We start from the raw sequence: 144,179 nt of genomic DNA, 5'->3' as shown, positions 1-144,179 counted from the left end.
ATATCTCATATATATCAAGAATACATCTATTATGGAGTGTGTCTTATGACAGTGGGAGAAAAAATTATATTCTCTATCATTAGGATGGACTAATCTCCATATGTCTGAACGGCCCATATCTTCTGCTAGCATATGCATTGCAAGTCTGTCCTTTGGCATGGAGTTACCTGTAAATGTACTTATTTCAATCATATTGTCCATCACTTGGTTAAAGTCTCCAGCAAGGACGATCTGCCCCTCCATATTTCCCAGTATAACGTTGACCTCTTGAAAAAAAATCAAGGTCCTCCTTGTTGGGAGCCTATATGTTGCATAACACTACCTTAATCCCATTTATATGAAAATGTAGATTATCCTGCCAAACTCATCAGTGTTGCTTCAACATTACAGAATTAAGCATTTTGCTTATCAGAATATTCACCCCATTTTGTTTGGAATTAAATGAAGTACGATAAACATCTGCAACCCAGCGTTCTCTAAATTTCAGTGCCTCTGTATCTGTTAAATGTGATTCCGGTATGAACACAATAAATATATATATATATATATATATTTTTTAATTGAACCTTTATTTAACAATATCCTCCTGTTTTGATTTTAAATATGCCAAAATCTTTTTCCTCTTCACTTGGTTACCACATGTTCCAAGAGATTATGTTTACATAACCATTAGCCATATTTGCTCTGAGTAGTTATAGCCTGTGAGCGTGAAGTGTCCCATTTAACACGTGACAACTCCAATGAACATCATTATATAAAATGTCATAATATATGCTCCTGCTGTATAATAAAACAGTGTAAATAATTGTAGAAAACCAATCACAAAACAAAGCAACTAGGAACATAACGTTGCTTCGCGAGGAATCAATCATCACAGAACTGTCTTTGATGCTGCAGAAGATGACCTGCCGTCTCAATTTAACATTCGTTGTGGTACGTGAGGCGCTTGAAATGCTAAATTAGCAGCACTCCCCAGAGTCCTGCAAACACATTGGCTACTGTAATTTCTATTGTAAACGGCATACAATTCAACTTGTATTTTACCTTGTCCCGTCTTCTTTATATAGGCTAAACACCTTGCTCTCGCAAGAATCTCTCTTGCCTCCACGTTGTCCTTGAAAATACTTTTCTTTCCCTTCCAAGTAAAGAGAAGGGATGCTGGGAATGCCAGTCTGTGTCTGACGTTCTTCTCGTGTAGTCGTTTCTTCACCTTTGTAAACTTCTTCCTCTTCATTCCTTGGACAGGTCCAGGAAAAACAACAGCTGGCGGTCTTCCCACTGAACTCCACCCTTTTCTTTTGCCACTTTACCTACCTTGTACCAGGCTGTAGATCGTAGGAAGCGGATGAGAACCGTTCTCGGGGCCCATTCTTAAGCTGCGATGGTTTCATGTGCTTGTCGTCAAATCCGAATCCTTCTGGGATGATTTTCTGCAGACAAGAGATTAGTCTACCGCCAGCACTCCGCTCTTTCAGATGAACCAATCTAACCGTATTTCTCTTACGTCTGTTCCCAAGTTCTTCGACACGATTCCACAATATGTCCAGATTTTTCTTGTGATTCTCATCACCCTTTTCCAGATGGGAGACTGTATTCTGCACTGTCGAAATCCATCGCTCAGCTCCTTCCATATTTTCTTCTATCGCATCAGCTTTTTCATTTAGCTTGGTAGTTGTTGTTGATTTCATCATGGAGACATCGGATGCAACACCCAATAAAGTTGTATCCATCTTTCCCATTGGCTCAAATATATCCTTCAGATTTACAGATTTCTATGGGCTTTTGTGTTTATCCATGTCTTGGTGGAGGGATTCAGGAGGACTTGCTGTTTGTTTGGTAGTTGACGTGGCCTTCTGTAAATACCATGTGTTAGATTTGAAGATGTTTTTAGTGTGTGTCGACATTCCAATAACGCACTTTAGAGAGATGTTTCAAATGGTAAATTAGCTTTATATTAAACTGTACTTCAAGTCAATATATTAAGACAAAAATGAAAGTGTATGCTGTTGAATTTCAATATTTACATGCGGGTATCAGGGGATCTCTAAAGTGCTGCCATCTTTTTCGGCTGCCATTTTTTTTTACCCCTTTTTCTCCCCAATTGGTAGTTACAGTCTTCTCCCATTGCTGCACCTCCTGTATGGACTTGGGAGAGGCAAAGGTTGAGAGCCATGTGTCCTCTGAAACACAACCCTGCCAAGCCACACTGCTTGCTTAACCCAGACGTCTACCGCACTAACGTATCGGAGGAAACACTGTACAACTGGTGACCGTGTCAGCGTATGTGCACCGGGCCCACCACAGCGCGATGGGACAGGGATATCCCTAACCCGGACGATGCTGGGCCAATTGTGCGTCACCTAATGGGTCTCACAGCCTGGGATCGAACTTGGATCTAATGTAAATCCTCAAGCACTGCAGTGCCTTATACCGCTGCACCATTCGGGAGGCCCCACTTAACCCTAACCCTAACCATTAGTCTAGTTAACGTTAGCCAGCTAAATAATGTTAGCCATCTAGCTAACATTAGAATTAACCACCTAGCTAACATTAGCAACAACAAAATGGAATTCGTAACATGTAATACGTTCGCAAATTCGGAACATATTGTACATTTTTCAAATTCCTAACATATTGTACAATCGTAACATACCATACAAATTGTAAGTCGTACGAAATGGATGATGGATATCCACAAATGAATACATACCATACGAATTGTAACGTATCATACTAAACGGGGTGTTTCTGATTTACGTACAGAATAATATGAACTGTTCTGAGACCCGGTTGGAACAATTGACATTGTGTTATACAGAAGGTAAAATGTTTGCAAAGATAATTTCCAGGCATCATGAAAACCAATGACAGATTATATATGCTTGTACATTCTACCTATTGATTACATACATTACTTACATACATAAACTCAGCAAAAAAAGAAACTTCCCTTTTTCAGGACCCTGTCTTTCAAAGATAATTTGTATTATAAAGGGTTTAAACACTGTTTCCCATGCTTGTTCAGTGAACCATAAACAATTAATGAACATGCACCTTTGGAATGTTCGTTAAGACACTAACAGCTTACAGACGATAGGCAATTAAGGTCACAGTCATGAAAACTTAGGACACTAAAGAGGCCTTTCTACTGACTCTGAAAACACCAAAATAAAGATGCCCAGGGTCCCTGCTCATCTGCGTGAATGTGCCTTAGGCATGCTGCAAGGAGACATGAGGACTGCAGATGTGGCCAGGGCAATAAATTGCAATGTCTGTACTGTGAGATGCCCAAGACGGCGCTACAGGGAAACAGGAAGGACAGCTGATTGTCTTCGCAGTGGCAGACCATGTGTAACAACACCTGCACAGGATCGGTATATCTGAACATCACACCTGCGGGACAGGTACAGGATGGCAACAACAACTTCTCGAGTTACACCAGGAACGAACAATCCCTCCATCAGTGCTCAGACTGTCCACAATAGGTTGAAAGAGGCTGGACTGAGTGCTTGTAGGCCTGTTGTAAGGCAGGTCCTCACCAGACATCACCAGCAACAATGTTGCCTATAGGCACAAACCCACTGTCGCTGGACCAGACAGGACTGGTAAAAAGTGCTCTTCACTGACAAGTCGCGGTTTTATCTCACCACAGGTGAAGGTCGGATACGCGTTTATCGTTGAAGCAGCAGGATCGATTTACAGGTGGAGTGTCCGTCATGGTCTGGGGCGGGGTGTCACAGCATCATCGGACTGAGCTTGTTGTCAATGCAGGTAATCATAACACTGTGCGTTACAGGGAAGACATCCTGGTACCCTTCCTGCAGGCTCATCCTGACATGACCCACCAGCATGACAATGCCACCAGCCATAATGCTCGTTATGTGCGTGATTTCCTGCAAGACAGGAATGTCAGTGTTCTGCCATGGCCAGCGAAGAGCCCGGATCTCAATCCCATTGAGCACGTCTGGGACCTGCTGGATCGGAGGGTGAGGACTAGGGCCATTCCCCCCAGAAATGTCCGGGATCTTGCAGGTGCCTTGGTGGAAGAGTGGGGTAACATCTCACATCAAGAACTGGCAAATCTGGTGCAGTCCATGAGGAGGAGATGCACTGCAGTACTTAATGCAGCTGGTGGCCCCACCAGATACTAACTGTTACTTTTGATTTTGATCCCCCCTTTGTTCAGGGACACATTATTCCATTTCTGTTAGTCACATGTCAGTTGAACTTGTTCAGTTTATGTCTCAGTTGTTGAATCTTGTTATGTTCACACATATTTACACATGTTAAGTTTGCTGAAAATAAACGTAGTTGACAGTGAGAGAACGTTTCTTTTTGTTCTGAGTTTATATATTTTTTATATCATCCATTGTGGGTGTGTGAATTTGTGTGATATCCCACATGTCTGTTTGAGAACTTATGTACAGCAACTTCTTTCCATTGTTGGTGTAAATTGCATTTTTTCTAAATCAGCTTTATAGTTCAAATACAATTTGACAAATCATTCACATTTGCACTGTTATATCTATCATATATAAAGCACGTGGAGGATACACAGAGAGCTTTCTGTGAGTATGAGGGGTTCAAATCCACTGTTACATTGTTGCTTGCCTGTAAGCGTTTATTGTCAGTAAACATTGAAGCCTATGTCTGACAGGAACAGGTCCGGCAGGACCTTGATAAGAATTATGAAGAAACACGTTGAAACTGTCATAAATCCAGATTGATAAGGAGTTAATTTGACAAGGACAAGGAGAGATGGCAACCTGTTTGTGTCAATTACTAGAACAGACAAGGGACTTTTTCTTGCAACCAAGCAACCAGATTCTTGTCAATGTCACATAAATCTCCTTCAGCAAAAGAGCTTCTTCAAAAAATGGCTTCTACATAGCACCATTAATGTTGCTACTTAGACACCTCTTATAAAGGTAGACTAATTTGTGGATGATACTATATTGAACCATTAAAAGAAATCCTCCAAAGGGTCCTCTACAGGGACAAACAAATATCCCTTCTTAGCACTACATTGTGTTGGTTTTGTAAGTATGGTCCCTTCTCCTGCATGGGAATCGAATCCTAGCCTCACTGGTCATTTCAACTCTGTATTCTCTCTTTTTATTCTGGCCAAACACAACCAGATACGTGACATAAGTGAAGTGCACCTGTACTGCCAGTTCATTTCAAGCATTTCACTTATCCTTCTGAAGCCTTCTAATTGAGTGTCACGTGCTGTTGATTGCTGCTTCAGTTGACTGCTTCTAGTGTAGCGTGCTGAAAGCAATGCAGTGTAGTTTATTAACAGTAATGAAAAAAGAAAAGGACCGCATTGAGAAATTGGCAAAATTGTCCACGTTAGACACTTTCTCAGGGATGCTAGTGGTTCTCCGTGGGAACCACGAGCCCCGAAAAGTATAAAATGGCCTTATCTCACAGTATGTGCTCAAAGCAGAGCTCTAATTACCATTTTATGCCACTGAGTTTCACCCTTCTCCCTTCCAGGTCTCGTGTTGGCAGGAAATGGACAAATATATTAGATTAAGGGTTGATTAACCCTAGTGTCTAAGGGCCCGTGGCTGGGTTCCTACTAAGCTAAAATATGGAATTGTTTTAGGATGATCATATTTGAGCTATTTGAGTTAGAACTTTAAGATCCCTATAGGTATTAAACAAATAAAATAAACAAACATTTACTTTGGCCTTACTGCTATCAGCCCATAGATAAAGCATTGAATAACATATTCCTACATGGTAAAACAGATAGTAAAAAAAATATATGTTTTGGAGTGTCTGTCCTATATCTGAGAGATACCGTGTAAGAAATCTCCAGAAGTTATATAATTATTTTGTGACCCATATTTTACCCTTTTTTATAGGCACTAAAGTACTTCTATACCTCCTTTCCTTTTTGAAACTGGTACTGGTTTACCTTCAGATGAGTCTTGTGAGGCTTGTTGGCGTTGTAGAGCAAAAAATCAAGCATGTACCGTATGTATCGCAATTCAACGGCTCAGACACAAGACGTATGTGGCAGGGTCTACAGGCAATTACGGACTACAAAAAGAAAACCAGCCACGTCACGGACACCGACGTCTTTCTTCCAGACAAACTAAAACAACTTTGAGGATAATACAGAGCCACTGACTCGGCCCGCTACCAAGGACTGTGCCCCCCTCTTTCTCCTTGGCCAACGTGAGTAAGACATTTAAACGTGTTAACCTTCGCAAGACTGCCGGCCCAGAAGGCATCCCTAGCCGTGTCCTCAGACCATGCGCAGACCATCTGGCTGGTGTGTTTACGGACATATTCAATCTCTCCCTATCCCAGTATGCTGTCCCCACATGCTTCAAGATGACCATCCTTGTTCCTGTACCCAAGAAGGCAAAGTGCTTTGAGAGGCTAGTTAAGGATCGTATCAACTCTACGGTTACCTGACAACTGAGACCCACTTCAATTTGCATTCCGCCCCAATAGATCCACAGACAATGCAATCGCCATCGCACTGTACAATCCCATCTGGACAAGAGGAATACATATGTAAGAATGCTGTTCATTGACTATAGCTCAGCCTTCAACACCATAGTACCCTCCAAGCTCATCATTAAGCTCAGGGACCCTGGGTCTGAACACCACTCTGTTCAACTGGGTCCTAGACTTCCTGACGGGCCGACCCCCAGGTGGTGAAGGTAGGAAACAACACCTCCACTTTGCTGATCCTCAAAGCAGGGGCCCCAAAAGGGTGCGTGCTCAGCCCCCTCCTGTACACCCTGTTCACCCATGACTGCATGGCCAAGCAAGCCTCCAACTCAATCATCAAGTTTGCAGACGACACAACAGTAGTAGGCCTGACTACCAGCAATAATGAGACAGCTTTCTGGGAGGAGGTGAGGGCCCTGGTGGAGTGGTGCCAGGAAAATAGGTCAACAAAACAAAGGAGCTAATCATGGACTTCAGGAAACAGCAGAAGAAGCACAACCCTATCCACATCGACGGGACCGCAGTAGAGAAGGTGAAATGCTTCAAGATCCTCACAGTACACATCACTGACAATCTGAAATGATCCACCCACACAGACAGTGTGGTGAAGAAGGCGCAACATTTCATATTTTTTATTTAACCTTTATTTAACTAGGCAAGCTAGTTAAGAACAAATTATTATTTACAATGACAGCCTACCCGAAGGCAGAAAGCCTCCTGCGGGGACAGGGGCTGGGATTAAAAATGTTAAATAAAATAAAAATATAGGACAAAACACACTTCACAACAAGAGAGACACCATAACACAACATAACGAGAGACCTAAGACAACAACATGGCATGGCAGCAACACATGACAATACAGCATGGTAGCATTACAACATGACAACAACATGGTATCAACACGACTTGGCATCAGTACAACATGGTAGCAGCACAAAACATGGTACAAACATTACTGGGCACAGACAACAGCACAAAGGGCAAGAAGGTAGAGACATCACGCGAAGCAGCCACAACTGTCAGTAAGTGTCCATGATTGAGTCTTAGAATGAAGAGATGGAGATAAAACTGTCCAGTTTCAGTTTTTGCAACTAGTTCCATTCGCTAGCTGCAGCGAACTGAAAAGAGTAGCGACCCAGGGATATGTGTGCTTTGGAGACCTTTATCAGAATGTGACTGGCAGAACAGGTGTTGTATGTGGAGGATGAGGGCTGCAGTAGGTATCTCAGATAGGTGGGAGTGAGGCCTAAGATCGTTTCATAAATAAGCATCAACCAGTGGGTCTTGCGATGTGTAAACAGAGATAACAAATTCACAGAGGAGTATATAGTGCAGTGATAAGTCCTATAAGGAGCATTGGTGGCAAATCTGATGGTTGAATGGTAAAGTACATCTAGCCACTCGAGAGCACCCTTACCTGCCAATCTATAAATTACGTCTCCGTAATCTAGCTGTGGTGAAAGAGGAGTGATTACTGTAGAGGAAACCAAGTCTACATTTAACCTTAGCCTGCAGCTTTGATTTGTGCTGAGAGAAGGACAGGGTACCATCTAGCCATACTCCCAAGTACTTGTATGAGGTAACTACCTCAAGCTCTGAACCCTCAGAGGTAGTAATCACACCGGTGGGGAGAGTGGCATTCTTCTTACCAAATCACATGACCTTTGTTTTGGAGGTGTTCAAAACAAGGTTAAGGGCAGAGAGAACTTATTGGACACTAAGAAAGCTTTGTTATAGAGTGTTTAACACAAAATCCTGGGAGGGGCCAGCTGAGTATAAGACGGTATAATCTGCAACTTGAGGAGGGCATATGAGGTATGTGGTCAGCTGCAGGGCTGGCTCAGGGAAGAGGACGCCCCTGCCTTGCATAGTCCTGTAGGAAATCTTAATTGGGCATGGGACACAAGCTAAGGCTTGATCACCCTTTATCTGGCCACCTTTGATGAGGGTGTTTAGTGATTAAAAGCCCAAACACCCACTGATTCGAAGGCACACTACTGAGGATGTGTCCCAAAATTGACATCTTAACCCAGTCTAAGAAATAAACCTCCCATGCCACTCTGTCAACATCACGGCAAATCTCATGTGAGTGCATTCCACCTATTGGCACAATTGACAGTTTTTAACATATTGTCCCGTGTTTTATGATTCTGCATATAAATGGATGAGAGAGCTTGCTACTGCTTGAGCTATGTTGTTGATGTAAATTGAGAAGAGTGTGGGGCCTAGGATCGAGCAATGAGGTACTCCCTTGGTGACAGGCAGTGGCTGAGACAGCATATTTTCTGACTTTATACACTGCACTCTTTGAGAAAGGTAGTTAGCAAACCAGGCCAAAGACCCCTCAGAGACACTAATACTCCTTAGCCGGCCCACAAGAATGGAATGGTCTACCGTATCAAAGCTTTGGCCAAGAAAAATAACAATAGCTGCACAACATAGCTTAAAATCAAGGGCAATTGGCATCATTTAGCACCTTTAAGGTGGCAGTGACACATCCATAATCTGAGCTGAAACCGGATTGCATACCGAGAGAATACTATAGACATCAAGAAAGTCAGTCAGTTGATTATTGTGGGTTGGCGCCCCCCCTTGTGTTGGCGCCCCCCTTGGGTTGTGCCGTGGCGGAGATCTTTGTGGGCTATACTCGGCCTTGTCTCAGGATGGTAAGTTGGTGGTTGAAGATATCCCTCTAGTGGTGTGGGGCTGTGCTTTGGCAAAGTGGGTGGGGTTATATCCTTCCTATTTGGCCCTGTCCGGCGCTGTCATCGGATGGGGCCACAGTGTCTCCTGACACCTCATGTCTCAGCCTCCAGTATTTATGCTGCAGTAGTTTATGTGTTGGGGTCTAGGGTCAGTTGTTATATCTGGAGTACTTCTCCTGTCCTATCCGGTGCCCTGTGTGAATTTAAGTATGCTCTCTCTAATTCTCTCTTTCTTTCTCTCTCTCGGAGGACCTGAGCCCTAGGACCATGCCTCAGGACTACCTGACATGATGACTCCTTGCTGTCCCCAGTCCACCTGGCCGTGCTGCTGCTCCAGTTTCAACTGTTCTGCCTTATTATTATTCGACCATGCTGGTAATTTATGAACATTTGAACATCTTGGCCAAGTTCTGTTATAATCTCCACCCGGCACAGCCAGAAGAGGACTGGCCACCCCACGTAGCCTGGTTCCTCTCTAGGTTTCTTCCTAGGCTTTGGCCTTTCTAGGGAGTTTTTCCTAGCCACCGTGCTTCTACGCCTGCATTGCTTGCTGTTTGGGGTTTTAGGCTGGGTTTCTGTACAGCACTTTGAGATATCAGCTGATGTACGAAGGGCTATATAAATACATTTGATTTGGTCAAGTTTTTCCAACACTGTTGATAAACAGGGAAAAATAGAAATGGGCCTTTAACAGTTAGGATCAGCTTTATCTCTCCCTTTAAATAAAGAATGCACCATGTCCATAGCAATGGAAACCTCCCAAGAGAGGAGAGACAGGTTAAAAAAGTCAGAGATGGGCTTGGCGATGGTAGGGACAGCAATCTTAAACAAGAAAGTGTCTAATTTATAAAACAGACTTACGATCAATTTTGAACTTAAGTATGACTTCTGCAGAAAACCTCATATAAGTAGTTATTCATAAAACCTTACTTTGACTTGGAAATGAGTTTTTCTCTACGCAAAGTCTAGACTTGACCTAAGTGATTTTCCTGCTGGTTATGTAGGGGTTTTGCCCGTTTGCGACCCATACGCGTCCACCCTGTGGTGAACATTACATTAGCTTTATGAACAAGTTGTTAGTAATTATCCATTAAAGGTGTGAGGAATGAATTGCCACACGCAAGGTGTTTTGAATTAAAAACAGGATGCGATGTTCTATAAATAGTGTGTCAAATTAGAAAAAGTAGCCATGGCTGTTCCTGAGTTATTGGAAGACATTGAAAACTGTGCTTTTAGAAGGGAGAGTGTTTTCAGAGACCATAATTACTTTTTTTGCGCATGATGATCCATGGCTTTTAAGTCGCTATGGTCTCACAAGAAGTGGTCTGTCAGATTTTTGCACAGATTTAGCCCCTAATCTGAAAAGGAAGACGTGCTGTATTCATGCCATACTTGTATCTGTCCAAGTGCTGTCCACTCTGGGATTCCTCACTACTGGTACATTCCAGAGGGAAATTTACAGAGGCCAGATAATGAAGGAAGGCTTGCTCATTAAAGTTTTTTAGCAAGTGTCTATGACAAGTCAGGAAAGGTTGTTTCACTGAACAGCCATTACGATCACAGGCTGTAAAACAGTGATTTTAATTTTTTCATCTTTATTTAACTAGGCAAGTCAGTTAATAAGAACAAATTCTTATTTTCAATGACGGCCTAGGAACAGTGGGTTAACTGCCTTGTTCAGGGGCAGATTGATTTTTACCTTGTCAGCTTGGTGATTCAAAACAGTGATCACTAAGGTCATTACAGAAAACACCAGACTGATTCCTATCAGGATTATTTGTAAGGATAACATTAAGGAAAGTAGCCTTTTCTGGGTGTTTGGAGTCATACCTTGTGGGATTGGTTATAATCTGACAAGGATTTAGGGAGTCCCATTGCTTTAGGACTTGGTCAGGTGGTTTAAGTATGTCCCAGTTTAGGTCACCTAGCAGGACAAATTCAGACTTAGTATAAGGAGCCAGGAGAGAGTTAGGTTATTTAGGGTACAGTCCGGTGCTTATGGTGGCCGATAACACCCAGCAACAGTGAACAAAGAGTTATTGGAAAGTTTGATGCGTAAAACCAGGGCATCAAATTGTTTGGGGACAGACTTGGTGGAGACAACCGAGCACTGAAGGTGATCCTTGGTAAAGATTGCCACTCCACCACCTTTGGAAGATCTGTCTTGCCGAAAAAGGTTATAACCAGAAAGGTAAACATCAGTGTTCCAAACACTCTTTCTTAACCACATCTCAGTAATGACCAACACATCTGGATTGGAATTGTTAACCAACACTTTCGATTTATACATTTGAGGTAATAAGCTCTAGTGTTAATGTATAGAAAACCTAGGTTTTTACGAGAGCAGAAATCAGTGAAGCAGATAACAGAGCACAAATCAGAATTGGGGCTAGCAACAGTAGATATGCCATGATGTACATGCACATCTCCAGATGTAATCAGCAGTAATAACATCAGGTCACGGCAGAGGACAGGGAGAGCTCTGCAGTGTTAATTTATAACAGTTGCATGTGCATTAGATGGCAACAAGATCATATTGTACATCAATTTCTGTATGTATTGTTGTGAATTGTTAGATACTAATGCACTGTTGGGGCTAGGAACCTAAGCATTTCACTACACCCACAAATAAATATGTGCATGTGACCAATACAATTTCATTGATTTGAATGAAGGGGGTTATTGAGGAGAGAAGCATACTCCTCTGTTTGCCTATTAACGAATTGATACTCTCCTACGTATCAAATCAAATTGTATTGGTCACATGCGCCAAATACAACAGGTGTGGACCTGAAATGATTACTTACAAGTCCTTAACCAACAAAACATTTCAAGAATGTCACTTATCGGTTTCCGGGTCACGGAGGACAGAGGAGTCAAGGAGAGGACAGACTTTATTCCCAATTGAGTATTTCCCTTAGGATTAAGTCACGTGTGCTGCTCGCACATTGAAATCCACAGGTTTTAAAGCTTTGTTCACATTGGCAGTTTGAAGTGACTCAAATCACCTTCATAGGTGGTTTAAAGTCAGATACATATCTAATTCCCGGCCATGCGGCACAATCAAATCTGATATATTTGCTATATCTGATATATTTGGAATATATTGTTGCTTGCTAGCTACTCTGTTGACAGTTTGACAAGAACATGTGGTAGCTTGTTAATTTTTTACAAACAAATGAGTGAATGTGCTAGAAAGCTAATCAGCTACCTAGCTTGCTAGGTGACTTTAAGTGAGGTGAGGTGAGGCTTTAAAAGTGTTCTTACACTATGAATTTGAACATTCAAAGCAACTGGGAAACATCAATGACAGTCATTGTTTCTACCTTAGCTTGCTACACAACTTCTGAGTGATAGAAGCATGAGCACCACCACCAATAAACCTACGCCACAGCACACACACACATAGTTCCTATGACAACTAGCATAGCATGTCAGCAAATGACGGCTGTCTGACCACACACAAATCTAATTTGGTCACTTGTAACTTGCTGTTTGGACAGTCAGTATTCCAAAACTGATTGATTTGAGCGTTAAGGTATGAACAATGCTTAAGTGTTATGCTTGAGATGGTGATGGACTGAGCGATCAGCCAACGAAAATCAAGTGGGGGGTCTTCCCGTGCCTGCCATACTGGGCATGTTATCTTATGTCCTGGGAATGTTCTTGATTTGTTGGGAAGACACTTGTCTTCAACTGTAGGCATGATGTGAATATCGACAAGATGTCATTTTTGGGCTGCCTAAATATTTTTTTGCAGAAACCTTAAGTTTCACATCAGTAAAATCAGTGCCAACTTTAAATAAAAGTTCCAATCCAAAGAATAGAATATCATGTTTAATGACAGAAAACAACTTTACAGATGAAAGACTACCTTGAGAAAGCACACACAGTACGTTCAATTAACAAATATGCAAAATGTAACAATCTTTATCAGATGTAACAATAGCGTTTCACCCAAAAACTGACAACCATCATCAATTATGCTTTATTTAAGTTATAATGCTCGAGAAGCCGGGATTTGGAGGATATATTCGCCTGGGTGTTCGTCGAGGGCATGCAAAGCGTGCCAATATATCCTCCAAACATCGACTTCGAGGGCATTATTGCTTTTATTCAACGGGATACCAACATATTCAAATAATGATTAACATATTTGATTAATTTATTCATACTATTACATCCTTCCACAAGATGTAGTCCCGACAGATATATAGGGCTGCTAGCCAAGCTGGCTGGTCGTCTGTTCTATGGGTTTGGTTGCCAGAAACGCGACACATTCGTTCAGTCTTTTTGTTCTGTATATACGGACGCGACCCAGTCGTTCATTCTAAATGTACCATTGCCATACTGTCTGGCAATGTTCTTATACCTTGCTTGCTAGCTAGCCAACTGCGGCTAATTTACAGTCACGTCCAACAGTGCAGCCAGAATAACAACAGAGTAGCTGTATTTGCATTCGTTTAAGCTGTTTTCTAGTGACATTTATTTGGTACGTCCATAACAATGAACTAATCATGCGCAATTCCACCTGGCATGAAATATGTGCGCTCTCTTCAAGACACTGATGTTCGAGAGCTAGCCAACAACACAGCTAACACTAACACAATTTAAAACTGAAGCTGGAAAGACTGCAAAATAGCTACAGTTAATTTTGTTTTACCTGTTTTCTATTGATAGTTCTTTGTATATATCCATAAAAATTATGCATATTCATGATTTCAACTGGCTGAGAAAAGTTTCCTGCCTGTCTGTCTCATCCCGACACTTTCATTACTATGGGACAGCTGGAGATATTGAATATTGAAACAATTTTGCAAATGTCGGAACAAACAGACAGCAATGTTATTACAATTTAGTTTAAAACTAAATGATAGTTTAAAAGAAATGTGAGATAATGTCTAAATGCTATCCCCACTATGCTTTTTATAGTGGGGATAAAGTTTATACATTGGCTGGCTGGGCTGATGAGACAGTGGATTGCGCAGTCAGGTGGAAAAGAGTAAATAGGCATTTTAACGTCATAGATTTAGCTGGTGGTAACTTGTGGAATAGACAACAGCTGGAATGCAGTTTTAACCAATCAGCATTCAGGATAAGGCCCACCTGTTGTATAATTATTAACAACTACTTGAAATATGAGAAGATGTCCCAATACAATGACATTAAACTTGCTAAAGCAAAACAATAATATGAAGCTCACTGGTCACACACTGGTTGAATCAATGTTGTTTCCACGTAATTTCAATGATATTACATTGAACCAACGTGGAATAGACATTGAATTGACGTCTGCACCCGGTGGGTTGCATAGCCTTCACAACCAAAACATAAGTTCATAACATTTCTTCTATTAGGAATAGCAAACTGACAACACAGGCATTTGTACAACATAATTATATTTTGCATCTGTAACTTGGAGACATGACACTGGTTAATTCAGCTCATCTGAAGTGGTTCATTGAGTACATTCTGTTGTACAACTGGTTCCCAACAGTTTAATCTGTAAATTATATCTCAATCATCTTTGAGTATATTTGAAATATGTCGCTAAAAACAGTTTCTTGCCAACAATGTTTGTCCCCGTTATTTAGTTTTACCTCTTGTGGAGACCACCAGATGCAGGATAATTTTAATACACTTGTCCATGATGAGGACATACACATTAGGATGATTAGAAATAATGCTAGAGGGCAATGCCAGGGTAATGGAATTACGCTTTAAAATATATGCCAAACAAAAACCACTGATTTTAAAGTTGAACAAACCATAAAACTCTATGCAGAAGGTCTCCTTTGAACAATTTACACAGAGCATTTCACGAAAACACATTTACATGTACTTATGCGACCACGTTTTCCAGAAACTTTGTTAAATATCTGCACCAAATTAAGAGTCAAAGATGCGGATTAGGCCCTAATCTATCTCTTATTTCAACTCATGAAACATGGGACCAACACATGCATCTCCACATGTTGCATTTATATTTTTGTTCAGTATATAAATGCATAATTATGGAGATGAATATCATTCTCTTCATGATGATGTATCCTGAATAGGTACACAAAGGTAGAAATATGCATATTCTTATTTAGCATATTTGGGTATTGTTCTACACACTGGCTATTATTGTAATGAGCTCCGCCCCCAAACAAGACCACATTTGGTTTGTCCGGATCAGACCAAATCGGAAACAATCAAAGAAGTCTGTTTCACAAATTTGGGCATCACAGTACAGCACAGTAGAGCATAGTAGAGTACAGTACAATACAGTACATTATACTGCACTCTACTCTGGTGTGCTGTACTGTACTGCAGTAAACTCTACTCTATTCTACTCTAATTTTATTTACTGTACTGGGCTCTACTATGCTCTACTGTACTGCACTCTGATGTCCAAACTTGTGAAACATAGATGATTGGTTAAGGTTTGGTCCGGCCAGGGCGGACTGATCAAATTTAAACTCGCTTTCAACATCCATGGACATCCGGTGTCGGTAGGTGCTCATTGGGTGAGGATGCTTCTTACAGTAAGTGGAAAGAGGATAGGTGGTAGGTGTCATGGTAGGTGTCAATAAGAGCTGAGAGTATCAAGGCACAAGGCGAGACCCAGATGCAGATGTTTGGAGTCTTACAATGTTTATTAATCCAAAGGGGTAGGCAAGAGAATGGTCGTGGACATGAAAAAAAGGTCAAAACCAGATCAGAGTCCAATAGGTACCCAAGAGCAGGCAGAATCAAGGTCAGGGCAGGCAGGATGAACAGGCAGGCAGGAAAGTAGTCCAGAGTCAAGCAGGGGTCAGAACCGGGAGGACTATAAAAAGAGAATAGAAAAGGAGTACGGGAAAAACACGCTGGTTGACTTGACTAAACATACAAGACGATCTGGCACAGAGACAGGAACCACAGGGATAAATAGACTGGGGAAAATATCGCGACATCTGGAGGGGGTGGAGACAATCACAGGAACAGTTGAAACAGATCAGGACATGACAGGGAGAGGTGACATTAAGTGTAGAAAGAGATAGAGAGAGTGGAAGAGAGATAGAGAGGGAGAGGGAGGGGTTGCCCAGACCATTTTCACAGTCTTGCATTGACCATCAGACAACAGAAAGAGAAAAAACAGTTATGAGCTGAACATAAAATTATGCCAGTGGAAGGGTGGACAGTAGCAGGTGACCCAACTGTGGTTTGTGAGTTCTATGATTTCCCATTGTAGGCAATTCAATTGCAGTAATTCCATTACTGATTTTTCTGTAATTCTGTTACTGATTTGGTGACTGAACTACGAATTTGAATCACTTAATAATTCATAAACAAACTTGATATCAGTAAAAACAGTATAACAAATTGGTAGGTTTACCTTTACTTGTTACCTCTGTGAACTTTCATTATCCTCACGCGGGAGAGAAATTAGAAAATATCTTAAAGAGATGTGGGAAAGGAATTACAAGGCCCAAGGCAATGTTTCTTAAACTTACAGAAGGTAAATCATTTCTCCAAAACAAAATATAAGTGTTAATATTAGTTGGCAGGGGTTTTGACTTCAACATTGTGTTTCTTGTCCCACTTTTCTTGTAAATGTAGTCTATGGCCTTTTCCCCATATCTTTAACCCCAAAAAGTATTTGCTTATTCCTAAGGAGCAATCAACTGTTGACTCAAAATGCCAGTCATATAGATCTAGCAAAGAAGTCTTAAAAATGCAACAAAACAATGGTACCCCAACAATATCAATATACAGCATTAAAGGAAGTGGCCCACACTGGGTTTTAACTGCCAACCCCTCGTGTGTCTGACCATGCTCCTCTAACAGGACAAATAGCTTGCACCTCTTGAGCTGAGAGACATGGGTCATTTGCAATAAATATCATACAAACAATTGTATGAGGACACCTGCTCATCGAACATCTCATTCCAAAATCATGGGAATTAATATGAAGTTGGTGCCCACTTTGCTGGTATGAAAGCCTCCACTCTTCTAGGAAGGCTTTCCACAAGATGTTGGAACATTGCTGAGGGGACTTGTTTCCATTCAGTCACAAGAGTATTAGTGAGGTCGAGCACTGATGTTGGGCGATTAGGCCCGGCTCGTAGTCAGTGTTCCAATTCATCCCAAAGATCCTCGATGGGTTTGAGGTCAGGGCTCTGTGCAAGCCAGTCAAGTTCTTGCACATCAATTTCAACAAACCACTTCTGTATGGACCTCACTTTGTGCACAGGGGTTTTGTCATAATGGAACAGGAAAGGGCCTTCCCCCGAACTGGTGCCACAAAGTTATCAGTGTATGCTGTAGTGTTAAGATTTCCCTTCACTGGAAGTAAGGGGCCTAGCCCGAATCATGAAAAACAGCCCGAGACTATTATTCCTCCTCCACCAAACTTTACAGTTGGCAGTAAGCATTCGGTCAGGTAGCGTTCTCCCGGCATCCACCAAACCCAGATTCGTCAGTCGGATTGCCAGATGGTCAAGGTTGATCCATAGCTAGTGAACGCATTTAAACTGCTCCAGAGTCAAATGGTGCGGACGCTTGGCATTGCGCATGGTGATCTTAGGCTTTGGTGCGGCTGCTCGGCCATGGAAACCCATTTCATGAAGCTCATGGCGAACAGTTATTGTACCGATGTTGCTTCCAGAGGCAGTTTGGAACTCTGTAGTGAGTGTTGCAACCGAGGTCAGACAATTTGTACACGCTATGCACCTCAGCACTCGGCTGTCCCATTCTGTGAGCTTGTGTGGCCAAGCACTTTGCGGCTGAGCCGGTGTTGCTCCTAGACTTTTCCACTTCACAATAATATCACTTACAGTTGACCGGGGCAGCTCTAGCAGGGCAGAAATTTGACAAACTGACTTGTTGGAAAGGTGGCATCCTTTGACAGTGCCACTTTAAAAGTCACTGAGCTCTTCAGTAAGGCCATTCCACAGCCAATGTTTGTCTATGGAGATTGCATGGCTGGGTGCTCGATTTTTATACAGCTGTCCTTAACAGGTGGGGCTGAAATAGCCGAATCCACTAATTTGAAGGGGTGTCCACATACTTTTATATAAATAGTGTCGTTTCCATTTTTCTGAGGCTGAATACCTAAAGATTTTGTCTCAATAATTAATTTTACACTCCATCTCAAAATAAGATGTTGTTATCTTGTTTCCTAATTTGATTTGAAATTTTATTTGCTTTCCCTTGCAATAATTAAGTTTAATTTAATAAATGATCCCACAAACTATAGAAAACAACACAATGCATAATTTGAATGCCAATAAGAAGGAATGTCCTGATGATGTTCACAAAACTTCACACCCTTGTCGTGTTCATGCAAAAGGCAACAAGGCATTTGTCTCATAATATAGATACACCTTTGTTTTTGGTAAAGGAAAAAAAGCTTTGTCATACCCATGCGAAAACACCAACACAATTGAATTGAAGCTTTAATTAATCTATGTCTGAGGTTCAGCGATATCCTCCTCAGGTGAGGTCATTGAGCGGACAGAGGCCCTTGGGACTGGGACCCAGCGATAGACTGGTAGAGGGTAGTGCTGACCTCTTGGTGTAAGACTGGGCCGTGTGGCTTTCCATATTGTTGAGCGGGATGCCCAGCTGTCCATCGCGGTTCTGGCCCTCATTGGAGTTGACTGCCGAGAGGCAGGCTTTGGAAGCGATTGCGAGACTTGACTTCAAGACCAGGGTGCGCAGGGCCTTGCGGTACTCCCTGCGAATGAGGCAGTAGATGACAGGGTTGAGGCAGCAACTGGTGAAGGCCAGACAGTTGGCCAAGGGGAAGAGGTAGGTCTGGACAAAGTAGTAGGAGGGACTGATTTCTGTTAGATCTAGTTGGATCAGTGCACTCCAGAGAGTTAGCACGTTATACGGGAACCAGCAGGTGCAAAAGGAGAGCACCACAACTGCCACGGACTTGGAGACATGAGCCTGTCGCTGTGGGTTGACACCGTTCAGCTTGTGCCGGCAGAGGAAGCGCAGCAGGAGCAGGTAGGAGAGGATCATGATGAAGTAGGGCAACAGGAAGCCAAACAGAAGCCTCAGGAGTTGGTTGACAGCCAGCCAATTCGTACCTTTAGGGAAGCGGAGCAGACATGCAGTGTCATTGGCCATGCCTACTCTGTTGAGATCGGCGAACACGGCACGCGGTGCAGCAGCCACCAGTGCCCCGGCCCATATAAGTGCGGTAGTTACCCGGGAATCACAAAGCTTGTGACCGAGTGGTGCAGCGGGCTTGAGTGCAGTAGCCACTGAACAGTAGCGGGTCAAGCTCATGGCCATCAGGAAGAAGCAACTGGCGTAGACGTTGAGGCCCGTCAGGAGGGACACGGCCTTGCACATGGCCAAACCAAAAGGCCAGTTGTAGTCCAGGGTGATGTCTACTGCCCAGAACGGCAGCGCCACGGAGAGTAGCAAGTCAGCCAGGGCCAGGTTGAACACAAAGAAGTTGATGGCACTCTTGACGATGGTCCGGGTGGAGCAGAGAAGGTACAGCACGAGAAGATTGCCCAGCAGTCCGCCGGTGGCCACGGCACAGTACACCACGGAGATGATGGCGCGCAGCCAGTGGGAGCCATCGCCAGGGAAGTCCAGATTGTATACCATGCTGGTGTTATGGAAGGTCAGGTGGGAATGGTTGCAGGAGGGGTCCTTGTGCAGGATCTGGTACAACATCTCAAGTCTCTGGAAGTCAGCCTCAGACATTTTGGATGTGGACAGGAGAAAACCCACCCAAAAGAGCAGTTGAGAGAATTCTGAATTATGGCTGTGTAGAAGAAGCTGTCAAGAAGAAGCTTTTACAATGGTAAAAGACAGGTCATTCCTGGTTGGTCCGATGTCAAGTTAATGTACATTTATTGATTGTCCTCCATTTCCTGCAAGAAAAGGAGATATGCATATTATTTGTCATGCCTAAAGGGACATTGCTCATCTGATTAAATGAAAGGGTGTCACATATCAAAGCCATACTTGTTTGATCATTTCGAGGGATGTATTGTTATGAAAATATCCATCATAAGATTCATTTCAAAATGTATTTGAAAAACAACAAAATGGCAGCCTCACCACTGGGTTTGCCATAAAGCTGAGGGATGGGGCTTGAGAAATATAACCACTCTCATATTTATAGATGGCGCAACAGTATTATCTGCGTGTGGCAAGAAGCAAGGGCAATATTTAAGCTATACATGGTTATTAACAAACTATGAATTAAAACAACCTTATATTTTAGGTTATGATGGGTTATAGTTGAACTAAGCTCTTAAGGTATTTAGAATTGGTATTCTTCAAAATTTCGATAAAACCCATACGTATTATGCACACATGACTGTAAGTCGCTTTGGATAAAAGCGTCTGCTAAATGGCATATATTATTTATTATTATTATAATTGGTATTCTTCAAAATTCTAAAAGTATTCAGACCCCTTGACTTTTCCCACATTTTTACTACATTAGACTTATTCTAAAATGGATTAAATACATGTTTATCCTCATTAATCTACACACAGTACCCCATCATGACAAAGCAAAAACAGGTTTTTAAAAATGTTTTTCAAATTCAGAAATATCTCATTTACATAAGTACTCACACCCGAGGCAATACTTTGTTGAAGCACCTTTGACAGTGATTACAGCTGTGAGGTCCCATGTAGGTCAGTTGGTAGAGCATGGTGCTTGCAACACCAGGGTTGTGGGTTTGATTCACATGTGGGACCAGTCTGAAAATGTAAGCACTCACTAGTGTAAGTCACTCTGGATAAGAGTGTCTGCTAAAATGTAAATTCATATTTTTGGGTAAGTCTCTAAGAGCTTTCCACACCGAGATTGTGCAACATTTTCCCATAACTCCACAAGCTCTGTCAAATTGGTTGTTGATCATTGCTAGACAACCATTTTCAGGTCTTGCCATAGATTTCAAGTATATTTAAATCAAAACTGTAACTCGGCCACTCAGGTACATTCATTGTCTTCTTGGTAAGCAACTCCAGTGTAGATGTTTGCACTCACTGTATATAGACTTTTTGTTTTCTTTTGTTCTACTGGGTTATTGACTGTATGTTTGTTTATTCCATGTGTAACTCTGTGTTGTTGTTTGTGACGTATGGCTTTGCTTTATCTTGGCCAGGTTGCAGTTGCAAATGAGAACTTGTTCTCAACTAGCCTACCTGGTTAAATAAAGGTGAAATAAAAATCAAATAAAATCTGGCCTTGTGATTTAGGTTATTGCCATGCTGAAAGGTGAATTCATCTCCCAGTCCTTAATGATTACAAGCATACCGATAACTTGATGCAGCCACCCGTATGCTTGCAAATATGGAAACTGGTACTCAGTAATGTGTTGTATTGGATTCCCCCCAAACACAACACTTTGTATTCAGTACAAAAAGTGAATTGCTTTGCCACATTTTTTTTGCAGTAATAATTTAGTGCCTTGTAGCAAACAGGATGTTTGTTTTGGAATATTTCTATTCTGTAAAGGCTTACTTCTTTTCACTCTGTTATTTAGGTTAGTATTGTGGAGTAACTACAATGTTGTTTATCCGTCCTTAGTTCTCTCCCATCACAGCCATTAAACTCTGTTCCTGTTTTAAAGTCACCATTGGCCTCATGGTGAAATCCCTGAGCGGTTTCCTTCCTCTGAAAACGGAGTTAGGAACGACGCCTATATCTTTGTAGTGACTGAGTGTATTGATACACCATACAAAGTGTAATGAATAATTTCACCATGCTCAAAAAGGGATGTAAAAATCAATATCTGCTTTTTTTTTTACCCATCTACCAATAGGTGCCCTTCTTTACGAGGCATTGGAAAACCTTGATGGTCTTTGTGGTTCAATCACAGCCAATCTGTGTTTGAAATTCACTGCTCGACTGAGGGACCTTGCAAATAATTGTATGTGTTGGGTACAGAGATGAGGTAGTCATTCAAAAATAATGTTAACACTGTTATTGCATGCAAAGTGAGTCCATGTGACTTCATGTGACTTGTTAAGCACATTTTTACTCCTGAACATATTTAGGCTTGCCATAACAAAGGGGTTGAATACATTGACTCAATATATGTGAGCTTTCATTTGTAAATTTAAAAAAAGAAAGACCATTCCACTTTGACATTATGGGATATTGTTGGCCAGTGATAAAAACATCTACATTTAATACATTTTTAATTCAGACTGTAACACAACAAAATGTGAAAAAAGTCAAGGGGTGTGAATACTTTCTGAAGGCACTGTACTGATTTTGGAGGTTTACTACCATTATCACACAGCGTTGCCATATGGTCTCATTGTAATTTTTTTCTTACTTTATTATGAAATTGATTTATGAAAACTTGCTTAAAATGAAGACTAACCATTCTTAACTAACCCTTGTAACGATTGCCAATCTTTCATTTAAGGAGAAATGTACACGTTTTTATCATAATCATGTATGGTGTAGGAAGGAGTAGCAACGAAGTGATAGTATGGGCCATATGGAAACATCATGCAGTAAGGGAGTTTATTAACTAATTACACAATGTACATTGTAGATACAAATTCATGTTTTTAAACACCATCCATTATAACACAATGACAAGGACAATTGGGTAACGTTATAATTTAATATTGAGAATGATACGCAATCATTCAAAATTAACTACGCTTATCTAGCCTATAGTATTCAATTTTTATCGTTTGTATCAATGGACAGAAATAAGTACCCTGAGGCTGAAACATTGCAAACTTAGTATAGCCTACTTGCTCTGTAGGCGAAATACAATTAATTACATTTAAGCAAACAGAAAACATCTAAGAACATTAGGCTATGCATGTTTTAGATGGATAAAATCCATCTTATTGATTCAGATATTCTTTCAAATCATATCATATTCTCCGAAGTGTTATCAACAAAATATAATTGGGAAAACATATGTTTTATTGTCACATAGGTGCAGTGAAATGTGTTGTTTTACAGGTTCAGCCATAGTAGCACAGCGCCCATTGAGCAAATGAGTGTTAAGTGCCTTGCTTAAGCGCACATCGCCACGGGAATAACGAACCAGCCTGTTCCTGGGCCAACCGCATAACCGCTAGGCTACCTGCCGCCTGCTTTAGTTATTCAAACGAGACAGCTAATATTAGAAAATATGGTTTATGGTCAAGCAATTTAACAAAATCAAGTAGCCTAGGTGATTCCGCACGTATCCCTTTTCAGAATTGAAACAGACAAGTGCGCTTGTCATAAAAATGAATTCGATCTATGTGCAATGGAAAGTTATCCAACTAACAATGACAGGAAATACATATCGGACGTGAATGTAAAAGTCTGCCTAACATTACAGATGAGCTCTCACCTGACTTGAATGGACGGTAATCAGTTCAGTGGGCTTCAGTTGCTCCGATGCCAATGTTCCACAGGTCCGCTTTTGGAGGTCCGCACCATCCGAAAAGACCACCTGCCTCAGCAGCGTTTGAATGTAGCAGTGGAACAGTTATGAACAGATGAACATAATGCAGACTGGACTGCAACCTTGCATCTGTCCCTCCCCGTTGCAGTTCCTAAATTCACACTGTCCCGCTGGTACGAAACACTTCGGAACAGTTCACTGGTGGGGACGCTCGTTTTGTAAACTACAAATAACCTGTGTGAATGACGTTTGAGAAGTGAATGCATTACTCATCGAAAGGGTTATATAACCCGATCCAATTTGCCTGGAATCCACTAACGTTGCGCGTTTAATATAGCAACTACACGTATTAATAAATGGACTGGAATTAAGGCGACAAATTGTCGTTCTTAAATTGAACCAAGAGCCAAATAAAATGAAAACATACCCCCTGTTGCCCTTATCAAAAGTTCCACGATATCAACGAAGTCATAACTTTATACAGTTCAAATGAACGGGATATGCTTGGGAAAGTGAAAGGTGTGATGGCATAGTGGCCTAGAGAATCTTAAACGAAAAAAAAGGTTCTGCCAGAACATGTAGCCAGAATTGCCTCCAACAATATCGGATTTACACTAAATAAGTGGTCTACCTTTTAATTCATGCATGTTGCCCAGTTGCAGTGAAAAACAATTTTTCAAATCAAGGCGAGGTCTACAGTGAGCTACAAAAGTATTTGGACAGTGACATATGTTGTTTTTTTCTCTGTACTTTACCATTTAAAAAAATGATCTCCTCTAGACATAGGATCATCATTATCCACGAATCATTCAGGATTATCCTTAATCGTGGTAGCATCCACATTCATTTAGACGTGTTTAGAAACATATTCTATTCTTATTTACAATAAAAGTGACTAAAATGTCACAAGACATTATTTACCATTCATTTCTAATGGACACAAAATCATCTGAAATGCAACCAAAACAAACACAAATGCATCTAACATATTGTGCTGTAATTTCTCAACAGTTCACCCGATATGGATGAAAATACCCTCAAATTAAAGCAAACAGTCTGCACTTTAACCTCATAGTCATTGTGTCATTTAAAATCCAAAGTACTGGACTACAGAGCCAAAATGACAAGAAAAATATCTCTGTTCCAATACTTTTTCAGCTATGTCTGGAGATTAGCATATTCATTGCTTTAAATATTATACATATAGCCTACAAACGAACTGCCTGTTTTCTTCTACATTTCATATAGGCCTACAGATTTGAGAAATAATCAAGCCATAGCCCACTGGGTAGGGAAGTCAATTCAACTTCTTTTCCAAGTTGATTCAACATCATTGATGTGACATGGAAACAACGTTGATTCAACCATTCCTTGTATGCCCAGTGGGGAGGTTAAATTAGGCTATGTAGGCTACTCATAAAGCTATGTGTACTTAGATATCGATATTGATCAAGGTATATGACACGTTATAAATAGGCACTAGGTTATCTGTTTTCATCTATTTTTTTCAAATTGGTAATGACTTCTCTAAATTAGATTTTTCAAGAATGGGCTCTTTATTGCAGAGTCCACTGTTGATATTGGAAAGGTCATCAGCAATGAATGAGTTGATTAGATTAGCTGTGGAAAAGGCAGGGTGATACAGAGGGACTAACACATATTATCTTATCTCTCTGCATTAAAGGCCCAGTGCCCATGTTTTATATATATTTCCACACATCGAGTTTGTAATAATATTGTGAAAATGATTATAATGCCCTCCTAGTGTAAGAGCTGTTTGGGAGGGAGTTTTGGCCTTCCGTGGTGACGTCAACATGCTGTAAATTTGTTAATAGACCAATAAGAAAAATAGTTCCAAATCTCTTTGCCAATAAAATAAAATCTTCATTTTCCCCCTCCCCACCCAAACCACTCCCAGACAGTCCTACAGTAGCAAAATTATTGTTTGAGAAATTGCTCTTTGCTAAGCAGCTATTTCAGTTGATTTTGTAATGTTTTAATTTAAAACAATACAATTTAGGGAATGAAATGTTATCCAGAAATGATTTGATAATGAGATAAAAACAGCTGCATTGGACCTTTAAGCCATCTCTCCCTGTCTTTAAGTAGCAGAACAAAACAAACATTTTCTCTGCATGTTTACCAGTCGATTAGGCCTACCGATGAACACGTTACGTGTGTTGACCCTACAGACTTGACCAGAGATCAGATTCCTGTCATGTAGAAGAAACGGTCACCATCTTCCTTTGAATGTAGGCATAGCCTTCATATCCATACAATAAAGTATTTAAAATACAGTAGCTGTGCGAATGTAAAATCAACGGGGAAGCCAATACAGAACAAATGCCATATTACAACCTATGTGTTGTGATAATTGTGTTGCTTGCTCTTTAACCTGTTCGTTCATATGCCTTGACACCGTGAATATATATATATATATATATATATATATATATATATATATATATATATATATATATACATACACACACACACACACACACACACACACACACACACACACACACACACACACACACACACACACACACACACACACACACACACACACACACACACACACACACACACACACACACACACACACACACACAGTGGGAAGAACAAGTATTTAATACACTGCCGATTTTGCAGATTTTCCTACATACAAAGCATGTAGAGGTCTGTAATTTTTATCATAGGTACACTTCTACTGTGAGAGACGGAATCTAAAAATCTAGAAAATCACATTGTATGATTTTTAAGTAATTAATTTGCATTTTATTTCAGGATTTTATTTGATCACCTACCAACCAGTAAGAACTCTTTTTACTGAGGAGTGGTTTCCATCTGGCCACTCTACCATAAAGGCCTGATTGGCGGAGTGGGCAGAGATTGTGGTCCTTCTGGAAGTTTCTCCCATCTCCACATAGAAACTCTTGAGCTCTGTCAAATTGACCATTGGGTTCTTGGTCACCTCCCTGACCAAGGCCCTTCTCCCCCGATTGCTCAGTTTGGCTGGGCGGCCAGCTTGATGGAGGCCACTGTGTTCTTGGGGACTTTCAATGCTGCAGACATGTTTTGGTACCCTTCCCTATGTCTGTGCCTCTACACAAACCTGTCTCAGACTTCTAAGGACAATTCCTTCAACCTCATGGCTTGGTTTTTTGCTCTGACATGCACTAACCGTGGGACCTTATATAGACAGGTGTGTTCCTTTCCAAATCATGTCCAATCAATTGAATTTACCACAGGTGGACTCCACTCAAGTTGTAGAAACATCTTAAGGATGATCAAAGGAAATAAGATACACCTGAACTCAATTTGGAGTCGCATAGCAAAGGGTCTGAATACATATGTAAATAAGGTTATTTCTGTTTTTATTCGTAATACATTTTCACAAATGTCTAATAACTTGTTTTCACTTTGTCATTATGGGGTATTGTGTGTAGAGTGATGAGGAAAAAAATGTATTTTATCAAACATTTATCAAATGTATGAATTTATGACTGGGTCAGAATTGCAGTTATAATCATTGGCCAGTACTGAGAATTAGGTAAAACCACAATTCCAAATCCCTATTTCCATGCATGGCTAATTTAGGAAAGGGACGCTATTAGCTAGCTATCCACCTGATGACAACAACACAACGATATTCCCTTTACACTTTTTTTATGGTACGCCAGGACTATTCATTCATTCATAGCTGAGCTGACTCAGTTTAGCGCATTTATTTATTTTTTATCAAGGGAGGCCAAATGCTCGCTGGCTTTCCTTGCACTCAATGCTATGTGTGACAACAATGTCATACTCTTTCTGACCAGACTGCATCAGATAGATTTGCTTCACATGCTGAGACAGAGGGCCACTGTTAGGTTGCTCAGATGCTTTCTCCAGTGAGATACAGTCAGCCTCTTGCGAATTGTAGGAAATGTATGAAACACAGAGAGACGAAAGATTCATTATTTTGTATGTTTTTTTAGGGGTGGTGGGTGTACATTTTTGGCGGGAAGTTTGGCTTCCCTTGGCGTCCATGAGATGATTGTGGACTACAGGAAAAGGAGGACTGAGCACCCCCTAATTTTCATCAAATGGGCTGTAGTGGAGCAGGTTGAGAGCTTCAAGTTCGTTGGTGTCCACATCACCAACAAACTATCATGGTCCAAACACACCAAGACAGTCGTGAAGAGGGCACGACAAAGCCTATTCCCCCTCAGATCCTCAAAAAATGTATACAGCTGCACCATCGAGAGCAACCTGACTGTTTGCATCACTGCCTGGTATGGGAACTGCTCGGCCTACGACCTCAAGGCACTACAGAGGGTAGTGCTTACGGCCAAAACATAACTGGGGCCAAGCTTCCTGCCATCCAGGATCTCTATAGCAGGCAGTGTCAGAGGAAGGCCCTAAACATTGTCAAAGACTCCAGCCACCCTAGTCATAGACTGTTCTCTCGTCTACAGCACGAGCGCCAAGTCTAAGTTCAAAAGGCTTCTTCTTTATTAGCCTACAATAGCCTACAATCTCTGTGGGATGAATACGCACTATATTATCCAAGGTGGACCACCAGTACTTCCCACTAAGACAGCACACTGTCCAACCGATGCCCAGATGACCAGAGGAGGGTGACGTGTGGGCCCAATAGATCAAATGGTCGCGGACAGCAAACGTAACGTATAGACGCCCAGCTGGGGGGAGTGGGCTCTGTACGTAACGCCCTCTCGATGTCCGCGTTCAGCTCCCACACTACCGGTGCCACCAGGCAGAGGCCGGGAGAATGGGAGTGGGATCCATGGACTGGTCCTCTGTGTCATACTTCCGGGACATTGCGGCTGCCTTCGCGTTCTGGGAACCTGGTCTGTAGGACAGGGTGAAAACAAAACGGGTAAAGAACATGGCCCACCTTGCCTGGCGAGGGTTCAGTCTCCTCGCCGCCTGGATGTACTTCAGATTGAGGTGGTCCGTCCAGATGAGAAAAGGGTGTTTAGCCCCCTCAAGCCAATGTCTCCACACCTTCAAAGCCTTGACGACAGCCAACAACTCCTGGTCCCCCATGTCATAGTTTCGCTCCTCCGGGCTGAGCTTCTTCGAAAAGAAGGCACAGGGCCGGAGCTTTGGTGGCGTACCCGAGCACTGAGAGAGCACGGCTCCTATTCCAGCCTCGGACGCGTCTACCTCCAATATGAAAGCCAAAGAGCGATCCGGATGAGCCAGCACGGGAGCCGAGGTAAATAGAGCCCTCAGCTGACCAAAAGCCCTGTCCACCTCAGCCGACCACTGCAAACGCACCGGTCCCCCCTTCAGCATTGAGGTAATGGGAGCCGCTACCTGACCAAAGCCCCAGATAAACCTCCGGTAGTAGTTGGCCAACCCTAGAAACCACTGCACCACTGCACCTCCTTTACCGTGGAAGAACAGGCATTTCTCAGCCTTGACGTATAGGTCATGCTCCAACAGTCGACCAAGCACCCTGCGCATCAGGGACACATGCTCGGCACGTGTAGCGGAGTATATCAGAATATCATCGATATACACCACTACACCCTGCACCCGCAGGTCTCTGAAGATCTCATCTGCAAATGATTGGAAGACTGATGGAGCATTCATCAGCCCATATTGCATGACAAGGTACTCATAATGACCTGAGGTTGTGCTAAATGCAGTCTTCCACTCATCACCCTTCCGAATGCGCACCAGATTGTACGCACTCCTGAGATCCAATTTTGTGAAGAAGCGTGCCCCCTGCATTGACTCAACCGTATTTAGAGGTAGCGGATAACTATATTTCACTGTGATTTTATTTACTTTAATTTATTTAGCCAGCATGTTGTCCAGCCTGATGGACATGTCCAGGCCAGCTCCTGACGGATGTCCTCGCGTAGACTACAACGGTAATGGTCGATCAGGGCCCTGTCACTCCATCCAGCGATGGCAGTCAGGGTCCTAAACTCCAGAGCAAACTCCCGTGCACTCCTCGTCTCCTGCCTCAGATGATAGAGGCGCTCACCCGCCGCTCTGCCTTCGGGTGGATGGTCGAATACTGTCCTGAAATGGCGGGTGAACTCCTCAAAATGGTCCAACGCTGTATCCTCCTTTCTACACAGTGCTGGCCCACTCCAGGGCTTTCCCGGTGAGGCATGAGATGAGGGCGCAACTCTTCTCATGGTCCGATGGTACTGGGGAGACCGTGGCCAGATACTAGTTCAGTTTAACAAGAAAACCCTGGCAGCCGGCATTATCTCCGTTGTATCCCGTGGGTAGGGATACATGGATCTTATTAGGTTCAGGAGGGGGAAAAGCGTTCGAGGGAAATCCCGGTTGTGGTGGTGGAGGCGCTGGAGAAACTCTCGGTCTCTCCCAGTGGTCCATATTATGGACAATGCGATCCATGGCAGTGCTCAGACAGTCAATCTCTTCTGCTTGTTCCTGGACGCATTCCTCCATCTCCACGAGCGAAGTGTCTTCTCCTTCTGACTTCATATTTTTGGTCAGAGATTCTGTCAGAGTCGTGTGTATAGGTGGCAGGGAAGTCAGGTGCAGGAGAGTCAAACGGAGTGTAAATGGAGTCTTTTAATATAAGTCCACTTAACATGCTCCAAACACTAAATACATAAACAAACATGGGTATGACGACCCGTCGCGCACCTAGACAACAAAAACAACACAAAAACAACACAATCTCTGACAAAGACATGGTTAAATACACAACAGGTAATGAATGGGATTGAAAACAGGTGTGTGGGAAGACAAGACAAAACCAATGTAAAATGAAAAATGCATCAATGCTGGCAAGAAGGCCGGTGACATCGACCGCCGAGCACCGCCTGAACAAGGAGATGCAACGACTTCGGTAGAAGTTGTGACAACAATAGCTGAAATATCAGTTAAACAATTTTCATTGCTTACAATGTGCAAAAAAAAGGTAGTTAGTGTGCTTGTGTCAGCAACAATTATTCCCCATTAATTTACTATACCCAGGATTCTCTTCCAGACCTATTTTAAAGGGATAGTTCACGCTAATTCTAAATGTACATATGTTTCCCATAGAGATAGAAGACTCATCTTTGTATCTGTGCCATTATGGCATCCCTGACAGGCAGTGCCATTGAGGCTATCTCCATTTTAAAGTAGTGAATTTTCTTATTTAGTGTTTGAATAAAACGTAAAGCTAATATTGGTGATTTATGAACAGTCCAGAACAAATCTTATTATTCATTTGTTATGGTCACGAGATGGCGGTAATATAGCTTAAAGCCATTTACAAATTATAATCAACCCAATTTGAAGACAATTCCCTGATTGTTGGCTGATCACTCCCAACCAATAGGAATCCCCACCCTGTTGAATAATTTGAAATAGTGGAAGCCCTCAATGGCAAAAGCAAAAGACTATAGTTAGATTAGATACAGCAACGTAATTGACAGAACACACAATGCAATGTGGGAGGATAGGGATATATCTATTTATTCATTTGTTTGCTTATTTAAATCTCCAGAAATATAAACTTCACCCTTATTCACATAAAAGCAATTTCTGTTGAATAATGAAGTAAATATCAATAAAATCATTGTAATAGCAATAATAATTACAATAATAATCATACTAATTACAATAACCATTACCATCATGAGACTAACATTCATATGAAATCTCCATAACATTTTGTTAAATATGTTTTGCATTGATCTACAGTATACACACAAAATAATGTCTGCATACAAATGTCTGTGACATTCCCTAATGTCCATTCAAAGTTTGACAAAAGGAGAGGGTGGGGTGTTCAGGAGTTATGGCTTGTCAAGGGGCATGGCTAACTTTAAGGGAAGGCCCCGACATAAGGGTAGCATCAAAGGGAAGGCCCCGTCATAAGGGTAGCATCAAAGGGAAGGCCCCGTCATAAGGGTAGCATCAAAGGGAAGGCCCCGTCATAAGGGTAGCATCAAAGGGAAGGCCCCGTCATAAGGGTAGCATCAAAGGGAAGGCCCCGTCATAAGGGTAGCATCAAAGGGAAGGCGAAGAGAAAAGGCATTACATCACGTCACTCAATGTTATGAATAAATAGGTAGTTTCAATATGATCGATTACGGGTTCAGTTGATTTGTATGACAATCTACTCGTGTCTAGGAGTAATATGCATGAAATGTTATAGCAAAGCAGCTGAGAATGATTTACATTTGAAACGTGAAAAAATGCCTATATTGGCTAAATCAATATATGGCAATTCATTCCTTGTGGCTACAGCAAACATTTCTATGCTATTCACTTGTATTTTGGCCACTCGGTTATTGACGTGAGAAGATGTTGATCTGAGGCTTTTGTAGATGAAAAGAGAAATGGGGTTGTGGCATTGTTTTTTTTTTTTATCTGATATTTGAACAGAGGCACAGTATATCATTTAAATATAGTGCACCTGTATCTATGAAAAGCATGATCTTAAGTCTCTCTAAATCCTTAACTATCTCAAACACTACAAAATCAACGTACCATAAGGTCTACTCATAAAACCAACAAAGATCTGTATGTAAATATATGTACCTTAATAGAACTATGAGAAAATAAAATATTAAAAAGAAAAGTGATTAAATGAATTAAATAGTTTCAAGCAGGAATTTGTAATATCCACTGCCCCAATTTATATACAGAAATGACCAACACACAAAATAATGTCAAAGTTCCATAGTTTGACAAGAAGGGAAAGATAAATCTACAGAAATCTCTGTGGGATTCATTTAGTTAGAGTTGGTATGTGAGTCTGTGTGAAAGGGTGTTCTTTTGTGTGTGTGAGGATTGAAATAGTTATTTTTGCGTATGCGTGTGCAGAACAGGGTGGTGTGTATATGCATGGGTGGAAAACAAAATATTGATGTTTTGTTTTTCTTCGAGTGGGGGGAACCAAGAGAGGACAATACACAACTTAAATGAGAAGACATGGGATCTGCTCCTGTGTGTAGCCATGCTTGTGTACCCCCTCTCGTCCCTGCCATTGTGAGGTGTATTTTTATAGATTTTTTTGTCTTAGGGAACAATTCTTCACATACACTGCATATTCACACATACTGTACAAGCCAACCATATACACTGAGTGTACAAAACATAAGGACACCTGGTCTTTCCATGACATAGACTGACCAGGTAAATCCAGGTTAAAGCTTTGATCCCATATTGATGTCACTTGTTAAATCCACTTCAATCAGTATAGATGACGGGGAGGAGACAGGTTAAATAAGGACTTTTAAGCCTTGAGACAATTGAGACATGGATTGTGTATGTGTGCCATTCAGAGGGTGACCAAATATTTGAACACCTTTGAATGGGAAATGGTAGTAGATGCCAGGTACACTGATGCCAGGTACACTGGTGTCAAAAACTGCAAAGCTGCTGGGTTTTTCATGCTCAACAGTTTCCTGTGTGTATCAAGAATGGTCCACCACCCAAAGGACATCCAGCCAATTTGACACAACTGTGGGAAGCATTTGAGTCAACATGGGGCAGCATCACTGTGGCCCGATGTATTGATGCTGTTCTGAAGGCAAAAAGCAGAGGGGCAACTCAATATCAGGAAGGTGTTCCTAATTTTTGATATACTCAGTGTACATGGAACCTTTTTCTTGTATATTCAACTATATATATACACACACAGTACCAGTCAAAGTTTGGACACACCTACTCAATCTTTTTTTTTACTATTTTCTACATTGTAGAATAATAGGGAAAACATCAAAACTATGAAATAACGCATATGGAATCATGTTGTAACCAGAAAAGTCAAGCAAATTAAAATATATTTTAGAATTGAGATTCTTCAAAGTAGCCACCCTTTGCCTTGTGACAAGGTAGGGTGGTATACAGAAGATAGCCCTATTTGGTATAAGACCAAGTCCATATTATGGCAAGAACAGCTCAAATAAGCAAAGATAAGTGACAGTCCATCATTACTTTAAGACATGTTCTACCAAGTGCAGTCACAAAAACCATCAAGCGCTATGATGAAACTGGCTCTCATGAGGACCGCCACAGGAAAGGAAGACCCAGAGATACTTCTGCTGCAGAGGATAAGCTCATTAGACTTACCAGAAATTGCAGCCCAAAAAGATGCTTCAGAGTTCAAGTAACAGACATCAACATCAACTGTTCAGAGGAGACTGCGTGAATCTGGCCTCCATTGTCGAATTGTTGCAAAGAAACCACTACAAAAGGACACCAATAAGATGAAGAGACTTGCTTGGGCCAAGAAACACGAACAATGGACATTAGACCGGTGGAAATCTGTCCTTTGGTCTGATTAGTTCAAATTTGAGATCTTAGGTTCCAACCGCTGTGTCTTTGTGAGACGCAGAGTAGTTGAATGGATGATCTCCGCATGTGTGGTTCCCACTGAGAAGCATGGAGGAGGAGGGTAATGGTGTGGGGGTGCTTTACTGGTGACACTGTCAGTGATTTATTTACAATTCAAGGCACACTTAACTACCATGGCTACCACAGCATTGTGCAGCGATACGCCATCCCACACGGTTTGCGCTTAGTGGAACTATTACTTGTTTTTCAACAGGACAATGACCCAGCACATCTCCAGGCTGTGTAAGGGTTATTTGACCAAGAAGGAGAGTGATGGCGTGCTGCATCAGATGACCTGGCCTCCACAATCCCCTGACCTCAACCCAATTAAGATGGTTTGGGATGAGTTGGACTGCAGAGAGAAGAAAAAGCAGCCAACAAGTGCTCAGCATACGTGGGAACTCCTTCAAGACTGTTGGAAAAGCATTGCGGGTGAAGCTGGTTGAGAGAATGCCAAGAGTGCTCAAAGCTGTCATCAAGGAAAATGGTGTCTACTTTGAAGAATCTCAAATATACAATATATTTAGATTTGTTTAACACATTTTTGGTTATATCATGATCCCATATGTGTTATTTCATAGTTCTGACGTCTTCACTATTATTCTACAATGTATACATTTGTAAAAAATAAAGAAAAGACTTGAATGAGTAGGTGTGTCCGAACTTTTGACTGGTACTACATATATATATATATATATATATATATATATATATATATATATATATATATATATATATATATATATATATATATATATATATGTATATATATGCAAGGAACAGATACACCCATTCAATAATTGAGACATTAAGTAATTCCATCTGATGATTGTTCTGCCACACCTCTATGTGATGATAAGGGGAGGTGAGTACGACCTGAAGGTTGGAGTCCAGGCATCTGCACAAGTCCAAGGTGATAGAGTGGCGTCAATTGAACTGGAACAGGTCACTCATGACAATTGCAGCATCCCTGATCCCCAGCCAAACACAAGCTCTGTAGCTGAGCACCACTTGAGGAAGCGTCCTTCCTCTGCTATCGAGTGCAGATTGATACTATGGTCACAAGAGGGCAGTGTGTCCCAGACTTTGATGGAGGCAGAACAGGTCAAATCCACCTCTTTTCCATCTCAAAGAGAACCCATACATACAAAAGCGAAGTGGTCCAGAGGAATTGTCCACAATGTAAAGAAACCTTACTGGGATATCAATTTAAAGAAACAAACACCACACATGTCCAGGTGAGTAATTCATATCATTAAAACACATATGTAGGAAATGTAAAACAATGTCCATATGTCCCAGCTCCTTAGGTTTAAATTGTATCCAGATGACATAGATAATCGAAACCTTTTGTCCTTCTGTTGTGAAACATAGGGCTGTGCATATTTAGTTTGTTTACTCTCGGGTGGAGATAGAGAAGAGCAGTACAAGGGAAAAGGAGGAAACAATTTGGCCAGAGAGATAGATATGTTCACGGCATTACAGAGATATATAGTCTGAGAACAGGGGCAGTATTGGCATTAGGCTTTCATTTCATTCACCGTCTGTAATACTAAGTATTAATCTATTCAGTTTAATACTAAGAACATTAAAAAAACATACATTGGAGCCATAGTGTTTGGCAGCATAACTGGACACGTTACCCAGTAAAAGTATCCGATTGCTGCCATTGTTTTCAATAAAACATGGGCGTAGGCAGCATGTTTCTCCGACAGGCTCCCGGGTGCTGGTTCTGTTTTCAAGAATTCTACCCTCTGGCCGCGGGTTACGCGTTCAGCATAACAGTTAAACAACCTACTGCTTTCGCGAAGGCCTCGGTGTAGTAGGTTTGTCACAGGGGAATTAATAAAGTGATGTGAATATTTGAGGTAGGGGGAGGAATCTTGGGATACCCCAAAGTCTCTTTCTCTCTCTTTCTCAGTATTGTGCTTTGTCATACCTATTTAAACAGAAACAACAGGTTCAATATTGCCATGTTTCATCACTCGTGAATGGGTCACTGCAACAAGCAGACAATGTAAACATCACCACTCATATTGAGCTGATTGTCACCAGGGTCAAAACTTACAGTGGTATTGCAGAGAGAGGGAGAGAAAGAGCAAATGCAAGAAGGAGTGTGTTTGTGTGTGTGTTAGCATGTGAAGACCCCCCCCCCCCTTGAATTATCCAAAAGTTCAGCTTGTTGTGGGAAGTCAACAGATCTGGAGCAGCCATGTACTGCAGACCTCTTCTATGTTTTGCCAGCCAATAGAATTATGCCGGGACCCATATCACCTCTGCCAGTCAGGTTCCAGGGTGTCCTCCGTAAAACGGTTGGATTGGCTGCAGGAAGGGAGGGAGGGAAAGAAGAAGATGGTGAAAGGGCAATGGATGAAATAACAATACGAATCTTTGAGTTATTCTAGACTGCAATACAGTTAAACATTTAGCAACCACTGCAATATAACTATATGGTAAAACAAAATACCCTCTCCACCTGTCTCTCTCCACACACACACGCACGCACACACACACACACACACACACACACACACACACACACACACACACACACACACACACACACACACACACACACACACACACACACACACACACACACACACACACACACACACACACACACACACACACACACACACACACACACACACACACACACACACACACACACACAACATGAAACCCCTAGTAGGGAAATAGAAAATGAGGCAAATAAAGAGGTACAAAAAGCCTTCCCAATCCACACGTTATTAACTATGATTTACTAATTGTCATTCTCAAAACTGATAGAAGCCCATTTGACCATTGAATTAAAAACGACATAACCACCATCATTGGATCAGCCGTCAAACATCAGAGCATGGCTCCTTTAGTCTTTAAAACTAACATGTAATTTTATTATTATTCAACCAGGTTTGTTAACTGAGAACCAATTCTCATTATTTCAAAGCCCATGTAGTGACTGATGCTGGAAATTAGCGCAAGCTAAAGTAAGACGGTGCAATGCATCTGCCATCTGGTAAATCAATGTGTCAATGTCATTAAATCTGTCCCTATCAAGTAAATCTAGTATTATTTGAAAAAAGGGCAAAAGGAGAAACATAGCCAAGAGGATGTTCTGGGAGTGAAAGCTCGTCTCTCCACTTTCAGTAATCACATTTCGTTATTAGACCGCTCTCCCCCCGGTTAAACTCGGATTTGATGCTGCTGTTGCCGAGGTCCATGATGCCGTGCTCCTGGCTGGCGTAACCATGGTAGTAGTAGAGGGGTAGGCTCGGTTGCCATGGAGTTCCCCATTGTGGCTGACGTGTAGGCGGGGAGGTGGGAGGGGAGGGAGGGCTCCTTTCCAAGGGGAGTTGGCACAGGAGACACCTGAAAAGGAGACCCCGGGCCTGGCAGTGGCGGTGGCTGTCACCCCCCCACCTCCGGGGAGACCATGGGGGTCTGCCGAACCCAGAGAGGAAGAGTCCTCTTCCTATCGATAGCAGGATAGAGGGAGGGAGGGAGAAAAGGCGGAATGGTGGGTGGGAAGGAGTCAGAAGAGAACGCATGGGGAGAGAACGTCACACAGGAGGGGATAGAGGAGGGGGATGGGGGGAGTTTTGCAGAGAGGGAGAGAAGAAAAATGGGTTATAAAGTAGAGGAATGATAAATTCCAACAGAGATGAAAGAAAAGAAAGAAAGAAAGAAAGAAAGAAAAGAAAGAAAGATCCCACAAGAAAGCACAGGACAGAGAGGGGGCCGGGGGGAGGGGGGCACGGGGTCGGTCTAGGGTTCATTAGGAACCCAACTGAAGAAGACAGACTGATATACCTAAGAAAAGCTATTTTTCATTTTGCGTTGCAAAACATTTTTTGTTGTTGTATGCCTTAATAAACACAAACCAGGTGTAGTCCAACCATTTGTCTGAGGCAATACAGCCTCAGCTGGCAGTAGAAACCTTTCCCTTCATGGAATGGAATTGATAAAAAAGTCAGTGTTTGTCATTAAAATTTGAGAAAATGTATTTGTCAATGGGCTTCATATCAGTGACACCCTAACAGTGTTGGCTGCCTTAATTCACTGCATACTGTGGCCTTATACACTCAATGAACAAGTAAAGCTAGATATGGCCTGGTTGAGTGGGTAATGCTCTCGCCTTTGGATCCTGGTTCGATCATGAGCCCGACACATTTGTACTCCATTTATGCTGTCTCTCTGCTTCTGCTCCTATCCTTTCTCAAATAATAAAAGAAAAGTCTCATGTTTAACCTCTGTTCGGATCATCAAAAACTCATGCTCCTGATCAATCAAAACCACTGTTTCAGTCATCTGGCAGATGCCACAAACTCATCCTCAACACAGAGATGCATGGAAAACTAGCATTAGACATCCACTCTAAGACTTACAAAAATAAATAGCCTTTAATGTTTGTTTTATTAATAATTTCAGTACACAAACATAATTTCCTGTAAAGACGTATCAGCACACAAAGATGCTAATGTATCCACCCCACCACCCCAAAAGAACTGATGAACATAAACACCGAGGCAACCCAGTTTGAATAAAACAACAACCAACATCACAGGTACCACGGTATGTGAGATCATGCTACATGAAAACAGAAATTCACATTACCCACAACCCTCTAGCAAGAAGAAAACCCTCTTTGCAACCATTAAAAAACGAAGAATCTAGTGAAGTACCCTCTCAAAGAAAAGGGTTGTTTGAGTACAAAAAGTGCTACATAGAACCATTGCTGTTTGAAGCTTTAATAGAGCAGATATTGTGAGTTTTATCAATGTCATTGTTTGCATCATTTCTAAATCCACTTATTTAAATGTTTTCTTTATTTATATTTTTTACCGAACTCTACTTTTTTCCTCAAACCCTGTTTACTATCAGTGCAATCCCCAGCTTCTTTCTGATTCACACATTGAGCCTCTTGCTTTTGAAAAATTAAAACAATGTTCTTATATTTCAAATGATTAAATAGAAGTTAATACAGTTGTACCATGGTAAGCTACTTAATTAAAGCATTTTGTTTTCAGAAATATAGGGGGTAAACTGTTTGTGCTTACATCTGTAATGAGGGAATTTTGCAAAACAAATTGGTCAGTGATTGGATCACCTTCAACCAATCAAATGTTGTCCAGTTGATAAAACTCCATTCCCTAGGACTCAGTAGAATATATTGCAATGCATAGCAACACCCCAAATATTTACTACACCATTCAACCTTCTACCAAGATGGTGTAGCAGTCACACGTCTTTGTCCTGTCTTGTCTTGTCCCGTCTCGTGTATATATTGTTTTCTTCGTATATCTTTTTAATCTCAATTTCAACATACTCTCGTACAATCCGCCTCACCCAATGTGGTATGGATCTACTATGTTTTATACTTTAGAACCGGAACCCGCATGAGGAGCTAGCCAGCTAACTAGCTACTAGCTAGTAGTCAGTTAGCCACTGCTAGCGGTCATCACCGTTTACTAGGACATCAGCCAGCCTCAACCCGGTCAATTCCTGACTGTCTGCGCAGCGTGATATCAACCAAGAGCATATCGGACTGCTTTTTCTCTACCACATCTCTGGATTTCTACCGTAAGCTCTGAACCTTTTCCTAATGCAAGCTCTGCACACCGGATCATCGCAGCTAGTTAGCTGCTATCCAAGTGGCAACTACTGGCTAACGTCTCTGTCCCGAAGCAAGCACTAGTTAGCCTGGAGTTCGCCTCGAGCTAGGCCCATCTCCCGGCTAGCCAAATAGATCCATCAGACAATTCCTGGGCTTCAATACCTATTTTGCCAATTGGCCTGGACCCTTTGCTGCCGACACGGAGCCCCGCCAATCCATCACAACTGGTTTGCCAACATAGCCGGTTGAGGGGGTTTCAACAGGCTCTCCAGTTGCGACGTCCCCCTGAGGCCCATCTGCTAGCCCCTGCCTGCTAGCTGTCTGAATCGCTGTGTCTCCAGCTCGCCCAGCTACTCACTGGACCCTATGATCACTCGGCTACACATGCTTTGTCTATTGCTGTTTTGGTTAGTGATTATTGTTTTATTTCACTGTAGAGCCTCCAGCCCTGCTCAATATAACTTAGCTAGCCCTTTTCTTCCACCCCCCACTCATGCTGTGACTTCACCAGGCTTATAAATGGTGCCTCTAGAGACAAAACCTCTCTCATCGTCACTCAACGCCTAGGCTTACCTCCACTGTACTCACATCCTACCAAACCATTGTCTGTACATTATGCCTTGAATCTATTCTTTCGCGCCCAGAAATCTGCTCCTTTTATTCTGTTCCAAATGCACTAGACGACCAGTTCTTATAGCCTTTAGCAATACTTTTATCCTGTTCCTCCCTAACCATAACATTTTCCGAAAAGATAGAACTGCCAAAAGGGGCGGAGTTGCAAACTACTGCAGAGTTCTGTCTTACTATCCAGGTCGGTGCCCAAACAATTCGAGCTTCTACTTTTAAAAATCCACCTTTCCAGAAACAAGTCTCCAACCGTTGCCACTTGCTATAGACTACCCTCAGCCCCCAGCTGTGCCCTGGACACCATATGTGAATTGATCGCCCCCCATCCATCTTCAGAGTTCGTACTGTTAGGTGACCTGCACTGGGACATGCTTAACACCCCGGCCTTCCAGCAATCGAAGCTAAATGCCCTCAATCTCACACAAATTATAAAGGAACCTACAGATACAACCCTAAATCCGTACCCAATGGTACCCTCTTAGATATTCTCCTCACCAACTTTCCCTCTAAATACACCTCTGCTGTCTTCAACCAGGATCTCAGCGATTACTGCCTTATTGCCTGCGTGCGCAATGGGTCCACGGTCAAATGACCACCCCTCATCACTGTCAAACGCTCCCTAAAACACTTCAGTGAGCAGGCCTGCCTCACCTGGTTCACCAACTACTTCTTAGATAGAGTCCATGCTCTTCAACCGATTGCAGCCCGCACCCTCCCGCCCGACTAGCATCACTACTCTGGACGGTTCTGACTTAGAATATGTGGACAACTACAAATACCTAGGTGGCTGGTTAGACTGTAAACTCTCCTTCCAGACTCACATCAAGCATCTCCAATCCTAAATGAAATCTAAAATCGGCTTCCTATTTCGCAACAAAGCCTCCTTCACTCATGCTGCCAAACATACCCTTGTAAAACTGACTATCCTACCCATCCTTGACTTTGGCTTTGTCATTTACAAAATAGCCTCCAACACTCTACTCAGAAAACTGGATGTAGTCCATCACAGTGCCATCCGTTTTGTCACCAAATCCCCATATACTACCCACCACTGAGACCTGTAGGCTCTCGTTGGCTGGTGCTCACTACATATTCGTCGCCAAACCCACTGGCTCCAGGTCAAGTCTAAGTCTTTGCTAGGTAAAGCCCAGCCTTATCTCAGCTCACTGGTCATCATAGCAACACTCCACCCGTAGCACGCGCTCCAGCAGGTGTATTTCACTGGTCATCCCCAAAGCCAACACTTCCTTTGGCTGCCTTTTCTTCCAGTTTTCTGCTTCTAATGACTGGAACAAATTGCAAAAATCACTGAAGCTGGAGTCTTATATCTCCCTCTCTAACTTTAAGCATCAGCTGTCAGAGCAGCTTACCGATCACTGTACCCGTACATAGAAAATCTGTAAATAGCACACCCAACTACCTCCTCCCCATATCATTACTTACCCTCTTGCTCTTTTCACCCCAGTATCTCTACTTGCACATCATCATCTGCACATCTATCACTCCAGTGTTAATGCTAAATTCTAATTATTTCACCTCTATGGCCTATTTTTGCCTACCTCCCTATTCTTCTACATTTGCACAGACTGTACATAGTTTTTTCTATTGTGTTATTGACTGTACGTTTGTTTATGTGTTACTCTGTGTTGTTGTTTTTGTCGCACTGCTTTGCTTTATCTTGGCCAGGTCGCAGTTGTAAATGAGAACTTGTTCTCAACTGGCCTACCTGGTGAAATAAAGGTGAAGTAAAAAATAAAAAATAAATACATCCGGTCTAGTCCATCATACAGTAGATGCCATTCACACCTACTTTGAGTTAGACATGCCTCAATATGAAACTTTTGTCTTTTGTCAGTGGTGGTAAGAATGTAGGGACATTGTGCCAAGACAGACATTCAACAACTTACATACGACGGAACAGACATGGTGCACATATATATATATATATATATATATATATATTTATATATAGTATGTTGTCAAGTAAACTAATTCATCAATGTAAAGTGAACACCATTGTAGATGTTTCCATGGGTTTTTTCAAGGGAAACTGATGTTGAGAAATTGGATTGGGTCCATGAGTTATCAAGGCCCTTTATGGGGTTAAGGACACGACCATTCAAAAGTTTGGGTTTACTTAGAAAGGCAGAGTTGCAAAGAAAAATACATATCTCAGACTGGCCAATAAAAATAAAAGATTAAGATGGGCAAAATAACAAAGACACAGACATAGGAACCCTGCCGAGAAGACCAGCATCCCGGAGCTGCCTCTTCACGACAACTGGTGTTTTTATGGGTACTATTTAATGAAGCTGCCAGTTGAGGACTTGTGAGGCGTCTGTTTCTCAAACTAGACAATCTAATGTACTCATCCTCTTGCTCAGTTGCACACCGGTGCCTCCCACTCCTCTTTCTATTCTGGTTAGAGCCAGTTTGCTCTGTTCTGTGAAGGGAGTAGTACACAGCATTGTACAAGATCTTCCGTTTCTTTCCAATTTCTCACATGGAATAGCCTTCATTTCCCAGAACAAGAATAGACTGATGAGTTTCAGAACAAAGTCCTTTGTTTCTGGCCATTTTGAGCCTGTAATCAAACACACAAATACTGATGCTCCAGATACTCAAAAAGTCTAAAGAAGGACAGTTTTATTGCTTCTTTAATAAGAACAACAGTTGTCAGCTGTGCTAACATAATTGCGAAAGAGTTTTCTAACGATCAATTAGCCTTTTTAAAATGATACGTGGATTAGCCAACACAATGTGCCATTGGAACACAGAAGTGATGGTTGCTGATAATGGGCTTCTGTACACCTATGAAGATATTCCATTAAAAAAAATCTGCCGTTTCCAGCTACAATAGTAATTTACAACACTAACAATGTCTACGCTGTATTTCTGATCAATTTGATGTTATTTGAATGGACAAAAAAGTTGCCTTTCTTTCAAAAACAAGGACATTAACTTTTGAATGGTAGTGTATGTTACAGTCTTTTTTTTGCCACAGTTACGGCATATCTGGGTAACCCAGTCATATCTGGGTAAGCATGTTGCAGAGTGGCAGGTTTCCAAATGCATTCCACTAGCTACATGCTGCCACTACTAATGTAAACATGGCATGTATGACAGACCAGTGAATCCATAATAAACCATGTCGACGTACACGCCATAGACTCAGAGACTAGAAGACACTCTCAGTCATACAGACAAACGGACAGACCTGCTCTCTGAACATTCTGGGCTTGATTTCAGGAATGGCACTCACTCTCAACTCATCCTCCACAGCCATGAGCCTGGAAAAGAAGGAGACAATGTTTATTTTAGGGAAAGCTACAGAGCCATGATTCCTTTTATTTCTACTATTTTGGCTCCTAACATTAGCCTTTCCGTTTTTTGAAACAGATATGATGTTCAGGGAATTGAAATTCTCTCTAAAGTAAATGCATTCAAAGTAAATGCTATCTAGGCAAGTGAGCAACCAGACATGAACCTTCTTTCTTGTCTTGTTTTGGTCGAGCTCACCTGTTGATAATGCCTTTGATTTGACTGTCCTTCTCCAGCTGCTGCTGCCTCAGCATGCGCTCGCTGTCGTCCAGCCGGCTCTGGTACTGTGATAGGATCTTGCTGGTCTGCTGCTCCTGTGAAAGCATCCTGCGCTCATACTCCTCCAGCTTCCGATGGGACATTATCAGACGCTCCTTCAGGGAATGGATCTCCTCCTCGTATTCCTTTACCTGGCAGAGAGACGACAGGAGAGGGAGATCAATGCTCTGGAATTCTGAATGCATTAGCATATACAGTTTACATACACTTAGGTTGGAGTCATTAAAACTAGTTTTCAAATGTCTTGTTAACAAACTGTAGTTTTGGCAAGTTGGTTAGGACAACTACTTTGTGCAAGTAGTTTTTCCAACAATTGTTAACAGACAGAATATTTCAGTTATAATTCACTGTATCACAATTCCAGTGGAACAGACGTTTGCATACACTAAGTTGACTGTGCCTTTAAACAGCTTGGAAAATTCCAGAAAAAGATGTCATGGCTTTAGAAGCTTCTGATCGGATAATTGACATAATTTGAGTCAATTGGAGGTGTACCTGTGGATGTATTTCAAGGCCTACCTTCAAACTCAGTGCCTCGTTACTTACTGTAACATCATGGGAAAATCAAAAGAAATCAGCCAAGATCTCAGAAAATAAATTGTAGACATCCACAAGTCTGGTTCATCCTTGGGAGCAATTTCTAAACGCCTGAAGGTACCACGTTCAACTGTACAAACAATAGTGCGCAAGTATAAACACCATTGGACCACGCAGTCGTCATACGGCTCAGGAAGGAGACCCATTCTGTCTCCTAGAGATGAACGTACTTTGGTGAGAAAAGTACAAATCAATCCCAGAACACCCCAAAGGACCTTGTGAAGATGCTGGAGGAAACAGGTACAAAAGTATATATATCCACAGTAAAACAAGTCCTATATCGACATAACCTGAAAGGCCACTCAGCATGGAAGAAGCCACTGCTCCAAAACAGCCATAAAAAAGCCAGACTATGGTTTGCAACTGCACATGGGGACAAAGATCATACTTTTTGGAGAAATGTCCTCTGGTCTTATGAAACAAAAATAGAACTGTTTGGCCATAATGACCATCGTTATGTTTTGAGGAAAAAGGGGGAGGCTTGCACGCCGAAGAACACCATCCCAACCATGAAGCACGGGGGTGGTAGCATCATGTTGTGGGGGTGCTTTGCTGCAGGAGGGACTGGTACACTTCACAAAATAGATGGCATCATGAGGAAAGAAAATGATATGGTTATATTGAAGCAACATCTCCAGACATCAGTCAGGAAGTTAAAGCTTGGTCGCAAATGGATCTTCCAAATGGACAATGATCCTAAGCATACTTCCAAAGTTGTGGCAAAATGGCTTAAGGACAACAAAGTCAAAGTATTGGAGTGGCCATCACAAAGCCCTGACCTCAATCCTACAGAAAATGTGTGGGTAGAAGGGGGCCTACAAACCTGACTCAGTTACACCAGCTCTGTCAGAAGCAATGGGCTAAAATTCACCCAACCTACTGTGAGAAGCTTGTGGAAGGCTACCCGAAACATTTGACCAAAGTTAAACAATTTAAAAGCAATGTTACCAAATACTAATTGAGTGTATGTAAACTTCTGACCCACTGGGAATGTGATGAAAGAAATAAAATCTGAAATAAATCCTTCTCTCTACTATTATTCTGACATTTCACATTCTTAAAATAAAGTGGTGATCCTAACTGACCTAAGACAGGGAATTTTTACTAGGATTAAATGTCAGGAATTGTGACAAACGGAGTTTAAATGTATTTGGCTAAGGTGTATGTAAACTTCCGACTTCAACTGTATTAGGCATACGCGGCCCCAGGATAAAGTGACTAAGGGTGTAGTTGAAATCGGGGGGAATTATATTGAATTCTGCTTATATCACGCTGTACCACAATAACCATTATGCGCTGGTGTTTCAACGATGATGGTGATATTTACAAATTCACTGAGTTAACAGAACATTAAGAACACCTTCCTGATATTGAGTTGAACCCCCCTTTTGCCAATTAGTCACGTCAACCCACCACTCAATCATTTGAACTTTTTAAATATTTTTATTTAAGGTGATAAAAGTAAAGCTAGCCTGGTCGTGGAGACGGGTATGGTATTAGGGCTTCTATACTACACTTTATTCCACACCTGTAGCACTTTATTGGCGACTTTTTCACAGTGTGAAAAACATGCATGAAAAAATGTATGTACCATCTGGTAGGTGAGGAATTCAATTAATTAAAGCATTCCTTTCTTCAAGGAACAGTCTAGCAATATTCTCAGGTCCCAATCATGGTGCATCAAATTATGACATAGAGTGAAGGTTTTCCTTTGACCCTGCCATAACATTCTTGGAACATCATGCTGGAGGTCAAATGTTACCATACAACAAAATGGAAATCAGATAAAGACATTCCCTTATAATCTAGAAACCTTCTTTAATTTACCAGAGAGGCTGTCATCACCACCAAAATAGACTCACCCTATCCATGCGTGACTCATCCATGCTCTTGGAGTACTCCTTCAGCTTGAGGTCCTCAAGGTTCGATGAGCTACGCAATATTTCGATGTCGGCAGAGAGGTGTGGCATGTTGGACACCCAAGCCACAGTGCGCTCGTTGGGGGTCAGGGTGGAGGGGGACTGAGAACCCTGAAAGCAAAGAGGCAAGATGATACAGGAAGAGGCTCAGAAATCACATGATCATGCTATCAAGATTATTAAGACTAAAAGGTACTCCTATCTCAGAAAGTATTTAGGAAAGCTTGTGATGTTGTCTAAACTGTTAAAACAGATTACTTAAATGACTAGCTAAACCAGCAACACCTTTCTGTGCTTTTTGGTTGGCTATCCATCGTCATCATCTTTACAATATGCCAAACAATAGCCTTCAATACATAATTGATTTTCTTTGATCTTCCATCTACATTACATAATTTTTACATTATGGGAAACAAATATAGATTTGTTTAAAATCGAACAGAAATGACATGTTATCAACACTGAAGTTGTGACACAGGCTAAGCTATCTCAGTAATCCATCCCTCCTAAATCAGCGGAGACTCTGAGAATCACAGAAGTGTGATTAATATTGGCACCGGTTATTAACAGGTTTGATTGTACATGTAGCCGAGGTGGTTTGTGACAAGTAACCTTGCCTGAGAACTCTAGACTCGTTTTAGCTCCCAGAGCTAATGCCAAGGCTTTAGCTCAGTGGACTAACACGATCTCAAGTCTCCTGGATTTCTCCAGCTGGATACCCAGGCCTTCCAACACAGAGCCCATGGCGTTCCATTAATAGACCTGTTTATTGACTGTCGGCTTGAGCAGGTGCTGCTGTGGAGGATGCTGCTGCTGCTGGGACTGCGGCTGGGGCTGCTTGGTGTTCTTAGTTGGGGTGTCTGTGGTCTGAGGCTGCTTTGTGCTCTTAGTCGGGGTGTCTGTGGTCTCTCCGTTCCCCCCCTGTGGCGCCCCCTGGCCATCCCTGGCAGAGCTCGACTGGTGCGGGAGACCAGGGGCTGGGCTGTCAGACTGTTTGACGGACAACTGCTGCTGTTGTTGCTGTTGCGAGGGCTGCCTGCCGCCAAAGCTGGAGTCGGGCGACTGGAGAAGGAGGTTCCTGCTCTGGGGGCGGGCCTTGGGAGGGGTGGAGGTGGCCCCGGGACTGATGGACAGCTGGGATTTGAGGCGCTGTGGGGGAGGCGGTGCTACGGAGCCATGACGGACAGGGTACACGGTGGAGGGAGGAGTGGCCAAGGAGGTGGGAGTGCCCGTGCCTGTGGCCGTCTGAGGGGTCATGCCCATAAGAATCTGCTGCTGAAGATTCTCCTGAGAGAGAGAGGGTGGGCGGGAAAAGGAAGAGAGGGAGAAAGAGGGAGGGGGGGCAGGAAATATTTAGAAAAAGAAGATACAGTATTTGAGATCAAATACTATAGGAGAGGGAGAGAGAGGGAGAGAGTGTAAGAGGAGAGACAAGGAAGGAGATGAAGAATGGTTGTGAAGTCAATTTAATTGGACAACTCCTTTTAATTGGACAATCCCTGTCTAACTTGTTTTCAAGCATCTACAGTAGTCATACAAACAATAGGCAGATACTGTACATTTCACTATCAATGCTTCTAAAAAGTGACTGCTGGGTGAATTCATCTTGTCAATTTATTTTGAAATTATATGAAATATCTATTTAAATCTATGATGGGGTTTGTCAATGCAACAGACCGCAACAACAGTCTGCAACAGCCTGATTGCTAAATGTAATGTCTACAGGTGTTACATGCACCGTGTGGTGTATGTTTAGTATGAAGGGATGTATTCTTGTTAACATGCACTTAGGCTCTGCCAATGTCATCTTAAATGCTGCTACCGGAATGAATAAAGTTGAATTTAATTGAAATTGATTTCGTGATATTTTCCTGGAATACCGACCTGTACTTGCAGCGAAAGCTGGCGCCGGGCGTATTCAGCGTTCTGGTTTTGCCGCGTGTAGTCGTCACTGTAGCTGTGCGAGTGGACAACACTGGGCTGCACCAGACTGCTCTGTGGCCGCAGGGCTGAAAGGTCCTCGCTACGCGAAAAGCCGCCGTGGCCAAATGCCCGCATGTAGCCCTGTTGGTGGTGGGCATTGTCAAGCTCTGGGGCCAACAAGAGTGGAGGGGGAGGTGGCTGGGCCTGAGGACGACTGTGGGGTTGACCCCGAGGGCTGTCGGCAGCCAGATGGAAGAGGGGATTCTGGAAGGAGAGGGGGAAGTGCATGGCGGCTGCCGCATGTTGCTGCTGCTGGGAGAGAGAGTCAGTGGGACCCCCCATGTGGTGAAGGGGTCCCCCCATCTGGCTTAGCCTCAAGCCGGAGCTCCCAGAGCCACCGGCGGACATATGGCCTCCCATGCGAAGCGGGCCGCCCAGGTTCCCGAAACTGTGGCCCAAGCCTGCTATAGAGGCCTGGGAGGAGTTGAGCATATCGCCCACTGAATGGAGGTTGGAGATGCTATTCATGCGTGAGTCCTGCAGGTCCATCATGGACACGCTTTTGTTAACACTGAGGACCTAGGAGAGAGACAGAACATAACCTGTCAACTGGAATAACCTATTACAATGTCACTTATAACAATGTTCACTACTTAGTTATTCGGGAAATTCATAACTACATTTTGAGGTATACTACAAGTTGTAATATACACTGAGTATACCAAACATTAGGAACATCTTCCTAATTTTGAGTTGCACCCTCCCCCCTATTGCCTTCAGAATAGCTTCAATCCGTCGGGGTATGGACTTCCACAGGGATGCCGGCCCATGTTGACTCCAATGCTTCCCACAGTTGTGTCAAGTTGGCTGGATGTCTTTTGGGTGGTCGACCATTCTTGATACACACGGAAAACTGTTCAGCATAAAAAGCCAAGCAGCATTGCAGTTCTTGGCACAAACCGATGCACCTGGCACCTACTATCAGACCCTGTTCAAAGGCACTTACATTTTTGCCTTGCCCATTCACCCTCTGAATGGCACACATACACAATCCACATCTCAATTGTCTCAAGGCTTAAAGATCCTTCTTTAACCTGTCGCCTCCCCTTCATCTACACTGATTGAAGTAGATTTAACAAGTGACATCAATAAGGTGTCTTTCACCTGGATTCACCTGGTCAGTTTATGTCATGGAAAGGTGTTCTTAATGTTTTGTATACACAGTGTATGTGTCCAACTCAAAGTTTTTGTTGGTCAATTTACTGATGTCTGCTAAGTGGCGATAAATCGATGCATCAAAGTTTACCTTTGGGTCCGGGTCAGTGATATCAGAACTGCTGGTGCAGTATGCAGGGCTGGACCGAGCCAAGGGGGGACGGGTCACGTAGAAAACATCCTTTGAGCCGTGGGGGTCTCGTTCTGCAAAGCTTCCCATGCTTACATGAGACGAGAGGACACCACCCCCAGATAATCCCGCGGTTGGGGAGGGGAGACGGGAGATGTCTATTGAGCTGGAGATGATCATCATCATTATCTATCATCACTGCCATTGTCAGGGTCTGTATTTTAAAGCTATACTACAGTATATATTGTAGGGGACCCTCAAGGCTCACACCTCACCCCTCTTTGCATCAACATTATTTGTTTACAAAGACTACAAACGACAACCAAAAGCATCAACAATGAAATTGTACCACCCTAGCTGTTGGATTATATTAAAGGTTAAACAAGGCATTTATAACTCATGCTCTTCAATAATAAATGCATATTGTTTTTATTTTTATTTAATTAGGCAAGTCAGTTAAGAAACAATTCTTATTTTCATAACTGCCTGTTCAGGTGCAGAATGACAGATTTGTACCTTGTCAGCTCGGGGGTTTGAACTTGCAACCTTCCAGTTACTAGTCCAACGCTCTAACCACTAGGCTACCCTGCCGCCCCAATCAATTGAAATGACTATTGAACCTGAAGAATTCTTACACAGATGGTGCGTTTAAGCCCGGAGCAGTTACCTGTTCAGGTCCCGCATCATGAGGCTCTGGAAATCGGATGATACCAGGCGATTGAAGGAGGGCCGTGTGATGAGCCTGTCCTGCTGCCTGTCTGGCTGGTGGCTGGCCTGCCGGTGGAGCTGGGGGTTCCTCAAAGCTACACTGATGTCATTCAGCAGACGCGGCAAGGGACCAAGCTTCAGAATAGCGTCCTGGGAGACAAAGCGTAAATGAAAAGATGTGACTGTTTATCCCAAATTCTGTCCTTTCTCCCAAAGAGTGCACTCATTCACATCCATTAATGGATTCAAAAGGAAAATACTGTTATAAGAAATGTGTTGGAACCTCTATTTAGCACAGGGCTGTTCATTTCCGGTCCTGGAGTGCCAAAACACTTCTGGTTTTCATTCTTTCCTTCTAACCAGGGACTGATTCAGACCTGGGATACGAGATGAGTGAAATTAACTACCAGTTAAAAACAGAAACGAGAAGTGTTTTGGCCCTTCAAAACCGGACTTGAACAGCTTTGATCACGCCCATGCCTCAGTGCTTATAAATGAGTGGGGAGGAGTGCATAAGTGTACACTTCTGGAGAAAGGACATGGAGTTGGGATACAGGGATCATGGAGAGAATTTGGCTACATCTCAATAGTCTAGAGTGGCTTCTTTTCCTCTCATTCATCGACACTGAGGTCAAGGACTTGAGCAGGTGAAAGCAGATGTCAACCATATTGTTATCACCTGTTTGGTGTTCTCAGAACAGTGCACATGGAGGAAGGGAGACGAAGAGAGGAAGCCACTATTAGTCTATGGAGATGCAGCCACGGGCTCAATTAAAACAAACGTGTTCAGTCGCTCACTCCACTCATTGATTACATGGGGAAACCCTAGAGTTGGAGGTGTCCAATATTTCAGTTGAGGTGTAGATTTTGCAGATGTTGTGTCATTTCACCCTATTGTTATGCATTTTGATCTCAGACAATAAAAAGTGATTTTCCCTTCCCCCTCGTTCACTCCCATTTCAGTTTCACTTAAGTGATATTTGCCAGTCCTCCAAAGCATTTGCATGCTCCCTTATAAAATGGATTTTGTCATTTTAAAGTGAACAGAGTGGAGGGAGCCAAAATAGAAATGGAATTCAGCCAAGTGAACAGCGGGAGTGGAGGGAGTGAAAATACAAATGGATTTTAGCCAAGAGGTGGTGAGAGAAGAGGTGTAAAGGGGTGGGGGAGAATAACTAGTAGCAGGAGTTATATCAGCAGAATAAAAGTGTGTTACAGCTGTATTACAGTCACTTTAGATGTATTGTTACACTTCAAAGACACAAACGCAAACGTAGCAAATAGAAAAAGTTACTTTTGTAGGATAAAAGGCATGTCTAATGCCTTGCTGCCTCACTAACACGCTCCGCCTCATGCGGACAGTGTTGCGGGCAGCATTGACAACAGCAGGAGTGTAATCAGTCGTGGCTCAAGCCGTGAAGAAAAAGGTGGCAGGTGTAGCATTGCTGTTACCTTGCTCAGCTGGAATTGGCAAAATATTCAGCAACTCTTGGAGGACAATGGAATTTGTCCTCACAAACACGTATTATCCAAACGAATGCATTTAGGATGGGATATCTCAAGGAAGCATACAGTATACGCAAAAACATGTTGGTTTTAATAAGAAATAAGTCTTTTTAACTTCCTTTGTCATCCAAGATTTGCTTTTCGGTTAATGAAAAGTGAAAGATTGTGACCAGGCTTTAGATTCTGCGGGTTTACGCATGTGTGTGGTGTTCAGACGACCAGGGTTTGAACCTAGACGGACACATTCCTCATAATCTCGTTCCCAGAGAATTCCGCCCAAATGCCTGAAGAGTCTGGTGGACCAACATGTACGCTCTCATTGGCTGGCCCTCGCTTCATACTCGTCGCCAAACCCACTGGCTCCATGTCATCTACAAGACCCTGCTAGGTAAAGTCCCCCCTTATCTCAGCTCGCTGGTCACCATAGCATCTCCCACCTGTAGCACACGCTCCAGCAGGTATATCTCTCTAGTCACCCCCAAAACCAATTCTTTCTTTGGCCGCCTCTCCTTCCAGTTCTCTGCTGCCAATGACTGGAACGAACTACAAAAATCTCTGAAACTGGAAACACTTATCTCCCTCACTAGCTTTAAGCACCAACTGTCAGAGCAGCTCACAGATTACTGCACCTGTACATAGCCCACCTATAATTTAGCCCAAACAACTACCTCTTTCCCAACTGTATTTAATTAGTTAATTTATTTTGCTCCTTTGCACCCCATTATTTTTATTTCTACTTTGCACATTCTTCCATTGCAAAACTACCATTCCATTGTTTTACTTGCTATATTGTAGTTACTTTGCCACCATGGCCTTTTTGCCTTTACCTCCCTTCTCACCTCATTTGCTCACATTGTATATAGATTTGTTTATACTGTATTATTGTCTGTATGTTTGTTTTACTCCATGTGTAACTCTGTGTCGTTGTATCTGTCGAACTGCTTTGCTTTATCTTGGCCAGGTCGCAATTGTAAATGAGAACTTGTTCTCAACTTGCCTACCTGGTTAAATAAAGGTGAAATAAAATAAATAATAAAAAAATGTCAAACTTAGCCTTTGTTAGGCAATTATACAGAACGATTGGGAGAAACTTAGGCATTGGCTTAATAGGCTTAATCTACCAGCCAATCATCTCCCACAACACCTTCCCCCTAACACTACACCGTAGGTTTCTTGTGCCTGGTCCTGCCTCCATTTGGAGCCACGCCTCACAGTCGTGTGATTTGCTCAAATTAAATTACAAATACTTTACTCAGAAAGGTCAGTCCCATAGAATTCTATGGTCACTCCCAAAAAGGCCAACTTTGAATCGTTGATGTCCCAGGCTTATATGCACAACAGCCTGGAGAGGTTACATTCCCCATTACCTTGCTCAGTTGGGCCATGACTTCCCACAGCAGGCTGTGGAGCACTGACAGCTCCCTGCCCAGGTCGATGTAGCCCTCAAAGCCCCCGGCATTGCTCCCCGTGTCCATGTTGGAGATCTCGTACAGGAACTGCTGCATGGAGCCCCACTCCATCTCCAAAAACTCGTTCATGAAACACATGTGGTCCTCTTTGCCACTAAACCTGAGGGCAGAAGAGACAGCAGCGTGGGGGGAGCATAGAGAGAGTGGGGGGAAAGAGAGAAAGAAGTTCCCACAGACAGTGAAAGATTGAGGGAGAAAGGGACAAGATACGTAGTATGGCGAAGTACAGAGAAATAGTGAAAAGGGCTTACGGAGAGAAAACAAGAGAGGGGAGACAGACAGTGTGAGAATGCAAAGAGTGAAAGAGCAGGTGAGGAAGATGGAAGGATACAGTATGAACAACAGGTGATGGTGAGGGGGAGAATTGAATTATTCGTACTGTAACCTTGTCTGCAATGTGCCAAGAACATCGCTAAAATAAATCGTTTCTGTGCACACAGACTTCTCCACCCTCTCAACATTTGTGCCATTGAAATCTGTTACGGTCATCTTGTTTGTGGACAATCATGTTGGATGAATTCTTCATTCACTGTCACCAAAGGACAAGCTTATTTCAGAATAGTTTACTTCATGCTGACTGATATAATGTATTATGATACAGTTATAACGCATAGTAAGACTTAAGCAAGTCTTAAGCATATATGACTCAATCGCAATGTCGTGGAAATAATTAATGGATTGGTTCCTGGAAGAGGAACTGGCTGAGGACATAGATAATGACTTAACAAGGCTTGGTTGGTAGTGGACATACTGGATCATTTTGGGAAAGGCAGGTTAATTGTTAGAGGACAGGTGAGGGGAGGGCGAAATGTGAGGGAAGGCTAAAAGAAAGGTCATGCAAAAAAAAGGGAAGGCTACATAGGAGGGAAGGTGGTGACTGACTTGGAGAAGCTGGCCAGGTTCTGCACCACCTTGGCGATGAGGGTGAGTGTGCGGGAGGTCCGCTCTCCGGGGTACTCCTGGGTGAGGTTGAAGAGAGAGGGCGACATGATGGCGGGACACAGGAAGCGTAGGAAGAGGGAGGAGCTGATGAGGCGGTCTGCGATGTCCTCCCTTCCCCGCTCGGCACACCGGACCCTCCAGGAGGCAAATACGTCCTTCAGCTCCCGTGGAAACACACTAGAATAGAAGGGTAGGACAGAAGGACAGAATAGTACTTTATTTTTCATTGCAACATTTTTTTTTTTGGGGGACAAACAGCCCATCATACTAGAAAGGACACTGTGTTACTGACACATTTGTACAATGGCGTAGTCATGTGGAAGAAATTCTGACCAATGAGAGTTGACAATCTTGCAGAGTGCCAGCTCGCAGCACATGCGAAGATTGGCTTGGTGGTCAGCCAGGACAGACGGTGGAGTACGCATGGGATCCACTTCACAATTCTCCTCTGACTCGTATAAAGCTCGAATGAACTCCCCTGTCAACGAGACAACCGTCCATTAATCCTCATCAGTATCTTCTTCTTCATCATCATCACCATCATAGTCTTCTCATCAACATCATTGTCACTCATCATTTCAAATACTTTAGAAAAGCTCGCTCAGTGGGCACTCCAGGCAGGCTAAAGCAAATGCTAAAAGTATTTGGATGATTTCAAATACTATTTGAACCCAGGTCTGGATTTGGTCATTTTACACTGGTATTGGTATAAAATAAAATAATTTGCAGTTTTACCTATGGCATCCTTGAGGTACCGGTGCCCAATCAATTTGAGGTACTCCTCTATGGCTTTAGTAGCAAGGGTGTTCTCTCGAAAGATCAGATGCTCTCGTTCCATGAATCTATCCACCTCGCACATCGCCATGTCTGACAGGAAGTCCTGAAAAAAGAACATGCTCACACAAACACATTGTACAACAGACACAGGGGCCAGGAAAGATGCTAAAGGCCTCATTTTCAATAACCTCAGAAAGAGGTTACTCTCCAACAGGAGTGCTTGGCCACCCCTGCTTTAGTGCCTTCCTTCCTACCTTCGCCTTGCCCGTGCTCTGGAGAATGTGCACCAGCGCGAACGCCACCTCCTCTTTGCTTTTGACACTGAGCAGAGGCTCCAGCACGGCACACAGCGTACGGTAGTTATTGGTGATGTACTCAGCGAACTCCTTGTACAGCTCCATGGGCAGGATACTCATGGTCTGGTAGCGGGACTTGAGGCGGATTGAGGCATTGATGACCTTGCCACCGCCTACACCGCCACCCTTAGCCAAAGCACTGGGCTGGATCACCGGGTACCACTGCTCCACAAACTGCCTGCCTGTGATGCTCGATATGGGGATAGTGACCAGGCCGAGGTACGTGCTCTTCTCCTAGGTTAGAGAACAGAACGGAGAATAGAATATAGAAGTAAATATTTGAGTAACTCTGCAAACACAAAAGATACACAAGGAAACATACAACCGCCATAGACAGACACACACCTTGCGTCTCTTTTTGTCTGTCTCCTTGTAAAGGTGCAGGCGTAGGCTACGAATGGCAGGCAAGTTGTTGAACTCAAAGTGCTCGCCCCAGAAGACAGTGTCCGTGCGGGGCTTGCTGGTGGTGCGAGCGTACAGCATGTCATCCAGACACAGCTCACAATAGTACCGCTTCTTAGGAGGAAGGTCCCTGGCCTCAATGATCCACAGCTTAAGCACATTGTCCACCCTTCGACTATTGTCCTAAAATGGGAGCATTGGAGAGAGAGGGGTGAAGACTGCTGAAACTAATGGAGATGAAAGGCATTTTGATAAAAGGCATTTTGAGTGTGGACTGCAAAAGCAGGGTTCTTGTTCCTCTCTATTTTTTCACCTTGTTGGGCTTGACAGCTCTCTGCAGATTCTCAATCCATTTGTCTCTCTCTGCAGCCGAGCGGCAGGCAAAGCATTTTGTCCCTGAAATGGTGGTCACCTACAGTCAAACAGACACAGAAGTGAATTCATCAATGATATCGTTTGTTGCTTGTTAGTGTGTAACAGTTGATCAATTACTATCACCATGACACATCAACTTGGAAGACCGAGCTGTAATAACTGTTTTAGATTTCATATTAGGAGAGATACTATAAACTATTCTTCTCCCAGAAGGGCACTCACCTCAAAGCAGTACTCCTGGCCCAATATGCTGGAGTGGACAGGTTTGATGACAGCATCTTCATCCAGCGTGAGGTCCAGAGCCTCCGCTGCACTGCTAGGGGAGAGCAGGGACTCATGAGAGTGGGACTCCTTGAAGCTCTGCATTAGACGAGTCCTTGAGAGAGAGAGAGAGAGAGAGACAGACAGAGAGAGAGAGAGAGAGAGAGAGAGAGAGAGGTTAAGACACACTGTGGTCCCATTACAATGTTAAGGGGAACAGTGCATTGAAACAAACACTACTAAACATAAAATCTGGTACCAGGTAGGGTTAAAAATTGTGTTAAATTCTTGCAATAAGTACCCAAAAGTAACCACTGTTAACATAAACTGTACATATTGGAAAACACCAGGTAAATACACAGAAAAAGGAATGTAAAATAAATATTTATAGTGTCACACATCCAATCGTTTGGGAAAGCGCTACCTACCTCTCCTGATCAGCACTACGGAAACGGGGTAGAATCATGTGGCGGAAGCTGCTGGTTCGATCCAACTTGGGCTGGCTCTTTGCCCTTTTGATGGAGCCCTTCAACTTTCGACTGAGGAAGCTCTGTTGGGGACAAGAGTGGAGACCATTACACAGGTAGAGATGTCCATTTCATTTAAAAAAAACATGTAATTTAGCAGAAGCTCTTGTAATTCGCTCCAGACCGACTTACAATCAGTGCATTAAACCCTTCTTTCAAAATAGGCGCTATCTGCGAAATCAGTGTTAGCATGAATCCATGTTATTGGTGGTGGTGGTGGTGATGGTTGTGGTACTGATGGAGGTTGAGGAGAGGAACCCACTTTGGAAGTGTTTGTGTTTTGCTTCCTTCAGATGACCACTGGAGGAGCCTATTGGGCTACAGATGAAGCAACAATGGCTAATTCAATATTGTTCTTTCAGTGGGCTATGCGAATTCAGCCACTAAGATGGATGGTGTAAGCCTATTTGAAGACTTGAAAACTCAACTGGCATGACTATTCTTTTGGGGTTGAACTGGTGAAATGTACAGGTGTATCCCATACTGCTATAATGTACTTTTAATTTGGAATCGGTAAATTAGTAGCATTACAGTTAGCCTACTGTCTATTACTAGCCTCCTGAGTGGCGCAGCAGTCTAAGGCACTGCATTGCAAGGCTGGAGGCGTCACTACAGACCCTGGTTTGTTCCCAGGCTGTGTCACAACCGGCAGTGATCGGGAGTCCCATAGGGCGGTGCACAATTGGCACATCATGATCCGGGTTAGGGGTGTGTTTGGCCTGGGGGGGGGGTAGACCGTCATTGTAAATAAGAATTTGTTCTTAAACTCACTTGCCTAGTTAAATAAAGGTTCAATAAAAAATGAAAGAATGACTATTATCAATTCTGCTCTGAACAAAAGAGAACAGGGTAATGAGGGAGAATAATGATAGAGAGCAGGAAGTGAAGCTAATAGTGGGTAGCACTTTACTGTATGCCCAAGAATAAGTGGAAATGACACAATAATAATGGAAAGAGGTAATAAAGCATTTTCGAGTACTTACTTGTTGTCTGAAGGGTTGTTGGGGGGCAGTGGGAGGGATTTCCATGCTTGGCTGTCTCGCAGTGGCAATGCTCTTCCTGCGAGCGCGAGTGTGCTCTGTGAGAGAGAGAGAGTAAATCTCAGTAAGACAAAAATAATGGTGTTCCAAAAAAGGTCCAGTTGCCAGGACCACGAATACAAATTCCATCTAGACACCGTTGCCCTAGAGCACACAAAAAAAACGATACATACCTCGGCCTAAACATCAGCGCCACAGGTAACTTCCACAAAGATGTGAACGATCTGAGAGACAAGGCAAGAAGGGCCTTCTATGCCATCAAAAGGAACATACCGTTTAAGTCAGAAGTTTACATACACATACATTTAAATACATTTCAACTCAGTTTTTCACAATTCCTGATATTTAATCATAGTAAAAATTATAGTCTGAGGTCATTTAGGATCACCATTTTATTTGAAGAATGTGAAATACCAGAATAATAGCAGAGAATGATTTATTTCAGCTTTATTTCTTTCATCACATTCCCAGTGGGTCAGAAGTTTACATACACTCAATTAGTATTTGGTAGCATTGCCTTTACATTGTTTAACTTGGGTCAAACGTTTCCAGTAGCCTTTCACAACCTTCCCACAATAAGTTGGGTGAATTCTGGCCCATTCCTCCTGACAGAGCTGGTGTAACCGAGTCAGGTTTGTAGGCCTCCTTGCTCGCATACACTTGTTCAGTTCTGCCCACTAATTTTTAATTGGATTGCGGTCAGGGCTTTGTGATGGCCACTCCAATACCTTGACTTTGTTGTACTTAAGCCATTTTGCCACAACTTTGGAAGTATGCTTGGGGTCATCGTCCATTTGGAAGACCCATTTGCGACCAAGCTTTAACGTTTCGGGTAGCTTTCCACAAGCTTCCCACAATAAGGGGTGAATTTTGGCCCATTCCTCCTGACAGAGCTGGTGTAACTGAGTCAGGTTTGTAGACCTCCTTGCTTGCACACACTTTTCTATAGGATTGAGGTCTTTGTGATGGCCACTTTGGGTGATTGTCCATTTGGTAGACAGATTTGCGACCAAGTTTTAACTTCCTGACTGATGTCTTGAGATGCTGCTTCAATATATCCACATAATTTTACTTCCTCAAAATGCCAGCTATTTTGTGAAGTGCACCAGTCCCTCCTGCAGGAAAGCACCCCCACAACATGATGCTGCCACCATGGTTGGGATAGTGTTCTTCAGCTTGCAAGCCTCCCACTTTTTCCTCAAAACATAACGATGCTCATTATGGCCAAACAGTTATATTTTTGTTTCATAAGACCAGAGGACATTTCTCCAAAAAGTACGATCTTTGTCCCCATGTGCAGTTGCAAACTGTAGTCTGGCTTTTTTATGGCTGTTTTGGAGCAGTGGCTTCCTCCTTGCTGAGCGGCCTTTCAGGTTATGTCGATATAGGACTCGTTTTACTGTGGATATAAATACTTTTGTACCCGTTTCCTCCAGCATCTCCACAAGGTCCTTTGCTGTTGTTCTGGGATTGATTTGCACTTTTCGCACCAAAGTACGTTCATCTCTAGGAGACAGAATGCATCTCCTTCCTGAGCGGTATGACGGCTGCGTGGTCCCATGGTGTTTATACTTGTGTACTATTGTTTGTACAGATGAACGTGGTACCTTCAAGTGTGTGGAAATTACTCCCAAGGATGAACCAGACTTGTGGAGGTCTACAATTTATTTTCTGAGATCTTGGCTGATTTCTTTTGATTTTCCATTGATGTCAAGCAAAGAGGAGTTTGAAGGTAGGCCTTGAAATACATCCACAGGTATACTTTCACTTGACTCAAATAATGTAAGTTAGCCTACCAGAAGCTTCTAAAGCCCTGACATCATTTTCTGGAATTTTCCCAGCTGTTTAAAGGCACAGTCAACTTAGTGTATGTAAACTTCTGACCCATTGGAATTGTGATACAGTGAGTTATAAGTGAAATAATTTGTCTGTAAACCATTTTTTGAAAAATGACTTGTGTCATGCAAAAAGTTGATGTCCGAACCGACTTGCCAAAACTATAGTTTGTTTACAAGAAATTTGTGGAGTGGCTGAAAAACAAGTTTTAATGACTCCAACCTTAAGTGTATGTCAACTTCCGACTTCAACTGTATGTAAAATTCGACATACCAATTAGGATCTGGCTTAAAATATTTGAATCAGTCATAGAACCCATTGCCCTTTATGGTTGTGAGTTCTGAGGTCCGCTCACCATCCAAAGAATTCACAAAATGGGACAAAGCCCAAATTGAGACTGCATGCAGAATTCTGCAAAAATATCCTCCATGTACAACGTAAAACACAAAATAATGCATGCAGAGCAGAATTAGGCCGATACCACTATTGATCAACATCCAGAAAAGAGACGATAAGTTCTACAACCACCTAAAAGGAAGCGATTCCAAAAGACATCAACAACAGAGAAATGAACCTGCAGAAGGGCCCCCCCCTAAGCAAGCTGGTCCTGGGGCTCTGTTCACAAACACAAACAGACCCTACAGAGCCACATGACAGTAACACAGTTAGACCCAACCAAATCATGAGAAAACAAAAAGATAATTACTTGAGACGTTGGAAAGAATTTACAAAAACAACAGAGCAAACTAGAATGCTATTTGGCCCTAAACAAAGAGTACATGGTGGCAGAATACCTGACCACTGTGACTGACCCAAAATTAAGGAAATCTTTGATGACCATGTACAGACTCAGCAAGCAAAGACTTGCTATTGAGAAAGGCCGCCGAAGGCAGACCTGGCTCTCAAGAGAAGACAGGCTATGTGCACACTGCCCACAAAATGAGGTGGAAACTGAGCTGCACTTCCTAACCTCCTGACAAATGTATGAACATGGAAAAGGGGCAATCAGTGAAGAACAAACACCATTGTAAATACAACCTATATTTATGTTTATTTATTTTCCCTTTTGTACTTTAACTATTTGCACACAATTACAACACTGTATATAGATGTAATATGACATTTGAAATATCGGTATTCTTTTGGAATGTGTAACGAGTGTAACGTGTACTGCTAATTTGTTATTGTTTATTTCACTTTTGTTTATTATCTATTTCACTTGCTTTGGCAATGTAAAGATATGTTTCCATTAAATGGAAAATGAGAGAAAGAGAGAGAGGGGGGGGGGGGGGGCAGAGAGAGGGTCAAAGAGAGAAAAGAGATAAGGAACCAGAACCTTAAAAAGTGCAAACCTGAAACTGTAACCATGGGAAAAAGTACAAGATTAGTCCAAATTCTAACAAAAAAAATACAAACACAAAGCAAAACTTTTGTTCCGAGAAGTTCGAAATGTTAGAGAGGCGTGTTTGTTCTATTTAAGTGATAATGCCAGAGAAGCCGCTGTTTGGAGCATGTATTGGCACGGGTGTTGTTAGGCCCGAGACGAAGTCGAGATAAAGGATGAAGAAATCACAAGTACAGTTTGTCAGCTACACAATAAATAAATGTTAGCCATATGTCCACGTCATGTGTGTCTACATTCAGAAGCAGATCAAGAAGTAGGCCACCAGCAAAATTACGTGAACATGGAAAATAATCACCAACTGTCGGGCAGACTATATTAAAATACTCCTTAGAATAAAGGGCAGATGAGAATTAGAATCTGCGTCAACACTTCTGTTCCCCCGACATCATCTCGCCAAGTGGCTGAGGGAGCTTCAGTTGGCTAGCCAACAGGGGAAGTCAATTATATAAGAATAGGACTGCCTCTACTCTACTATTACACAACCTATAACACAAGGTCATCGACTTTGTTCCTTAAAGTAATGGTAACTTGAATATCTTAAACCATGCCACCAAGATGGTTGCCAGACTGTAAACAAGAGCTGCTCTTATGTTCAGCTATTTTCTACAAATTCTATTTCTATGGTTACACCCATGTTCACTCTAAGCTGCATGCACAGCTCCCCCCGAACTGCCGCCCAGAAGCCAACAGAGAGAACGAGACTGATTTTTACAAAACTTTCTAGAATGGTGGTCACCAAACAGTCGATCGCGATCCACTGGTCGATCTCCAAGGAATTAATTTGTTTTTATTAGTCTCGGGCTGTTGCAGGTAGATGCGCGCGATTCAGCTGCCCTGTGCTCCGGGTAGGTTTACTTTTGCCATTTTGTTCCAGTTCATGTGCAAACTCTCCCTTCCCCGGGGGCCCAGAGAGCAAATCATGTGCACTATAAACTTACCGGATGGCTCAGATGACCGTGTCTGCAGCCATGTAGCAGCAATAAGATACGGCACAGCACAGTTGATACTGTGAGATTTCAAAACGTTTAAAACCATGACTAGAGAGAGGCTGTCAACGAATGCAGCAAATATAGGAGTTTTTAGGAGTTTTTAGTTTTTAGGAGTGAGTTCACGTTTAAGTTCTTACTCAGCACTGTCAACACTTTGTGTTCAACACTTATATAAACTATAAAATGCGCATTCTTCCTATTTCGTCTCGGCACTACAACAAGCACTGCAGCAGTAATTAATGAGTAGGAAAGTGTATCTATAGGTTTGCGTTGTTGTTGTTAGCGGCTTGGGGGTCTTTTTTAATTAGCGTGGGAATATTTAACTTTCTCTGTTCATAGCAGTAACATAAATGTGTGCATGCGGCAGAAATAATGCGTTGCGACTCGAGTTTCACCATCAGTCAGTGTCAGCGGAGGAAAGGGAGAGCAGAGGGTTGAGAGGCGGACCCTCAGTCCCTCCACTGAGACTGACCATCAGATGCTGTCACCATCAGCACAATAAAATTCAAATAAAAAGCAAATGATTTAAATGCATGCTCACTCAGCTCTGCTTCACAAGTAATACAACAATGGGTCTATCAGCGTTGTGATCATATAGCCTACCTTAAATGTAGAAATATAATGTCAAAAATGGCCCAAACAACAATACATTGGCTGGGCAATTCAAGAAAGTCAACATGCGGTGATAATGTACTGGGCCTATATTGTAGCTTACTGCATAAACCTCACTGCTACAGTACTGTTATTAATGAATGAATGTTAGATAGGCTTACATTTTCTTAAAGTAATGTTTTAAAAAATTGGACCGGTAGATCTCGGCTTGCATTTTGACTCAAAGTGATCTTGACTCAGAAAAGGTTGGTGACCACTGTTCTAGGGTTTTCCCTGTTAACACTATCAACGTTGACCCTTTACTGTGGCATTTGTGATTGAATCAACGCAATATTATCCACTTTCAATGCAACATACAGTAACAAAACAAGCTGTGCAAGATATTTTGTTGCAGGCAGAACACATTGGAGTAGGATTCTATTGCATTGACACGCACTACTCAGCCCGTAATCTACCCAGACCTGTGCGGCATAAATAATCAGATGCAGTAGGCATATATGCAAATAGACCATTGCCATATATGGATCTGTGTCATTTACATTCAACTGGACAGTGTTTACAGCATGAGTGGCCATGAGTAGATGCACTTGTTTTGAGATCAAAGCGAGAGCTGCATGTAGCCACGTGTGCACATTTTGTTCATATCCTTTGCTAGTTAGTGAGTTATTAGCCCCGTTATAGATCATTTGTAGTCAGCATTAGGGGAGTGATTGCTTCCTACAAGAGCACAAAACATGTACTTTTCTTAATCTTAGAAAATCAAGTCAGGTAAAGAGCTTTTTTGTATCAAAGGAGCAGTGAGCAGTGTTGTATTTTGAGACGGGCTTGAATAAGCTAAGTAGTCAGTAGGCAGAGAGTAGCATAATTTGTCTGATTCTCTGTATTAATGGTATGGGAATAATAATGCATTTTATTTTGTAAAGTGGTTTCTTGCATCACACAACACAACAACATTTTCAGTCATCTCCTTGTCTGAGGTGGATAAACAGGTTAATGTCAAGCCCGGCCTACATTGAGCACCACACATTGGCTGCTACTGTGGGTTAATGATAGAAGAGCAAATTTGAGGGAACATTGAGCCACACCCCCTTTATTTTTCCCTCAATATCTGACACTCCTGGCTACATTCTCCTCCGTTTCCCAGTAGAGCAATAATAACCTTTTAATACATATTAAGGCACCATAAATACTCACTCTCCTTCTATCTGTTCTTCTCTCCCACGCACTTTTTTTTACATAATTCCAGCTGTGTACTCCCCCTCCTCTCGTCTCTATCTATCTGTCATCCATCATGTAGGTCTACATTCAGAAGCAGATCAAAAAGTAGGCCACCAGCAAAATTATGTGAACATGGAAAATAACCACCAACTGGCAAGCAGACTACATTAAAATACTCCTTGGAATATGGGCAGAATAGAATTATCATCTGCGTCAATACGTTTGTTCCCCCGACTCCATCGAGTCAAGTGGCTGAGGGAGCTTCAGTTGGCTAGCCAACAGGGGAAGTCAATTATATAAGAATAGGACTGCCTCTACTCTACTATTACACAACCTGTAACACAAGGTCATCGACTTTGTTCCTTAAAGTAATGGTAACTTGAATATCTTAAACCATGCCACCAAGATGATTGCCAGACTGTAAACAAGAGCTGCTCTTATGTTCACCAATGTTCACTCTAAGCTGCACACGTGCGTAGCCCCGAGACTGCCCGTGCAGCTCCCCCAGGACTGCCGCACAGATGCCTACTGAGAGAAGCCCGAGATTGAACTTCACTAAACTTTCTAGAGCAGTGGTCACTAAACGGTCGATATCGACCCACTGGTCGATCTTCAAGGCATTTCTAGTCGAGCACCAAACATTTCTGTAAAAAGAACAACGATAAAGCCTTGTGTTTTTCTATTAGTCTCGGGCTGTTGCCGGTAGGTGCATGCGATTCAGCTGCCCTACACGCCGGGTAGGCGAACTGTTGCCATTTTGTACCATTTCATGTGTCGGAAGGTACAAACTCTTCCTTCCCGGCAGGCCCAGAGATCAAATTAAGTGCAATATAAGCTAACCGCTGGCCAATCGGATGGCTCAGATGACCGTGTCTGCAGTAACAAAGCAGGCATACAAAAAAAGTCCAGCAAAGTTGTCAACACTTTGTGTTCAACACTTTTATAAGCCATAAAATGCACGTTTTTCCTATTTCCACAAAGCGCTACAACAAGCACTGCAGTAGTAATGAATGGGTAGGAAAGTGTATCTATAGGTTTGCGTTGTTATTATTAGTGGCTTTAGTCTTTTTTAAGAGCGAGGAATATTTAACTTTCTCCGTTCATAGCAGTAACAACATGAATTTGTGCTTTAGGGTGAAATAATGCAGTACAACTCGAGTTTCACCATCAGCTGGAAGATTGTGCCTTTTTTGGCTCAGTGTCAAATCAAATGTTATTGGTCACATACAAGTGTTTAGCAGACCGTCACCCTAACGTCCTCGGGAATAGGAAGTTACATTTCCGTCAAGGGGCTTAAATAGGATTGGGAGAGAGGGCCGTGTTTCATGGTTTACAACCACTGTCTGTTCACATGGGCGGGGCCACTGAGTTGGCAGAGTTTACTCTATGACAAACTGTTCTCTCATTAAGAAGCTAAATTGCATTTAATCTTTACACAAATAGTACATGTCTAGACATCTTAGAAGGTAAACAGCTTTTTTTTTTACTTAAAGGAGTAGAATTTTAAGACAGGCATGAATAAGCTACGAAGCCAATAGGCAGAGGGTCATAATATGTCTGATTCCCTGTATTAATGGTATGGGAATAATAATGCATTTTATTTTGTAAAGTGGTTTCTTGCATCAAACAACACAACAACATTTTCAGTCATCTTCTTGTCTGAGGTGGATAAACAGGTTAATGTCAAGCCCTGCGTGTGTTTTTTCTTCTCAAAAGTCTCATGGAATGTAGGGCCTACATTGAACAACACACATTGGCTGCCACTATAGGCTAATGATATGAGCTATTTCCATGTTAAAATGTTATAGGATTTTCTCCATTGTTTTGGATGGTAGGCAACTCTGGTAGACTTACATTATTAACAAATAGCCACAGTAGTCTACATGGCCACTGTTAAAACTGTATCTTAAAGCGGGTACAGCTTTTGTGTTCACAGTAAACACATGCTGGAAGTAGCATAGAATTTTCACAGCTTTCAAGTTCGCGCTCAGTAGACCTGAAATTTGCTCAGTGCCGAAACAAATTTGAGGGAACATTGACCCACACCCCTTTTATTTTCCCCTAAATATCTGACACTCCTGGCTACACTCTCCTCAGTTTCCCAGTGGCTACTTAAGGCACCATAAATACTCACTCTCCTTCTTTCTATCTGTTCTTCTCTCCCACGCACCTTTTTACATAATTCCAGTGGTGTACTCCCCCTCCTCTCGTCTCTATCTATCTGTCATCCTCCCCTCCCCTCAACTCTGCACGCTCTCTTCTCTCTCTTTTTTCATTCTATCCTGCTGTCTAACACATTTCCCCTCCTAGTCATTTCTCTTAGAAGGGCAACATATTTTAATGTGAGTTGATACATATCAATTAGTGAAGAAAAAATAACAGACCCTCAAAGCTGACCCTTATTTAGGTTGTATACATACATACACACACACACACACACACACACACACACACACACACACACACACACACACACACACACACACACACACACACACACACACACACACACACACACACACACACACACACACACACACACACACACACACACACACACACACACACACACACACATACATACATACATACATACATACATACATACATACATACATACATACATACATACATACATACATACATACATACATACATACATACATACATACATACATACATACATACATACATACATACATACAACCACCCACACAAATCCTTATGAAAGTCTTGACTCATTTTCATTTTTTTTAAAAGACTACCATGGACCTGAACAAGGAATTAATGTGTGCTGGCAATGTTTTACTGGATTCGGCTCTCAACATCAATATTCAGCCAGCCTTTTCCAGCGTAAATCCGCTGATACACAACAAGGAAATCACATTTGATTTTGAAAGTTCGAACAAGAGTGAAATATGTCCTAATGGAATGCAAGCTTTGATCAATGCGATGGCATTACGAAAGTTAGTTTACTCACTCTCATTGAACATGCATCATTCATCTTGCAGAGGGCAATCGGATGTCGTGAACTGTGAACACCCTGAAATAAGTGCCTATAATAATAAACTATTATATGGACTTATGTGTACTTCAATATGAGTTGGTAATACAAAAGGCATTCATGAGCACATTCTATGAGGGAGAAGAAAATAAAATCACCACATCGTCCTAGAAAAGGATTAAACTAGAACGTTCACATTGGTTTGCAGGTTTTTGTGGCAATGTTGCAAAACTATGTATGAAAAAAAGACGAGAGATCAAATTTAATGCCAGCCAAGGTTGTGCGCCTGAGCACATTGGTGAGAATGCATCAAACTGCACAGGCCCCATTTAGAATAACCTTGACCATCCCTGCCACCGTGTGACTCAGAGCAGACAAAATCCTGACTACCATAGAGCCATAGACCATTATTTCCATATTTATATCAGATAAAACCAGCATCACCAAAGATCCACCTTGTTTCCTATAAATTTGTATCTAAAAATGCAGGGCTTTTTCCTCAATCTCATTCACACAGCTTGAACGGTGGAAATGATATTTTCTAACAGCCAAGGATTTCACCCTGGTGAATATTTATACAGTGAAGATTCTTTGTAAACTTCATCACCTAGTGTCTGAAATGTCCTGGATAGAATACCCTCTATTTCATAACACATTCTTTGTCTTTTTGTGTCCTAATGACTCACATAGGAAGGGACTGAGTCACATACAGTCGATTCACATATGGATTTATATTGTTACTAGCCTTTTCATTTCAGAGTAACTCTTTTTTTAAATTTAGTGTCACTTGGCTCTCCTAAATGCTACATTGTCCTGAGTAGCATATCTTGATAAAAAATAGCATCTTTCCAAAACATGGCCAAATGTGTCATTCAGTACAACCTATTATTTCAGGCTTTAGGTTCTTACGAGATCTTAAAAGTTGATGATACAATGCATTGGGAAAGTATTCAGATGCCTTCCTCTTTTCCACATTTTGTTACATTACAGCCTTATTATAAAATTGATTGAATTAATTGTTTCCCTCATCAATCAACCACATAATGACAAAGCAAAAACAGGTTTTTAGAAATGTATATAATAATTATCTAAATAAGGTATTTTTTATTTAAATTATACATTTCTAAAAACCTGTTTTTGCTTTGTCATTATGTGGTTGATTGATGAGGGAAACAATTAATTCAATCAATCAACCCTTTTCTATGAGACTCGAAATTGAGCTCAGATGCATCCTGTTTCCATTGATCATCCTTGAGATGTTTCTACAAATTGATTGGAGTCCATCTGTGGTAAATTGATTGGACACGATTTGGAAAGGCACACACTTGTCTATAAGGTCTCACAGTTGACAATGCATGTCAGAGCAAAAACCAAGGCATGAGGTCAAAGTAATTGTCCATAGATCTCAGAGACAGGATTGTGTCAAGGTCTGAGGAAGGGTACCAAAAAATGTCTGCAGCACTGAGGTCCTCAAGAACACAGTGGCCTCCATAATTCTTAAATGGAAGAATTTTGGAACCACCAAGAATCTTCCTAGAGCTGGCCATCCGGCCAAACTGAACAATCGAGGAGAAGGGACTTGGACAGGGAGGTGACCAAGAACCTGATAGTCACTCTGACAGAGCTCCAGAGTTCCTCTGTGGAGATGGGAGAACCTTCAACAAGGACAGCCATCTCTGCAGCGCTCCACCAATCAGGCCCTGATGGTAGAGTGGCCAGACGGAAGCTACTCCTCTGTGAAAGGCACATGACAGCCCACTTGGAGTTGGCCAAAAGGCACCTAAAGGACTCTTAGACCAGGAGAAACAAGATTCTCTGGTCTGATGAAACCACGATTGAACTCTTTGACCTGAATGCCAAGCGTCACGTCGGGAGGTAACCAGACACCTCTTATTACCTGGCCAATACCATCCCTACAGTGAAGCATGGTGGTGACAGCATCAAGATGTGGGTATGTTTTACAGCAGCAGGGAATGGGAGACTAGTTGGATCTTGGAAAAGATGAACGGACCAAAGTACAGAGAGATCCTTGATGAAAGCCTGCTCCAGAGCGCTCAGGACCTCAGACATGTGCAAAGGTTCACCTTCCAACAGGACAATGACCCTAAGCACACAGCCAAGACAATGCAGGAGTGGCTTCGGGACAAGTCTCTGAATGTCCTTGAGTGACCGAGCCAGAGCCCGTGCAGCGACGCTCCCCATCCAACCTGACAGAGCTTGAGAGGATCTGCAGAGAAGAATGGAAAAAACTCCTCAAATACAGGTGTGCCAAGCTTGTACCCAAGAAGACTTGAGGCTGCAATTACTGCCAAAGGTGCTTTAACAAAGTACTGGGTAAAGGGTCTGAATATTTATGTAAATGTACCTTCCATTTTTTTCTTAGTAATAAATTTGCAACAATTTCTAAAAAACTTTTTTTTTTGTCATTATGGGTTATTGTGTGTCGATAGATCAGGATAAAACTATTTACTCAATTGTAGAATAAGGCTATAATGTAACAAAATGTGGAAAAAGTTAAGGGGTCTGAATACTTTCCGAATGCACGATAGAAGACCTGCTCACAAGGCCTAAGTTACGCACCTCCAAGTTATCCCACTGAAAGATCTCAACTACCCAAACATACCTGCCAATATTGATGAGATGGAGAACCAGAGATTTGATCATTTAGCCAAAAACAAACATAGTTGACTGAGTAGAGGCTCCGTTTTACTGTACAGTTTAAGACCACTTTAAACCCAGGTCCAAAAAACGGAGTAACTGCATACCATACGTTGAAAAAAAAAAAAGATTCATACACCAAACACTGTATGTCATACACTCAAGTGACTAAGTTGAGTCCAGGCTATTTGATTACATTAGGGACAATATGTGCCGTCAGCCCGTCACTCAGTTTTCTTCAGACCTAACTGAGTGTTTAGTACCGTTCAATGAAGTCTGCTGATACAAGAGTAGAGAGAGTGCCACATCAAATTCAATTCATTTCCCTTTTAATGCACTGTTTAATTAGCAATACTAATAGTAATTATATCAACTTTTCTAAAATGGTTTTTACTGCCTGCTAGACTAATCTAACTGAGGATATTATTGAAAAGGTCTCTTACCGTTCAATAATGCACACATTTTTTTAAATCCGAGATTATTTTGTGTTTCTTAGGCCTCATACACATTTACTACAATGTTAACGATAACATTATGAATTGAAATGTTTGTGTTCCAGAGCTCATAACAATGTTGAAAAGGGATAATGTTAGCTAACTTTACAAGGTAGCCAGCCCTATGTTGGTTGAAGAAAACAGTACATTAGTCAGCTGTACAACGTTTCTACCAGTAGCCTGCAAATGAGCCGTTCTGCTGCTTGACAGGCAGAGCCCACCAAGGATGGGAAATTCACCTAAACCACTCACACTTGTCAGGTATAGTTCACTTTTATTTGAAATCACTCAAACATCCAATTAATGGTGGACAAAACTGAGCGATATTGTGAGTCTATCCTCACGTATCTGAAATGACATGATCAATTGATGTTTACTGGTCATGAAAAAAGCATGCAGTTACTTGCTGTATAACTCTGATGACAGAGCTACATGTGCACAATTGTTCTGACTAAGGTGATGATATTACAACCAACTAATTCAAATTAATTGAACAATCCCCTGAAAACGGCATGTATTGTCAAACGTTTTACCAGAGCTGGTGTCTCCTTGCCGCCAGCAGGCAAATCAATTGCTCTGCACCTTATTGTGACGTTTTATTGATAATGACCTATATCGAACTGTCTCTCTCTCAAATTCCCATTTAAATTCACACTGCTTTATTGACATGAAAAATATTGCGGCAATATTGCCAAAGCAACAATGTATACAATATGCATTGTAATAAAATTATAAAGAATAAAAAATAATAAGATAAAGGTAGTAAATAATAATACAAAAAAAATAAAAAATAAATAACAACAATAAAATGGTAACAGTCAATAGTAGAAATATAAGAAATACCAAAGGCTAAACGTGGAAAATGAAACTATAACTAACTTAAAACTAACTAACTCTCAGTACTACAACTACCATCATTACTACTACTACCACCGCCATCACTAAACTGCTATCATTTCCATCACCCCTACTACCCGTACCACAAATTTTTGGAATAATAATCACAACAACAATAATAATAAGAGTAATAAGAATAATAACACTAATAACAATAATAATATTAATAACAATAATACTAATGTTACTGTTTACTATGCAGATCCTATTATCCAGATGTTATTAGGCTATGGCAGGCAAATATATATTTGGCTGGAAGAGGAGCCATTGCTCCTTTGCCCATGAGTATTTCGTGTTTTTTCTCTGGGTTTAATAAGTTAAAATTTGAAATAAATGTAGAATTTCTGTGAATAATGAATATCTTGGTGGGGAATATTTATCACACTAAAAGAGAAAGTGCATGCTCTGTTTCTACCTCCCCTGTTGTACAGTGACCATATACACACTCCTCTTTGGGTAGCCATGTCTTTTTATGTCTGCCGGTTTCTATTGCCAGCCTATACTTGGTAAGGATCAGTCTCTGCTTCGTATCTCTGACAGAGTAGAAATAATCAGCCAATTCATATTCTCTGTTTAGGGCCAGACAGCAATTTAGTCGGCTTTGGGATTTTGTTTAGTTTTTTCCAATGTTGTAAATATGAGTCCTTTGATTGTTCATGATTTTGTTTATTTTTTTATTTTTATTTTTTGAAACAGTGCTGGTGTCAGCTTGGTTGGTTCGGTTCAACACCAGATGACTGAGAGGGCTCGTTTCAGGGCTCAGCTCTTGGGTTTGATGTGTTTTAAATTGGAGACTTGAATTTGGACTTGAATTTAGATGTAGCCAAAATGTTCATGATCATTTCTGTATGTCCATTACCACTGGAAGGTGGCCCAATTCTACCCTACATGCAATAGTTGGTGTATTTCTTTGAACGTGTCAAATTTTCCAACAGAATTATGCATGAATTTTGTCCCACATTTTAAAGTGCAGTTTATTGAGGGGCCCCCAAGCCTCAATTCCGTAAAGAGCTATTCGTTGGATTACGCTCTCAAATATTTTGGTCAAAATTCTAATTGGGGTGTTGATTTTGAATAATTTCATTTGTATTGTATACAATGCTCTGCTGGCATTTTCTTTTGAGAGCATTCACTGCCATATTACACTTTCCTGCAGCTATGGTCAGACCAAGGTATGAGTAACTTTTTGGGTGTTCAATTAGGTTGTTCAAGGTGAATTTATACATTTACTGCCAGGGCCCAATTATGGCAATATTGCTCTAGAATATTAAGGTTATTTTGAAGACCTCCTATGCTTTGTGATAGAAGAACCAAATAATGAGCATATAGCAGATATTTTAACTCTGTCAAATGGGGCTTCAGAATGGTCCAACCTGTCTGCTAATTCAGTGATATAAATGATGAAAAGGTTTGCACTCAAACTGTGGTCTTATCTCACACCTCAACGTCGCAAAAATATTTATGTTCTTTGGTTTTAGATTTTTATTACACACTTGTTTTCTGTGTACATACATTTTATTAAGTCACACTAATTAATAAACACATCCACCTAAAAAAGAGGGTAAAATCTTTGCTTGCTATATTAACTTTAAAAACCTTACCACCAAGCACACTTTGGATAATTTTGAAGAATAGACCTTCGTGACAAATATAATCTAATGCTTGTGGAATTTATTTTCTTCTTAATGCGTTTGAGCCAATCAGTTGTGTTGTGACAAGGTAGGGGCGGTATACAGAAGACAGCCTTATTTGGTAAAAGACCAAGTCCATATTATGGCAAGAACAGCTCAAATAAGCAAAGAGAAACAACAGTCCATCATTACTTTAAGACCTGAAGGTCAGTCAATGCGGAAATTTTCAACAACTTTGAAAGTTTCTTCAAGTGCAGTCGCAAAAACCATCAAGAGCTATGTTGAAACTGGCTCTCATGAGGACCCCCGGAGGAAAGAAAGACACAGTTACCTCTGCAGCAGAGTATAAGATCATTACAGTTACCAGCCTCAGAAATTGAAGCCCAAAGAAATGCTTCACAGAGTTCAAGTCTCAACATCAACTGCTCAGAGGAGACCGCGTGAATCAGACTTTCATTGTCAAATTGTTGCAAATAAACCACTACTAAAGGACACCAATAAGAAGAGGTTTGGGCCAAGAAACATGAGCAATGGACATTAGACCGGTGGAAATCTGTCCGTTGGTCTGAGGAGTCCAAATTTGAGATTTTTGTTCCAACAGCCGTGTCTTTGTGAGATGCAGAGTAGTTCAAATCAAATCAAATGTATTTATATAGCCCTTCATACATCAGCTGATATCTCAAAGTGCGGTACAGAAACCCAGCCTAAAACCCCAAACAGCAAGCAATGCAGGTGTAGAAGCACGGTGGCTAGGAAAAACTCCCTAGAAAGGCCAAAACCTAGGAAGAAACCTAGAGAGGAACCAGGCCATGTGGTGAATTTATAGTTGAACTGATGATCTCTGCATCTCTCCTACTTCGAAGCATGGAGGAGGAGGTGTGATGTGTGGGGGTGCTTTGTTGGCGACACTGTCAGTGATTTATTTACAGCGATTCGCCATCCCATCTGGTTTGAGCTTAGTGGGACTATAATTTGTTTAACATCAGGCCAATGACCTAACCCACCTCTATGTAAGGGCTTTTTGACCAAGAAGGAGAGTGAAGGAGTGCTGCATCAGATGACCTGGCCTCCACAATCACCCGATCTCAAACCAACTGAGATGGTTAGGGATGAGTCGGACCGCAGAGTGAAGGACAAACAAGTGCTCAGCATATGTGGGAACTCCTACAATACTGTTGGAAAAGCATGCCAGGTGAAGCTGGTTGAGAAAATGCCAAGAGTGTGCAAAGATGTCATCAAGGCAAAGGGTGGCTACTTTGAAGAATCTAAAATCTAAAATATATTTTGATTTGTTTAACACTTTTTTGTTACTACATGATTCCATATGTGTTGATGTCTTCGCTATAATTTTACAATGTAGAAAATAATAAAAAATAAACAACGAGTAGGTGTGTCAAAACTTTTGACAGGGACTGTATAGACACATATACATATATATACAGTGCCTTTGGAAAGTATTCAGACCTTTTGACTTTTTCAAAATTTTGTTTTGTTAGGTATAATTTTGTTGGGCCTTATTCTAAAATGTATAAAATAGTTTTTTTTACCCTCATTAATCTATACACAATACCCCATAATGACAAAGCAAAAACAGGTTTTTAGAAATGTAGAAAAAACGGGAATATTATTTAAATTATTATTATTTAAAAATAAGTATTCAGACCTTTTACTCAGTACTTTGTTGAAGCACCTTTGGCAGCGATTACAGCCTTGAGTGCTATTGTGTATGACTCTACAAGCTTGGCACACCTGTATTTGGGGAGTTTCTCCTGTTCTTCTCTGCAGGATCCTCTTAAGCTCTGTCAGGTTGGATGGGGAGAATTGGTGCACAGCTATTTACAGGTCTCTCAGAGATATTAGATCTGGTTCAAGTAAGGACTCTGGCTGAGCCCCTCAAGGACATTCAGAGGCTTGTCCCGAAGCCACTCCTGCGTTGTCTTGGCTGTGTGCTTAGGGTCATGGTCCTGTTGGAAGGTGAACCTTCACCACAGCCTGAGCGCTCTGGAGCAGGTTTTCATCAATGATCTCTCTATACTTTGCTCCGTTCATCTTTTCCTCGATACAGATTAGTTTCCCAGTCCCTGCCACTGAAAAACATCCCCATGGCATGATGCTGCCACCACCATGTTTCACCATAGGGATGGTACCAGGTTTCCTACAGACGTTACGTTTGGCATTCAGGCCAAAGAGTTCAATCATGGTTTCTTCCCACTAGGAATGTGATGAAAAAAATAAAAGCTGAAATAAATCATTCTCTCTACTATTATTCTGACATTTCACATTCTTAAATTAAAGTGGGGATCCTAACTGACCTAAGACAGGGAATTTTTACTAGGATTACATGTCAGGAATTGTGACAAACTGAGTTGAAATGTAGTTGGCTAAGGTGTATGTAAAATTCCGACTTCAAGTGTATAAACAAATCAATAAGAATGGAATAAGATTGCATAAAAAATTGGTACAATGCAATGCAATCTTCAACCCTTTGTATATATGTTTTTCTTGTGTGTGTGTGAGAGTGTGAATTAAAAGGTCTGTCTAGTCCAGTAGTCTGCATATTAATCTCTGATAGTTCTAGGTGTCTTTTGTGAGAGGATACCTCACTATATGTCGGCTGAAACATTGTTATTTATTTTACCCTTACTGGCCCTACAAAACCACTTCTAGTAGCATCTGGTCTCCCATCCAGGACCAACCCTGCTTAGATTTAGAAACAAGCCAGCAGTGGAATGCAGGGTGGTATGCTACTGGAAAATTACACATGGTGTAGACTGCATCATGTGGTCCACTTCTCTGAAGGAAAGTATTCTGCCCAACCTTACAGTAGTGGTCAGTGCTATGCTGTGATGGGCCGGGTCTAGTAGAGCTGTGTTTTGATGGGACGGGTCTAGTAGAGCTGTGTTGTGATGGGACGGGTCTAGTAGAGCTGTGTTGTGGTGGGCCGGGTCTAGTAGAGCTGTGTTGTGGTGGGACGGGTCTAGTAGAGCTGTGTTATGATGGGACGGGTCTAGTAGAGCTGTGTTTTGATGGGACGGGTCTAGTAGAGCTGTGTTGTGATGGGACGGGTCTAGTAGAGCTGTGTTGTGGTGGCCGGGTCTAGTAGAGCTGTGTTGTGGTGGGTCGGGTCTAATAGAGCTGTGCTGTGATGGGCCGGGTCTAGTAGAGCTGTGTTGTGATGGCCCGGGTCTAGTAGAGTTGTGTTGGGATGGGCCGGGTGTAGTAGTACTGTCCAGAGGCTGGTCTGGTAAATCTGTGCTGTGTTGGGCCCGGTCTTGTAGATCTCTGCTGTAATAAGCCATGTCTGGCGCTTCTGTCCTGGGGATGGTGGGGGTGCTGTTGTTTCAGATAGTGGAGCGGGGGGGTGATGGGTGTGTGGGTCCCTGCTAAGTGTTGCATCCTTTAGGTCCTTAGCAAAGGTTATGACACTGTTCTGATCAAGGTGTACATTATCGTATAAGTGTTCACATGTCAGAATGGGATGGTGAGCCATTCTGACATTGAGCAGTGAGTCACTCTCTCTCTCTCTCGTTCTTTCTCTCTCTATGTTCTATTCTGGATTCCAGCTCATTGTATTGCATCCATGGTAACAACTCTAAAAGCTTCCACTTGAACCATAAGACATTGGCACAACTAATAATTTGGAGCAAGAGACTTGAGAGTTAATCATCCAGGCCAAAACCACAGTCAATTCACACCAACATACATTACCACACACACTCTACACGTAGAGTACACAAACACCACCCACACAATGTGCAAATCAGAGTGAATTTTTCACAATCATGTGTGAGGAACAAATAAAATAGTTTTGCATAGGACCTGGTACCAGAGCAATGGAACAGTAATAAGACACACAACTGGTATCCTAGTGCAAACACATGCCTTATGGCTCTTGCTGTGACATTATTACATATCACACAACAAAATATTTTAACATTGAAATAACATTATTGTCTTGTGTGTGTGTGATGACATCGTTGTGAAAATCTCTGTATTTGTGTGTGCCTGTTTATATTCTAAATGTAAATTTGATATCAGGCCAGAGTGTGTGTGGGTGGTAACAGCTTCCAGATAACTGAGAGAGAGAGAGAGGGGAGGGAAAGGGAGAGCAAAGAAGATTGAGAGTGGGTGTTTGAGAAGTACACAATAGCCCCAAGCCTTCCAGATGTTTCTCTGTTCATGAGTTTGAGATATTTTTGTGGACTAAAACTTTAATCGGCCTACATCTCTACATTTTTAAGAAGTAATAGGAATAGATGGCCTATTCAAAAATAGTTCCGGCTTTTGTTGACCAGCGGAGGGCCAGTAACTGAAAGGTTGCTGGTTTGAATGCCCGAGCCGACAAGTTGAAAAATCTGTCACTCTGCCCTTGACCCCAATATGCTACAGGGGTGCCGTCCTACTATCGCTGACTCTGTAAAACAACACATTTCACTGCACCTATCGACAACACATTTCACTGCACCTATCGACAACACATTTCACTGCACCTATCCGGTCCGTGACAATAAAACATATTTTAGTAAATGTATTTTTTATATGAGAACATCTGTAAAGTCAGAACGAATTGGAACATGTCGTCCATTCTGTTCAACAACGCCCACAAGATTTACAGGACTCATCTAAAGTCGGTCCCGTCGACTTGCCAACTCAGCACAGGTCTTCTCAGGAAAACGTCTGTAAAGCCTGAAGGGTTTGAGCCCATTATTTGGAACAAACGTGTCGTCCGTTTTGCTCTACGACGACCCACAAACTTCACAGGTGAGAATAGGCTCATCTTGAAACCAGGGTTGCACATGTCACCTTTTTTCCATCCCTGATTCTTTCTGACATCTCTTAAGATGCATTTCAGACATTTAAAATCATACTTCCTTTTTATTTATTTTTGTACAATTTTATTTTGCCCTGTATCGAATGTGTTATTCAATGCGTTTCTATGGGCTAATAGCAGTAAAGCCGAATTCAATGTTTCATCAAATATTTTTTAAATATTTTATTTTGGATACCTACAAGGGTCCTACAATTCCAAATCAAATAGCAATGGTCCGTCCATCTTATGACCATCTTAGAAAATGCTAAATATTAGTAGTTTAATAGATATTGCCAGAGCCTTACACTCTGGGTTTAATTAACATAATCTGTAGCTAACTACACTCAAGCACACTCGATTAGTGTTGGCTGAACAATTTGATGTGTGTGAACAACAGGAATGATACTGCAAGAGTTTGCCACAGCATCTACGGTAGGTTTATATCTGCTCCAATGCTGTTCCCAGTGCTCCCCTTTTTTCTATTGTTACCATGACAACTATTCATTTGAAGTTCTCACTGCACACACTAACTTCAGTTTCCAATCTGTTAGGTACAGTACAAAGCTAATGCTATATAAGGGACTAAACTGAGTCAGAAAAAAAAGGAGCTTCACATTTGGAAGCACGTCATCAATAGACATCTTGATGGCAAAAGTTCAGAGCTATGACTAGCATCCAAGAAGGTGTGGAGCTCATGTATTTGCCAGGTAGACTGAGCACAGAACAGGGGCTGGAACGCTATCAGGAGTGCCTTTGATTTAGCAGCCTGGGTCTTGTGAGTTTAGAAATTGTCTGTCCCATGGTGTGACCCATTCAGTGCGGGTGGCAAACCTTCAAGATAGCGAGAGTTGCACCCCTTCTGAAAAAACCTACACTCGATCCCTCCGATGTTAACAACTACAGACCAGTATCCCTTCTTTCTTTTCTCTCCAAAACTCTTGAACGTGCCGTCCTTGGTCAGCTCTCCCGCTATCTCTCTCAGAATGACCTTCTTGATCCAAATCAGTCAGGTTTCAAGACTAGTCATTCAACTGAGACTGCTCTTCTCTGTATCACGGAGGCGCTCCTCACCGCTAAAGCTAACTCTCTCTCCTCTGCGCTCATCCTTCTAGACCTATCGGCTGCCTTCGATACTGTGAACCATCAGATCCTCCTCTCCACCCTCTCCGAGTTGGGCATCTCTGGCGCGACCCACGCTTAGATTGCGTCCTACCTGACAGGTCGCTCCTACCAGGTGGCGTGGCGAGAATCTGTCTCCTCACCACGCGCTCTCACCACTGGTGTCCCCCAGGGCTCTGTTCTAGGCCCTCTCCTATTCTCGCTATACACCAAGTCACTTGGCTCTGTCATAACCTCACATGGTCTCTCCTATCATTGCTATGCAGACGACACACAATTAATCTTCTCCTTTCCCCCTTCTGATGACCAGGTGGCGAATCGCATCTCTGCATGTCTGGCAGACATATCAGTGTGGATGACGGATCACCACCTCAAGCTGAACTTTGGCAAGACGGAGCTGCTCTTCCTCCCGGGGAAGGACTGCCCGTTCCATGATCTCGCCATCACGGTTGACAACTCCATTGTGTCCTCCTCCCAGAGCGCTAAGAACCTTGGCGTGATCCTGGACAACACCCTGTCGTTCTCAACTAACATCAAGGCAGTGGCCCGTTCCTGTAGGTTCATGCTCTACAACATCCGCAGATTACGACCCTGCCTCACACAGGAAGCGGCGCAGGTCCTAATCCAGGCACTTGTCATCTCCCGTCTGGATTACTGCAACTCGCTGTTGGCTGGGCTCCCTGCCTGTGCCATTAAACCCCTACAACTCATCCAGAACGCCGCAGCCCGTCTAGTGTTCAACCTTCCCAAGTTCTCTCACGTCACCCCGCTCCTCCGCTCTCTCCACTGGCTTCCAGTGGAAGCTCGCATCCGCTACAAGACCATGGTGCTTGCCTACGGAGCTGTGAGGGGAACGGCACCTCAGTACCTCCAGGCTCTGATCAGGCCCTACACCCAAATAAGGGCACTGCGTTCATCCACCTCTGGCCTGCTCGTCTCCTTACCACTGAGGAAGTACAGTTCCCGCTCAGCCCAGTCAAAACTGTTCGCTGCTCTGGCTCCCCAATGGTGGAACAAACTCCCTCACGACGCCAGGACAGCGGAGTCAATCACCACCTTCCGGAGACACCTGAAACCCCACCTCTTTAAGGAATACTTAGGATAGGATAAAGTAATCCTTCTCACCCCCCTTAAAATATTTAGATGCACTATTGTAAAGTGGCTGTTCCACTGGATGTCATAAGGTGAATGCACCAATTTGTAAGTCGCTCTGGATAAGAGCGTCTGCTAAATGACTTAAATGTAAATGTAAATGTAAACCTGGATGGAATGTCAACCAGCTCACGGAATGAGACTGCTTATTGCTAAATCAAGTGTCGACTCTCTCCAATCCAGGACACACCAAGAATGTGCACGTCAAAAACTTCTGAAAACGATTTGTGGAAAATCCACCATCTGTAATTATTTAATTCTGGCTAAAATGTGGAAATGGCAAGACTAGTGTTTTAACAGGAACAAACTAAGGACCTAAGTATACTGTAGTGTTACAAGCAGGGATGTAGGGGTAAAAAAAGCGGACATAGACATTGGGGAATTGAAAGGGTGCAGAGTACCAAACACTAAAGCTAACACTAACAATGCTAATTTAGAATAATAGATGCATAAGGGTATTCACCAAATATAAAAAGACTCCACTACATTATTGGTTACAATACATTAACCAGGAAGAAATACTGGTAAAAACAACATTGTGAGCCTCAGGTCCTCCATCAACAAATCAAGATGTGATGTGACTGTTCAGGTAGCCTCTGAACAGCACATGGCATGCATGGCCAATATTAATGTGACAATAACACTTTTGAGCAATCAGTAACATACAAGCCGACCAGTCCCATCCCTTGCCCCTTATTGGCTTGTGTGTATCCAGATTTCTATTCCGGATCCTTCTCTTTCCACAACAGCCCACGGCCCGGTCCAAAAACAATCCCTGGGCACTTCATGTAGATCTGAAGGAATTGGACAGGTAAAACCATATAGTAGGAGCTCCATCTAGCATACCAGAGGGCGAAGGAGCTACTACCATATCACGTATACCTATGAAATAAATTCAGATTCACATGGCCATAGGGGTTGGAGCTAGGGGTTGTTTCTGGACAGGGCCCTTGTCGAGGCGGCTAAATATTGGAACTTCAGTGCAATTTGCAGTTTACAGTTACAATTCGGTCTCAGTTAGACACTTCTGACATTCAACATTGGAGAGGATTACATGGACAAATCATCAAAGACGCTGATAGATTTACAGGCCTTACCCAAAAGTCAGGCTGTGAGTCGTTGATTTCCAAGTACTGCAGCTCGACAACTGAGTTATATCAGGGAGTCAGAGTCGGGGTTGGTTTCCAAGTAGCTTAAGCAGGGGGGGTTAGTAGAAAGGTTCCAGGTTTTGTTGGTCCACAACACAGGGGGTGTAGGCTGAGATGTGTCCAGTAATAGGGTATAGGGTCCTCTCCTTTTTAAGTTAGCTTGTGCTTAACAGTATTCTCTGTGACCACATTTGAGACACTTAAAGTGGCCTGATATCCATGCTCCTTCATCACTACCAAATTGGTACTCTTCACATCACAATGGACAGGAATAGGAGTGTGTGCATCTCGTTATTTTAAGCTAAATTAGTATGCATTTGAAAATGTTCACCTTTACTGTAGATGTTCTTTGAATGTGTGCAATTGCATTTATGATAATACACTTTCAATAAATGAAGATAGCTCTCTGTGAAGTAAGCATATGTCATTTGCCAAAATGTTGTGCATTTTTGAGGACAATGAGTGATAAGGCTGCTCATCTTGCTGGCAGTTCTCATCAGTGTGCAGATTTTGGAGAAGCACATTAACAGGATACTGTTTTCAAATGAGTTTGTGTCGCTTGTGACATGGACTTAGCTTGTGTCTGTGGTAACGTCTTTCCAAACAACCCATTATTACAATACTATATGGTCAGTGCAACTAAGAATACAAGTAGGCTATTATTCAAATATACCTGCACACAGTCTTTAGATTATACATATTAGTAAATACAACATACACATTATAAATAGCCTTTGTTAAAATATGCTAATAATGACCAATATATATATATATTTTGTTGAAATGGCTACTTGCCACACCTCTTAACACAATCAAAAATGTGGTAGGCCTATTTCGTGATGTATATTGTTATAATGATCGTTATGATGTCTCAAGATTATTCGATTCTTTCTTCCACCAACCCCAAGCCATGCTTTTCAACGCTGGCAGCGGTAGCTCCTTGTCGTGCAGTCCCACAGAAGGCTCCTTGGCCGCAGCGGCTCCTTCTCTTCTGACTGTCTCACAACCCCAACGCTGAAATGTGACCCCTTTGCCGTTTTCTCGGTAACCTACAGAATCTCTTCTGAGGCTGATCTTTTTCATCTTTTTGTTGTGTTTATTTTTGCAGCCTATTACTCTTTCAATACGTAACTGGCGTTCTTTAAAAAAAATACTCTGGTAGCCTAATGATGAATAAACAAGTAGGCGACTCTGTCAAATGTTTGACAAATGCATTCAGTATTCTGTGAAATAAACTGCTGATTATTGCAAGCCATCAGAAATGTGGTTGAAATTCCCAGATGTGTCAGTATTGAGATAGGTGAAATGCGTACCATAAATCACCACTACTTTCATCGATATGACAAGGTCGGGGTTATCATACCTGCAGAAACGTGTGTTGAGATTTAGGGTGTATGCCAACAGCTAGGCTACGAATGCATCATCGTGCTTAGGCTATGTGTGCTTACACACCACGTCTGTCCATCAATACAGAAAATATAGCCGATAGACTTATTATACCTTTCCAATGCGCGCATATGCCCAAAATCCAGAAGATACGTAAAACATGGACTATTTTACAATTCGTAGACTACATTCTGTTTGCTGATAGCAGCGGGGAAGCAGAGGACGCGTCCGTAGTCTGTCATCCTTCATTGAAGTAAAATAAACCGACATGTATTGTAAATGCATCACAATCCAAAGTAACTGGTTAATTAATTCAAAGGATTTGCAGCTTTGATGCTCCCTCTGTTCTATCGTCAAATATATTCTCTATGGTGCTGCGTCAGACTTTATCGGTAGCTTGGAAAGATGGATTGATCGATGGCGTCGCACAGGTTGGTGATCTTGTATACATTGTCTCCCATCTCTCTTGTCGCTGTTCCTCGAGCTCCGTCACTTGCAACGAGATGATTGAGACGCAAATAGTCAGAAAGAGGCGAAAGAGGTGTTGTAAAGTGATTGGTGAAAATCTCTCTCGATTATACTCTCTCTCCGTCTCTCGCTCTCGCGCACACACAAACACGCAGCGTAACAAGACGAGGTTACGAGAGAGGGGAAAGTGTGTGGGAAGGTTGTGCTCAATAACGGTATCGGTTTACAGGATGCTCGGTAGACTAAATGGTCACAAACGAACCAGACAACAGCCAACCAACTACACATTCCTTTTTGGCTAAAGAAAACAGCTCTCCCAAGACTAAAACATTAAATTGTGTCTGAAAAATGCCCACATCTGAGAGAATAACAATTATGCACCTCATTGCTGGTATTATCATTAGGCTACAATCAAAAGTGTAGCATATAACAGTTGGCTATATTCAGAACCCTTGACTTCTTCCACATTTTGTTATGTTACAGCCTTATTCTAAAAATGATTACCTTGTTTTTTCCCCCTCATCAATCTACACACAATAAATACCCCATAATGATGAAGCAAAAACATTTTTTTTTGCAAATGTATAAAAAATCATTAAAAATTAAATATTACAATTACATAAGTATTCAGACCCATTACTCAGTACTTTGTCTAAGCGCCTTTGGCAGCGGTTGCGGTCTTGAGTCTTCTTGGTTATAAGTCTACATGCTTGGCACACCTGTATTTGGGGAGTGTCATGCATTTTTCTCTCCAGATCCTCTCAAGCTCTGTTAGGTTCGATGGGGAACGTTGTTGTACAGCCATTTTCAGGTCTCTCCAGAAATGTTCAATCGGGTTCAAGTCAGAACTCTGTCTGGGACACTCAGACATTCAGAGACTTGTCCCGAACCCAGTTCTGCGTTGTCTTGGCTTGTGCTTATGGTCGTTGTTCTTTTGTAACGTGAACCTTTACCCCAGCCTGAGGTCCTGAGCGCTCTGGAGCAGGTTTTCATCAAGGATCTCTCTGTACTTTGCTCTGTACATCTTTCCCTCGATCCTGACTAGTCTCCCAGTCCCTGCAACTGAAAAACATCCCCACAGCATGATGCTCCCACCACCATTCTTCACTGTAGGGATGGTGCCAGCCAGACATGACACGGCATTCAGGCCAAAGAGTTCAGTCTTGGTTTCATCGTGGTCTGACAATACTTTAGGTGCCTTATTGCAAACTCCAAGCGGCTGTCATGTTGCTTTTACTTCCATCTGGTCACTCTACCATAAAAGGCCTGATTGGTAGAGTGCTGCAGAGATGGTTGTCCTTCTGGAAGGTTCTCCCATCTCCACAGAGGAACACTGGAGCTCTGTCAGAGTGACCATCGGGTTCTTGGTCACCTCCCTGGCCAAGGCTGTTCTCCCTGATTGCTTAGTTTGGCCCGGGCGGCCAGCTCTAGGAAGAGTCTTGGTGGTTACACACTTCTTCCATTTAAGATAATTGAAGGCCACTGTGTTCTTGGGGACATTTAATGTTGCAAATTGTTTTGCAAAATTTTTATTCCTTCGACCTCACGGCTTGGTTGTTGCTCTGTCATGCACTGTGGGACCTTATATAGAAAGGTGTGTGCCTTTCAAAATCATGTCCAATCAATTGAATTTACCACAGGAGGACTCCAATCGAGCCGTAGGGACATCTCAAAGATGATCAGTGGAAACAGGATGCACTTGAGCTTATGTAAATAAGGTATTTCTGTTTAAAACATTTTACAATTTTGCAAACCTGTTGTCCCTTTGTCATTATGGGGTATTATGAGTCGATTGATGAGGAAAATAAATAAGTGAATCAATTTTAGAATAAGGCTAGAACGTAACAAAATGTGGAACACGGGAAGGGTTCTGAATACTTTCTGAATACACTGTAATTACATTATTTAATAGTAGCCATGTCCTTGTTCCCTGGATAAACCAACTTATGTTATTTCATGCAAGATTGTGATTGTGATGGGCTGTCTAACATCTGGAATCCATCTGATGGTTTCCCTCTGCTGTGTGGACACAGCACTCAAAATAATTAGTGTAGTATTCACACCCCTCAACTTTTTTTCACATTTTGATGTGTTACAGCCTGATTTTAAAATGGATTTTAAATGTAGATGTTTTTATCACTGACCTATACCCCATAATGTCAAAGTTGAAGAATGTTTTACCAAATGTTTACAAATGAATTAAATATGAAAAGCTGAAATGTCTTGAGTCAATAAGTATTCGACCTCTTTGTTATGGCAAGCCTAAATATATTCAAGCCTAAAGAATTGCTTAAGTCACATATTAAGTTGCATGGACTGACTCTGTGTGCAATAATAGTGTTTAATAACATGATTTTTGATGATCTGTAAGGTTCCGCAGTCGAGCAATGAATTTCAAACACTGATTTAACCACAAAGACCAGTGAGGTTTGCCAATGCCTCACAAAGAAGGGCATTGGAAGTTAAAAAAACAGACATTGGCTATCCCTTTGAGCATGGTGAAGTTATTAATTACACTTTGAATGGTGTGTCAATACACCCAGTCACTACAAAGATACAGGCGACGTTCCTAACTCAGTTGCCGGAAAGGAAGGAAACCGCTCAGGGATTTCACCACGAGGCCAATGGTGACTTTAAAGTAGATACAGAGTTTAATGGCTGTGATAGGAGAAAACTGGGGATGGATCACAACATTGTAGTTACTCCACAATACTAACCTAATTGACAGAGTGAAAAGAAGGAAGTCTGTACAGAATACAATCTTCCAAAACATGCTTCCTGTTTATAGCAAGGCACTAAAGTAATACTGTAAAGAATGTGGCAAAGCAATTCATTTTTTTCTCCTGAATACAAAGTGTTATGTTTGGGGCAAATACAACACATTACTGAGTACCTCTCTCCATATTTTCAAGCATTGATTTGATTTGATCATGTTATGGGTATGCTTGCAATCGTTATGGACTGAGTTTTTCAGGATAAGAAAGAAACAGAATGGTGTTAAGAACAGGCAAAATCCCAGAGGAAAACCTAGTTCAGTCTGCTTTCCACCACACATTGGGAGATGAATTCACCTTTCAGTAGGACAATAACCAAAAGCACAAAGCCAAATCTACACTGGAGTTGCTTACAAAGAAGACAGTGAACGTTCCTGAGTGGCCGAGTTGCAGTTTTCACTTATCTGTTTGACAATCCATGGCAAGACTTAAAAATGACAGAACTTAAAGCATTTTGAAAGGAATAATGGAGAACATATTGTACAATCCAGGTGTGGAAAGCTATTTGAGACTTATCAGAAAGCCTCACAGCTGTAATCCCTGCCAAATGTTATTCTAACATTAAGGGGTATTATGTACAGATGGGTAGAAAAATACAAAATTAATTCATTTTGACTTCAGGCCGTAACACAACAAAATGTGGAATAAGTCAAGGGCTGTGGATACTTTCTGAAGGCACTGCATTTGAAAATATGTGCCTACAGGGTGATATTTTGGCAGCTATAGCATACTGTAAGTGGACCTTTCTATTTGACTCTTCAGTCATTTATATGTATTCCGTCTGAAGAATACTGACAGTTATACATTGTCATTGAGGCATTGGCATAAGAAACCAACCAACAGGGTTGATACATCATGTTTGACTTCATAGGAAATCTCCATCTGTTCAAAAGATGCTCCTCCAGCAGTAGCATGTGTACTTCATTTATTACACACAGACGTGTGTTGTTCAACCCTGGTCCTGGCGATCAACTGGATGTGTAGCCCTTTGTTGAAGACCAATAATAACAAACCTGATTTAACTAATAAAGGGCTTGATCGGTTGTGTTCGAGCTGGGCTAGAACAAAACACCTACTGTACACATCCTGGTCTCAAAGGACCAGGATTGAAGACCACTTATGCACAAATGCTGTCTCTCTGAATCTAGTAGATCTGTAGCATCAGCACTTCATCCCACATGCTGCCACACCAATCACTAATCAAGGGCTGGATCAGTTGTGTTCGAGCTGGGCTAGAACAAACACCTACTGTAGACATCCTGGGTCTCAAAGGACCAGGATTGAAGACCACTTACGCACAAATGCTGTCTCTCTGAATCTAGTAGATCTGTAGCGTCAGCACTTCAAGAAAAAAAATGCTAAGCATTTGTAGAGAGAGAATTTTCCTACAGGGTTACAGTGAAGTTTGCTTTCAATTCCTCCACCATTCCAAGCCCAAACTTCATGCCCTACATTTCTATCAACGTTTATTTGTCATGTGCGCTGAATACAACAGGTGCCGACCTTAGTGAAATGCATACTTACAGGCCAGTGCAAAAAAGGTATTAGGTGAACAATAGGTTGGTAAAGAAATAAAACAACAGTAAAAAGACAGGCCATATGCAGTAGCGAGGCTATAAAAGTAGTGAGGCTACATACAGACACCGGTTAGTCGGGCTGATTGAGGTAGTATGTACATGTAGATATGGTTGAAGTGGCTAAGCACATATGATAAACAGAGAGTAGCAGTAGCGTAAAAGAGGGGTTGGAGGGTGGTGGGTGGGACACAATGCAGATAGCCAGGTTAGCCACTGTGCGGGAGCACTGGTTGGTCGGCCCAATTGAGGTAGTATGTACATGAATGTGTAGTTAAAGTGACTAAGCATACATGATAAACAGAGAGCAGCAGGAGTGTAAAAGGAGGGGTTGGGGTGGGGGCACACAATGCAAATAGTCCGGGTAGCCATTTGATTACCAGTTCAGGAGTCTTATGGCTTGGGGGTAAAAACTGTTTGTCCTAGACTTTTTGTCCTAGACTTTGCACTCCGGTACCGCTTGCCATGCGGTAGTAGAGAGAACAGTACATGACTTGGGTGGCTGGGGTCTTAGACAATATTTGGGGCCTTTCTCTGACACCGCCTGGTGTAGAGGTCCTGGATGGCAGGCAGCTTAGCCCCAGTGATGTACTGGGCCGTACGCACTACCCTCTGTAGTGCCTCAGAGGCCGAACAGTTGCTGTACCAGGCAGTGATGCAACCTGTCAGGATGCTCTCGATGTTGCAGCTGTAGAACCTTTTGAGGATCTCAGGACCCATGCCAAATCTTTAGTTTCCTGAGGGGGAATAGGCTTTGTCGTGCCCTCTTCACAACTGTCTTGGTGTGTTTGGACCATTTTAGTTTGTTGTTGATCAACAACGGATAGATTAGGTCTAAACGTATAACACTTAATTCAACCACTGATGCAGATGGCTTTCGTTAAACAAAATATCCTCACTAAACAGAAGGATTCTTATTACACACATCTTTGAATGAACACATAACTGCAAAAATTGTATTATGACAACCTGTTCCATGTTCTACAGTAGTTTAGTCCAGATGGGACGGTGTTAGCCAATCATGGTTCCTGGATCCAACCAAGCCAGACATGTGGGGGATAAATCAGTATTCCCAGTTTCCATGACAACTCTACTGTATGCCTATGAATATTCTCCTTTTTCCCTGCAGGCAGCACAAAAGGAGATTTTTACTTGAAGAGGAGGAAAATATAGAGGAACATGGAGAGAGTGAGGAGAGAGAGGTCAAGGTGATGGTGGCGTAACAATAAACTGAACGGGTTACTATTTAACAGACTTCAGCCTGGTTATTACCATGGTTACCATCAGGAGAGAGATGCACTTTGACCTCGGTAATGTTGCAGTCTCATTGTATTTCCCCCCACTATATTATTATAATTCCTTTATTTTAAACATACACACACAATGCCGATTATCATATCAAGGTTCATCTGTGCTCAGCTCCTGGACTATTAAAATACCTGATACGTAATTGCTACTAAAACTGGCTAGTTTGGGGCGGCAGGTAGCCTATTGGTTAGAGTGTTGGACTTGTAATCAAAAGGTTGCCAGATCAAACCCCAAGCTGACAAAGTAAACATCTGTCATGCTGCCCCTGAACAAGGAGGTTAACCCACTGTTCCTAGTCTGTCATTGAAAATAAGAATTTGTTCTAAACTCTTGCCTAGTTAAATAAAGGTAAAATACATTTTAAGAAATGGCACAAAAATACACTTTTCAGCTGATGTCAAGATGAAATAAAATCCCATTTGAATTGGGCATTACCCTATTTCATCAAAACTGGTTACTAGGAATATCTAGAAAAGTATCAAATTGTTCAGTGTAAAAGCATTCGTGCATTATGAAAGAGTGCATGTTTGAACTGATGTACAGTTCAGGTTTGATATGTATGAATTTCATACAACCTATAGTTTCATACGGGCAGTGTAGGACCTCATTTGGCACAAGGGCTGCTTTTTTTACATAGACCAAATGGGGCCCAATGAATTGTAGTATATCGTTAAAGTACAGATTCAAACCAATCACAGGACACTGCTGATGTGTAAAACATCTGATGGTGTTCTTCCCTCGTTGCGCTGCGACTGCAAGAGCACCAATTGTATCACTCACGTTTTGTAAGTGAATACTTTCTGAGGGCACTGTATAGATACAGTACCAGTCAAATGTTTGGACACACCTACTCATTCAAGGGTTTTTCTTTATTTTTACTATTTTCTACATTGTAGAATAATAGTGAAGACATCAAAACTATGAAATAACATATATGGAATCATGTAGGAACCCCAAAAATGACTATTCAAAGTAGACACCCTGTGCCTCGATGACAGCTTTGCAAACTCTTGGCATTCTCTCAACCAGCATCACCTGGAATGCTTTTCCAACAGTCTTCAAGGAGTTCCCACATTCATATGCTGATAACTTGTTGCCTGCTTTTCCTTCACTCTGGGGTCCAACTCATCCCAAACCATCTCAATTGGTTTGAGGTCAGGTGATTGTGGAGGCCAGGTCATCTGATGCTGCACTCCATCACTCTCCTTCTTGGTCAAATAGTCCTTACACAGCCTGGAGGTGTGTTGAGTCATTGTCCTGTTGAAAAACAGATGATAGTCCCGCTAAGCACAAACCAGGTGGGATGGTGTAACGGTTGTCGTAGGCGGCTCCGACAGCTCCTGACTGACGGCTGTTCTGGCAGCTCCTGACTGATGGGCGGCGGATTCTGGCAGCTCCGGACAGGAGGGAGGCTCTGGCAGCTCCGGACAGGAGGGAGACTCTGGCAGCTCCGGACAGGAGGGAGACTCTGGCAGCTCCGGACAGGAGGGAGACTCTGGCAGCTCCGGACAGGAGGGAGACTCTGGCAGCTCCGGACAGGAGGGAGACTCTGGCAGCTCCGGACAGGAGGGAGACTCTGGCAGCTCCGGACAGGAGGGAGACTCTGGCAGCTCTGGACAGGAGGGAGACTCTGGCAGCTCCGGACAGGAGGGAGACTCTGGCAGCTCCGGACAGGAGGGAGACTGGCAGCTCCAGACAGGAGGGAGACTCTGGCAGCTCCGGACAGGAGGGAGACTCTGGCAGCTCCGGACAGGAGGGAGACTCTGGCAGCTCCGGACAGGAGGGAGCACCTGGAGGGAGGAGATGGAGAGACAGTCTGGTGCGTGGGGCAGCCACAGGAGGCCTGGTGCGTGGAGGTGACACCGGATGGACCGGACCGTGGAGGCACACTGGAGGTCTAGAGCACCGAGCCTGCACAACCTGTCCTGGCTGGATAATCCCTGTAGCCCAGCAAGTGCAACAGGGTGGAACAGACCGCACTGGGCTGTGCTGGCGAACCGGGGACACTGTACGTAGGGCTGGTGCCATATAACCTGGGCCGAGGAGACGTACTGGAGACCAGATGCGCTGAGCCGGCTTCATTATTCCTGGCTCGATGCCCACTCTAGCCTGGCCGATACGAGGAGCTGCGATGAAGCGCACTGGGCTATGCCTGCGCACTGGGGACACCGTGCGCCTCACGGCATAACATGGTGCCTGCCCGGTCCACCTCTTGCCACGGTAAGCACGGGGAGTTGGCTCAGGTCTCCAACCTGACTTAGCCACACTCCCCGTGTGCTCCCCCCAATACATTTTTGGGGCTGCCTCTTGGGCTTCCTTGCCAGCCGTGTTCCCTCAAAGCGCTGGCTCCCTTTACCTGCTGCCTCCACTCTCCTGGCTGTCTCCACCTGTTGCCATGAGAGGAGATCCCTTCCATCAGGATCTCATCCCATGTGTATGAACCCTTCCCGTCCAGAATGTCCTCCCATGTCCATGAGTCCATTCCACGCTGCTCCTGGTGACCACGCTGCTTGGTCCTTTTTTGGTGGGTAGTTCTGTAGCGGTTGTTGTAGGTGGAAGAAGGTGAAGAGGACCAAGGTGCAGCGTGGTACGTGTTCATGGTAGATTTCATAAAGAAACTGAACACTAGAACAAAAAAACATCAAAGTGGAACAAACAAAACAGTTGTCTAGTGCAGAAACACAAAGACAGAAAACAACTACCCACACCCACAACGATTGCCAGCTGCCTCTGATTGGGAACCATTCCAGGCCAAACACATAGAAATACAAAACCTAAACTACAAAACATAGAATGCCCACCCCAACTCATGCCCTGACCAAACTAAAATGAGTGACCTTCATGTCTTGAAGTAAGGAAGACTGTCCTTTCTCTTTGCTTATTTGAGCTATTCTTGCCATAATATGGACTTGGTCTTTTACCAAATAAGGCTATATTCTGTACCCCACCCCTACCTTGTCACAACACAACTGATTGGCTCAAACGCATTAGGAAGGAATTCAATTCCACAAATGTATGTTTAACAAGGCACACCTGTTAATTGAAATGCATTCCAGGTGACTACCTCATGAAGGTGGTTGAGAGAATGCCTAGAGTGTGCAAAACTGTCATCAAGGCAAAGGGTGGCTACTTTGAAAAATATAAAATATATTTTGATTTGTTAAAAACAAAATTGGTTACTACATGATTCCATATGTGTTATTTCATAGTTTGATGGCTTCACTATTACTCTACAATGTAAAAATAAAGAAAAACCCTTGAATGAAATAGTGAGTGCAAACTTTTGACTAGTACTGTATATACAGTGGAATTCAGAAGTTTACATACACTTAGTTTGGAGTCATTAAAACTCATTTTTCAACCACTCCACAAATTTCTTGTTAACAAACTATAGCTTTGGCAAGTCGGTTAGGACATCTACTTTGTGCATGACACAAGTAATTTTTCCAGACAGATTGTTTACAGACAGATTATTTCACTTATAATTCACTGTATCACAATTCCAGTGGGTCAGAAGTTTACATACACATCCACACTTCTTCAAAAAACACTTATACCAATTTATTGAACTTACAGGCAATTGATCTAATCATTATGGTATGGTACACACTGTGTTAAGTACCTCAATAGACCGTAAAGGTAATCCCTCTAAACACTATCATCATCGTGCTATTAAGGAAATCACACATATTATGGACACATTAGAAATAGTTGATATTTGGAGACTAACAAACCCTGACCTAGTGCAATATAGCTTAATCAATCTAGTCGTCTTGACTACTTTGTCTCTTGCATCAAAGGTTAAAAAAGTTTAAATAGGAGACAGAATGCGATCGGATCATCATCTGATTGGCATTCAAAAAACTCTTATAGATTTTCCACGTGGACGGGGGGTATTGGAAATTTAATCAAAGTTTTACTGGACAACTTATTTTTGACTAAGACAAAATAACTTATAACATATTATTTCCAGTATAATATAGGTTCAGCAAATCCCCTTTTTGTTTGGGATACCTTCAAATGTACCTTCAGGGGTCATTCAATTCAATATTCATCAATAATAAAAAAGCAGTTTCTGGCTAAAGAAACAAGTCTAACAAGGGAAATACATGAACTAACAGTACAGGTAGATAGCAATAAAAACGATACTACAGAGATGCAAAATAAGTTAGAGGAAAAACAAAAAGAACTTGAGGAACTAATTTAATCTATTACAAAAATAAAGCAAACTGGATGGTGAACTAGACATACTTGGTATTCATTTCACAAAATATATAAATAAGCTCTCCACAATGAATTTCAATAGAAAACTTGTAAAAACCGACAAGATCCTGCAACCATGGAGAGGTAAATACCTGTTTATTTATGGAAAATTTTTCCCTGATTAACTCCTTAGTCATATCTCAGTTCTCTCACTTATGGCGCAGCCTAGTCCTGGTGTTTAGTTTTTCAAATCATATGATCAAAAAATATGTCGCTTTATCTGGGAAGCTAAACCAGACAAGATAAAACGAGCCTATCTATATAATGAATTGGGTGGGTTGAGATGATTAAATATAAAAGCACTAAACCTCTCTCTAAAAGCTTCACTCATTCAAAAGTTTTATTTAACCCTAAATGGTTCTCAAGTAGATTAATAAGAAAAGCTCATCCATTGTTTAAAAATGGCCTTATTGCCTTTACGCAGATTGCCATGTCTCATTTTTGATGAATCAAAAACGATACTTTTTTCAGAGTATCTGTCTTTTTCAAACAAGCATTGCAGAGCTGGCTACAATTTCAATTTCATCCCCCTGAAAATATATATATTACAACATATATTATGGCTGAACACAAATGTGCTGGTTGATAAAATACCTGTATTTATGGGAAAGATGTTTGAAAAGGGTATTTTGTGCTTAAATTATATTGTAATGGTAGAGGTACGTCCTTCATGGAGTTATCAGAATTGTATGGGAAGGTCTGCTCAATCCAAGAGTACAACCAACTGATTACAGCATTGCCCCAAAAATGGAGGAGGCGGGTGGCAGCGGGAGGAGGTAGGGAACTGATCTGTCTGCCCAATATAAAAGATCCAAACTGGCAGAGGAATAAAAATAGCATAAATAGGAAAGTATATCAGTTTCATTTGAGGACCAGGATGTTGACAACTGTGCCATACAGATTGCAAAATAGTTGGGAAGAGATTATTGATGTACTGATTCCATGGTGTATGAGTTAATATATAAAACAATGCAAGATTCAAGACTTTGCTTTTCAGCCAAAATTATTATATAGAATTCTTGCCACCAACAAAATGTTGAATATTTGGGGCATAAAATCATCAAAGCACTGGGCTAACAAAATGACAGGAATACAATGGCATCTCCGTGTGTTTGTGTCCAGCTGCTTTGGTCTGTACTTATGTGTGTGTGTGAATATATGAGTGCATCTATGAATATGAGGTTGAGTGTATGGTGATGTGTGTACAGTATGCGTTTCGTCTCACAAAGCCAGGGTCTAGTGTAGTAGTGTTGAGGGTATATTTAAGAGGACAGGTTGTGTAGAGACCCAGGAGCTCTGGCCTATAGAGCTGTAGCCTGCAGGATAATGCATTATGATAGAAGGCATATAAGATAAAAAACATGAAAATTCTAATTACATTTTTAAATTTTGTTGTGAGGATACAGAATCAATAGACCATGTATTTTGGTATTTGCCCTCAGGTAGCCTGATTCTGGTCTCAGGCTCAGGAATGGCTGAAAATGCAAAGCATTGATCTAAAATTGACCCTAGAAATAGTACTGTTAGGAGATCTGGAGAGACCGGGTCAGTCAATTACTAATATACTGATACTCTTAGTAAAAGTATTTATCTTCAACACGCAATCTGTAGATTCTATTCGATTAGATAGATTAAAATTGTACGTGAAACATCATAGCATAGTTGAAAGATATGTGTTGCATAGAAACACGAAGTGGGTGGCCAGCAGAGATAGATGGAATGGGCTGAGGGTTAGTATGTGGTATTGGAGACAAGTGGGAGTGGAGTTGCTGTGTGAGAGAGAGAATGATGCTAAAAAGATAAAGGAGAAAAAAAAGTCAAAAGAAAACATAATAAAAGTACATTTGAATGACACTAAGTGGCAGTGTCTTCACAACTAATGCCGGTTTGCCTGAGGCTGATGCCATGCAGGTGTTTGTACACATGCATATACACACACTCTCATTCAAATAAACACATACAAGAACACACACATACATGTAATAGTGCCAGACATGAACACAAACATATACAGTTGGCATTGCTCTTATGATTTCTGTTATGATGTCCTTTGTTTTAAATGCATTATTTTTTTGCATTGTTGTTTGCTGTTTTCTCCTGTCTTTTCCTTTTTTCTCTTTAGTTCTCTTGGTTGTTGGTGCATTGGGGGCTTCTTGGGGGTGGGGAATGGAATAATTTGTATTTAGTTTTTATTATTCTTCCAGGGGCGGGACTGTGGGAGGGGTCTCGAATGGTTGAGGGACAGCTGTCGGGGAACTGTGGGGGGGATCTTGGAGGGTTCGGGTTTCACAAGATTGTGATCATGAAAAAGGAAATTATGACATATATTTTATATCACTATCATGCACACGCACCCTCACACATAAGGATGGCTCCGTTGTGCAAAGACTCATACATGTTTGATAGTGTCTTGATGTATTGTTTGTCCTTCCATGTTCTAATACTTTAATGTTACCCGTTCCTTGTGTTTTTTTGTAATAAATAATAATAATGAAAAGGTTACATACACTAAGTTGACTGTGCCTTTAAACAGCTTGGAAAATTCCAGAAAATTATGTCATGGCTTTAGAAGCTTCTGATTGACATCATTTGAGTCAGTTGGAGGTGTACCTGTAGATGTATTTCAAGGCCTACCTTCAAACTCAATGCCTCTTTGCTTAACATGATGGGAAAATCAAAATAAATCAGCCAAGACCTCAGAAAGAAATGTAGAAATGTAGAAATCCACAAATCTGGTTCATCCTTGAGAGCAATTTCCAAACTCCTGAAGGTCCCACGTTTATCTGTACAAATAGCGTGCGACTATAAAAACCATGGGACCACGCAGCCGTCATACCGCTCATCTCCTAGAAATAAACGTACTTTGGAGCAAAATATGCAAATCAATCCTAGAACAACAGCAAAGGACCCTGTGAAGATCCTGGAGGAAACAGGTAAAAAAGTATCTATATCCACAGTTAAATCCTATTAAAAAAAAATCCTAGTCCTATATCGACATAACCTGAAATGCCCCTCGGCAAGGAAGAAGCCACTGCTCCAAAACCGCCATAAAAAAAGCCAGTCTATAGTTTGCAACTGCACATGGGTTACAAAGATCGTACTTTTTGGAGAAATGTCATCTGGTCTGATGAAACAAAAATAGAACTGTTTGGCCATAATGACCATCGTTATGCTTGGAGGAAAAAGGGGGGAGCTGAAGCACACCATCCAACCGTGAAACAAAATCAAGGGATTGGAGTGGCCATCACAAAGCCCTGACCTCAATCCTATAGAAAAGTGTGTGCCAGCTCAGTTACACCAGCTCTGTCAGGAGGAATGGGCCAAAATTCACCCCTTATTGTGGGAAGCTTGTGGAAGGCTACCCGAAACGTTTGACCCAAGTTAAACAACGTAAAGGCAATGCTACCAAATACTAATTGAGTGTATGTAAACTTTTGACCCACTGGGAATGTGATGAAAGAAATAAAAGCTGAAATAAATAATTTTCTCTACTATTATTCTGAAATGAAACATTCTTAAAATAAAGTGGTCATCCTAACTGACCTAAAACAGGGAATTTTTACTAGGATTAAATATCAGGAACTGTGAAAAACTGAGTTTAAATGTATTTGGCTAAGGTGTATGTAAACTTAAGACTTCAACTGTTTGGGGTAGAAATGTCCTTGTTATTGAAAGAAAAGCAAATTGTTTGTCCATTACCATCAAATTGGTCAGAAATACAGTGTAGACATTGTTAATGTTGTAAATGACTATTGTAGCTGGAAATGGCAGATTTTGAATGGAATATCTAGATAGGCGTACAGAGGTCCATTATCAGCAACCATCACTCCTGTGTTCCAATGGCACGTTGTGTTAGCTAATCCAAGTTTATCATTTTAAAAGGCAAATTGATCATAAGAAAACCCTTTTGCGTTCATGTTAGCACAGCTGAAAACTGTTGTTCTGATTAAAGAAACCATAAATCTGTCCTTCTTTAGACCAGTTGAGTATCTGAAGCATCAGCATTTGTGGGTTCGATTATAGGCTCAAAAACTCGTCAGGCTATTCTTGTTCTGAGAAATGAAGGCTATTCCATCCGAGAAATTGCCAAGAAACTGAAGATCTCATACAACGCTGTGTACTACTCCCTTCACAGAATAGTGCAAACTGGCCCTAACCAGAATAGAAAGAGGAGTGGGAGGCCCCGGTGCACAACTGAGGAAGAGGACAAGTACATTAGAGTGTCTAGTTTGAGAAACAGACGCCTCACAAGTCCTCAACTGACAGCTTCATTAAATAGTACCCGCAAAATACGTCTCAACATCAACAGTGAAGAGGCAACTCTGGGATGCTGGCCTTCTAGGCAGAGTTTACTCTGTTCTGTGTCTGTGTTATTTTGCCCATCTTAATCTTTTCTTTCTATTGGCCAGTCTGAGATATGTCTTTTTCATTGCAACTCTGCCTAGAAGGCCAGCATCCTGGAGTCGCCTCTTCACGATTGACGTTGAGACTGGTGTTTTGCTTTGAACCTGTCTTTCAAAGTACATTTGTAAAAATCTAAATAACTTCACAGATCTTCATTGTAAAGGGTTTAAACACTGTTTCCCATGCTTGTTCAATGAACAATAAACAATTAATGAACATGCACCTGTGGAACGGTCGTTAAGACACTAACAGCTTACAGACGGTAGGCAAATAAGGTCACAGTTATGAGAACTCAGGACACTAAAAGAGGCCTTTCGATTGACTCTGAAAAATACCAAAAGAAAGATGCCCAGGGTCCCTGCTCATCTGCGTGAATTTGCCTTAGGCATGCTGCAAGTAGGCATTAGGACCGCAAATGTGGTCCGGGCAATAAATAGCCATTTCTGTACTGTGAGATGCCTAAGACAGCACTACAGGGAGACAGGACGGACAGCTGACCGTCCTCGCAGTGGCAGACCATATGTAACTACACCTGCACAGGATCGGTACATCCGAACATCACACCTGCGGGACAGGTACAGGATGGCAACAACAACTGCCCGAGTTACACCAGGAACGCAAAACCACTCCATCAGTGCTCAGACTGTCCGCAATAGGCTGAGAGAGGCTAGACTGAGGGCTTGTAGGCCTGTTGTAAGGCAGGTCCTCACCAGACATCACCGGCAAAAATGGCGCCTATGGGCACAAACGAACCGTCGCTGGACCAGACAGGACTGGCAAAAAGGGCTCTTCACTAACGAGTCGCGGTTTTGTCTCACCAGGGATGATGGTCGGATTCGCGTTTATCGTCGAAGGAATGCGCGTTACACCGAGGCCTGTACTCAGGAGCGGGATCGATTTGGAGGTGGAGGGTCAGTCATGGTCTGGGGCAGTGTGTCACAGCATCATTGGACTGAGCTTGTTGTCATTGCAGGCAATCTCAACTCTGCGTTACAGGGAAGACATCCTCCTCCCTCATGTGGTACCCTTCCTGCAGGCTTATCCTGACATCACCCTCCAGCATGAAAATGCCACCAGTCAAACTGCTCGTTCTGTGCGTGATTTCCTGCAAGACAGGAATGTCAGTGTTCTGAAAAGCCCGGATATCAATCCAATTGAGCACGTCTGGGTCCTGTTGAATCGGAGGGTGAGGGCTAGGGCCATTCCCCCCAGAAATGTCAGAGAACATGCAGGTGCCTTGGTGGAAGAGTGGGGTAACATCTCACAGCAAGAACTGGCATATCTGGTGCAGTCAATGAGGAGGAGATGCACTGCAGTACTTAACGCAGCTGGTGGCCAAACCAGATAATGACTGTAACTTTTGATTTTGTCCCCCCCTTTGTTCAGGGACACATTAATCCATTTCTGTTAGTCACATGTATGTGGAACTTGTTCAGTTTTTTTCTCAGTTATCAGTCAATATTTCTCAGTCAATATTACACGTGTTTAAGTTTTTCTGAAAATAAACACAGTTGACAGTGATAGGACGTTTCTTTTTTTGCTGAGTTTATCAGGGGACCAAATGTTCAAAGGCCTGAAGCAACAACTTCAAAGAATAACCGCGCTCTTAAATTAATATTGAATGGGTGGTTATGGTTTCATCCACTATATACCTGCAGCATCAACCTAGCAGTTAGTAGTCAGTACCCAGTTGGCAAAATGTGTCATTTGATGTCATAATTGTTGTAAACCTCTATTCTGGTGATCATAACCAGACAAAGATTTATTTTCTCTTTATAACATCAAGATGTCTTTGGAAAGACTTCTTATTTTGGTTATCTAGTCAGATACCAGATTATTGAATCAAATTACAACCAGATAAATACATGTATTGCTACATTGGCATTTACAAAACTTAAAGGTAACATACTTTACCACCTAACCATGGAGTCACAACATCATAATGCAAAAGGACAATTAAAAGTGAAGAATTTGTGAACCAATTTGTGAACCACTAATAAAGTAGCCACCATTAAATGTTGATGTGGAAAAATGACTTATTCCCTTCATCTGTAATTATATGAATACATATTGCAGTCCCACTGTGAAATCCACTCGAAAGTACTGTTGAATTAGAAAAAGTGTTAATGATCATAATTGCACATTACCACCATCAGCCAATTCCATGGGGCACTATAGACAAATCTGAAAACCTTTTTAGAAATATCTCAAATTCAGAATATACAAATGTGCCAGTGTCGTTCCATGAAATGAGTGCCTTTGGTGTCCCTATGATATTTTAACTAGAAATTGTGCAGCAATATTGAATTTGAAATGCCTTTATATTCAATAAAGTGCACTTTTAATATGGACCACATGGATAATTAAATAAATCAGATTTGTTAAAGTGCAGAAATGTAGCATTTTTAAATGTGCCTCCATGCACCCTCTGTGACTGCCAGGAAGATTTAACATGCTTAATCCTGACATTTCTCCACGTTTTCACCATCATTGTAAAGACTTAGTTATTTTATTGCTGAGACAAAGTAATTTCTGAAGATGATTATTTATTTCATGTGATTGGTGATTCATTGACGTCTGTCCCTCATTTTAAGGTCAACCCTGTTATTTGAACTGAACTCTCATTTTAATATGGTGAAACTATTCCTTTTTATTTATTACTATTCCTTTTAAAAAACATTTTTTTTTCAAAAGAAACATTGAACATCTCCTAGGCAAATCATAGCGTAAAAGCAGGTGAGCTGGTTCTACTCTTTTTTTGGCAGTTTTCTGGTGTTTTGTGGTGGAAAACTGAATGGGTTAAGCATAACATGTTAAACCATGTTTCCTGTAGATAGTCAGCATAGATAGACAGACTAGAAATGTTTTAACAATAAAAAACATGTTTAAACTTGCATTCAACTGCCCCTCCCTCTTGCATACAACAAGCGTCTTTTTTCCCTGTCACAAGGGAATTTAGAGCTGATTTAAGATTAAATTGTCAACACAGGTACTTTATTTGGCACTGAATAGGCACTTAATAGGCACTTACTATCGTGATCTTTTTGAGATGGTAAACATGTTTTTTATGAACCTGAACATGTGCTCTTTTATGACAGAATGTTAAAATTAGATTATATTATTTTGAAGTTACACATCTCAAAAGGCACCGAATTGGTGCATCGACCCACCAACTAATGTACAGGTAACAGAGTATTTGATTTTTTTAACCTTTATTTAACTAGGCAAGTTGGTTAAGAACAAATTCTTATTTTCAATGACGGCCTAGGAACAGTGGGTCAACTGTGGGTCAACTGCCTTGTATTAACAAATGTATCAACAAAGCCAATAGATATATTCTTAGAGACACAATCATAGTTACTTAATTCTGTTCATGAAAATCATTAAATGATTGTTATCAATACGCATGTCTTCATCTCTGTACATGAGTATGGTATACATGCCAGCCATCAGGGAACGCAGCCCCCTTAGCTTGTTTCATGGTGCAGTTTGAATACAAATGTATTCAAATAATTGAACTATTCTATGCTTCCAGCATAGTAGTATAATGAAAAATACTTATCATTTTTTGAAGCTGACAAATACCAATACGGTCAAAGTGTTGTTTGACATAGCGCATCACGTCAATGCATCACTTCAACAACAAAAGACTACAGTACTTAAACTGCAAGTGGGCACTTCTTGTTTACCATATTCAAGGTGTGAACGTGAATGTGTGCTACTGAGGGTTTATAATACACAATTTGATTTCACTGACACATAAAAAGGCACATTAAAAAAGGCACAGAGAAGGAGTGCAAAAAAGAAGGGTAACCAACAGTATGCTTTCATAGTGGTGTATTTAAATAGTCTCCAACAAATACAATGGCTTGGGAAATGCAAGGATGCATGTACCAAACCAGAGCTTGCAGACATCCAGAAAAATAAAAAACAATGTATTTGAATTGGTTCTATTGAACTGCAATACACTTACATTGTTTGCACTTTGCAATCCAATACACATCTTTTTCGGGTATGGCTTCTACATACCTATCTCGGGGTCCTGACTTCTCCCCTCCACCGGCACACTGACTGTCCTTCGGAGCAGCTTGGTGCGCTCACTGCGCTGAGAGCCTGGGCGACGCTCATGCATCAGTAAAGGGTGAACCTAAGGTAAGAACAGGAGGTCAGATGGGTTTTCAGCCTGACCTTGACCTATCTCTTAAAGGGAATGCAGCCCTAAGAAGTTAAGATTGTGCCTTGGTCGCTCCACACCTGACCATAATCGCTCCTCCTAGCACTTCCCCTACATACTGTATAAATCACTTGTGTTGGCCACAATAGCCTCACTCTGTTTAGCTGTTGTCCTGTAAGAAAAAAGTGATGGCACAAGATCTTAAACTATGGATCATTTCATTTATGCTAAATGATCATATCAAACCAGAGCATATATTGTATAAGAAAAAGTTAGTTATGTATTTAACGTAATAAAGCAATAAACTGAAAACCTCCCCTACTGAAATCCAGACCGTTGAGAGTTGAGCGTCTCAAGGACCAGGGGCATTTTCCACCCACACTTAAAATAAAGGCCAGCACAACACATTCCCAATGTGCTTTACAGAGGTGAGAGGTCAAATTGCTTTTCAACACACAAAGCCTCACCCAGAAGCACTTTGTCTCTAAGTGAAATAAATAGTTAACAAAGTGAATAGGTTGGCATTAAAGCTACATTCAGGTATTTAATAAAACAATAAACTGCCACTTGCATTGGTATACAGCTGAGGGATGGGGATAGGGAAATGTAACCCCTCTTATATTATTAAACAGCACAGACTGACATCCACATTATCGTTTTACAAATTTAGAAAATATACATTGATTGTTTATATTTTTGTTGCTTGTAAACAATGTAACCTTATTTGGATTATAATATAGAACGGATGTTGTGCTAAGCTCGTGATGCATTTAGAAGCTATATTCTTTAGGAATCAATTGGTAAGTACATATCCATTCATTTAAATTACCATTGTACAGATTTCCAGATCCTAGACTATACCTTTAATGTTTTGTAGGGGGTGTGTTCTGGCGGCAGAGAAGTCAGGCACAGGAGAGCCAAAACTGATTTACAATGGTACAGTTTAATAAATAAAACCACCGTAAACTGAACAATAAATCAATGGGTAAACAAAACCCGTTAAACACCAGTATAACGTGCACAAGCACTACAATAAACAATTCCGGACAAGGACATGGGGGGAACAGAGGGTTAAATACACAACATGTAATAATGGAATTGAAACCCGGTGTGTGGGAAGACAAGACTAAACAAATGGAACTTGAAAGGTGGATCGGCGATGGTGACGTCGACCGCCGAACACCGCCTGAACAAGGAGAGGGACCGACTTCGGTGGAAGTCGTGACATGTTTGTATTGTATTTTTTTTTTTATGGTATTATATTTAATGTTTTGTATTGTATTTCATCGTATTACTAACCATCAGTCTTGTGTCATTTCCAATTGTGAAGTCGTGAGACCGGAGGCAACTCAAGTCATTTTAACAACTATGTAAACTTCAGAGCTGCCAATATCTCTTCAAAATCAGGCTTGTTGACCTTGTCTCTGAAAATATGAATTTATCATATATTGTATGAAAAATATGAATTTATCATATAAATGGTGACCTCCAAAACCATGCCGCACATACTGTACTAAGTGTCATATATCATTTGTGAGCCATTCTTATGTCCCCTATGCTCTCTGTAAATGCTAGCTTTGTTGATCCTCTTATTCGTTGAAATTGTAACATTTTCCCAAATATTGCATTGAATTAAAATATTACATCCCACATATTTCATTGAGTTCATTTGACTATATATAGTTGTTTGACATACCACAGAGAGAAAAGTAGATGGCTCAGTACAACCTCAATGAACTTTTAGAGCTACTGTACATTATATTTAGTGGGTTCTGCTGTTAGCTGTGGCAAAGAGCCCTTGGCTAAGGGACAGTGAAAGGACAAGAGTGTGTGGCCCGAAATAGCTTCTCCCACAGGTATTTCCCCAGACAGGTGACATGAGCCAGCACTGGTAACTGCATCACCAGAAAGTGCTGAAGTTCAGAGAGAGAGAAATTATATTCGCATTGTGATACTTTGCCATAGTAAATAGCAGAAAACACAAACAAATTGAGCTCAGGTAACGTTAACAATGACAAATTGCCATCCCAATTGACTTAAGATCTACTAAGTCGAATGTAAGTTGAATAGCATTTTCCTTTATTCAGTAATAAAGTACTGCACATATTTTTTAAGTGCAGCGAGTAAAACACATATTGGGGATGTTTTGTATGACTAATTAATAATGAACTATATTAAATGCTTGTACAGTATGTTCTCAGATCAATATATTAATGTAATCCCCTATCCCATCCAGATACACACTAAAGGAAAAGGTTACATAAGTAGAGGAATTCCTCTCATTTTCATAGAAAACCCTAACCCTCAAACAATTCACATGAATCACCTGTGCATGATTACGATCATATCAGGTTAAATTTACAATAAAAAAAAGTGTCTCCCTGAGTAGGGGGTCTTTGCAAGAGTACCTGGACTTCATCTCTCACATCTGGGCTGCCCTGTTATTGATGGGCCCGTGATGTATTCCACAAATCTGCCCAGTTCTACTTTCCTACTCAGAACTAACAAAACACTGATAAATTGCATTGCATCATCAATGCATTAGCTTGTGCTAATTTCCAGCATCTGTCCGTATATGGGTTGTAAAAATAGGCGCATTCAAGTGGGGGATTAAAATAAAAAATACAACAAAATGGTATCCTACAATAACATGCTTGCAGTTCTTTATACTAGCTTTTCCTTAAATCTGCTCTTACCCACTTGATGAGACACCTCTTATTAACTAAATAATTCAATACTCCCACTTGGACCTAATGGAAACATACAGAACTTAAAAGAAACATAATTGAGCTAGGGATATAATGTGGATGTACCGCTCTATGGCTGCGTTTACACAGGCAGACATTTCTGATCTTTTTTTCACTCAAAGGAATTTTGATCGATCAGACCAGCTCTGCATGAGATCTGATGTGATAGGTTAAAAGATGAAAGACAATTAGTGCTGTAAAAAAAATCAGAATTGGGCTGCCCATACGACACCACATTCAATACAACCTGTATTAGCTGCCCACTGCGGTACCTAGTATGTCGCCCCTGTCTCTCAATCGGAGACTGATAAAGACCCAGGTAGCCTGGTGTACGGACTCTCTAGTAGCGTTATAAAGTTTAAACACATCACCTTTAATAGGGTTTGGCCCTGAAAGTTCAGTAACAGAAAAAAGTAGGACCTTGCCTGGATACTCAAATTATCTAAATGGTACCTTTATTGGTTAAGGACAACACTCCAATCCAAACAGGGTTTAGGTGTGTTAACCTAGTGCACCATACCCATATACAGTGCATTCGGAAAGAATTCAGACCCTTTGACCTTTTCCACATTTTGTTACGTTACAGCCTTATTCTAAAATTGATTAAATTATTTTTTCCCTCATCAATCTACACACAATATCCCATAATGACAAAGCAAAAACAGGTTTTTACAAATGTTTGCAAATTTGTTACAAAAAAAAAACTGATATCACATTTACGTAAGTATTCAGACTCTTTACTCAGTACTTTGTTGAATCACCTTTGGCAGCGATTACATCCTCGAGTCTTCTTGGGTATGACACATCAAGCTTGGCATACATGTTGGGGAGTTTCTTCCATTCATCTCTGCAGATCCTCTCAAGTTCTGTCAGATTGCATGGGGAGCGTTGCTACACAGCTATTTTCAGGTCTCTCAAGAAGAGGTCGACTGATTATGATTTTTCAACGCCGATACAGATACCGATTATTGGAGGACCAAAAAAGCCGATACTGATACCGATTATTGGAGGACCAAAAAAGCCGATACCGATTAATCGGACAATTTTTTAAATGTTATGTATTTGTAATAATGACAATTACAACAATACTGAATGAACACTTATTTTAACTTAATATAATACATCAATAAAATCAATTTAGCCTCAAGTAAATAATGAAACATGTTCAATTTGGTTTAAATAATGCAAAAACAAAGTGTTGGAGAAGAAAGTAAAAGTGCAATATGTGCTATGTAAGAAAGCTAACGTTTCAGTTCCTTGCTCAGAACATGAGAACATATGAAAGCTGGTGGTTCCTTTTAACATGAGTCTTCAATATTCCCAGGTAAGAAGTTTTAGGTTGTAGTTATTATAGGAATTATAGGACTATTTCCCTCTATACCATTTGTATTTCATTAACCTTTGACTATTAGATGTTCTTATAGGCACTTTAGTATTGCCAGTGTAACAGTATAGCTTCCGTCCCTCTCCTCGCTCCTCCCTGGGCTCGAACCAGCTACACAACGACAACAGCCACCATCGAAGCAGCGTTACCCATGCAGAGCAAGGGGAAGAACTACTAGAAGGCTCAGAGCGAGTGACGTTTGAAACGCTATTAGTGCGTGTTCACTAGCCAGCCATTTCACTTCGGTTACACCAGCCTCATCTCGGGAGTTGATAGGCTTGAAGTCATAAACAGCGCAATGCTTGACACACAACGAAGAGCTGCTGGCAAAATGCAAAGAAAGTGCTGTTTGAATGAATGTTAATGCGCCTGCTTCTGCCTACCACCGCTCAGCCAGATACTTAGATACTTGTATGCTCAGTCAGATTATATGCAACGCAGGACACGCTAGATAATAACTAGTAATATCATCAACCATGTGTAGTTAACTAGTGATTATGATTGATTGTTTTTTATAAGATAAGTTTAATGCTAGCTAGCAACTTACCTTGGTGTACTGCATTCGCGTAACAGGCAGTCTCCTTGTGGAGTGCAACGAGGGAGAGGCAGGTCGTTATGGCGTTGGACTAGTTAGCTGTAAGGTTGCAAGATTGGATCCCCGAGCCGACAAGGTGAAAATCTGTCATTCTGCCCCCGAACGAGGAAGTTAACCCACCGTTCCTAGGCCATCATTGAAAAAAAGAATGTGACTTGCCTAGTTAAATAAAGGTATAAAAAATAATAATAAAATCGGTAAATCGGGGCCCAAAAATACCGATTTCCGATAGTTATGAAAACTTGAACTCGGCCCTAATTAAATCGGCCATTCCGATTAATCAGTCGATCTCTACTCTCAAGAGATGTTAGATTGGGTTCAAGTCCGGGCATTGGCTGGGCCACTCAAGGACATTCAGAGACTTGTCCCAAAGCCACTCCTGGGTTGTCTTGGCTTTTTTTGTATTTGTCCTGTTGGAAGGTGAACCTTTGCCCCCATCTGAGGTCTGAGTGCTCTGGAACAGGCTTTCATCAAGGATCTATCTGTACTATACTCTGTTCATCTTTCCCTCGATCCTGACTAGTCTCCCAGTCCCTGCAGCTGAATAACATCCTCACAGCATGATGCTGCTACCACCACGCTTCACCGTAGGGATGGTGCCAGGTTTCCTCCAGATGTGATGCTTGGCATTCAGGCCAAAGAGTTCAATCTTGGTTTCATCAGAGCAGAGAATCTTGTTTCTCATGGTCTGAGAGTCCTTTAGGTGCCCTTTGGCAAACTCCAAGCGGGCTGTCATGACCCTCTTTCTGAGGAGTGGCTTCCGTCTGGTCACTCTACCACAAAGGCCTGATTGGTGGAGTGCTGCAGAGATGGTTGTCCTTCAGGAAAGTTCCTCCCATCTCCACAGAACAACTCTGGAGCCCTGTCAGAGTGACCATCCTGGTCACACAAAGGGCCTTCTCCTCAAACTGCTCAGCCTGGCTGGTCGACCAGCTCTAGGAAGAGTCTTGGTGGTTCAAAACGTTGTCCATTTAAGATTGATGGAGGCCACTTTGTTCTTGGGGACCATCTAGGTACCCTTCCCAGATCTGTGCCTCGACACAATCCTATCTCAGAGCTCTACAGACAATTCCTTCGACCTCATGGCTTGGTTTTTGCTCTGACATGCACTGTCAACTGTGGGACCTTATATAGACTGGTTCGTACCTTTCCAAATCATGTCCACACAGGTGAACTTCATTCAAGTTCTAGAAACATCTCAAGGATGATCAATGGTAACAGGATGCACCTTAGCTCAATTTCGAGTATCATAGCAAAGTATTTGAATACTTATGTGAATAAGGCATTTTTGTTTTAATTTTTTATAAATTTAAAAATGTTTCTTAAAATCCTGTTTTCGCTTTGTCATTATGGGGTATTGTGTGTAGATTGATGAGGAAAAACATTTATTTAATCCATTTTAGAATAAGGCTGTAAAAATAACAGAGTGTGGAAATATTCAAGGGGTCTGAATACTTTCTGAATATACTGTACCTGTAGGTAAATAAATCAGTGATCAATGTGGACTCTCAACCCATCAGGTAGACTCTAGTCAATCAAATACATTAACTGACCAATTAAGGGCTAGGGAGAAATGAAAATCATCAGGACTGTGGTTGTCTGCCATGTCCTGCATGTGCTTGTCTCTGGTGAACAAGATGGAGGTATTCATCCTACCTCCTCCTGGTCAAACATGTAGCGCTGACTCCCGGTTCTCATCGAGCGGCGTAGGTTCCAACCGGGGGAATCATAAGCCAGGCCATTGGAAGGGGTCTGGGGCCGCGAAGATAACGGGGAGGCACACCTTCCATCTTAGAATGAGATAAAAAGGAATTAGTGAATTAACTTTGTATAGAAAAAAACAGCACAGCAGCTGGGATCAATAGCACAATTGACAATGCCAGAAAAATAATACTTTATTTTTTCTCCAGGAGGTAGCAGCAGAGCTTCCATTTTTTACTTGTTATAAATAGAGTTGGCAATCAGGTCTACTGATTGTCCTAAAAATAAAATAGACCTGTCCTCAATTCAGAAATTTGTCAAAAGTAAGAGACCTGATATATATCTATGTGCTGCCTCATGATACAGAAACTTGCTCCTGACCATGAGGGCTGTTCTGGCTTGGACAAGGCTTACTTATAATATATACATTTTATATAACATAAGTTGCTTGTTTACTTGCAAGTTGCAGATACAAACAGCTAATCCTCTTTCACGATTAGTTGTCTTTCTCAGTAGATGAAAACAAACAATTTAACACCACCTCGCATCCCTGCCTCATTTATTTTGGGGTATTATAATAAAGTAAGGAAGTAGTACACGAAGCCGCATTCTTCAAATACTACAGATAAATAATGTTACCCAAGAAGTCTATATGTACCACAGCAGTGTGCCCAAATCTAGAAGACAGAGATGCATAACAAAAACTACAACATTGACATTAATAAAACGGACATACTCTTGCGTATTGTATTTGGCAATAAAGCAAACATAATGATGTTGATGGAAAAGTATGTGACATTTCAATTCTGTGTTAATTCTCCATTGGTGCAATGACAATGACAAAAAATAATAATAGAGAACCATTTCTCTAATTTGCCGTTGTGCTGGGAGGAAAGCCAAGCAACACAATTATTATCCACCTACTTGGAGGTATGGGGATTTTCATACAAGAATGCAATACTGTATATACAATTGGACTGTGTGTCATATTTTGTGCACTGTTAAAGATGTACATCCAGAAATAGAGAAGGAGTGCACAGGAAGCTAAAATTCTGCTCTGGCGAGGTCACTTCCGCAACGCCCACTCCTTCACTCGCTCTCACTCACACACACACCCCCAGCCCATCGCCATGGCAACTGAGAAAAGAATAGACTAAGGGACTGCTGGAGGGAAAGATGATCTGCAAAGGATAGAGCGAAAGATTCCAAGCAGGATGAAGAGAGAAATGGAAAGAGGAAAATGGGTTCGAGAGAGGATAGGGCTAGCGTTCCAAAGGAGAGGAAGAGAAGAGAACATCTGATAGAACTAACTACCTAAAGGGGAAATTGATGTTTGTGAACCATTGACAGTGGAAAATGTGGAAGAGAGAGAGAGAGTAGAAGGGGGAGGAACTAAAGGAAAGGAGGGCACAATGTTTTAAGTGAAGCCCACACTTTGTCTCCATGGCAACCCTGATACACGTGAACAAGTGACTAGTCTCCTCCCTCTCTTGTCCTCTATAGTCATTAAATGTACAATATCACATGTCATATGTAGGAGGCCCTGCAGATTCCAAAAGTAGAAACTAGATATTCCACCACTGTAGTTGTGTGTGGGCTTGTGATAACCTTGACCACTACACACTGGAAACATTAGTCTACTTCATAGTCACAATCACATTTTTCCTTATGGCTTACCCCTCCCCCTCTCTTTTTACCCATCTGTCCCTATTTCCTTCCCTTTCCTCCACTTCACTCCCTGCATTTCACTCTCTCCCACTCTCCAAATTTTTCTAAACTAACATATGGAATGGTTTTCAGCTGGTCATACCAAGGATCACTTAGCTATTTGAGTTTGAATTTTAAGACCCATTAAGGTATCAAAAAATATATATTTTTAAATTATTTGATAAAACATTGAATTTGGCATTACTGCTATTAGCCAATAGAAACACAGTGGATAACAGATTCTAAAGAAGTGTGTTGTGAAGTATCTGTTCTATATCTGAGAAGTATAAGAAATATTAGATTTTCTTTCTTATTTTTTTTAATCATGTAATTATCCCATTATTTTAGGCACTGAACTATGTCCATATATACTTCCATTCATTTTTTAAACTGGTACCTTCAGAGTACTTGTGAGGCTTGTGTGTGTCCTTGAGCAAAACGGAGAACACCATCGTGTTTGTTAGTCTCATCTTTCAATGGAGTGGACATGATAGTTTAGGTCAAACTGTTCGAACACTACAGATGTTTTCGTGAGAAGACCGATTTTCGGGAAGGCACGTGGTCTGATAAACACTGCTCTGGCTCTGCCACCTGTCACCGCAGCTGTAGAAGGGCGATATCGGCAGATGCAGTGGATTGATGGGGATTTTTTTATTATGTAAATTGTTTTATTATGTTGTGCAATGTTGTTACTGTAGCTAAGTTCACTGCGTGAATCAGGCCTTCGTGCTCGAATTGCAAATAAACCACAGCATTCTGCAGCAATACACCATCACATCTGGTTTGCAGTTAGTGGGACAATCATTTGTTTTTCAACAGGACAATGACACAACACACCTCCAGGCTATGTAAGGGCTATTTGACCAAGAAGAAGAGTGTTAGAGTGCTGCATCAGATGGCCTGGCCTCCAAAATCACCCGACCTCAACTCAGTTGAGATGGTTTGGGATGAGTTGGACCGCAGAGTGAAGGAAAAGCAGCCAACAAGTGCTCAGCATATGTGGGAACTTCTTCAAGACTGTTGGAAAATCATTCCAGTTGAAGCTGGTTGAGAGAACGCCAAGAGTATGCAAAGCTGTCATCAAGGCAAAGGGTGGCTACTTTGATGAATCTCAAATATATTTTGAGTTGTTTAACACTTTTTTGGTTACTACATGATTCCATATGTGTTATTTCATAGTATTGATGTCTTCACTATTATTCTACAATATTGAAAAGAGTGAAAATAAAGAAAAATCCTTGAATGAGTAGGTGTGTCTAGATTTTTGACTGGTACTGTATACCTATGCACCACATCATTGTCCGCACTGCTCTCACAGACACACCCACACCTGTAAACAATTGATCTAATTCACATTAAGACCATGGTCACATCCATGCTAGCGCTAACGAGGTATGAAGTGGAAATGCTCCATTGATATCATGGAAAATGGAAAAGCGTGCCAAAACATATCAACTGACCAAGTTTTGAATTATATCAAACCCGCCATAGCAATATGTATTCATGTGTTTGTTTACAAACATCACCACTTCACCTCATGCACACACACACTTCTTATTCTGAACAATGATAGCATACCTGTGTGGTGAGTCTACCTGGTAATAGTTGTAGGTCTTTATATAGTAACTAAGACCAATGGCCAGGCCATATGAATCAGGTTTTATTGGGCAGCATTGGGAACCACAGCACTTGATTGTGTTCACTTAGTTGTTAATGAGTTGAGGGAGTTTAAATCAAAAGGTTATCTGCAGCTAAGTATAGACTTTTGTCAATACATTAGCCTCAAAAGACCTACGTACATCTGACTACATCCATTGCTCTACTACATGACTGCTTGGGTGGAACAGACTGGGACAGAGTAATGTTTAAAAGTAGCGATCTGACATACTCACAAAAGGTTATAAGAAAGTGGCCAGATTAGCAACAGGAAAGAGCTTGTGTAAAACAATACAAGGCCAAGACAAAAGCCACTGCACACAATGGACTACTATGGAATATATTTTATTTAACCTTTATTAAACCGGAATGTTCCATTGATGTTTGAATACTATTTGATCCATTTAAAACAACTACAGTGCTGCATAAAAACATAAATATCAAGAAATACCCACCATCATTGTAAAACTTGAAGGCTTTGTCATCCAGACCTGAAAGGGTAGCTTTAGCCTTGAACTCCTCTATCTGGATAAAGTACTCTAAATTGAACAAATTCTGGAGATTATTCCAAGACCAAGAAAACCAGAAAACTACATTTTTAAACTTTTGCATTTACAATCAACTCCAGCAGAGTACATTTTTCTTTCAGTTGTAGTCCTTTGAGTTATAAGGGTGTAAAGCTATATTTAAATATTTCTTCATTTGTAACATTATAGTGGTTTGCAATGTAATATCCAATCTCTATTGGAATCCAACTTGCAGGAAGTCATCCAGCACTTTTACATTTCCCCAAATTTGCATTTAGCATACCTGTCATTGTAGGGAAGAAAATATAGTATTTGGAGACTACCTACACACCATGTAAATTTAATAGTTTTGATGTCTTGACTATTATTATACAATATAGAAAATAGTAAAAAAAAAAAAAACATTGAATGAGTAGGTGTGTCCAAACTTTTGACCGGTACTGTATGTGTGAGGGGCACCGAGTCTCAACATGCCATGATACAAAGTGTCCGACAGGTGCAGTGCCAACTGATGCACGCATATAGATTATATCCCTAAAATCAGTTGTGGCAGACACTAGTCTTTTCTGTGGTCAAAAACTTTGCCTTAAAAAATAAATAGGATATAGGCTATGGAGAGCCACGGTCGGGTTCTCTTGGGTATATCAACTGTAATTACATAGACCAGAGACCTGTGAAAGTCGAACAGGAACTAACTTGGAATGGAGGGACACGTTTTAATTTTGGGCCCAGACCGGTTTGGATCCCCGGTAGGGTCAGTATACAGGTTCTGAGGGACCTGTGAAGACCTTTACTGCATAATGTTTGTATACGGGAGGAATGACTGACTGTGTGAGCTTTGGTGGAAACTATCACCCTCAGCACTTAAAGAGATCGCAAATATTGTGGATACATTAGAAGTGGCTAATTTGGGTAGCTACCTTGAAGAACCTTGAAGAAATGTAAAATATTATCTTGATTTGTTTAACACTGTTTTTGGTTACTACATGATTCCATGTGTTATTTCATAGTTTTGATGTCTTCACTATTATTCTTCTATGTAGAAAATAGTAAATAATTTAGAAAAACCTTGAATGAGTAGGTGTGTCCAAACTTGACTGATACTGTATATGTAACAAAAAAGCTAAAAAATGAAAAATAATTGCTATTTTTGACATCGGAAGAGGGTGCATTAATAAAATAATATGTTATAAAAAATTATTAAAAACAACTACAGGTGTCATTATAGTCATATGGTCCAGAGTAAACTATCACTCCAACACTAAACATGTCAAAATGGGTTGGTAGTGTACGAATGTAAAGATGTTTTTATATAGTTTAACATAGTTATTTTTTACAGATATAAACCTCCGCAAACTGAAAATGCGAAAGTATTCAGAAAGTATTCACAACACTTGACTTTTGACACATTTTGTTGTTTTACAGCCTGAATTTTAATGTCAAAGTGGAATTAAGTTGTTAGAAATGTTTACAAATGATTTAAAAAAGAACATCTGAAATGTCTTCAGTCATTGAAGCCCTTTGTTATGGCAAGCCTAAATTAGTTCAGGAGTAAAAATTGCTTAACAAGTCACATAATAACTTGCATGGACTCAATCTTGGTAGTGGGTTCGATTCCCGGGACCACCCATACGTAGAATGTATGCACACATGACTGTAAGTCGCTTTGGATAAAAGCGTCTGCTAAATGGCATATATTATTATTATTATTATTATCTATGTTAAATAATAGTGTTTCACATTATTTTTTGAATAACTACCTCATCTCTGTACCCCATAATTACAATTATCAGTAAGGTCCCCCATTCGACCAGTGGATTTTAAACACAGATTATAGGGAGGTATTTTAATGCCTTATAAAAAAGGGCACAGATTTTGTAGATGGTGTATCAATACCAGAGGTCGACCGATTATGATTTTTCAACGCCGATACCGATACCGATTATTGGAGGACCAAAAAAGCCGATACCGATTAAATCGGCCGATTTGTAAACATGTATTTGTAATAATGACAATTACAACGATACTGAATGAACACTTATTTTAACTTAATATAATACATCAATAAAATCAATTTAGCCTCAAGTAAATAATGAAACATGTTCAATTTGGTTTAAATAATGCAAAAACAAAGTGTTGGAGAAGAAAGTAAAAGTGCAATATGTGCTATGTAAGAAAGCTAACGTTTCAGTTCCTTGCTCAGAACATGAGAACATATGAAAGCTGGTGGTTCCTTTTAACATGAGTCTTCAATATTCCCAGGCAAGAAGTTTTAGGTTGTAGTTATTATAGGAAATATAGGACTATTTCCCTCTATACCATTTGTATTTCATTAACCTTTGACTATTGGATGTTTTTATAGGCACTTCAGTATTGCCAGTGTAACAGTATAGCTTCTGTCCCTCTCATCGCTCCTCCCTGGGCTCGAACCAGCAACACAACAGCCACCATCGAAGCAGCAAAGAACTACATTTACATTTAAGTCATTTAGCTCTTATCCAGAGCGACTTACAAATTGGTGCATTCACCTTATGACATCCAGTGGAACAGCCACTTTACAATAGTGCATCTAAATCTTTTAAGGGGGGGGTGAGAAGGATTACTTTATCCTATCCTAGGTATTCCTTAAAGAGGTGGGGTTTCAGGTGTCTCCGGAAGGTGGTGATTGACTCCGCTGTCCTGGCGTCGTGAGGGAGTTTGTTCCACCATTGGGGAGCCAGAGCAGCGAACAGTTTTGACTGGGCTGAGCGGGAACTGTACTTCCTCAGTGGTAGGGAGGCGAGCAGGCCAGAGGTGGATGAACGTAGTGCCCTTATTTGGGTGTAGGGCCTGATCAGAGCCTGGAGGTACTGAGGTGCCGTTCCCCTCACAGCTCCGTAGGCAAGCACCATGGTCTTGTAGCGGATGCGAGCTTCAACTGGAAGCCAGTGGAGAGAGCGGAGGAGCGGGGTGACGTGAGAGAACTTGGGAAGGTTGAACACTAGACAGGCTGCGGCGTTCTGGATGAGTTGTAGGGGTTTAATGGCACAGGCAGGGAGCCCAGCCAACAGCGAGTTGCAGTAATCCAGACGGGAGATGACAAGTGCCTGGATTAGGACCTGCGCCGCTTCCTGTGTGAGGCAGGGTCGTACTCTGCGGATGTTGTAGAGCATGAACCTACAGGAACGGGCCACCGCCTTGATGTTAGTTGAGAACGACAGGGTGTTGTCCAGGATCACGCCAAGGTTCTTAGCGCTCTGGGAGGAGGACACAATGGAGTTGTCAACCGTGATGGCGAGATCATGGAACGGGCAGTCCTTCCCGGGAGGAAGAGCAGCTCCATCTTGCCGAAGTTCAGCTTGAGGTGGTGATCCGTCATCCACACTGATATGTCTGCCAGACATGCAGAGATGCGATTTGCCACCTGGTCATCAGAAGGGGGAAAGGAGAAGATTAATTGTGTGTCGTCTGCATAGCAATGATAGGAGAGACCATGTGAGGTTATGACAGAGCCAAGTGACTTGGTGTATAGCGAGAATAGGAGAGGGCCTAGAACAGAGCCCTGGGGGACACCAGTGGTGAGAGCGCGTGGTGAGGAGACAGATTCTCGCCACGCCACCTGGTAGGAGCGACCTGTCAGGTAGGACGCAATCCAAGCGTGGGCCGCGCCGGAGATGCCCAACTCGGAGAGGGTGGAGAGGAGGATCTGATGGTTCACAGTATCGAAGGCAGCCGATAGGTCTAGAAGGATGAGAGCAGAGGAGAGAGAGTTAGCTTTAGCAGTGCAGAGCGCCTCCGTGATACAGAGAAGAGCAGTCTCAGTTGAATGACTAGTCTTGAAACCTGACTGATTTGGATCAAGAAGGTCATTCTGAGAGAGATAGCGGGAGAGCTGACCAAGGACGGCACGTTCAAGAGTATTGGAGAGAAAAGAAAGAAGGGATAATGATCTGTAGTTGTTGACATCGGAGGGATCGAGTGTAGGTTTTTTCAGAAGGGGTGCAACTCTCGCTCTCTTGAAGACGGAAGGGACGTAGCCAGTAACTACTAGAAGGCTCAGAGCGAGTGACGTTTGAAATGCTATTAGCGCACGCTAACTAGCCAGCCATTTCACTTCGGTTACACCAGCCTCATCTCAGGTGTTGATAGGCTTGAAGTCATAAACAGAGCAATGCTTGACACACAACGAAGAGCTGCTGGCAAAACGCAAAGAAAGTGCTGTTTGAATGAATATTTACGCACCTGCTTCTGCCTACCACCGCTCAGTTAGATACTTAGATACTTGTAAGCTCAGTCAGATTATATGCAACGCAGGACATGCTAGATGATATCTAGTAATATCATCAAATGAGATTCAATGCCATACAACACTCCAACGCTAGTAAAACCAAATGCATGCTTTTCAACCGTTCGCTGCCTGCACCCGCACGCCCGACTAGCATCACCACCCTGGATGGTTCCAACCTAGAATATGTGGACATCTATAAGTACCTAGGTGTCTGGCTAGACTGTAAACTCTCATTCCAGACTCATATCAAACATCTCCAATCTAAAATCAAATCTAGAGTCGGCTTTCTATTCAACAAAGCCTACTTCACTCACGCCGCCAAACTTACCCCAGTAAAACTGACTATCCTACCGATCCTCAACTTTGGTGATGTCATCTACAAAATAGCTTCCAATACTCTACTCAGCAAACTGGATGCAGTTTATCACAGTGCCATCCGTTTTTCTACTAAAGCACCTTATACCACCCACCACAGCGACCTGTATGCTCTGTTCGGCTGGCCCTCGCTACATATTCGTCGCCAGACCCAATGGCTCCATGTCATCTACAAGTCCATGCTAGGTAAAGCTCCGCCTTATCTCAGTTCACTGGTCACGATGGCAACACCCACCCGTAGCACACGCTCCAGCAGGTGTATCTCACTGATCATCCCTAAAGCCAACACCTAATTTGGCCGCCTTTCCTTTCAGGTCTCTGCTGCCTGTGACTGGAACGAATTGCAAAAATCGCTGAAGTTGGAGACTTTTATCTCCCTCACCAACTTTAAACACCTGCTATCTGAGCAGGTAACCGATCGCTGCAGCTGTACATAGTCAATCGGTAAATAGCCCACCCAATTTACCTACCTCATCCCCATACTGTTTTTATTTATTTACTTTTCTGCTCTTTTGCACACCAGTATCTCTACCTGCACATGACCATCTGATCATTTATCCCTCCAGTGTTAATCTGCAAAATTGTAATTATTCGCCTACCTCCTCATGCCTTTTGCACACAATGTATATAGACTATTTTTTTCAATAACTGTGTTATTGACTTGTTTATTGTTTACTCCATGTGTAACTCTGTGTTGTTGTCTGTTCACACTGCTATGCTTTATCTTGGCCAGGTCGCAGTTGTAAATGATAACTTGTTCTCAACTAGCCTATCTGGTTAAATAAAGATGGGCTACACATACAGAGAGGTGCTGTTTGTTCGCTTGGATGCTTTCGCCGTTTTCTTGGGAGGGAAGGCTGGCTTCCCTTGGCATCCATGAATACATGCCCCTGCAAGTGGCCAATGGTGTCACACCCTGATCGGTTTCACCTGTCTTTGTACTTGTCTCCACCCCCTTCCAGGTGTCACCCATCTTCCCCATTATCCCCTGAGCATTTATACCTGTGTTCTCTGTTTGCCTGTTGCCAGTTCGTCTTGTCAGGTCTTACCAGCGTACTTTCCTGGTTCTCAAAAGTCTTTGTTTCCTAGTTTTCCCGGTTCTGTCCATTTTGCCTGCCCTGACCCAGAGCCTGCCTGCCGTCATGTATCTGCCTGACTCTGACCTGATTATGAACCTCTGCCTGTCCTCGACCTGCCTTTTGTCCCATGTTATAATAAATAATTGAAAACTGTACTATGCACCTCCTGTGTCTGCATCTGTGTCATATCCTGAGTCGTGATAAATGGTGACTTTAAAATACACTGCTCAAAAAAATAAAGGGAACACTTAAACAACACAATGTAACTCCAAGTCAATCACACTTCTGTGAAATCAAACTGTCCACTTAGGAAGCAACACTAACAATAAATTTCACATGCTGTTGTGCAAATGGAATAGACAACAGGTGGAAATTATAGGCAATTAGCAATACACCCCCAATAAAGGAGTGGTTCTGCAGGTGATAACCACAGACCACTTCTCAGTTCCTATGCTTCCTGGCTGATGTTTTGGTCACTTTTGAATGCTGGCGGTGCTTTCACTCTAGTGGTAGCATGAGACGGAGTCTACAGCCCACACAAGTGGCTCAGGTAGTGCAGCTCATCCAGGATGGCACATCAATGCGAGCTGTGGCAAGAAGGTTTGCTGTGTCTGTCAGCGTAGTGTCCAGAGCATGGAGGCGCTACCAGGAGACAGGCCAGTACATCAGGAGACGTGGAGGAGGCCGTAGGAGGGCAACAACCCAGCAGCAGGACCGTTACCTCCGCCTTTGTGCAAGGAGGAGCAGGAGGAGCACTGCCAGAGCCCTGCAAAATTACCTCCAGCAGGCCACAAATGTGCATGTGTCTGCTCAAACGGTCAGAAACAGACTCCATGAGGGTGGTATGAGGGCCCGACGTCCACAGGTGAAATCCAACACAATACATCACTGAGTACCACTCTTCATATTTTCAAGCATGGCGGTGGCTGCATCATATTATGGGTATGCTTGTCATATTCAAGGACTAGAGAGTTTTCTAGGATAAACATTTATGGAATTATAGCTAAGCATCCCAGAGGGAAATCGGGTTCAGTCTGCTTTCCAACAGACACTGGGAGACACGTTAACCTTTCAGCAGGACAATAACCAAAAACACAAGGACAAATATTTGCTGGAGTTGCTTACCAAGATGATATTGAATGTTCCTGAGTGGCTTAGTTACAATTGTTACATAAATTGGCTTGAAAATCTATGGCAATACATCAAAATGTATAGCTACAATCAACAACATACTTGACAGAGCTTGAAGAATTTTCTAAATAATAATGTTCAAATATTGTACAATCCAGGTGTGCAAAGCTCTTAGAGACTCAAACCTGTAATCACTGCTAAAGGTGATTCTAACATGTATTGACTAAGGGATGTGAATACTTACATAAATTAGATATTTATTTCATTTTCAATTCATTTGTAAAAAAAAAAATGTAAAAATCATTATCAATTTTAAATTCAGGTTGTAACACAACAAAATGTGAAATAAGTCAGGGGTATGAATACTTTCTGAAGGCACTGTACATAAGGAATTCATAACACCTTCATGACCAGCATGATACTGCAATACTCATAAAGGTATCTTTCCTAACAATATTCCTAACACATTTATCAGTGAAAGGCAGTTCTCAAAATAAGTCTTGTAGAATATTTTCTACAATGAAAACTGTCAATCTATCCAACCTCCTGACACACAACGGGCTGGGATCAGTCTCAGAGCACTACCCTTGTAGTAATTAGGGGTTAAACGCCTAGATGCCAATAGGTACTTATCACAGTAGGAGGCCATTCTTTCTCTTACTAGAACTAAATACGTACACTGTGCACTGACATGGTAACGACAAACTTGTTGTTTCTACTTGTAATCACAATAGTCGGCAGTGGCCGACAACTTGACTTTGAGCCAATCAGAAGGCACAAACCTACATGTGGAGGACCGACAGGAGTGACAAGAAAAAATAAAAGGATAGGGCACTTTTTCCAGTCGAATCCACCTTCTTTTCATCAGAATTGTTCCAACTAAAACAATAGAGCTGCATAATAGGGCGTATGTCTTTTTCTTGAGCAAGTTTTCTTGGCTTATTAAGTTAGCTAGCTAGCTGGCTAATGTTAGCTTGCTAACTGAGTGAGGCAGTCACACAGACTTCATATGAAACGGATGGCGTAGTAAGTGCAGCACAATGCACACCACTAAATGCTTTACCAAGCCAGCTATCTGGCCACTGTAGCTAGTAACATTATAATTAAATCACAATGGCTGCCCATGAAGCAGCAGCCTGTAGCTGGCTGCCGAGAGCAAATGCAACGTCTTTACTTTACTTAACTAGCACAACAGCTAGCCAGCGAATCATGCTAATCATTTAGCTAATGTAATCCCCCTACTGTAACTGAGCTTTGTAGGATGTAAAACAGGGGTGACCACATACTAAAAAATAACCAAAGGAAGGTAATTGTCATATTTTGTATTTGGAAAATGTATATTTTTACAGTATAAATTACCTTCGGGCTTAATTCAGTAATGTACAGAAATATAACTCTTTAGACTGGAATCAAATGTAAGGCATATAACTCAGAATAAACCCAAATAGTATGGTGCAATACAATTCAGAAACAAAACCAATCAGTATGGCATCATGCAAGAGAAAGGGCTTCAATCAGAAACAAAACCAATCAGTATGTTATCATGCACGAGAACTAGAATTCATTAACTCATAGTTAACTCAGTAATCCAACATCAGAAAAAATATAAACATTCAATAAAGTATAACCTGGTTGCAACCTTTAAAAACCTGGAGTACCCCTCATTATTATTCAGAGCTCTGAAATGTAACAATTATCTTACTACGTTGCAGTGCTTCGTCCCTCAACAGGACTAGATGAACAAGAGCAAGTGCAGTCCTTGTGCTTCTCTCTGTGTGTGTGTGGGTGTGTGTGAGTTCTGGGAGCATGAGTAAAAAATGCATCAAGAGCGGTCCGTATTCAGTGCAGTGATAGGAAACAGAGGGCAAGCCAGATGACGTTTCGTCACGAGACCAAAACTACTCTGACACAAAATACAACTGTCTCAATAGCTACTCTGAACACACAGTAACTCTAGAATTGCTGGTATAGATGTCGTTATCTGGTCTCGTCACTTGATGATCAACTCTTCTTAGCCACTCACACAGTTTATACTCTACACACACATTATTTACAGTCCAGCAAACGGTCACAGCTGTCCGCCATTCACTGGGGATGAAAGTCTTCTCAGAAACACACAGTTTCCTGCTCTAACTTCAATACCAGACCAGTCCCCTCAGGCCCTCAGGCTTGCTATTGGTGGAAACGGAATTAACTTATGCTCTGCCCAATTTAACTGCCCCGTTTGTGCCATCTTCCCTGGCATTAATTGGTAGTAGTAGAGGGCATGGGATACACTAATGTTAGCCAGCTAATTAACAAGTCCAATACAGCAAATGAAAGATGAACATCTTGTTAATCTACCCATTGTGTCCGCTTTCAAAAAATGCTTTACAGTGAAAGCAAAACATATGATTATGTTAGGTCATAGCCAAGTCAAAAAAACACACAGCCATTTTTCCAGCCAAAGATAGGAGTCACAAAAAGCAGAAATATAGATAAAATGAATCACTAACCTTTGATGATCTTCATCAGATGACACTCATAGGACATCATGTTACACAATACATGTATGTTTTGTTCGATAATGTGCATATTTATATCCAAAAATCTCAGTTTACATTGCGCGTTACGTGCAGTAATGTTTTGATTCCAAAACATCTGGTGATTTTGCAGAAATACTCATAATAAACATTGATAAAAGATACAAGTGTTATTCTCAGAATTAAAGATAGACTTCTCCTTAATGCAAACTCTGTGTCAGATTTCAAAAAAACTTTAGGAAAAAGCATCATCTGAGAACGGCGTTCAGAGCCCAATCCAGCCAAAGAAATATCCACCATGTTGGAGTCAACAGAAGTTAGAAATAACATAAATAAATAATATAAATATTCACTTACCTCTGATGATCTTCATCAGAAGGCACTCGCAGGAATTCCAGTTCGACAATAAATTACTGATTTGTTCCATAAAGTTCCATAAAGTCCATCATTTATGTTCAAATAGCCACTTGTTGTTAGCGTGTTCAGCCCGGTAATCCATCTTCATGAGGCGCAAGACCTTCGTCCAGACAAAACTCAAAAGTTCCATAACAGGTCGTAGAAACAAGTTAAACGATGTATGGAATCAATCTTTAGGATGTTAACATAAAAAATTAATAATGTTCCAACCGGAGAATTCCTATGTCTGAAGAAAAGCAATGGAACGAGAGCTAACTCTGTCGGGAGCGCGCGTCATGAGCCTGAAACACTCTGCCAGACTACTGACTCATTCAGCTCCCATTCCCCCCTCCTTTATAGCAGAAGCCTGAAACAAGTTTCTAAAGACGGTAGACATCTAGTGGAAGCTGTAGGAAGTGCAACTTGACTCCATAAACACTGTGTATTTGGTAGGCCAAGCTTTGAAAAACTACAAACCTAAGATTTCCCACTTCCTGGTTGGATTTTTCTCAGGTTTTCGCCTGCCATATGAGTTCTGTTAAACTCACAGACATCATTCAAACAGTTTTATAAACTTAAGAGGGTTTTCTATCCAATAATACTAATAATATACATATATTAAAATCTGGGACAGAGTAGGAGGCAGTTCACTCTGGGCACGCTATTCATCCAAAGTGAAAATGCTGCCCCCTAAACCAAAAAGGTTAAACATGTAGTTATGCGCTGTATAATTTTTTTGTGTCATCTTGCTAGCTAGTTATATAGCTGTGGCTATTTGGCTAATATCAACAAGGGATTTCTAGAACTATAGCAACATCAGCAGAGCTAGTTAGCTAGCTAGCATTGACTAGACCATAAAGCAACATGTCTTTTGTTTGTATCAGTAATGATAATTAACTTATTTTTTATTTGTTTTTTTACACAATGATGTATTTACAACGCATACCACATATCACTCTCAATCAACAACAAAACACACCACATGGGGCTAGGGTAACCACATGTCCCAGTTTGTGCGGGACAGTCCCACGCATTTTGTCCCTTTGTTCCCTCAACCAAACAATCATGTCCCACATTTGATCAACAAAAACAAACACCACTCATTTAGAAAAAAGTTGATTCGTCTCATATTTGAGTGAGACATTCCAACCTGTCTCTTGGAGTTATGTTGGCTTATGATAAGATACTGTATATATATCTTAAAGATGTGGTACTGGTGATGCTAAACACTTCTTTCTCAGATGGTTGTTGAAATTTGAAATTCTGTGCAGCGCAAGATGAGTGGTTGGCCAATGTCATAGGCCTATTGTCAACTAATCACGTTTCTCAAATCCTTTTGGGTTAAATTCCAGTTAAACTTCAACAGGACAGTTAGGACTAACTACTTACAAAAAACCGTGCTTTGGAGCAGGGATTGTAGTGCTGCTGGAGAACACCGGAGTGTCGCTCCGCCACTTCTCACAATGGTGCTTTTTTAGTAGCTAGATCAAAGCTGAATCAGTGTCTTGGAAGATAACAATGATGAATTGGTATTCTATATAACACAAACAAATATAACAGCATAGTATAACGTTACTGTTACATCAACAGGAATGTTTTTGTTCTCATGCGGCCACTATGCAAAATGTACTTGGATTTAAACAAAATACAGGAAGGCTGAAGGCTAAGGTATAGTTTGTTAACATCCTGCTCTAATTTGCATATTCCCATGAAACTGATTGAGATCAAATGACTGGTATGCTTAGGCGACACTGTCCTGCGAATGTCCCACAAAATCATACTGTTGTTCCAGATGGGTATTTTAAATGTGGTCACCCTAGATGGGGGGCCGTGTCTGAACTCACTCAGTAACACTAGTATCTGTCCACCTCACACCTGCCAGATTCCTTCAGTCAGCCCTGGATTTACACTGGCAAACTTCTATTTACTCTGAGTGTATGCATGAAACTGTTTCTTTTTGTGTGCATGCTGCTGTATCAGTAAATGGGTGGGTGTGTTGGGGTGTGTGCCAGAGAAGTGATGATGCATTTCCTCGGGGCTATTACATTCCTTTCAGCCTATCTATGAATCAAGGACAGATTACTATATTCTGCATCTCACAGGACAAAAACTGCATTTCCATTTCTCTCTGGTTGAAATGGAACACACTAGGTTTGTTTCACAGGGTGAGTAACTAATTGTCTTAGAGTAATTCAGGGTCCACAGATGCTGAGAGTTGATAGTCCGGCATCCCATTGTGACATAGCTACGAGGGTCTGAGACCACTGTCAAAATTCCCTCCCCAAAATGCTCAACCAAAGCCACTTCCGGTACACGTCCTCTATTCATTTTTATACAATGGGTAGGTCTAATCCTGAATGCTAATTGGTTAAAACCACAATCGAGCTGATGTCTATTTAAGCAATAAGGCACACAGGGGTGTGGTATATGGCCAATATACCACAGCTAAGGGCTGCTCTTATACACGACACAACACAGAGTGCCTGGATACAGCCCTTAGCCATGGTATATTGGCCATATACCACAAACCCCCGAAAGTCCTTATTGCTATTAAAATCTGGTTATCAACGTAATTAGAACAGTAAAAAAAATGTGGGTCATACCTGTGGTATACGGTCTGATATACCACGGCTGTCAGCCAATCAGCATTCAGGGCTCGAGCAACCAGTAATCCACAAGTCACCAACAGCTGAATCTATGACATTAAAATGCCTATTTACTCTGTTCCATCTGACTGCACAATCCACTGTCTCACCAGCCCAGCCAAGCAATTTGTAAACTTGATCTCCACTATAAAAAGCATCTAGACATTATCTCACATTCTTTTAGACTAACATTTAGTTTTCAACAGCAAAGATTTGTGTAAACTTTGCTGTCTCTCTCCAACATTTGCAACATTGTTTCAAGATCCAAATTCGATCTCTAGCTGTCCTTTAGTAATGAATGTGTCGGGACGAAACAGACAGACAGGCAACGTTTCACAGCCATTCGAAATCATGAATCAGCTGGCATCATTTTTATGGATATATATTTGACAAAGAAATATAAATTGAAAAAAGGTCAAATGAAAGCAAGTGCAACTTGCTTGCAGTCTTTCCAGGTTCAGTTTGAAGTGATTGTGTGTGAGTGAGCACATTTTCTATGCCAGGCGAAAACGCGCCTCGTTGGCTCATTGTTATGGATGCATCCAAATAAATGTCACTAGAAAACAGCTTAAACAAATTCAAATGCAGCGACTTTGCTGTTATTTTGGCTGCCCTTTTTGACGTGACTGTAAGTTAGCCATAGTTGGCAAGCTAGCAAGCAAGGGATAAGAATGTTGCCAGCCATGAATGACTGGGGCGCATCCATAGATACAGAACAAAAAGACTGAATGACTGGGTCGTGTCTCTGGCAACCGAACCGATAGAAGGAACGACCAGCTGGCTTGGGTAGCAACCCCATATTTATTTTTGGGCTATATCTTGTGGAAGGATAAAATAGTTTGAATAAATTCATCAAATAACGTTTAATGAAAATATGTCAATCATTGTTTGAATATGTTGGTAACCCGTTGCATAAAATTGAAAATGCCATCGAAGCAGTGTTTTGAGGATACATTGGCACGGATTGCCGCCCTGAGATTGGGTATTTATTGGTTTATTTTCATTTTGATAAGGTTATTGTAAAAAGGTACACATCTAAGGTTAACGATTTTAAGGTTGGCACATTAGATTTGGAGTGGGGTGGGGTCACAAGAAATTATTGGGGAATAAATGTGGTCCCTAGAAACTCTTGCTAAGCAATGGCGTCCCCGCTGAAAAGGTTTGAATAACATTGCTTTAAGATGTCCTTATATTAAGTACCCTTCAAATAAAGTGTTACACCAAACTGTCAAACAGTTTCATAACATATTTCAACACCGGTCTCTGAGTTAGGAGTGGTTTAGGACGAAAACCCTAAAAACACATACCATAATTATGATATTTTCTGATACACTTTATGAGACACTTTAAAGGTCGAAGTGACCTTCTCAAAGCTTAGCAAACTCGCAAGAAAGTACCTGTGCAGTACAGCAACAAGCTCAATGATTGAGTTACAGCACATACAGTAATGTTAATGTCTCCAGTCATCTATAAATCCAGATAATGTCAAAATGTTTTGGGGAAAGAAAATCGAACATGTTTGACAATTCGGTTGATAAAACTGAGATCATTATATATATATGCTTTATTTTGTGGATGGGCGCACTCAGACTAAGATTGAGATGGACTTTGAGATTATTAATGTTATATTTGTTATGAACTAAACAAATGAGTTCTGACTGAGCAAGGCCTTTTGATTTCCTTATTATGGTATGAATTAAAGTTTTTTTTTTTTACATAAGCCTTACGGCAGTCCATTTCTGATATTTTGCAAAAATGTTAGAAAAACATCCTATCTGATTGGTCAAGAGACCAATTAGTGAAACAAATCAGAATTGGGCTGCCAGTGTAAAGGCAGCCTATGTTGCTTCAAACATACACTGAGTGTAGAAAACATTAAGAACACCATTGTAATATTGAGTTGCACCCCCCCTCATCTTTGGCCCTCAGAACAGCCTCAAGATGTCAAAAGCGTTCCACAGGGATGCTGGCCTATGTTGACTTCAATGCTTCCCACAGTTTTGTCAAGTCGGCTGGATGTCCTTTGGATGGTGGAACGTTCTTGATACACAAGGGAAACCAAGCAGCGTTGCAGTTCTTGACACACTCAAAACGGTGCGCCTGGCACCTGCTACAGTACCGTATCCCGTTCAAAGGCACATAAATATTTTGTCTTGCCCATTCACCCTCTGAATGGCACACATGCACAATCCATGTCTCAATTGTCTCAAGCCTTGACACTTCTTTAACCTGTCTGCTCCCCTTCATCTACTCTGATTGAAGTGGATTTAACAAGTGACATCAATAAGGGGTCATATAGCTTCCATCTGGATTCAGCTGGTCAGGCTATGTCATGGAAAGAGCAGGTGTTCATAATATTTTGTACCCTCAGTGTATATTCATGGTCCGTGTGAGTGTAGTTAACCCCTGACTGCATCACAGTATTAGCATGAGCCTTAAAACTATATATACAAGGTCTGTTAATTATATATTTGCTTAATAGGGTTATTAACCAATTAGTCTAGTAATATATTTACAACATGAAATTAATGCACGACAGATACACAGTTCCGATTAACAGTTCGACATTGAGACTTCCAAAGTTTTAAAGCTATAACACAAACCTGTATCAGCTTGATCCTGTGTATATCCATATTTAAGAAATAATAAATGATTTCATGTTGTGGGGCTATGCACAACACAACTTCTCATGACCCTCAACTCATTGGTGTAATACTCCAACTCCCATGACCCCCTGCTCCAAATATTCTCACCTCAATTCCACAACTCTTCACCGTTGGGCTATTTCGAAATCTAAAAATACACTATGTGTGCAGTGCAGTGGCTGGCGTAGGATTTAGTAAAATACCCCGAGGCTAACACCTCCCCTCTACAAATGAGAAGTGCACTGTAGAAAGGGTCAGGTTGTGCATTGATAACAAAAATAAATGTCCTATCAATAATTGAATAGTGACTGAACTATACACACTATTAGAACATCAAGTACCTTTAATGCTGTATAATCATCTCAGAGTATTTCAGGACCAACCAGTCACGCATTCAGTGTTTCCGTCAACTGAAATAGTCAAGAAGACGTCCTTTTAAAAAAACATACAGCAACACTTCAGATACAGTGCATAAACGCACAACATTTGGCCACCACTGTTAACAGCAAATCCAATAGTCCAGTTGACAAAGCAACACGATTTCATACCTTACGAAATTATACAACCCGACACAATCTCACAACCTGCACTGTGCCACTTCCTCACTCTTTGTGGGTGATGAGGCAACCAGAGGAAGGGAGATGGTAAGAGCTGTTAAATATCTGGCTATCTTACCTTGCGAAGAGACATAGGACATGGTCTAAAGACATCCAGAGACACCCAGCGCAAGCTCTCAGCACTTTCAATCTCGTCTGTAGAAATGCCATTAATAAAACGGCTACATAATGATTGGGCAAAGCCTAAGAACCGTTAACTGAGAAAATACAACGGCAATGCATAAAAATGACTCAGTCCATCTCCGTTAGAGGCCATTTCCGACGACAGAGTAAAGGACATAAATATAAATACATGTAAGTTGTTGTCTACATAGAAATATGGGTATATCAGACGAGCCGAAGTGAGTGGGAGAGGGAGGCAAGAAGAGGTGGAGCGTTTGAGCGCTTGCGTGTGCAATGTATGAAGCTACCAAGTGCACGTATAGGCTATCTTAATCGTTATCTGCAAAATTATCATAAGGTCAAAATCTATGCCCATTGAATTTAGTCCCATTGAATGAAACTCTTTTCCGCGTTCTAGTAGGCGCACGTTCATACACGTTGCTTACACACACACACTTTACAAATAGTGCACGGGAGGTGGGCGGGATAGTGTCCATTTATAGGATACTATAATATAGACTATAATAATATTTTTCACTCTATTTCCTCTGAGTTTTTGATCATTAGTTGAAACATTAACAAAGCGAATCCCCCGCCCCTGCTTATGGATGGGGCTGGATAAATGTCTCAAATTCGCAGACAGAGCTGTGTATGTAACTTACATTGCATCAAAAGTATAGTTTTAAACATGTTTTGAGGTTATATTATCTTTGTTTTCTACACTATAAAACAAGCTCATATTTTGGGTTCTGATGGGGTATGACAGTTGAACTAAGCTTACAATCAATCAATCAATCAAATTTAGCTGATGTCACAAAGTGCTATACATTTATATTTATAAGTAATATATTGACTCATCAAAAAGTTATCTTGAGAATCACATTTCAGGACAATATTTGTAGCATGGATGTCTCCCAATGTTGGAAGGGAGGCCTGAGTATAACAGTTTGGGAACCCTTGGTGTTAACTTGAATCGAGCGCACCCACTTTTTCTCTATCCCACCAAAGCACAAATGGAACTGACAGTCTGTCAACAGATTTATCAACTTAGTGTAGCACTTACTTATGAGTGCATGCAGGCTATAGTTTGTACATTGCAAGATATTACTACATGAACACCTTCACAATAACCCATTGCATTGTTTTATTGAGTCATTTAACAAAGTGAGACTTACATTTCATCCAAATCTAGTGATGGGACGATTGATACCAGAGCTCTGACGCTCCGATGTAGTTTTCAAAGCACTACAGATCTGACTCAATGTACTGATGCTCATTTCAAAGAAACTTTATAATGTGATCAATGATGTCCAAAGCTTCGTTTGAGCACATCAAATCAAATGAAATTGTATTTGTCATATGCACGGAATACAACAGGTGTAGGTAGACCGTACAGTGAAATGTTTACTTACAAGCCCTTAACCAACAATGCAGTTTTAAGAAAAATACCCCAAATAAATAAATAAAAGTAACAAATAATTAAAGAGCAGGAGTAAAATAACAGTAGCGAAGCTATATACAGAGGGTGCAGGTACAGAGTCAATGTGTGGGGGCACCGGTTAGTTGAGGTAATTGAGGTAATATATACATACATGTGGGTAGTGTTATTAAAGTGACCTATGCATAGATAATAACAGAAAGTAGCATCAGCGTAACGGGGTGGGGACAACGGACCTAAACTTGGCACTCTGGTACCGCTTGCCGTGAGGTAGAAGAGAGAACAGTCTATGACTAGGTTGGCTGAAGTCATTGACAATTTTTAGGACCTTCCTCTGACACCGCCTGGTATAGAGTTCCTGGATGGCAGGAAAATTTGCCCCAGTGATGTACTGGGCCGTACGCACTACCCTCTGTAGATTATTATTATTTTTTTCAATTTCACCTTTATTTTACCAGGTAGGCTAGTCGAGAACTAGTTATCATTTACAACTGCGACCTGGCCAAGATAAAGCAAAGCAGTTAGACACATACAACAACGCAGAGTTACACATGGAATAAACAAACATACAGTCAATAATACAGTATAAAAGGTCTCTATACAGATACAGCAAATGAGGTAAGATAAGGGTAAGATAAGGGAGGTAAGGCAATAAATAGGCAATGGTGACGAAGTAATTACAATATACCAATTTAACACATAGATGTGCAGAAGATGAATGTGCAAATAGAGATACTGGGGTGCAAAGGATCAAGTTAAATAAATTAATACAGTATGGGGATGAGGTAGTTGGATGGGCTATTTACAGATTGGCCATGTACAGGTGCAGTGATCTGTGAGCTGCCCTGACAGCTGGTGCTTAAAGCTAGTGAGGGAGATATGTGTCTCCAGCTTCAGTGATTTTTGCAGTTCGTTCCAGTCATTGTCAGCAGAGAACTGGAAGGAAAGGCGGCCAAAGGAGGAATTGGCTTTGGAGGTGAATAGTGAGAAATATCTGCTGGAGCACATGCTACATACAGGTGTGTGTTGCTATGGTGACCAGTGAGCTCAGATAAGACGGGGTTTTTACCTAGCAAAGACTTGTAGATGACCTGGAGCCAGTGGGTTTGGCGACGAGTATGAAGTGAGGGCCAACCAACGAGAGCGTACAGGTTAGAGTGGTTGGTAGTATATGGGGCTTTGGTGACAAAACGGATGGCACTGTGATAGACTGCATCCAATTTGTTGAGTAGAGTATTGGAGGCTATTTTGGAAATGACATCGCCGAAGTCAAGGAGCGGTATGATGGTCAGTTTTTCGAGGGTATGTTTGGCAGCATGAGTGAAATACTGTATGCTTTGTTGCGAAATAGGAAGCAGATTCTAGGTTATATTTTGGAATGGAGATGCTTAATGTGAGTTTGGAAGGAGAGTTTACAGTTTAGCCAGACACCTATATATTTATAGTTGTCCACATATTCTATGTCAGAACCGTCCAGAGTAGTGATGCTGGATGGGCGAGCAGGTGCAGGCAGCGATCAGTTGAAGAGCATGCATTTAGTGTTACTTGCATTTAAGAGCAGTTGGAGGCCACAGAAGGAGCGTTGTCTGGCATTGAAGCTCGTCTGGAGGATAGTCAACAAACTGTCCAAAGAAGGGTCAGAAGTATACAGAATGGTGTCGTCTGCATAGAGGTGGATCAGAGAATCACCAGCAGCAAAAGCGACATCATTGATATATACAGAGAAGAAAGTTGGCCCAAGAATTGAACCCTGTGGCACCCCCATAGAGACTGCCAGAGGACAACAGACTCTCTGATTTGACAAACTGAACTTTATCAGAGAAGTAGTTGGTGAACCATGCGAGGCAGTCATTTGAGAAACCAAGGCTGTTCAGTCTGCCTATAAGAATGTGGTGATTGACAGAGTCGAAAGCCTTGGCCAGGTTGAGGAAGACGGCTGCACTGTAATGTCTCTTATCGATGGCACTTATGATATCATTTAGGACCTTGAGCGTGGCTGAGGTGCACCCATGACCAGCTCTGAAACCAGATTGCATACTGGAGAAGGTACGGTGGGATATGAAATGCAGGTACGGTGGGATTTGAAAGGTACAGTGGGATTTGAAATGACGCTTGGATTGCGTCCTACCTGACAGGTCGCTCCTACCAGGTGGCGTGGCGAGAATCTGTCTCCTCACCACGCGCTCTCACCACTGGTGTCCCCCAGGGCTCTGTTCTAGGCCCTCTCCTATTCTCGCTATACACCAAGTCACTTGGCTCTGTCATAACCTCACATGGTCTCTCCTATCATTGCTATGCAGACGACACACAATTAATCTTCTCCTTTCCCCCTTCTGATGACCAGGTGGCGAATCGCATCTCTGCATGTCTGGCAGACATATCAGTGTGGATGACGGATCACCACCTCAAGCTGAACCTCGGCAAGACGGAGCTGCTCTTCCTCCCGGGGAAGGACTGCCCGTTCCATGATCAACAACTCCATTGTGACAACTCCATTGTGTCCTCCTCCCAGAGCGCTAAGAACCTTGGCGTGATCCTGGACAACACCCTGCCGTTCTCAACTAACATCAAGGCGGTGGCCCGTTCCTGTAGGTTCATGCTCTACAACATCCGCAGAGTACGACCCTGCCTCACACAGGAAGCGGCGCAGGTCCTCATCCAGGCACTTGTCATCTCCCGTCTGGATTACTGCAACTCGCTGTTGGCTGGGCTCCCTGCCTGTGCCATTAAACCCCTACAACTCATCCAGAAGGCCGCAGCCCGTCTGGTGTTCAACCTTCCCAAGTTCTCTCACGTCACCCCGCTCCTCCGCTCTCTCCACTGGCTTCCAGTTGAAGCTCGCATCCGCTACAAGACCATGGTGCTTGCCTACGGAGCTGTGAGGGGAACGGCACCTCAGTACCTCCAGGCTCTGATCAGGCCCTACACCCAAACAAGGGCACTGCGTTCATCCACCTCTGGCCTGCTCGCCTCCCTACCACTGAGGAAGTACAGTTCCAGTCAAAACTCAGCCCAGTCAAAACTGTTCGCTGCTCTGGCCCCCCAATGGTGGAACAAACTCCCTCACGACGCCAGGACAGCGGAGTCAATCACCACCTTCCGGAGACACCTGAAACCCCACCTCTTTAAGGAATACCTAGGATAGGATAAGTAATCCTTCTCACCCCCCCCCCTTAAGATTTAGATGCACTATTGTAAAGTGACTGCTCTACTGGATGTCATAAGGTGAATGCACCAATTTGTAAGTCGCTCTGGATAAGAGCATCTGCTAAATGACTTAAATGTAAATGTAAATGTAAATGGTCGGTAATCTGTTTGTTAACTTGGCTTTCGAAGACCTTAGAAGGGTAGGGTAGGATAGATATAGGTCTGTAGCATTTTGGGTGTCTCCCCCTTTGAAGAGGGGGATGATCACGGCAGTTTTCCAATCTTTGGGAATCTCAGACGATATTAAATATAGGTTGAACAGACTTGTAATAGGGGTTGCAACAATTTCAGCAGATCATTTTAGAAAGAGAGGGTCCAGATTGTCCAGCCCAGCAGATTTGGATGGGTCTAGATTTTGCAGCTCTTTCAGACCATCAGCTGTCTCAATTTGGGTGAAGGAGACATTGGGAATGCTTGGGCCAGTTGCTGTGGGGGGTGCAGGGCAGTTTACCGGGATAGGGGTAGCCAGTTGGAAAGCATGGCAAGCCGTAGAAAAATGCTTATTAAAATTCTCAATTATAGTGGATTTATCGGTGGTGACAGTGTTTCCTAGCCTCATTGCAGTGAACAGCTGGGAGCAGGTGCTCTTATTCTCCATGGACTTTATAGTGTCCCAGAACCTTTTGGAGTTTGTGCTGCAGGATGCAAATTTCTGTTTGAAAAAGCTAGCCTTTGCTTTCCTAACTACCTGTGTATATTGGTTCCTATCTTCCCTGAAAAGTTGCATATCAAGGGGCCTATCTATTCGATGCTAATGCGGTACGCCACAGGATGTTTTTGTGCTGGTCAAGGGCAGGTCGATTAGAAAGGCCTGCCTGCTGAAGTATTTTAGGGAGCGTTTGACAGTGATGAGGGGTGGTCGTTTGGCTGCAGATCCATTACAGACGCAGACAATGAGGCAGTGATCGCTGAGATCTTGGTTGAAAACAGCAGAGATGTATTTGGAGGGCAAGTTGGTTATGATGATATCTATGAGGGTGCCTGTGTTTACGGATTTGTGGTTGTACCTGGTAGGTTCATTGATCATTTGTGTGAGATTGAGGGCATCAAGCTCAGGTTGTAGGACGGCCAGCTTGTTAAGCATGTGCCAGTTTATGTCACCTAGCAGCACGAGCTCTGAAGATAGATGGGGGGCAAACAATTCACATATGGTGTCCAGGGCACAGATGGAGGCAGAGGATGGTCTATAGCAAGCAGAAATGGTGAGAGACTTGTTTCTGGAAAGGTACATTATTAAAAGTAGAAGCTTGAATTGTTTGGCTGCTGACCTGGATAGTAAGACAGAACTCTGCAGGCTATAACTGCAGCAGATTGCAACTCCGCCCTCTTCTGCAGTTCTATCTTATCGTGCATTGTAGTGCATTGCGGCCGGGGTCTGAGCAGTTACCATACCAGTAGCCGCACGCTGCTCTGGTCTGGTGGAAGTTACGCCGCCGTTTCGACTCTCCACAGCTATCTGCCTGGTGATCGGTAGGGTTCCATCCCCGAAGGTGTCTTCCCCTTCCCTGGAGAATGGAGCTGTTCTAGACCCAACCAACCAGCCATGGAGGTACGTCACTCGCCGTGGAAGTCAAAGAAGGCGTCCTCTGGCAACGAGGGTCTCCATTGAGATGTTGAGTCCAGAACTGACACAGAAACAGCTTTGCCTCTTCCTTGGTGGCTTCCCAATCAAGATCGGATCCAGAAGTACCTGCGTCTTCATCCTCGGTTCTGTCTCCATCTCCGGTGGCTTCTACCTCTGGTTCAGATGACCAGACTAAGGAGGCTGTCTGAGAGACCGGCCCATTCATCATCACCAGCTGTCATCATAGGCAGCTCTATGGTGAGAAACGTCTCGGTCCCCAAGGCAAAAACCCTGAGCTACCCAGGAAAATGAGTACAGGACATAACAAGGCTGCTTCCGACTGTTCTACCACAGATGCCGGGAGCAGACACTGTCATAGTTCATGTGGGGTCAAACAACATCAGGAGGGCTACAGTGGCTCGGAACATTTGAAAATGGATTTTAACCTTTCTGTCGCAGGCATTCCGCTAGCAACCGACCTCGACAACATCCGGTGAAATTGCAGAGCGCCAAATTCAAAATACAGAAATAATCAACATACATAAAAAATTAAAGTGTTATACAGTGGCTTAAAGATTCTCATTAATCCAGCTGCTTTGTGAGATTTCAAAAAGGCTTTACGGTGAAAGCATAACATGCAATCATCTGAGGACAGCTCCCCGCTTACAAAAGCATACAAACATTTTACAACCATGTAAAGGAATTAGAAAAGTCAGAGATAGTTACCTTTGAAGATCTTGATATGGTTGCAGTCACAAGAGTCCCAGCTACACAATATATGAACCAGAGTTACACTGTTAGCACTGAGGCGGTGTGCACTAGCAGGAAGACCACTTCATGCAGCCTACCCTGCCTTATCAGCTCCAATATAAATAACATGAGTAAGTCTACCTCTGTTAAAACCTCTTGAGTGTAGGGGGCAGTATTTTGATGTTTGGATAGAAAACACTCTAAAGTTTCCAGAACTGTCAAAATATTGTCTGTGAGAATAACAGAACTGATATTGCAGGCGAAAACCTGAGGAAAATCCAACCCGGAAGTGCTGTTTTTCCTAAAAGCTCTCTGTTCCATTGCCTGCCTTCGCTCCATTTAAAGGGATATCAACCAGATTCCTTTTCCTATGGCTTCCCCATGGTGTGAACAGTCTTTAGACATAGTTTCATGCTTTTATTTTGAAAAATGAGCGAGAAAGATGGCTGGCTGGATGCCAGATGGCTGGCTGAACGCTGGCAGCATTTTGCATGCGCAACAGCTTGGAGCAGACATTTCTCTCTCCTATTGAAGAGGCTACAGTCCCAGTTGAAATATTATTGATTATATATTGTAAAAAAAACCTGAGGATTGATTATAAAAAACATTTGACATGTTTCTACAAATTTTACGGATACTATTTGGAATTTTTGTCTGCGATGTCGTGACCGCTCGAGCCTGTGGATTTCTGAACATAACGCGCCAACCAAATGGTGGTATTTTGGATAGAAAAATAATCTTTATGGAACAAAATAAACATTTATTGTGTAACTGGGAGTCTTGTGAGTCCAAACATCCAAAGATTTTCGTGACTAATCTACTTGGCTGCTAGCTGTTTGTAATGTTTTGTCTACTGAGAGAGATGTCCTTACATAAACACTTGGTATGCTTTCACCGAAAAGCTTTTTTTGAAATCTGACACGCCAGGTTGATTAACAACAAGCTAAGCTGTGTTTTGCTATATTGCACTTGTGATTTCATGAAAATTAAATATTTTTAGTAATATAATTTGAATTTGAGGCTCTGCAATTCAGCGGATGTTGACGAAAATGACCCCGCTAATGGGATGGGTCCATCAAGAGGATAAACTTCTCAGTAAAGCATTCAAAACAATCAAGCAACCCAGAATAGTGCTAAGAAATTGCCCATATTAACATATGTAGCCTAAGAAACAAGGTCCACGAACTCAATAACTTACTTGTAACAGATGACATTCATATTTTCATATTTTCATATCTCTAAAACACAATCAGATAATACATTTGATGATACAGTGGTAGCAATACATGGTTATAACCTCTACCGAAAATACAGAAATGCCAACGGAGGCGGTATTGGACATTCCTGTAAAGCTTAGAGACGATCTAATGTTAAATATTGTTGAAGTAATATGGCTACAGGTACACCTGCCATCACCTAAAGCTAATTCTTGTTGGAAGCTGCTGTAGACCACCAACTGCTAACTGTCAGTATCTGGATAATATGTGTGAAATGCTTGAAATGTATGTGATATCAACAGAGAAGTATATTTTCTGGGTGATTTAAATATTGATTAGCTATCATCAAGCTGCCCACCCATGAAAAAACGTCAAACTGTTACCAGTGTCTGCAATCTAGATCAGGTTGTCAGTCAACCTACCAGGGTAATTACAAACAGCATAGGAATTAAATCATCAACATGTATTAATCACATCTTTACTAATGCTGCAGAAATATGCTTTAAAGCAGTATCCAAATCCATAGGATGTAGCAATCACAATATAATAGCCTTATCTAGGAAAACCGTAGTTCCAAAGGCTGCCCCAAGTATAGTGTATAAGACGTCATACAAGACGTTTTGTATTGATTCATACGTTGATGATGTAAAGAATATTGGCTGGTCAAATTAAGAAATCATGTGACTAAACAAAAGAAAAATAAACTATACTGTGAAACAAAGATAAATTATACAAAGAATGATCGTACAAATTTTGGGGCACATTAAATTAAATTTTGGGAAGAAAAGCCAACTCGGCTCCTTCATTCATTGAATCAGATGGCTAATTCATCATAAAGCCCACTGATATTTCCAACTTCTTTAATAACATTTTCATTCCAGCAACAAACGCTGACACTACACATCCACATATATTGTACCAAATTATGAAAGACAATAATTGGACTTTTGAATTCTTAAAGTCAGTGTGGAAGATGTGAAAAATTATTGTTGTCTATCAACAATGACAAGCCACCGGGGTCTGACAATCTGGATGGAAAATTATTGAGGATAATAGCAGACAATATTGCCACATCTTACATTTAAGCCTACTAGAGAGTGTGTGCCCTCAGCCTGGAGGGAAGATATAGTCATTCCGCTACCCAAGAATAGTAAAGCCATCTTTAATGGCTCAAATAGCCTACCAATCAGCCTGTTACCAACCCTTCATAAACATCTGGAAAATATTATGTTTGATCAGATACAATGCTATTTCACAGTAAACAAATTGACAACAGAATTTCAGCATGCTTATAGGGAAGGACACTCAACAAGCACAGCACTTACACAAATGACTGAGGATTGTCTGAGAGAAATTGTGGGGGCTGTCTTGTTAGACGTCAGTGCAGCTTTTGACATTATCAGTCATAGTTTGCTGCTGGAAAACATATGTGTTATGGCTTTACACTCCCTGCTATAATGTGGATAAAAAGTTACTTGTCTAACATAACACAGAGGGTGTTCTTTAATGGAAGGCTCTCAAATATAATCCAGTTAGAATCAAGAATTCCCCAGGGTAGCTGTTTTGGCCCCTTGCCTTTTCAAATTATACTAACAACATGCCACTGACTTTGAGTAAAGCCAGAGTGTCTATGTATGCGGATGACTCAACACTATACACATCAGCTACTACGGTGACTGAAATGACTACAACACTCAACAAAGAGCTGCAGTTAGTTTCAGAGTGGGTGGCAAGGAATAAGCTAGCCCTAAATATAAAAAAACTAAAAGCATTGTATTTGGAACAAAACACTCACTAAACCCTAAACCTCAACTAAATCTTGTAATACATAATGTAGAAATTGAGCAAGTTGAGATGACTAAACTGCTTTGAGTAACCCTAAATTATAAACTGTCATGGTCAAAACATACTGATGCAGTAGTAGCTAAGCTAGGGAGAAGTCTGTCTATAATAAAGTAATGCTCTGCCTTCTTAACAACACTATCAACATGGCAGGTCGTACAGGCCCTAGTTTCGTCACACCTTGATTACTGTCCAGTCGTGTGGTCAGGTGCCACAAAAAAGGACCAGAAAATTGCAATTGGCTCAGAACAGTGCAGCACGGCTAGCCCTTGGATGTACACAGAGAGCTAATATTAATAAGTCAATCTCTCCTGGTTGAAAGTGGAGGAGAGATTTACTTCATCACTACTTTTATATATGAGAGGTATTGACATGTTGAATGCACCGAGCTATCTATCTAAACTAGTGGCACACAGCTCGGACACCCATGCATACCCCACAAGACATCCCACAAGAGGTCTCTTCACAGTCCCCAAGTCCAGAACAGACTATGGGAAGCACACAGTACAACATAGAGCCATGACTACATGGAACTCTATTCCACATCAAGTAACTGACGCAAACAGTAAAATTTGATTTAAAAAAAAACCTTATGGAACGGCGGGGACTGTGAAGCAACACATAACATTGGCACAGACCCATGCACACACACACACACACACACACACACACACACACACACACACACACACACACACACACACACACACACACACACACACACACACACACACACACACACACACACACACACACACACACACACACACACACACACACACACACACACACACACACACACACACACACAAAATAACATACAGTACACATTGTACATACACATGGATTTAGTACTGCAGATATGTGGTAGTGGGGGTAGGGGCCTGTGGGAACACAGTGTGTTGTGAAATCTGTGAATGTATTGTAATGTTTTTAAAATGGTATAAAATGCCTTCATATTGCTGGACCCTAGGAAGAGTAGCTGTTGCTTTGGCAGCAGCTAATGGGGATCCAAAATAAATACAAATTAAAATACTGGGCAGTGATGCTCTCGATGACGCAGCTGTAGAAACCTTTGAGGATCTGAGGACCCATGCCAAATCTTTTCAGTCTCCTGAGAGGGAATATGTTTTGGCGTGCCCTCTTCATGACTGTCTTGGTGTGCTTGGACCATGTTAGCTTGTTGGTGATGTGGACACCAAGGAACCTGAAGCTCTCAACCTGCTCCACTACAGCCCCATCAATGAGAATGGGGGCGTGCTCGGTCCTCCTTTTCCTGTAGTCCAAAATCATCTCCTGAGTCTTGATCACATATAGATTGTAGTCTTGGCACCACACGGCCAGGTCTCTGACCTCCTCCCTATATGCTGTCTCGTTGTTGTTGGTGATCAGGCCTACCACTGTTGTATCATGGGCAAACTTAACAATGGTGTTGCAGTTGTGCCTGGCCGTGAACAGGGAGTACAGGTGGGGACTGAGCACGCACCCCTGAGGGGCCCCCGTGTTGAGGATCAGCATGGCGGATGTGTTGTTACCTAGCCTTACCACCTGGGGGCGGCCCGTCAGGAAGTCCAGGATCCAGTTGCAGAGGGGGTGTTAAGTCCCAGGGTCCTTAGCTTAGTTATGAGCTCTGAAGGCACGATGGTGTTGAATGCTGAGCTGTAGTCAATGAATAGTATTCTCACATAGGTGTTCCTTTTGTCCAGGTGTGAAAGTGCAGTATGGAGTGCAATAGAGATTGCATCATCTGTGGATCTTTTGGGCGGTATGCAAATTGGAGTGGGCCTAGGGTTTCTGGGGTAATGGTATTGACATGAGCCACGACCAGTGTTTCAAAGCATTTCATGGCTACAGATGTGAGTGCTACTAGTCGGTAGTCATTTCGGCAGGTTACCTTAGTGTTCTTGGCACAGGGACTATGGTGGTCTGCTTGAAACATGTTGGTATTACAGAATCAGACAGGGAGAGGTGGAAAATGTCAGTGAAGACACTTGTCAGTTGGTCAGCGCATGCTTAGAGTACACGTCCTGAAACCTCTTGATCTTACCCATCCCGGATCCGGGATAGTGAATACACCCTCAGGCTCATTACCATAACGCAACGTTAACGATTTCTAAAAATCGCAAATAAAATGAAATAAATATGCCTGCTCTCAAGCTTAGCCTTTTCTTAACAACACTGTCATCTCAGATTTTCAAAATATGCTTTTGAACCATAGAAAATCAAGCATTTGTGTAAGAGTATTGATAGCTAGCATAGCATTTAGCGTAGCATTTAGCACACAAGATTTTCACAAAAACCAGAAAAGCAATCAAATAAAAATAATTTACCTTTGAAGAACTTCGAATGTTTTCAATGAGGAGAATCTCAGTTACATAGCAGATGTCCAGTTTTTCCTGAAAGATTCTTTGTGTAGGACAAATCGCTACGTTTTGTACATCACATTTGGCTACCGAAACGAACCGAAAATTCAGTCACCAAAACGTCAAACCTTTTTCCAAATTAACTCCATAATATCGACCGAAACATGGCAAACGTTGTTTGAATCAATCCTCAAGGTGTTTTTTCACATATCTCTTCATTGATATGCCGTTCGTGGAAGCCTGCTTTTGTCTCAGAATCCCATGGAAAAATACCAGCAGCTGAGTTTTGCGCACCAATCTCCACGCAGGACACCGTGCGGACACTTGGCAAATGTAGTCTCTTATGGTCAATCTTCCAATGATATGCCTACAAATACTTCACAATGCTGCAGACACCTTGGGGAAACGATAGAAAGGGCAGGCTCATTCCTGTCGCATTCACAGCCATATAAGGAGATAATGAAAAACAGAGCCTCAGAAATCCTGCTCATTTCCTGGTTGCAGTTTCATCTTGGTTTTGCCTGAGGCTTCTGTTCTAGGGCACTCACAGATAATATCTTTGCAGTTCTGGAAACGTCAGAGTGTTTTCTTACCAAAGCTATCAATTATATGCATAGTCGAGCATCTTTTTGCGACAAAATATTGCTCTTAAATGGGCACGTCTTTTTATCCAAAAATTAAATACTGCCCCTAGAGTCTTAAGAGGTTTCAGGACGTGTACTCTAAGCATGCGCTGACCAACTGGCAAGTGTCTTCACTGACATCCATCTGGCCCTGCGGTGTTGTGAATGTTGAATTACATAGCCTATATGAAAATAACAGACATGAGCCAAACATGTTTACCTGATAAATGGAATAGCTTAAAAGACCTGTATTATTCATTTAATTTAGTCAGTTATACCACCTCAACTTTGCCTATTTTAAACCGTGTTAAATATCAAATTGTTGTAAAGCTCAGCTTCAGTCCAGCGAGGGGCACTGTGTCACTGTCAGAATACATGTACTTCTATTTGGTTTCAGCTAGCTAGCCAGCGAGTAGCTACCGAAGTGGCTAGTCAGCCAAGCTAGCTACCAGAGGAGCCTCTTAACGAAGAAGTTACAGGTCTATGAGAGCCAGAAATCTTGCTTGTTTGTAGGTGAACAAATACTTATTTTCCACCATAATTTGCAAATAAATTCATTAAAAATCCTACAATGTGATTTTCTGGATTTTTTTTCTCATTTCATCTGTCATAGTTGAAGTGTACCTATGATGAAAATTACAGGCCTCTCTCATCTTTTTAAGTGGGAGAACTTGCACAATTGGTGACTGACTAAATACTTTTTTTGCCCCACTGTACCTGTCTATTTAATGTCCTGCAGTTGCCAGTGCATGTCAGAGCAAAAAACAAGCCATGAGGTCGAAGGAAATGTCTGTAGAGCTCCAAGACAAGATTGTGTCGAGACACAGATCTGGAGAAGGGTAGCAAAAAATGTCTTCAGCATCAGAAGGTCCCCAAGAACACAGTGGCCTCCATCAATCTTTTATTTTGACCCCCTTTTTTGATCTTGTCTCATTGCTCCAACTTCTCAGTGGCCTCGGGAGGCGAAGGTCGAGTCATGTGTCCTCTGAATCATGACCCGCCAAACCATGCTTCTTAACACCCGCTCGCTTAAGCCGGAAGCTCCAATGTGTTGGAGGACACACCGTTCAACTGACGACCGAGGTCAGCCTGCAGGCGCCCGGCCTGCTACAAGGAGTCGCTAAAGCGCGATTAGCCAAGTAAAGCCCCCCCGGAAAACCTGGACAAGGCGGGGCCAATTGTGCACCGCCCTATGGGGACTCCCAATCATGGCCGGTTGTGATACAGCCCAGGATCATTTCTGTGTGTCAAGCTTCAAATCGACTCCTAAGATTCAGTATTTGTGCAATGGAGGAAACTATTTTCACTATTCGACACCTCGACTAAGCTGCCCCCGCACATCGACTCTGTACCGGTACTCCCTGTATACAGCCTTGTTATTGTATTGTGTAACTTTTTATAACATTTCTTTCTTTAGTTAATTTAGTAAATATTTTCTTAACTCTCTATATCTTGAACTGCATTGTTGGTTTTAAAGGCTTGTAAGCAAGCATCTACACCTCTTGTATTCGGAGCATGTGACAAATACAATTTGATATTATTTGATTTGACTTCATTAATAGGAAAGTACATTTTTGCGGGGACAAACTTCAAAATAATATTTTGAAAGTCATTAGAGCAATACATGATGGCCAATGGTATTCTACACTGCCTTTTTTTGTGTCCCACATTTACTTATATAGAAAAACAAATGTGTTATTAACAACCCAATATTTTTCATCAACCAGGCTGTCACCGAAAAAATGATAATATATAATAGCCTTATGTTGTTTTTTAAAATATTTTTTTTACAAATGCCAATACTGTTTTCTAAGCTTGTTTTTGCTTAATACTGTAACGGCTTTCTTCTGTGGACGAACGAGATGACCAAAGTGCAGGGTGGTTAGTGTTCATCATGTTTAATAAAGACAATAAACGTGAACACTACAAAATACAAAACAACAAATGTGAAAAAACTGAAACAGTTCTGTCTGGTGCAGACACACGAAGACAGAAGACAACCACCCACAAAACCCAACACAAAACAGGCTACCTAAATATGGTTTCCAACCAGAGACAATGATTAACATCTGCCTCTGATTGAGAACCATATCAGGCCAAACATAGAAATGGGAAAACTAGACACACAACATAGAATGCCCACTCAGCTCACGTCCTGAGCAACACTAAAACAAAGAAAAGACAAAATAACTATGGTCAGGAAGTGACAGTACCGCCCCCCCCCAAGGTGCGGACTCCAGCCGCAAAACCTGAACCTATAGGGGAGGGTCTGGGTGGGCATCTGTCCTCGCTGGCGGCTCTGGCGCAGAACGTGGACCCCACTCCACCATAGTCTTTGTCCGCTTTAGTGTCCTCCTAGGAACGGCGACCCTCGCTACCGACCTTGGACTGGCAACCCTACTAAAGGGCTCCACAGGACTGAGGGGCAGCTCCGGACTGAGGGGCAGCTCGGGACTGAGGGGCAGCTCGGGATTGAGGGGTTGCTCGGGACTGAAGGGTAGCTCAGGACTGGCTAACGGCTCTAGAAGCTCCTGGCTGGCTGGCTGGCAGCTGTGGAAGCTCCTGGCTGGCTGGCGGCTCCGGCAGCTCCTGGCTGGCGGCTCTGGCAGGTCAGGACAGGCGGGAGACTCTGGCAGCTCTGGACAGGCGGGAGACTCCGGCAGCTCTGGACAGGCGGAAGACTCCGGCAGCTCTGGACATGCGGGAGACTCCGGCAGCTCTGGACAGGCGGGAGACTCTGGCAGCGCTGGGCAGGCGGGAGACCCAGCCACGTTTCATATTCAATGCCCTTGCTGATGGAAGGGGGTTTTCACTCAAAATCTCACGATACATGGCCCCATTCATTCTTTCCTTTACACGGATCAGTCGTCCTGGTCCCTTTGCAGAAAAACAGCCCCAAACATGATGTTTCCACCCCCATGCTTCACAGTAGGTATGGTGTTCTTTGAATGCAACTCAGCATTCTTTGTCCTCCAAACACGACGAGTTGAGTTTTTGCCCAAAAGTTATATTTTAGTTTCATCTGACCATATGACATTCTCCCAATCTTCTTCTGGATCATCCAAATGCTCTCTAGCAAACTTCAGACGGGCCTGGACATGTACTGGCTTAAGCAGGGGGACACGTCTGGCACTGCAGGATTTGAGTCCCTGGCGGTGTAGTGTGTTACTGATGGTATGCTTTGTTACTTTGGTCCAAGCTCTCTGCAGGTCATTCCCTAGGTCCCCCCGTGTGGTTCTGGGATTTTTGCTCACCGTTCTTGTGATCATTTTGACCCCACAGGGTGAGATCTTGTGTGGAGCCCCAGATCAAGGTAGATTATCAATGGTCTTGTATGTCTTCCATTTCCAAATAATTGTTCCCACAGTTGATTTCTTACCTATTGCAGATTCAGTCTTCCCAGCCTGGTGCAGGTCTACAATTTTGTTTCTGGTGTCCTTTGACAGCTCTTTGGTCTTGGCCATAGTGGAGTTTGGAGTGTGACTCTTTGAGGTTCTGTACAGATGTCTTTTATACTGATAACAAGTACTGATAACTGATAACTGATAAAAAGAGCCAGAAATCTTGCTTGTTTGTAGGTGACCAAATACTTATTTTCCACCATAATTTGCAAATAAATTCATAAAAAATCCTACAATGTGATTTTCTGGATTTTTTTTCTCATTTTATCTGTCATAGTTGAAGTGTACCTATGATGAAAATTACAGGCCTCTCATCTTTTTAAGTGGGAGAACTTGCACAATTGGTGGCTGACTAAATACTTTTTTGCCCCACTGTAGCTATAATTTCTTAAACCTTTATGATAGCAAACAGGTTATCTGCAAATTGTGGTAATCTTTTGAGTAACATTAACAGATTGATAA

At 41.9% G+C, this 144,179-nt stretch overlaps 2 protein-coding genes across 6 annotated transcripts; both read right to left on the bottom strand.

Moving 5' to 3' along the window:
- Positions 1-18,060: 18,060 nt before the first annotated feature.
- Positions 18,061-23,683, bottom strand: LOC124012028 (relaxin-3 receptor 1-like). Its single transcript, XM_046325376.1, has 2 exons — positions 23,510-23,683; positions 18,061-20,050 (listed from the first exon to the last, which is right to left on the bottom strand). Exon 2 carries the CDS (start codon positions 19,878-19,880, stop codon positions 18,645-18,647), a length of 1,236 nt encoding a protein of 411 aa, XP_046181332.1. The 5' UTR covers positions 19,881-20,050; positions 23,510-23,683; the 3' UTR covers positions 18,061-18,644.
- Positions 23,684-34,667: 10,984 nt separating this feature from the next.
- Positions 34,668-127,585, bottom strand: LOC124013029 (ras/Rap GTPase-activating protein SynGAP-like). Of its 5 annotated transcripts, none has more exons than XM_046327139.1 (22): positions 127,269-127,585; positions 107,599-107,732; positions 101,072-101,189; positions 57,836-57,930; positions 56,754-56,875; positions 56,287-56,440; positions 56,003-56,101; positions 55,633-55,872; positions 55,186-55,521; positions 54,890-55,034; positions 54,488-54,632; positions 54,095-54,331; positions 53,111-53,312; positions 50,197-50,387; positions 49,491-49,695; positions 48,146-48,763; positions 47,024-47,548; positions 46,205-46,372; positions 43,665-43,876; positions 43,408-43,435; positions 37,059-37,376; positions 34,668-36,220 (listed from the first exon to the last, which is right to left on the bottom strand). In XM_046327139.1, exons 1-21 carry the CDS (start codon positions 127,288-127,290, stop codon positions 37,068-37,070), a joined length of 4,305 nt encoding a protein of 1,434 aa, XP_046183095.1. In that variant the 5' UTR covers positions 127,291-127,585; the 3' UTR covers positions 34,668-36,220; positions 37,059-37,067. The 5 variants fall into 5 exon arrangements, with proteins under 5 accessions (XP_046183095.1, XP_046183096.1, XP_046183097.1 ...); XM_046327140.1 differs by lacking the exon at positions 127,269-127,585 and adding an exon at positions 126,935-127,062; XM_046327141.1 differs by lacking the exon at positions 37,059-37,376 and having other exon boundaries at positions 43,363-43,435; positions 127,269-127,584.
- Positions 127,586-144,179: the final 16,594 nt, after the last annotated feature.

Source organism: Oncorhynchus gorbuscha, linkage group LG24, assembly GCF_021184085.1.
Source record: "Oncorhynchus gorbuscha isolate QuinsamMale2020 ecotype Even-year linkage group LG24, OgorEven_v1.0, whole genome shotgun sequence".
Classification (NCBI taxonomy): Eukaryota; Metazoa; Chordata; class Actinopteri; order Salmoniformes; family Salmonidae; genus Oncorhynchus; species Oncorhynchus gorbuscha.
This window is presented reverse-complemented; position numbering and strand designations above follow the sequence as displayed.

Coding starts and splice junctions, on each gene's coding strand:
- LOC124013029 (XM_046327139.1), bottom strand. CDS start 127,290: ATGTCCTATGTCTCTTCGCAAG. Junction 101,190..107,598: donor ACATGTTTGACCAGGAGGAG/GTAGGATGAATA, acceptor TTCTTACCTTAG/GTTCACCCTTTACTGATGCA. Junction 55,522..55,632: donor CAGACAAAAAGAGACGCAAG/GTGTGTGTCTGT, acceptor TCTCTAACCTAG/GAGAAGAGCACGTACCTCGG.
- LOC124012028 (XM_046325376.1), bottom strand. CDS start 19,880: ATGTCTGAGGCTGACTTCCAGAGACTTGAGATGTTGTACCAGATCCTG.